The 140,016-nt window shown below is 40.8% G+C and overlaps 9 protein-coding genes, 2 long non-coding RNA genes and 1 pseudogene across 16 annotated transcripts; 5 read left to right on the top strand and 7 right to left on the bottom strand.

The window, feature by feature from the left end:
- Nucleotides 1-3,343: 3,343 nt before the first annotated feature.
- Nucleotides 3,344-35,627, bottom strand: LOC119741406 (annotated as a pseudogene).
- Nucleotides 35,628-37,134: 1,507 nt separating this feature from the next.
- Nucleotides 37,135-40,719, top strand: LOC119742093. The gene is made up of 5 exons (XM_038218118.1): nt 37,135-37,286; nt 38,449-38,537; nt 39,082-39,132; nt 39,346-39,459; nt 39,652-40,719. Exons 1-5 carry the CDS (start codon nt 37,276-37,278, stop codon nt 40,350-40,352), a joined length of 966 nt encoding a protein of 321 aa, XP_038074046.1. The 5' UTR covers nt 37,135-37,275; the 3' UTR covers nt 40,353-40,719.
- A 2,817-nt stretch (nt 40,720-43,536) lies between these two features.
- Nucleotides 43,537-47,152, bottom strand: LOC119741964 (putative nuclease HARBI1). The gene is made up of 4 exons (XM_038217935.1): nt 47,055-47,152; nt 46,050-46,173; nt 45,058-45,209; nt 43,537-44,436 (listed from the first exon to the last, which is right to left on the bottom strand). The coding sequence occupies exons 1-4, from the start codon at nt 47,065-47,067 to the stop codon at nt 43,817-43,819; spliced, it is 909 nt and encodes a 302-aa protein (XP_038073863.1). The 5' UTR covers nt 47,068-47,152; the 3' UTR covers nt 43,537-43,816.
- A 16,485-nt stretch (nt 47,153-63,637) lies between these two features.
- LOC119741886 (histone deacetylase HDT3-like) lies at nt 63,638-66,277 on the bottom strand. Its single transcript, XM_038217820.1, has 2 exons — nt 66,006-66,277; nt 63,638-64,469 (listed from the first exon to the last, which is right to left on the bottom strand). The coding sequence occupies exons 1-2, from the start codon at nt 66,226-66,228 to the stop codon at nt 64,360-64,362; spliced, it is 333 nt and encodes a 110-aa protein (XP_038073748.1). The 5' UTR covers nt 66,229-66,277; the 3' UTR covers nt 63,638-64,359.
- LOC119741885 (uncharacterized protein C14orf119-like) lies at nt 65,955-68,803 on the top strand. 3 transcript variants are annotated; one of them, XM_038217817.1, is made up of 2 exons: nt 65,955-66,073; nt 68,239-68,802. In XM_038217817.1, the coding sequence occupies exon 2, from the start codon at nt 68,270-68,272 to the stop codon at nt 68,642-68,644; it is 375 nt and encodes a 124-aa protein (XP_038073745.1). In that variant the 5' UTR covers nt 65,955-66,073; nt 68,239-68,269; the 3' UTR covers nt 68,645-68,802. The 3 variants fall into 3 exon arrangements, with proteins under 3 accessions (XP_038073745.1, XP_038073744.1, XP_038073746.1); XM_038217816.1 differs by lacking the exon at nt 65,955-66,073 and adding an exon at nt 66,320-66,386; XM_038217818.1 differs by lacking the exon at nt 65,955-66,073 and adding an exon at nt 66,332-66,402 and having other exon boundaries at nt 68,239-68,803.
- A 3,949-nt stretch (nt 68,804-72,752) lies between these two features.
- On the bottom strand, nt 72,753-76,588 carry LOC119740552. Its single transcript, XR_005272693.1, has 3 exons — nt 75,995-76,588; nt 74,897-75,038; nt 72,753-73,826 (listed from the first exon to the last, which is right to left on the bottom strand). It is a non-coding gene; the product is annotated as an uncharacterized LOC119740552 (long non-coding RNA).
- Nucleotides 76,589-80,915: 4,327 nt separating this feature from the next.
- On the top strand, nt 80,916-83,463 carry LOC119740551 (putative glutathione-specific gamma-glutamylcyclotransferase 2). 2 transcript variants are annotated; one of them, XM_038215896.1, is made up of 3 exons: nt 80,936-81,187; nt 81,747-81,782; nt 82,129-83,463. In XM_038215896.1, exons 1-3 carry the CDS (start codon nt 81,053-81,055, stop codon nt 82,552-82,554), a joined length of 597 nt encoding a protein of 198 aa, XP_038071824.1. In that variant the 5' UTR covers nt 80,936-81,052; the 3' UTR covers nt 82,555-83,463. The 2 variants fall into 2 exon arrangements, with proteins under 2 accessions (XP_038071826.1, XP_038071824.1); XM_038215898.1 differs by lacking the exon at nt 81,747-81,782 and having other exon boundaries at nt 80,916-81,187.
- A 2,172-nt stretch (nt 83,464-85,635) lies between these two features.
- Nucleotides 85,636-99,179, bottom strand: LOC119740549 (damage-control phosphatase ARMT1-like). The gene is made up of 5 exons (XM_038215893.1): nt 99,073-99,179; nt 94,371-94,476; nt 91,472-91,713; nt 88,089-88,239; nt 85,636-86,483 (listed from the first exon to the last, which is right to left on the bottom strand). Exons 1-5 carry the CDS (start codon nt 99,126-99,128, stop codon nt 85,716-85,718), a joined length of 1,323 nt encoding a protein of 440 aa, XP_038071821.1. The 5' UTR covers nt 99,129-99,179; the 3' UTR covers nt 85,636-85,715.
- Nucleotides 99,026-104,059, top strand: LOC119740550 (N-alpha-acetyltransferase 80-like). Of its 2 annotated transcripts, none has more exons than XM_038215894.1 (5): nt 99,026-99,147; nt 101,123-101,236; nt 101,394-101,527; nt 101,971-102,149; nt 103,096-104,059. In XM_038215894.1, exons 2-5 carry the CDS (start codon nt 101,127-101,129, stop codon nt 103,408-103,410), a joined length of 738 nt encoding a protein of 245 aa, XP_038071822.1. In that variant the 5' UTR covers nt 99,026-99,147; nt 101,123-101,126; the 3' UTR covers nt 103,411-104,059. The 2 variants fall into 2 exon arrangements, with proteins under 2 accessions (XP_038071822.1, XP_038071823.1); XM_038215895.1 differs by lacking the exon at nt 99,026-99,147 and adding an exon at nt 99,312-99,428.
- A 3,011-nt stretch (nt 104,060-107,070) lies between these two features.
- On the top strand, nt 107,071-133,460 carry LOC119741146 (inositol-tetrakisphosphate 1-kinase-like). The gene is made up of 10 exons (XM_038216844.1): nt 107,071-107,308; nt 109,590-109,614; nt 109,990-110,115; nt 115,124-115,241; nt 117,671-117,772; nt 122,855-122,898; nt 123,107-123,272; nt 129,286-129,353; nt 129,901-130,069; nt 131,762-133,460. Exons 1-10 carry the CDS (start codon nt 107,229-107,231, stop codon nt 132,013-132,015), a joined length of 1,152 nt encoding a protein of 383 aa, XP_038072772.1. The 5' UTR covers nt 107,071-107,228; the 3' UTR covers nt 132,016-133,460.
- On the bottom strand, nt 126,073-127,852 carry LOC119741147. 2 transcript variants are annotated; one of them, XR_005272722.1, is made up of 3 exons: nt 127,765-127,852; nt 127,560-127,733; nt 126,073-126,151 (listed from the first exon to the last, which is right to left on the bottom strand). It is a non-coding gene; the product is annotated as an uncharacterized LOC119741147 (long non-coding RNA). The 2 variants fall into 2 exon arrangements; XR_005272723.1 differs by having other exon boundaries at nt 127,560-127,702; nt 127,734-127,828.
- A 3,562-nt stretch (nt 133,461-137,022) lies between the features above and the next one.
- LOC119740979 lies at nt 137,023-139,409 on the bottom strand. Its single transcript, XM_038216518.1, has 2 exons — nt 139,273-139,409; nt 137,023-138,100 (listed from the first exon to the last, which is right to left on the bottom strand). The coding sequence occupies exon 2, from the start codon at nt 138,080-138,082 to the stop codon at nt 137,216-137,218; it is 867 nt and encodes a 288-aa protein (XP_038072446.1). The 5' UTR covers nt 138,083-138,100; nt 139,273-139,409; the 3' UTR covers nt 137,023-137,215.
- Nucleotides 139,410-140,016: the final 607 nt, after the last annotated feature.

Here is a 140,016-nt window from a genome sequence, read left to right as displayed (position 1 = left end):
GTGCAATGGTGACATTAATATCAAATAAATATTAAAATTACATTTTTGAGCTGGTATTTTTTTTAATGAGGCCGTCTGAGTTTCGGAAGGAAGACTAATGAATGCCTATAGAGCACTGGTAGTAGCATAAGCAAGCAAAACTGCACAGAGCAATAGGCGAAGTCAAAGTAATATTCATTTTCAATCCACCATTCTGGCAACACAGGTTCCACAGTGTTTTTTTTTTATGGGCCAACACAAAATGCCTGTGTTTGCATTACAGAATTTAAAGGTAGAGTTCATCATCTGTCATTTGTGCAGTTTTTTTGGGGGACAACAAAAGTGCTCAAAATCTAAAGAAGGGTGCTTAACAACTAGCCTGATGAAATTTTAGCCCGGTTAAAGCTGTGTATTCCGAGAAAACAATTTTCTAGGATCTCGATTTCAATACCAAAGTTGCGGAGTCATGTTTTGAATTGCGCCCGAAATCAGCGTCCGGGACATGCTCTCATTCAGCCGATTTACAAATTATTGCAACCGCGCATGTGCATCGTATCAACGCTTGCGCGCAGTTTTGAAAAGACTCTCTGAAATGCATTTCTGTTGCACTTTTCATAGAATTGCAATTTTGAAAGAAAGGTTGACGGGTTTCCTGTTTCATTGTCATTTCAGATAAAGCATGCTACATAAAAATATGAGCTATAAAAAAATTAAATTGCTTGATTAAATGAAATTTGAAAAAGTTGCTAAATAAAGCAAGTTTATAATAAATCACTTCAAAGTTTTAATATAAAAATTAAACTATTTGTACCAATTTATGCTGAAAAGATGCAATGCCCATTAACTCTTTTAAGTTATTAAACTAGTCCAAAACTACTGTAAAAAAAATACAAATACCAATAAGAAGTCACTACTTGTAATTCTTCATCTCAGTCTTGAGTAGTACTGATTGTTGAAAATATAAAAAGTTCAAAGTTGTAATAAACTTGTTTTGATCTACAAAAATAGAATAGACTCTGCCTGTATTTAATACTTGTCTTGTTTGTACACGTATAATAAAAATCACTTCATAAATACCTGATACAGTTTACCCATTCTAATTGGTCAAGAACCCGTAATGTGGGTGGTTTTTATACCACTGATACAACACTGGCAATTCCTGCATTCTGCGCCACATCACGCAGTACGCCCAGCACGCAGCACGACGTGCATCAATTTCCATATAAGATTTTAAGCACAACGCGCGCGAGGCACATACCATAGACATGGCCAGAGGGGTGCATCTCACAAAACATGAATTAAAATTATTTTAAGATGGAATTTGTGTCGGGATGATATAAGTCAAATTAGGTTTTGCCCTTCACCGACGTTTAAACACTGTATACTCAGTGTGTTACCTCCCGAGTGAAAGTTGGAAAAATCACTCGGGTGGGACTCGAACCCACGACCTGCTTTCTAGTGCAGATTTCTTACCGCTCGACCACCGAGCTAACAGTATCGGTTGGCTGGTTCGAATCTGATGTACGCAAAATTCCATCTTAAAATAGTTTATGCGGTACCCGCTGCTATGTACATCAGATTCGAACCAGCCAACCGATCCCGTTAAGCTCGGTGGTCGAACGGTAAAACATCTGCACTAGAAAGCAGGAGGTCGTTGGTTTGAGTCCCACCTGAGTGATTTTTCCAACTTTACAGTTGTTTAAACAGTGTATACAGTGTTTAAACGTCGGTGAAGGGCAAAACCTAATTTGATGAATTAAAATTGTTGAACAAAATCATTGGAAATTTGTGAAATTTTGACTTGTTTTGACTTTAACCAAGGGGTATTTATGAATGGGAATAAATATGTGCTTGTCCGGTATTAAACAAGTACATGTATGATTCAAACCGGCTATATAGCAGGCATGCAACTGGGAATTTTGAAAAAACGAGGAAATTCCAAACCACACAAGACTTGGTACAGTGTTTTTCAATTTGTAATGGCATTCATGAGAAGTAAAAACAGAGGATATCACCGGAGTCGAGGAAAAGTTGCACGCCTGGCTAGGCAAAGGCCATTATCCTTGTCCAGGCACCTAGCTGGTTTTAAAGTACTTGTTTAACACCAGCCAAGCACATATTTAGTCCCTTACTAAAAACTCTATTTGAAGAGTCGGAGTACATTACACAGGAGAAATTCTGCTTAGTAATTCAGTGTGAGTGAACCAAAATTCTATATGTGCCAACTGACTCTTAGCACAATAGTCCACATGTTTACAATCCGTCATTTTGGCACAGTTTAACTTTTGAATTGACATTTCTGTACCAGTCTCCGTTCAGGTGTACATAGCACTGTGCGGACAACACAAGAAACCAAGTGAAAAACTTACGTGTATTGTGCGCAATAGTACGTGTGTGCAAGCAAATCTGTGAGGCATTTGCATAGCACGAAAATGACTTTCATGTCATTAAACATAGCTGCCAACATTTCAAAATCCCAATTAGTAATCAACCCGCGCGGTCATTTTCAACTTCTCGTTTTATCGAAAGCTTTACCAACATCGAGTACAGGTACATGGTTTACATGTACACATACATGTGCATACCCTTCTTGTTGTGAATAATAATGTACTGTAGGCCAAAAGATAATTTAAAAAAAAATAAAAAAAAATTAAAACAAAAAAAAAAATTCTTTTTTTTAAAATTAATTTTGTTTTAATGTCTGTATTTGTTTGTTGAAGTCAAATAAATAATAAAATCAATAACATGTGCGCATATTTTTTTGGAGATGCATGCTATCGATGTTGAGTTTCGAGTTCGTATCATGTTTTTACACACAATGATCTATGGCCACCGTATGCAATAGAAATATCCCGCCAACATACCTTGCAAACGCATGCTGATTTATCTTTTCTGTCCGTTGTGACAAACTCAAACTCTATTACCAATTATTCCAACCATACTCTTATTAAATTCCATGATTAAAATCTCGCACTGATGGGTCTCATCCCGGCAATAAGCGACTAAATCATAATGTGCTCACGATCGTCACTGAAAAGTACTCACATGCAGCACACACAACCACACATCCACGAGATGCACACAAATGACACACCATTGAAAAATATTTTTAGTCTGGTCCTCAAGTACTCCACTGCGCACACTGCATTGATGTCTATCAGGTGCTTGACTGCATTCTTATTAGACTTGTCACCAGTCCATCCATTATCGTGACATTTCGCCAGAAGTTTTCAGTCAAAAACGATACTTTACATTTTTTTTTTCGTTAGGTAGAAAATGGAAAATTCGTAATGTTTTAGTGGCAAATCGTATTTTCGTAATTTAACAAACAATTCGTAATAATTACGAAAAAATCGTACTAGTTGGCAGCTATGATTAAATAATAAGTGCATGAATACATCTTTGCAGATTTTGTTTTTACAGCTGAATGTACTTTAGCGTGAAGTCCAGTAGTATAATTATTCGCTGCTGTTTGTTGTCATCATACGGTTCTGTTAAAGTGTGCAAAAAGAGTAAGTTTGCGGTTTCACCAAGTGACAAAAACCACTTTTGTGAGTTTGTAAGGTTCTGAAAAGAACTGTCACAAACTCACAATTGAGATTTCTTGCTCAACACTTCACCATGCAAAAGTTTGACTGTTATCTGTCAAAGTGTCGTCGTTGCTTAAAAAATGCGGCCACTGTGGCAAACATCTCCCACTTTGGTGGATACTTTCAGGGAAGTGGTGGTATCGGAGCATTCAGAACGTACACGGCCATGTCGGCTCTGGGCGTAAACTCAAGATCGTAGCCAAAGGCGCGTGGGCCGACCACAGACAGCGCCCTCTGGCTGCGCAGCAATGGCGGTGAGGCCAGCACCAAGACTGCAACGCGCAGACCGTAACGGAGCTCCTCCGTGCTGATCGGATGACCCAGGTCGGCGTCAACGATACTGATGAGGTCAGGGGTCGTCGCTACGACCTGGAACAAAATTGAAAGGAGTCAAAGACCTGGACAAATCGTTTGGAAAATGTTGAAAAAATAAACATAAATTGCCTTGGTGCTCGATTTTTCAAAACTTAAAAATTTAACCCTTTTTAGTCAATGTAGCCCCCGTAGCGTGCGAAACCGCCCAAGCACTCTATGGTTTCATTGATTCTTCAGTGACTAAACACAATGTAATACAATGTAGTACAAGTGCATACCTGCAAACCTATCTGAATTTGATGGAATCATAACGAAAATACAAGCTGTATTCCGAATTACGAATTTATCGCCCTTTATTACGAATTTCATCAAAATCGTTTACATTGTCAATTAAATACCGTGATTTTATGAACCGTAACGCTGAAAAATCAGTTAGATATATAAGCCGTGTCCGAATTATCGACTACGGCTTGAAATTGCACACGAGTCTATGGGACGTGGCTGCAGCCACTACCATAGACACGTGTGTAATACCAAGCCGTAGCCAAGGAATTCTGACATTGATGTTACCACTAGGCACCAGCCTATTAGTATAAATACATGTGTGAAACGACTTGGAACCAGCGGGTGGGTCATACACTCGCTTTTTAAGATGGCGCCCAAAACTGCTTAACCAATTTGCTTAACAAACTGCTTAACCAATTTTAACAAATCTGGAAAAATGACACAACTCTGTTTTCTTTTTCCTCTCCGTTATTTCTTCTGCTTAGATCCAGAGGTATAACCAATGCAAGTCCTCACATGTTGACAGCAAGCCAACCACAGATCATTCACACCTCGTCCACTGTCTCATGCTAGGTGCTGAGTTGCAAGGACATGACAAAGACATTCCGTTTCTGCCCAACTTGTACCTAGAGACCTGATCTTAGTTGTCTTGTGATGGACTTGTGAATGGCTTAGTATTTTCCTTGTGATCGACTTGTGGTTGATTCTAGTGCTACTTTTAGTTCAGTGCTATGTTGTACCACCCAAAAGTGGCAGTTGTACTCGTACTCGATCTTGAGTACATTTTGTTGGTACTCGTACTCATGAGAATGTACTTGTACTCATACTCGTACTCACAAGAGAAAAAATGACCCATGCTCAGACTCATGACTAAGTACTCGTACTCTTACACATGTTCTCCCCCAACAATTTCAAAAAATGTTAGAGGTAAACGCAAGAAAAGCAGCAGTTTTCTACTGTTGGGAGGCTTCTGCATTTGTTTACCTAGTTTGACAGCAAAAAGCCCTTGGGATCATGTGACACATTGACATATGCTCCTACTCGTGGAAATTAGTACACGTACTTGTACTCAGACTCGTGCTTGTACTCTTACATTTGTAGGTATTATATTTTTTATTATTATTGTTGGTTTATTGAAATTGAACTTGTAGCCAATGGCTAAATTGCATCAATTTTTACAATAAAAAACAACATATAAACATTAAAAGACAGGGTACTCTTCTTCTTGTACTCGTAACAAAGTACTCATACTAATAGGTCTCGTTCAACTGACGTCATTTCCTACCGACCAGCCACGTACATCGGCATTTTGAGAGTGAACTTGCATAACGCACATCGGTTGCGTCGTATTTCGAACAAATTTCGAGCAACAAGCGCGCGTTTGGAACATTTCCAACACTGCGCAATGCGTGCTTGATTGCGTAAAATACACAGTTGCAGTTCTCCTGCAGAGATAGTCGTCATTTAGCGAGCCCTATACTCGTACTCATGGCAAAGTACTCACACTCATGGTAGTGTACTCTAATACAACACTGCCACCAACCTCGCTGTGGTCCTTGCTGATGCGTCTTGCCACCAGGTTCTCGTTCTGAAACTCAATCTCCAGCTCTTGGCCGTTGTACTCTGGCCCTGTTCCTTCCACTGTCAGCTTCCCACGGGCGAAACCACCTGTGATGACTCTCGACAAATCACAGATCTTTCGCGGACAAGAACACAAAAAAAGTGTGAAAATGACAGGAGAGGGATTTATGTTGAGGGCTCTATGGGTGCATTTGAGTAGCTCACCGGGATTGACTCGAGTTAGCCCCGTGTCGTTTGATTAGCTATGACGTCATTCTCGGGGCTCACCCGGGTCAGCCACCACAGACCCTGATCGTGGAGCAGAGTCAGTGGTGGAAATACGTCACATGCCGGACAGCGGAAACGTCAATTTGACCAAAAATCAACTTTATTGAAGGTCATTAATTATTAAGTTCATTGCGACTTTAGAGGCTCTAACTCCAGCCCAACTTTTTTTAGTTATATCATTGACTGAAAAGCAGTAAACCTCAAACTAAAACCCAGCACGAAACAGGCATTTTGTCAGTGGCTACGGCCGCGGCTACAGACATCACGTGAGGACTGTGATGGCCGTTGGATTGAGCATTTTGATTAGCCCGGCTGTCATGACTAACCCGTCTGCTTTTACCCGAGTCGATCCAGGAAAACCACACCAATGCTACTCTCGACTGAGCTATCTGGCCCTATGTTGGTGATTCCCCAGTTTGTCACTGCCTATGATCAAGGGTGCTTGATCAGTACACAAAACTCCATATATGCTATTTAGACAGGGATCTCAGCCAAAGTCAAGCATCATGCGAGCAACATAAGCAATTTTGCAAATGTAGGCAATAGCAAACAGGGATCAGTCTATTTCGTTGTTCAACTACAGATTTATTATATATGCACCTAGTCAGTTTCCATGTGTAATTTATTTCACAATATTTGCTTTTTTTCTTTATAAGCACTGACCTTGCCAGTGATCAGCAACTTGCCATTCTCATGCTTCAGGATGACCTCAATGGGCGATGACTTGTCTCTCTTGGCCTGCAAGACAGCACGGCCGAGCTGACAGGCTCGGCTGACTGAGTAGTGAATAGTGTGCTTCTTGACAACCTCTGGGCTGAGTGGGGCGATGGCCAGGGCGCCTTGGCAGCTGAGAGAAATGGAGATAGTCAAGAAATCGTCAGGAGCATGGCCTCCGTGCACGGACAGCACATGGACTCAGTGACTACTCCATGGGAGGGATGTATTGTGTGTGCACACTAGTTTGCGTGCGTATAGTGCGAAGTGCGCACAATTAATTTGATTCTGAGTGTGCATGAACCCATCTTCATGTAAAGGCCGGATGTATGGTAATATATGCGCTCAAGAGTCCTGCCTACATGTAACTCTGTTTGTATTCATTGATGGGGTGTTAAGATAATGTAACGAAAATTGACTGATAGTTGTAGTACATTCTACTACACTATCGGTCAATTTTTGCTACATTATCAGTTAGTGATACAGTATCGGTCAATTGTTGTTACATTATCGGTTGGTGATACGTTATCCGTTAGTTAAATTACTACATTATCAGTTGTAACAGAGGGTCCTCATTCACGGAGTGACCACTATAAGTGAAGCCATTTCTGACACTCCTCAGAATCTTTCCTCAAAGCTTTTGAGAAAGTTTTGCTACAGTTAGTTTCAAAAGATAGAATTGACATGGGGGAGATGTAAATTTTATCTTGGGTTTTGCCCTTCACCAACGTATTTTATAAACACTGTAAACTCAGTTTGGTTGCGGTACCCACTGCTACATCAGACTCGAACCGGCCAGCTAACCCCAGCATGAGCTCGGTGGTCGAGTGGTAAGACGTCTGCACTAGTAGGAGGTCGTGGGTTCGAGTCCCACCCGAGTAGGCTTGTAAGCCCTTGAACAACACGGAGAATACAATGTTTATGAAAATACATTGGCGAATGGCAAAACCCAATATGTGTTTCTGCTACGTACAGGATTAAAACCTTAGGCCCTCTAACTTTTGGGAGTCAGGTTGGCACAGTGGTAACTCTCCTAACTTTCCACCGCTATAGCCCAGGTTCGATTCCTGCCCGGACCACATGTGGATTGGGTTTTCCAGTCCCTACGTGATTCCGTGGGTTTTACCAAGAATATTCATCTGGGGTTTTCCCCCCACTTCTAAAACTGTATTTTCTTCTCACTGTCTTCTCTCTACAGGTTTCTTCAGGCTTGCGAACTACAGTGCTTAAGATGCTTTTGAACCCCTGGCTTTCATTACCAGAAAGAAATAAAACAACTAAAATCGAATAAAGTAGAAACAGAAACAAAGATAGGCAGACCAACAGACAATCATGAATGCAATCTGAACAATAGCAGAATGGAGGAGTGCATGAGGAAAACAGAGCATGTTGGGGTCATACCCCATATCAGCTGCAACGGCCCTGAAGTGGTTTTCCAAGTGCTTGTTGCTCTCGGCTGAAAACGTCACCGCTCTACGACCCTTGTCATCCACCAAGACACTCGGGCACAATGGATGACCATAGATGGAATGGATAACCATCTACGGGAGAGAGACACAACAAATGGCATATAAGTACTCAAACCAAGCCAAGCCAAGCCCCCCCCCCCCCAGTAATGGTGTGGGCCCGCTATTGCGAAAAATAATTACAGTTATGGAGCATGTAGATTTATTACAAAATTCAGCTTTGTTTTCTCCCAGTACATAAAATTGGCTGAAGCATGAACGCTTTAGTCACATCTATTACGATTACCTGAAGTTCTGGGAAGGCCCGTCCCATTCCATCACAGTCAACGACGGGTAAATCCAACATGGCCGCTGTTGCTAAGGGCTCCATGGCATTAGTGCCCCCTATCTCAACACTCATTAAGGCAACCACCTTACAGCCTATGAGATATATCAGAAAGAGCTGTAAATCGTATGCCCGATCAAGTGTTGTTGGGAAGATCCAAGGGGGTTTTGTTATCTTAAAGGTAGGGTAGATCATTTGTCATTTGTGCTCAAAATTTGAAGATGTGTGCTTAACAACTAACCTGATGACATATTAGCTCTGTGCAAGGGCGGATCCAGAACACAATTTTGGGGGGGCCAAAAAAATTTTTGGTCCCCCCAAAAAGTGGGTCTAAAAAATGACGGCGTGGGGTTCGGGGCCCGTTAGGGCCCCGAAAATTTTTTGGATTCTAGATGCTCTGTGGTGCGATCTGAGGCAATTTCTGACCACTTTAACCAATTTTTTTGAGGAAAAGATGGTGGTGTACTCATTGCCTGCCTTTATTGCGATGTCACATTAAAAAAAAAAAAATTGGTTTCGTTTTTGGGGGGGGGGGGGCCATGGCCCCCTTTGGCCCCCCCCTGGATCCGCCCTTGGCTCTGTGAATGTTGTTCCATGAAAACAATATTCCATGAAAACAATATTCTAGGATTTTAAGTTTCAATTCAAAAGTTGCCGAGACATGTTTTGAAAGTTACGCATGAAATCAGCGTCCGGGAAACGTACTCATTCAGCCGATTGCAGCTACGCGATGTCACGCACTGAACCGACCAATATTAGCAACTGCGCACACGTGTGCGTCAAGTCAACGCTTGCCTGCACCTAAGCACGGATTCGCCTCATTACAAACCAACTACTAACGGAAATTTCCAACATTGCGTCACTTGAAGCATCTTTGGAAATGGCCTTATTTTATTGTTTTCTTCAAAATGACTGCATGCCAGAAAGAATAATTTTACAGAGACTTTAGGGCCATCACTATCTTTAACATAATAATGATAAAAGTACAAATGAATTTGATGGAAATACCTTTTATTGTCCACCTGAACAGGTATTTTATCCTTTTTAGTCCCATTTTAAACCTTTTCAGCATCATAAATATGTCAACATATTAAAGAAATGGCACAATGAAAGACAATTGCACAGCGGGCTTACAGTAACATGTTTCACTGTTTGAAGCACCATTGGAAAGGATGAAAATTCATTTCTTATATAACTGGCATTTTCTCAGCAACCTGATGTGCTGTTTTCATGATTTTTTTTCTCAGTATTTGAAAGAAAAAGCTCTCAGCTTTTAATCTGATATCCAAAACATATAAATTCACAGATCACGTTTTTGCAATACGGTAATGTTTCAGGGTTGCATTTTTTGGGGTCACCCTGTATAACCAGCAATCTTTACTCTTCGGCATAACAGCCAGGGACAAACATACCTGCCGGGGGTGAGGGGGGAGTCGAACCACTCCCCACCTTTGGAAAGTCATCAACATAAACCACACCATTGTCTCTCTTCACTTGAACACCATCTGGGGATCATGTAAACGAAACAATCATCCAGATTACACGAATAATACTCATTCACAACAGGTTTATGTACCCAATATACATCTACAGGGTGAGTAAAAAAATGAAACCCAAATGTTTTAGTGAAGTTCTGCTTGTAGCACTTTCAAAATCTAGGATATGAAAGCCCAATTCATAAGCTTTCTTTTAGTACAAAAATCATTCAAATCACTCCTGTACTTTTCAAGTTACGGAATTTTAAACACAACCGCCGTTTTAAAGTTCTGTCCGCAGATTACAAAAAAAGTTGTGCATTCTTTCAGCAAACAAAAACAATTCACACACATCCCTATGTGATTTGTTTTCGTTTTGCTGAAAGAACACTGAACTCTTTTGTGATCCGTGGACAGAACCTTAAAACGGCGGTCAGTGTTGTAGTCGAGGCCACAACCTCCGAGGCCGAGTCCAAGGCAGAGGCCACAACCTCCGAGGCCAAGGCCGAGGCCGAGGCCACAACCGCGAGGCCAAGGCCAAGGCCGAGGCCAGCTATCAAAACACGTAATAAAATATAAATCACTAAAACAAGGCTAAGATTATGTTGGAGTTTTAACATCTTTTTAGTTGAATTCACTGAGTTTTGGAGTGCCTGGCTTGCAAATTTACAGCTTGCAATGGGTTTCCTCTTGTAGGGAGTCCGGCGAATTTTATTTTTTAAAGAAAGAAATCTCAAGTTTTGTATCACTGAAAGCAAATTACACAACAAAATCAATGGCGTTTGAATCAGGCTCATATAGGTGTTTGCCCTTTGGAGATACAACAATTTAAATGACCAAATTTTGAGTTTCTATTCTGTAAGATTTACATCATTTACTTTTAGCATGTTTTATAAATCTTATTTTCAAAACCTATCAAAATGCTGAATATCATAGGAATCCCCATTAAATAAACAACAACTTGATTTTTAAATCAGGTTTTTACCACTCATAACCAAAAAGTTACGACCCCCCCCCCCCCCCCGACCTTCGCACTGTCAAGGTGCGCGCCGAGCAAACACCGCGATGCGACCAGACAATGCCAGACGGCCCGCCATTACGCACGGGCAAAGCATAGTTCCAATCCCACTCCACACAACGGGATAAGTGTCCACGCATTATCACTGTTAATACCGCGGTACCAGACAAAGTCTGGCAATGGCCAATCCCGCTCCAAACAACACGGCAACACGGAACATGCGTGCATGATATCGCTCAGTTCATCAAAATGACCATGAATTCTCGGATCATCCAATTTGAATCCAATGGCTTCAAAGAATTTTAAGATCACGGCAAGAGGTAGGGAGTCCAGAGGTTTTGGCCGTATATCTGTAACCACGCAAATTTAGTCAATTTCAAACCGTGCTTATACATGTAGTAAGTATCAACATGGCTCTAAAAATACAGAAAAGTATCCTGGTTCCACGAGGAATACTGACTCCTATTATTAAAACATTCATTCAGAACTTTGCATTCATTTGGATGGAAAAACGAATTCTGAAATCGCGCTTTCCATATCGACCATTTGCGCCAAACATTACCGTGTGAGCCGGAACTTTCATTTAAATCACCGTGTAAAAATAAAATCTACTTGATAAATCGTAATTGTTTTTATCATATCTTTATGTGAAAAAAAATGGTACGGACTAGTACACTCGATCGTACCCAGAAAGTTCAGACTTTTACTGAAACAGTGGCCTATAAAAAGAAATGATTAAGCTTGCCGCACGTTGCCGCAAATCATTTTTAAAGGTCGGGGTACAGAGGCGAAACGAGAAAATTTTGTACAACACTGCAACCAGACTAGTCTACTACCACATGACTTGTACGCCAATGGGATTGGTGCCAGACTTATGTAGTCTGGCACGCGGTAACAGATATAACGCTTGCACGCACGTGGAAAGCTGAAGCGCAGGATAGGCGAAGATGCTACGTACGTGAGTACATTCAATCCAACCATTTCCAGTTCATTTGTGCGTACATTGTATATGCGTTCGTTTCACGGAACCCACTGCGGCAGAATATCGAGGGTTTGATACAGTAAAAAAAAAAAAATCAATTAGAATAGAAAACACATCAAAATGGGCGGCCTCGAGCAGGCTTTGACCGATTCGCCGAGGCCGAGGCCATGAAAATCGGCCTCGAGGCCGGCCTCGAGACCTCCAACACTGACGGCGGTTGTGTTTAAAATTCCGTAACTTGAAAAGTACATGAAGCTTATGAATTGGGTTTTCATATCCTAGATTTTGAAAGTGCTACATGCAGAACGTAACTAAAACAATAGTCCCGACATTTGGGTTTCGTTTTTATTGACTCACCCTGTAGTGTGGGAAAAATCAGACTTTATCAGTTATCAGTGAGCAAATGCAATAATGGAATGTATGACAGTAATTCACTCCATCTATTTTATGAGATCTGTCTGGGCTCCATGTTTGGCAGTTTCATATTTGGTACACTTTTTTTCCTGCTTGAGACTGAACAAATATAGCGTTTATTCATACTTAGCAGAAGCACTTATGTAGTGTAATTTAGCATTTTGTTCCATCATCCGTTTACACAGGGCGAGTCAGAATGATCTGGCCCCAAATTAGAGAAAATATGAAAAATATGTAGCAGTTATCAAAACAAGTGCAAATGAGATATGTTATAGGCTGGTATTTTTGACATATTTGGTGAAAGTTTCATGTATATCCATTGTACCATTTTGAAGAAAAGCGCTAGCAACGAACACACGCTGAAAAACACTCTGACCACGGTTCCATGGTTCAACAAACTTATTGAAATCGCAATTCGGTCACATCAGTACGCGATATCAGTGTGCGTGGCGCGGACGTTGACTGCGACATTTACCATCATGGCTGTGATCAACCCTATTACCACGGCGAAAGGCTCCGGACCATTTGCAGCAAACTGGCAGAGGATGAAGGTCCCAGTATGAGCTCCGTGCGCTACCAAAAGAGGGTGCCCTTTTACCTAGCAACGACGTCCCATGGGTGGTACATTTTGCTGGTTGACGCGCACCGTTCTTTGTGTGTGACGCGCGTACACCAGGGGATTTGTTCTATGTACACGCAGTGGCCGCGCACCCCCGACTGTACTTCCTTTGCCGGTGAGGGGGTACTTGTGAACGGAGCGGATAGTGCGCGGTGTGCGCAGAGCAGATAAACCACTTCAAGTTGAACACGCTATACTTAAAATGGTGTCTGAATGCTCGGTCGGTTTTAATTTTATGACCGGCCTCCTGCAGTGAGCGACCGTTTTCACTTTTACCGTTTAGCTAAACGCTGTCTGAACATAGAATGAATACTCAGTGCAGCTACATGAAAAGTACATGATGATAATTAATACCAAATTTATGCACTGTTTTGAATATTTATCGGGCCCAATTAAATGGCACTATTTCACAGAGATCGTAATCAGTAAGCCAATCAACCGTTAGCACGTCCAAGCAAACGTTTCTGCTTTAATACTTAGCAAAATGTTTCTGCTAACTGTTAACCAGAACCACGAAATCGGTCCCAGCAGACACACACTTGCATTTGGTACAGTGGTATAATGGCAAATCTATGGTCTGACCTATGTTGTCTGGTATCCTGTCTCCAAATGCAGCCTGTGCCACCTGCTGTATGCATTCTATTGCCCGGGTGAACTCAAACCCAGCCTCTAGTTTCTCAATGAGTACCCCCGGAGCTCCCATGATGCCAATTGGAACCACTAGTCCGGTCAGTTCGGGGGCAAGTCCTAGTCTGCAAACAGGAGGGAAATTGTAAAATCATAAGGCGCAAATACAGGGTGAGTTTAAAAAAAGGAAAACCAAAATGGCAACCCCTATTTTTTTACAGAAGTTCTGCATGTAGCGCGTTCAATATCTAGGATATGAAAGCCCAATTCATAAGCTTTCTTTTAGTACAAGAATCATTCAATATCACTCACGTACGTTTGCATTTATGGAATTTTAAACACAAACACAGTTGTTTAACCTTGTCCGCGGATCACAATAAGGTAGTGATATTTCAGCAAAACGAAAATATAAAAAAAACCACATCAGAACACTCTCATAACCATGATAGCTAGCACTTATCATAACATTTATTTAAAAACCTGCTGCTTCCAATGTTAAAATAACATGCTTTATCATATCAAGAGTTTATAGTCTTGCCCTGCCTTCTACTTGGCTACCCCAGAGACTTATGGGATTATTGTGATATCATTTTCAAGATACGACATGGTTTCAATTTTACTGAAATATCACGTACCTTAATGTGATCCGTGGACAAGGTCAACAAAACGGTGTTTTTGTTCAAAATTCTATAACTGGTAAAGTACATGAGCGATTGCAGCTACGCGATGTCATGCACTGAACAGACGAATCATAGCAACCGCGCATGTGTGTGCATCGCCTCAACGCTTGCGCACACCCATTCATGGCTTCTACAAATTAAAAACTAACTACTAATGAAAATTTCCAAAAAATGCGTCTTCAGATGTATCTTTGGAAATAGCCTTTTTTTTTTATTGTTTTCAACAAAATGACAGCATGCCAGAAAGAATTATTTCACAGGGAGTTTAGTCCCATTACTATCTTTCAACCAAGAATGCTTTTCAACAATAATTTCGACAGTTTTTTAGATAGCTGCAAATGATATACTCTATAGCTTTAAACTAGGGAAGAGTGTCAATACTGCAGATCTGCTTTCCTCTTAACCGTCATAAAATGACTTTGGTTGTTTTTTTTCAAGTTTGTCTACCTCTCTGGAGCAATGACTCTTATCTTTTTTCCCTCCTGCAGTACTTTACGGGCGATGAGCAGACCTAGATGGGGGCTTCCCCCTCCCCCGCAGCCTAAGATACCAGCCCCGATGGCGATACACTCCACGTCAAACTCCGATAAGATCCATTCACCGGTGGCCGGGTCCACCTGGTGGTCTGGCAAGGCAAGGGTGGGTTCTGATGGTGGTGGGGCTGGTAGCTTCGAGGTTTCTGAAAGTGCAAATTTGTTGAGAAAACGGTTTCTCAATGATGTATGACTCCCAATGTATCTCATGGAATGGCTTTCTGACTAGGAGGATATTGGAGGAGTGACATATTTGGCTGGAAGACTAGACTCAGACTTCATGGTAGATCACAATTAAGTCAATCACAAGTCATCACAAGTCAATCACAAGTCAATCACAAGTCATCACAAGTCAATCCCAAGTCAATCACAAGTCAATCACAAGTCATCCCAAGTCAATCGCAAGTGGATCACAAGTGAATCACAAGTGAATCATAAGTGAATCACAAGTGAATCACAAGTCAATCACAAGTCATCACAAGTCAATCGCAAGTCAATCACAAGTCAATCAAAAGTCAATCACAAGTCATCACAAGTCAATCGCAAGTCAATCACAAGTCAATCACAAGTCATCACAAGTCATCACAAGTCATCGCAAGTCAATCGCAATCCAATCGCAAGTCAATCACAAGTCATCGCAAGTCATCACAAGTCAATCGCAAGTCAATTTCAAGGCCATCCCAAGTCAATCCCAAGTCAATCACAAGTCAATCACAAGTCATCGCAAGTCAATCGCAAGCCAATTGCAAGTCAATTGCAAGTCAATCATAAGTCATCACAAGTCATCACAAGTCAATTGCAAGTCAATTTCAAGTCAATCACAAGTCAATCACAAGTGAATTGCAAGTCAATTAAAAGGTAATCCAAAGTCAATCATAAGTCATCACAAGTCATATCGCAAGTCAATTTCAAGTCAATCACGAGTGAATTGCAAGTCAATCAAAAGGTAATCCCAAGTCAATCATAAGTCAATCGCAAGTCAATCACAAGTCATCACAAGTCAATCACAAGTCAATCGCAAGTCAGTCGATTGCAAATTAATCACAAATATAACTGAGGCTCAAGTCAAGTGAGAAGCTTTTCTAACGAACAAGGCATTCCTGTCATTCTTCGCTCCTTGTTACACTCAACTGCTGAACTTACCACAATTGTTTTAATGCAATCCTTTAAAATACACCTTTGTGTCCCACTTAACTTTATTTTCAATTTCCATTCTGCCATTTTCAAAGGTGTTCTGGTGCATTTTTGGTTTTTACGCTACTACAAATTTTCGTATTCATGAGCAAAATTGTGGTTATTTATTAAGACTATTTCAGGCTAATTAAGACTACTATGATTTCAGCTCCAAAAGTTGCCAGAATTTTTGAGATTTTGCTGTCGTACATTTCCTGTTTTTGGTGATTCTTTGTTGTCTCAGTACATGACCGTAAGTTAAGGAGCAAACTTTTCTCACATACGTTCTAATTTCTGGGCTCACAATTGCAACACACCCCCGCTAACTGAAGAGGGTGTTCCTAAAATGATATCATATCAACAGCGCCCTCAGTTGTGAGAAAAAGCATGGAATATTTTACATGTTTAAAGAAGTGCACTTTTCAAACAAAGTAACCAAAAAGGGATGTCAAATAGTTTTCACACATTTAGGAGAAATAGAAAGTTGCAAAAAATATGTTGCCAAGGAAAATTCATATCATGATACCTTTAAAAAAAAAAAAATCAATTTTTTTCGGGGAGAAACTAAAAAATGGCACAATTAGAGCACTGTAATGTGAAAAGCTCTTGTAGACCTGATTCACGAGGCAGCCATTTTGATCTTGTTCCCTGAATGTATTTCATATATTGTTACCTGTTGAATGGGATGGTGCCAGACTATTTATGCGTTCCAAGCCTCACTTTCAATTTTTTTTTTAAATGTGGCCTAAAACATTACGGTACGTTTAGTCACAAATTTTAAATTATTCAAAAAAGCAAGTTCAAAAAACGAAGATTTTACTTCGCTTTCAAATTAGTATGGCCGACTCGTGAACAAAGTCTATTAGGCCCCTTTCCTCTACCCCCTTTACCTTGGCTAGTCCTAGCTTCAGGCTTGTCACTAGGGGAATCCCCGAAAGGCTCTTGATCTTCTATCATCTCATGAGATGCTATTCCTGCTGATGCTTGCGCCCTCATGGTCAGATCCTTCACGGTCAGTTCCCCTACAGCTAAACCCAGGTTTAGCTATGGAAAAAAAAATCCTTCAAAACGAGACTGATCACTTTTGCACTTGTAGGCTGTGCAGAATAGATAAAGACAAAATTGAGAAAACTCAAATGCAGACTTGAGTAAGAGACTGGCACTTAACTCACTTGTACACTGTCTGGCTGGGCACCACGCTCAACGGCAATCTGCTTGGCCTGTTGCTTAGCCTCCTGTACAGCCTGCTCCCTGGTCATTCGGTCCAGGCTGACCACAGTGTCCCACACACCGCTGACTTGGCTCAAGGCTGCCCCAATGGCATTCGCTACCTAATGGTTTCAGAATGAACAAGCGAAGATGGCGTGAAGTACCAACGCAAATGCCCAGCGGCCAAAGGCTCTGCCTGTATACAAGAGTGGGTGCTTTTAGACCACATTAACCCTAAAAGGGCCGGGTTATTTTGACCATCTCTCAGCCGGGGGGGGGGGGGGGGGGGGGGGGGGGGGGGGGGGGGGGGGGGGGATTGGCCGTTGGCCGGCAGCCCTTAATTCGAAAAAGCCCATCATACAAATAACTGAGACATCCCAAAAAATTAGCATACATTTTTGAAAGAAGTATAATAATTTGAAACAGAATTTCCCACAGTCAAACCTTTGCTTCAAAAGCGTATTTCATGTTATGCAGCCTGGCAGTTTGCAATTTCACTGCCTCAAACACTACAATCACATATCCCCTTTTTTATTTTAGTTTCAATATAAGCATTAAAAAATTTCCAAAATGCATAAAAAACATTCAAACTATTTGCCAATGTACTATATTTCACAGAAACATAATGCTGTTTTCAATATGTACTAAATGATCAAACACTAACCTGATAATGTGGTGGTTTGATGACTTGGGACGTTCCTTTCAGTCCTCGTTTCTCATCCACTAAGATGCTCCCCCCACCAACGATGACCACAGGCACGTCAGCAGCACTCAACTGTACAGACAAAAAAAGTTAGAATACAGCCTCATGGATGATTGTGAATGTGTTATTATATAGAGTTGGCAAATAAATAATAATAATAATGATTCAAATGCCAGGAGAACACAGAGATGTAGTCGAGTCCATCACAAGTCCAGTCACAAGTCCAGTCACAAGTCCAGTCACAATTCCTTTCACTAGTCCAGTCACAAGTCCAGTCACAAGTCCAGTCACAAGTCCAGTCACAAGTCAAGTCACAAGTCCAGTCGCAAGTCCAGTCGCAAGTCCAGTCACAATTCCTTTCACAAGTCCAGTCACAAGTCCAGTCACAAGTCCAGTCACAAGTCCAGTCACAAGTCCAGTCACAAGTCCAGTCACAAGTCCAGTCACAAGTCCAGTCACAAGTCCAGTCACAAGTCCAGTCACAAGTCCAGTCACAAGTCCAGTCACAATTCCTTTCACAAGTCCAGTCACAAGTCCAGTCACAAGTCCAGTCACAAGGCCAGTCACAAATCCAGTCACAAGTCCAGTCACAAGTCCAGTCACAAGTCCAGTCACAAGTCCAGTCACAAGTCCAGTCACAAGTCCAGTCACAAGGCCAGTCACAAGTCCAGTCACAAGTCCAGTCACAAGGCCAGTCACAAGGCCAGTCACAAGTCCAGTCACAAGTCCAGTCACAAGTCCAGTCACAAGTCCAGTCACAATTCCTTTCACAAGTCCAGTCACAAGTCCAGTCACAATTCCTTTCACAAGTCCAGTCACACGTCCTTTTCATAAGTCCAGTTACAAGTCCAGTCACAAGTCCAGTAACAAGTAACAGTAGATGAAGAAGAACAACAAAAGAAATGCCTTTATCAAAGCTTATTTGAATAGCTTGTGAGTTAATTTGGGACTGGAGGACTTGTGATGGACTTGCAGGGACTTGTGATGAACTTGTCTACATCCAAAGTAGAAAAGTGAATGCAGTAAAAAAATAAGTTAAGTAAGCCTACACGGATGAAGAGTAACAATCAAAACAAACTGGCTGATCTTCAGATCAGAACCCTTTTACAAAAGTTGGAAAGAATGTAGTATCCAGATGCCACTTCAGCTGTTGTGTGCAAAGTCTATATGCAGAGTCAAGAAGTATTTCCTAACGAAATTGGAAAAGTTTCTCAGTCCCAGATTCATGTCTTTTCAACATTTTTGCAATGACTGACCTTTATTGAGATGATATATAAAGAAAAAAGTGGCGTCAGGTTGCAACATTCTTTTCCAAAAGGTTAGTACCCACAAATTAAAAGTTGTTACTTTGGTATCATATGTGGGGGGAGTGTGGCCTAGTGGTTAGGGTTTGTGACTCATGATCAGAAAGTCAGGGGTTTGAATCCAGCTGCTGGCTATATATTGTGCTCTTAGGCAAGCCACTTCACCCCCACTTGCCTCTCTCCACCCAGGAGTATAAATAGGTACTGGCATTAGCTGGGGAGTAACCTGCGATATAAAATCCAGGGGAAATAAAAATACTCTCAGTAATTCATGCGAAGGAAACCGGAGATAAACGCCAGCCGGATGATGAATAGACACAAGTTGTACGAGCACATCCTGTGTTCCTGTGACTAAGTCTTTTGTCAAAAAGCATGATTAACAAAGAGCGCACATATGCAACATGAACATGAGTGCCTCAGAAACAGCCCGAGATCGCAGTAAATGGAAGAATCTTGTAGCCGCCTGCTCCGCAGCCGAAGAATGATGATGATGTATGTAGTTAGACTTACCTTGACCTGATCAATCAGATCTTCCAGCATATCGTGAATCTCATCCACTGCTTTCTGAACAAGGTCACTGGGCAAGCCGCTGACCTTAGCAGGGTCGCCAAACGAGGCCATTCCGGCCGCCACTGCGATATCGCTGGCGGTCAATGTCTGACCACCAAAGATCTTGGCTTCCTTGTTGAGCAGATAGCCGACGCTGTCCGGCCCGACAGTCAGCGAGGTCTGGAGGAGAAAAGCAGAGGTATGGTCAACATACCGTAGGAATCGTTGAAGCAGGCCAAAGCTTATCATTTAAAGCGGTGAGGTGTGAGAAGGATGCAAACCGGTTTCGAGCTTCACCAGTTTGCATCCTTCTCACACCAGTTTGCATCCTTCTCACGCCTCACCGCACCCATCCTTATAACATCGCATCATCGTTGGAATCCCTCATTCTCCTGACGACGGGCAGAGCATACTGTTCGAAACGTTGAGTCCCTCCGGTTCTTTTCAAAAACACACATACTCACAAAAGAGATTTATTCACATGGTGCTACCGCAAACTTATCTTGTCTTAGTATCTTTCCACCATGCAAACCTTCAAATCTCATTTTCAATCATATCGCTAAAATTTCTTCGAACAACTCACAATTTGTCCATCTGCCTCAGAGAATCTTACGAGGGACCCCCTCCGAGCCCCTTGCAGACAACGTCCGGCATCTGGAAGTTGGTTGTTGACTCCTCCCACTTTGACTTTGGTCGACGCCTCCTTGGGGAAACCGCCCTGTAGGAAGCCAACGTCGGAGGAAGTGCCACCGATGTCCACAACGATGCCGTCCCCAACACTGGGAAGAAGTTAAAGGCATATAGGATCATTTGCATTTATTTCAAAAGTAACCTACTGGATTATTATCAAAAAGCTTACTTGGGTTAAAGATCATACTGGTACCAAACACCCCATGAAATTATTCCGTCTGGCTTGCTGTCATTTAGAAAACATTGAAAAATGTAGGTGATTTCCAATATCAAGTGACTGATTTTCGGAAATATAGAGATGCTATGGACAAAAATAACGTTTCGTGATCAAAAGGTTGTGCATGGTTTTTCAGTGTTTTCTCGAAAAGTGTAATATCCACTGAGCTGAAACTTCAACAGGTTAGGTTTGGAACATTCTTCTTTGGATTTAGCACCGTGTTGTTGTTGGAAATGAACAAACATGCATAAAAAGCAATAAATCCTATATGCTTTTAAAGAATCAGGGGTCAATTTTAGAGGATGATGGCAAATATGCTAGTGCACTTGGTAGTGTCACTCATGCTACATTAATCATTTGCTTGTTGTCCTTTTTTATTGGTTTGAAGTAACAAAATATCCAATTCTTAAATAGTGTGCATAACAACTTCCTGTTGAAGTTCAGCTCAGTGGGTACTTATACATTTTGAGAAAACAGAGAAAACATGTGCATAATTCTTTGCGACTGGATTCCGTTACTAATGCACTCAAAAAGTGTGCCTGCGTGCACTTAAAAACACCTTCAATGATTGTTTCTTTCCAACGATACAATTTCAGGGGGAATGATTTCACATGGTATTTGATCCCAGTCCTTAACTTTAAGCAAGTTTTTTTCTCTCTGTAACCAGGTCGGGTTTCAGTACTTACTTTTACCCGACAGGTTCCTTACTCCATGTACTCCAGCATTCATTTCATAACTTTTGTAACTTCGTGTTTATGTCATTTTACATGTGAGCAGCCATTGCGATCATGCTTTTTGCTAGCGCCCTCTCGCGGCCAACAAACTTTTTTTACAGCGCGCGCCGCCTAGAATTTTGCTCAACTATGCGATGGGCGTAGCGAGCATGCGAGTTTTACATTCCAACGCGCTTTGTTTAAGAGGAATAGCTGACATTCCGGGCGTTTCGGTATATTTTTCTTGTAGGGCTAGGTCCAAAACAACTTTGATTCCGATCCAACACCTCGTTGCGTTCAGACCATCATCTTGCACACTCCACTTTTTCTGCAAGTTTTGGGTGCGGCTCCCCAATAGCAGCAATATAATTTTATATCTGGCGTTGCCAGCATTGCATTTTACAATATTTTACAATCGATTTTAACATCGGACACGGAGTAGGCATGAGCGTAGACCATCCCAAGTGGTGAGTAAATCCCTTGTCTGATATTTAACTCTTTTATGACTGAAGCTGTTTATGCCTGAATCTTTTTATGCAACAGTCATTTTTATGCAACATTCTGTTCACTGACTGATGTACTTATAAAAAAGTTTTCTTTGATTTACAAATAAGGAAACCAGTTTTTCCCAAATTTCTTTGAATTAAATATCGTTAATACTGTACCTGATCATTTGTATATAAAATTATTGTCTCAAATTTGTATTATAAATAAAACATTTCATATTATTGAGACAACAGAAAACATTCGCTCTACCCAAATCATTTTTTTAGTGGAACCCTCGGTAAAAGGAGAGTGCCACATTTTTAACTAATAAATTTCACTCTCCCGGTTACATCTCTATAAATCGGTATGTGCCTTTCACCAATGTTCCTACTTGTCTTTAAAGGCATTTGTTTATAGGATCATTCGCTTTTCATTCATTTTGTTCATTTCCAATATTAACACCACTCATCAGACTCCAAAGAAGAATGTTCCAAAACTCAGCTGTTGAAGTTTCAGCCCAGTGGATACTACACTTTTCAGAAAAACACTGAAAAACCATAGACAACCATTTGATCATAAAAAAACATTTAGTCCATATCACTCTTTATTCCAAAAAGCTTTCAGTCGACTGATCGTTGGAAATCACCTACATTTTTTTTTATTTCTTCAAAATGAAAGCAAGCCAGACAGAATAATTTCAAGGGGTGTTTTGTACCAGTATCGACCTTTAATCCAAGTAAGTTTTATATAAGTTGGTAGGCTGCTTTTGAGATAAATGCAAATGATCCTTTAGGGCTCGCTCAATGACGGCCATCTCTGTAGGACAACTGCAACAGCGTATTTTACGCAATCAAGCACGCATTACACAGAGTTGAAAATGTTCCAAACACGCGCGCTTCTTGCTCAAATGTGTTTGAAATATGACGCAGCCGATGCGCGTTGCGCAAGTTGACGCTCAAAATGCCGATGCACGTGGATGGTCTGTAGGAAATGACGACATTTTAACAAGACTTATATATGCCTTTTTAATAATGCGGACAAAATCATTAAAATTCACAATCTTTCACAATTACCAAAATTCACCTGAGAGTTTGGCAGCTCCCCGCATACTGTTAGTTGGTCCTGAAGAGAATGTGTGTACAGGGAACTTCAATGCTTGATCAGAACTGAAACATAATGGCAAACATCCATGTTATCGTCAGAATTACAGTTTCTGTGTACGTCACAATTTTATATGATGTGACTGTATGACGTGTAGTAATTGGTGGGGTGTGGGTGGGGGGGGGGTTGGACTGGGGGAGGTTTTTGGAGTAAAAGAATGCATTATTTGTTGGTCAAACGCCCAATTTCAACCATTTTCGACTTTCATCACCTTTTGGAAAGGAGGCTCGGTGGAAAGAAATAAAGAGTTCCTGAACTTTCAGGAACATCCCCTACAATCATATTTGCTTGAGTACTGGACTGTATAGTAATTATGGACAGGGGTGAGATTGGGAGAAAACGAAAAATCCACGAAACAATCGGCAGAGGGCTTCAGGGTCACCGAGGGCCACAAAGCGACAAAACGTCTATGGTATATGTTGGTATAAATTAACCTAAAGGTACCCCTAAAATACCAATGTCTTTTATTCTATACATTTATAAATCTTTATAAGTAAAAACCCCTTTAGGGTAAAACCTCAGGAATTTCGGATTTCAAACGGGATTCTTTTAAAATACAGGAACGATCCACAAAAAAAATCCTGAAATCAGGAAATAGCCTGACAAAGGGGAAAACCTGGGAAAAACGTGGTAAAACTGGCAGTACTGCCTGCTGTTCAGCACATGACGCACGCAGTCTTTCTAATAAACTATTTCATTACTATGTGGTTAATACGGCACGAGGTGACTACAATTACTGGTTTCATTTAACAGATCATTAAACACTAATGATAATTTCTTTCCAGCTGGCATTTATGACATCTTTGGTTGCACTCATAATTGTCATCATTCAGATGTCGTTCAGTGAAAAAGCCAAGTTGAAACCCTTTTGTCCCAATCCACGTTATAGCGATACAAAACAAATGATGTTGTGCACAATGCGTACAAGCAGTTGCTCACGCACAGCCTGAATGCAGACACTCCATTGTACATTGCCAGAAAACCTCATTCACTTTAGAAAGGAAAAAAAACACAATGAACTTTTGTGATTTCTACAGTTTCAAACAAAAATCCTTGTATCAGTTCTGAACAATACAAGGTAAAAAGTAAACTTCAAGAGTATATGTGCATGGGTGTATGAAAATTTGACCAAGTCTCCGAGGAGCATAATTGGGACAATCATGCCCTCACCAGTCACTAATATAAACATATAGACTGGCAATGAGGTCACTAGCGCACGTCTATGCGCCCCGAGGGACTGTGAGTGATCAGAAGAGGGTCCTATTTCCCCGAGGCCGAAAAATATAAACAAATGAAAACAAACTTTTCAGAGTTTTATAATTCAACTATAAGCAATTCAACAATTAACGGAATGGTTTTAGTTTCCATAGATTCAGTTGTTGAGCTTGATTTTTTTAGAGGGCACTGTCAGTAACCAGTCACAAATTTTGAGTATTCCGGAAATTACGCGCGCGCGCGATGTCTTGACCCGCGTCTAGTTCACGCCGACGTGAATTTCATACACTAGCCTCATGTATATTAGTGAACCACACGTGACCGCTTTTCAGCCAACCAGGATGAAGAACCAGCAAGAGGTGTGTTATAACTCTATTTATAACACCTCACCCATGGATTTTGCATCTTAATAATAATAATAAAACTAATTTGGGAGGCTAATCATCCTTGCTTGTAGCTGAGAAGCTGAATTGTGAAGGACGCAGCTACAACGTGGTCGAGCCACAGGCACGTAAAGGCGCCTTTGGCAGCCGCCATACAACCCATATATGACCACGGAGCACAGCCTGAGATCAAAAGTGTTTGATTTTTGCAGAGGGAGAAAAACCGGAGGGCCGGAGAAAAACCCTCGTGGCACAGGAAAGAACCAATGCACAACTCCACTAACGTATGGCATGTATGGTCCACGGACGGGATTCGAACCACACAACAGTTATACAACTGCTGCAAACCAACGTAGCAACCGGAGGTCTGTGTGCACATAGATATGGGTGTACTACATGGAATGTTCCACTTCATGGATCACCTTGGGAGGCTAAATTTAACCCCATCACTCGAAGCAGTCAATATTTGTAAACTGCGAGACTGAGGGCAACGTTACCTGATTACTGTGCCGTCATTCTGGGTCAGGAAGAACGGGCAATTCAGGCCCAGGTCTGCCAGGGTGTGGGCAAACGTGGCCACAGTCCGGGCACACAAGGGCTTGAGACACTCGTTGAGTACAGAAGCATTCTCCCGCTCCAGGAGGCTAAGTTGGCCCACCTGGTGGGACAGGGTGACACTGGCTGAGGGGTGGTGGGCGCTAAACAGCTCGGCAACCTTTGTGGCAGGAAAGATGTAGACAATCGTGTTAAGTTTCGAACAAATTAGAGTCAAGGGTGTTTTTTATTACTAAAAAAATGACCTTTTCAACCTTAAGCAGTCTTCTCTCAATATAACGACCCTCTTTTTGTAATTTTTTGAACAGTTTCTTTGGGTAGAAATTACAATTTTTGACAAATTTACGCCGGTTGGTGCCATGTAATTCAGCATGTTCAGCGTGCCTTGCGCATTCACGGTACCGGTATGTCATGTGGTGATCGCCATCTTTATTTTTCTGTTGCATCATTTTACCTGCAATTTTCAGAAAAATGTTACAAAATATTTTTCTCCATATATCATCTCAATGAAGGTCAGTCATTGGAAAATGATAAGACATGAATCTTTGACTGAGAAACATTTCCAATTTGATTAGGAAATACTTCTGAAATATTCTTGACTCTCCATAGACTTTGTACCTAACCGATGAAGTGGAGTCAGGTTGCAATATTTTTTCCCAAATTTCCCTCAAAATTCAAAACCCTGCCTTTATGTATGACATACCTGCATCAGTTTGGTAGGTCAAATAATTTTAAAGTTGGTTTTGTTCCCTTACAGGAACTGGGCCCGTAGATAAATGATCACCAAGATATAACGGGTCTATACTAAGTATGTTTGTAATCGAAAGAAATCAACAAATGAAATTCAAATGCTTTCTGGCACAGCAGAAGAAATGGAAAACTATCCCAGTAACGGCAACCTTGGATATGTGTGGCAACGACAAACCTTCAATTCTTGAGCAGGATTCACTGGAGAAAAGATGCCACAGACAACCACATTGTTGATGCCATTGGCTCGGATGGTTTGAATGCAGCCAATGATCTCGTCTTCGTCCAATGGGGTGATCTCTTCCCCGTTGTACTGGTACCCACCACCCACCATGTGAATCGAGGCACATACAATCTAAATAGAATGGACATGTCAATAGGGTTACAGGGATTCCTTGTCAGACTACCTGTAGCCTTCCTATGCATACTTCAATCAGTATATCAAGATTATGCAGGCCACATATAGTTTGGGCTAGAGTTTCAAATCGCCAAAGCATACACAAAGTCTAATGAATCTCATATTTTGGCAAAAACGTATTTCCTGTTCATTCATCAAGAATTCTACAAAACTTTCCCAATACTGATTTCTGAAAAGCACAACTTCATAAAAAGCTGCCTTCCCAAAACCTTCCTGACCCACCCATATCCAATAAACGACACTGTTGTACTGTGGACTTCAACAGACCAAAGCATCGGCCACACCCACTGTGCACATGGGCGGAGCTCAATGAATCGGTCCATTATAAGAAAAATAGTAGCCAACCTGAAAATGTTCTTGTTACTGTACGTGGCAAAAGATAATGTGCAAATTCATTTAAAAAAATCTTTCTCAATGCTCCTTTCGTTAAAATGTGCATGAATGCCTGCAAGCATCATTCCTAACCCTGCTAGACACAACACAGTGCATCAGGTGGAAGAAAACTGGTGCACTTTGATGCATTCAGCTACCAACACCAGTGCATGAATGGCCAGCTCTGAAACAATGAGAGCTAGTCCTATTGAACAATGCCACAGTTGTATTCTGCTGGGTGTGGTGACCACAAACTCTGAGGCAGTGTGGCCTTGAGACTTTTCCCCTGATCGATCTTGCTACATGTGGCATATGGAACGCCAAAGCCGCCTTCTATAGTTCGATTTCATTCCATAATCAATTTCATCATTCCATTCGGCGATTTTAATCATTCCATTCGGCAATTCGATCATTCCATTCGGCGATTTCATCATTCCATTCGGCGATTCCATCATTCCATTCGGCGATTCCATCATTCCATTCGGCGATTCCATCATTCCATTCGGCGATTTCATTATTCCATTTGGCGATTCCATCATTCCATTCGGCTTACAAAACATCATTCAATTCGGCGATTCCATCATTCCATTCGGCGATTCCATAATTCCATTCGGCGTTCATCCTTTCATTCGTCTATTGCGCATTTGATTTAGCCATTCCACATTTCATTCAGCAATTTCGCCCCTTTTGCACTTCATGCTTGTCTGCATTTTGCTTTTCATGCAGCTATTCCGCATTTCATTCGGTCTGGCAGCGTCCGTCCATACGGAAGCGTTAAAGGGACATTAGACAAAGTAAAAAAAAAGAAGTCATTAGGCTATTAGGACTTATTATTAAGTCATTGTTATGACTTATATCTTATAATAATGACTTAGTGTTAAGTCATAATTATGATATATATCTCATAATTACGACTTAGTAATTGTTAAATAATTATGACTTATATCTCATAATTATGACTTATTATTCAGTCATATTTATGACTTATATCTTATAATAATGACTTATTATTAAGTCATGACATATCTTATAATTACGACTAAGTATTAAGTCATTATTATAACATATAAGTCATAAATAAGACTTAATAATAAGTCATAATTATGAGATATAAGTCGTAATTCTGATATATATCATAATTATCATAATTATGACTTAATAGTCATTATTATAAGATATAAGTCATAACAATGATAATTAAGACTTTATTTTTTTTACTTTGTCTAATGTCCCTTATATACTCTAATATCTCATAATTATGACTTATTATTCAGTCATATTTATGACTTATATCTTATAATAATGACTTATTATTAAGTCATGACATATCTTATAATTACGACTAAGTATTAAGTCATTATTATAACATATAAGTCATAAATAAGACTTAATAATAAGTCATAATTATGAGATATAAGTCGTAATTCTGATATATATCATAATTATCATAATTATGACTTAATAGTCATTATTATAAGATATAAGTCATAACAATGATAATTAAGACTTTATTTTTTTTACTTTGTCTAATGTCCCTTTAACGCTTCCGTACGGATGGACGCTACCAGACTGAATGAAATACGGAATAGCTGCATGAAATGCGAAATGGCTGCATGAAAAGCGAAATGCAGAATAGCATGAAGTGCAAAAGGGGCGAAATTGCTGAATGAAATGTGGAATGGCTAAATCAAATGCGCAATAGACGAATGAAAGGATGAACACCGAATGGAATTATGGAATCGCCGAATGGAATGATGAAATCGCCGAATGGAATGATGAAATTGATTATGGAATGAAATCAAACTATAGAAGGCGGCTTTGGCGTTCCATAGTGGCAGGCTTGTCACTTAGTCAAGTGTTGCATGTTATTACGTTTGGCAGAATTCTAGCAAACATACCCTGGACTGGAGGGTTAGGGTTAAAGGCAATATACGACATTTGCAAACATCAACAAACAAAACTACCAAATTATTATGAAATACCTTATTTAACTGTAAGTGAATAATAGTCTCAAGCACCCTGTGCAACCATGGCACCTGGTGTGCTGTCCTTTTAAAGTGAAATTTTTGTATCAATTTCCAACGATGGTTGGCCTACCGTCGGCGTGAAAAAAAACTGACTTTTTTCAAATACTGCCCCCAATTTACCAAATTAAGTTAGGTCCTCATTTTGTTTGCAATCGGTTACACATCTGTGAACGGATGCAAGCCAAAAAGTCTGGTTCTGTTTCGTCTGAAGTAAGTAAGGTCAGGGAACCAACCTACAAGAAAAGCATTTGTTTTTCTTGGTTTTTCCAGCGTCTATGAACACAAAACTTTAAACAGTGTAACAATATTTGCTATAAAATACTAACCCCCAAATCCATCCATATCTGAAAATTACAGTAAAAGCAAATGAAACTCTTCTATTTAAGTTTGATCTTTAGTTTTTAGTGTACTTGCTCTCCAACCTGCTTGAGATCCAAAGGAAAGTCAATAAACGGTTCCATCAGGCGGGAGGATGTGCCACAAAGCCTCATGACCGAAACCGGTGTCAGGCCCTTCCTCTGGATGACGGCATTAACAAAATGCGTGGTGCCAATGTTGATGCGGCGAACAGGAACATCTCTACCTGCAAGTTGGAAACAGTAACAAACCAAAACAAAAAAGGAACAACGAAAACAGTAAACGTGGCACCTATTTTCACAGTCGATCCCTACCGGTACTATTTTGTGTTCTTCAAAAAAGTCTCTTTTTTTGGCATTTTTAACGACCTCACATATCCCCTAGATGACCTTTGACCTCCAATTTTGGTAGACTTGTGATGAACCCCCAGGCAAGGATCACTCCATCCAAGTGACATTAAAATCCATCAAATTCTGTCGACAAAGAAACATTTGAAGCATATTTGCACAATGACCTCTAATGACCCCTACATGACCTTTGACCTCAGTAATCCGATGAAGAATTGTGTCTTCCCACCCAAGGGTCACTGCATCCAAGTTTCATCCAAATTCATGAAAGCATGTAGAAGTTATACACTTTTTTCAAAAAGTTAATCTCAACTTTTACGGTCATACAGAATTTGGGACTGGCAAAGTGTCCCCCAAAACTTTGTTTAGGCGACACAAAAAGTAAAAATTAATAAATAAAATCAAAGTGCAACTATAATATAATAGACAATCTAGCAAAGCCTGTAAATCACACACACACATATAAAAACCACATACCAAAAAGACAAGTCACTAAACAAACAATGTACAATCTATAAACCAAAGAAAAAATATAGAAATCTTAAAAGTGGACCTTAGCAGACATTTTACCAAGCTCTCAGACAGTAAGCCAGTGATAAATCAATTTAGTTATTATAAAATCATGTCAGTGATAGGTAAAAGTCAATATCAGGCATTCAAGCAGACCCATGTGTACAAGTAGGACAACAGTAGGATCAAACTTTTCCACACACACAAAAAGAACAAAAGTAGGACTTTGGAGGACAAAATCAGGAAATATGTTGACTTTTGCAGGCTTTCAGGAGTACTTTTTGTTGATATCCACCCATGTCCACAGCATCATAAGCCTCATTTGGCATGTTCTGTACTCACAACACTTGTGCTCCATCCTCAACTAAGCTCTTGGAAGTACAGTTGCAGTACTCCTGCGCCCAAGCCCTTCATTGTGTGATTTACATACGACAGTATAACACTGTTATGAAAAATATTCAATGAGATTTCGTTTTTGGAGTTGTGGAACAAAAATGTAGGAAAAAGTAGGACTTTCAAGAAAAAAAGTAGGAAAAGTAGGAGCAAAGTAAACAAAAAACACGGAAAAAGTAAGACAAGTAGGAATAATTGAAAGCCTGCAATATACATCTTTCTGATTCAACATTCCTCATTACAAAGTTCTCCTCAAAAACCTTCAAGATTTTACAGGAATACAGCACATCGGGAAAACCATGTATAGGATCTACTACGTGTGTAATGTCCTATTTTTTTGCATTTATGTTGTGCCCTGACTGGGCTTATCCAATCATGGGCAATAAAATGGGTATTTCTAAAGAAAAGAAAGCATTGTAACTTACAACATATCGAAAATATTGTGAATTGATGAGCATTATCAAATTAAACTTGTTGACCTCAACTTTCGTTCAATCGATCACGCTGAGGACATGTGGGTAAATTCAAACACTGGAGTCTGTGACCAGACTAGTCAGTGCTTGGTGCCAAGACATTCACATCAAACGTGAACGTGATCTGGTGAGACTGACTGATAGTGCAGCCTTCTAGTGGCTGGAACATAACTGCAAACCATGGCCAGGCATCTTGAAGCTACCCACCGCGCTCTCCTACGTTACTGCCTAGGTGTGCACTTCCCGGTACAGCTATCCAACGTCGACTTGTACGCTCGTACATGCGTAGCACCTTCCACAACCACCCTCCTGAGAAGTCGCCTTCGCTTAAGAGGTCACGCACTGCGGAGACCTGAGGTGCCTCTTGCTGTCTTCCTGAACCCCAAAAACCAACCAGAGCCCTTCCGACTAGGTCGTACCTACCTCTCAGATCATAGACGACCTTAACGCCATCGGCCTCAAACATGATCAGGCTGTTTGTTCTGCCCAGGATCGGGCTGGATGGCCGAGACGAATCACAAGCATTAGATAAAACATTAGTCACAACGTCTTGAGTCGAGTACGACTCCAGTACGTCAACTAGTAGTAACTGCAACAAGGACATTTTAGGCCCCCCCAAAAAAGTCTCCGGTTTCTGGTATGGAGCTTGCCCAAAAAGTGGTGCGGCGACGCGGCTTTTTTTTTTTTAACCTGTTTTTTTTGCTTCAAATGTAGGCTGATGACTGCAAATGGTGCCCGACTAAACTTAGTGCCAATATTATGGGAGACCAGAGTGGCCACATAAAGCTTATTCTCGATCATAACCCCATCTAAAAACGCGTTGAAATTGTGCAGCAGCAGGATTCCAGTCAAACAAGTGAGTTTGGCGGTTTTGAGACATCATCTTTTATTGAAAAAAAACTTTTTCATTTTGCCGACGCGCATGGTTACGGCGATGCGCGCGCATACCAGAAACCGGAGACTTTTTTTTTTTGGCCTTAGTGCCCATTTTCATTTGATTTCTATGCGAGATAATCCTTTTATAAATGAAAATTACGAGCCAAAATATGCTGAACACAAAGGCAACAAAGGGGCTCAGTGTAAGTAATCAAAACACGAACCTCTAATGTCTACCTTTTATCATATTCTTAATGTGCAAAGAATCTTTTTTTGACCCAGATAAAGCCACCAACAATGATGGGTTTTCATCTGATGATTTCAAATCAAGAATGAGAATCCTGCTGGTCGCAACTCACCCAAGCTCTGCCTTGACTTGGTAATAACATTGGACAGCGCCTGCTTCAATCCATCGGTGACGTTCTCGGTAGTTGGCACCTTACTGGAGGCAACGACATGACTTCCTTGCAAACAAACAGCATCGGTGTTGGTCCCGCCCACATCCACGCCAATCACGAACAATTCACCTTTATCACAAACAAAGTATGAAATGTTTCCCACGGTCAAAGTGAGATTTATTAATAAAGAAACAAAGCTCCTATAAATATATATCATGAATTATAAAACATTAATGTGGGCTACAGTAAAATTGATATCTGTTAACTAGAATTAATAAATACCTTGGAGAGTTGATGGTTTCTGATTGGTCGAGACTCGATCACGTGGCCGGGCATTAACGGTGATAATGGACCGGCTTCAAAGATCAAGCGAATAAATGGCCCCTGAACCAGCATTGATCCAGCCCCGTTCAGCCCCATGCAAGCCAATGATTGGTCAAATATAGTAACAGTCCTGCGGTAGCTTGTAACAATAGAGCACTGCACATGCACTCAACCCCCATCGCGTGAGACTGACGCGCGCGTATGCAAAACAGTTGCTAGGGATGCGTGCGTGCGCGTGCGTAAGGAAGTTTTGAAACGACATCGTACAGCAGTGCAGTATATACTGAGAATGTTTACGACGAAAGCGTAGATCTACGATTTATTTTCTTTGAACACTTCACCCACCGACATATTTACCTTTCCTAAACCAAGCATCTTTGTAATTCTGGACACAAGGAATGTGTAAACAAGATTTCAGCTTCCTCCATCAGGTAAAGATATGAAAATATTGTTGTAATTTGTTTCGCTCTGGCAGCAGTTTCTGTTGAGTTTACGTCGTTATAGCTGTTAAGCTAAAATATGGCCCATGAACATGAACACAAAAAAGTCTGGAAATATCGCCGACAGAAAGTCACAAAACTGGAGCATTTTAACTGTTTATTTCGTTAAAAAGGTGTTTATTAATGGGAATAACAGTGTGAGGATCCGGTTTTCACTGCGTGAAAATGACCGGGTGTGGGGGTGACCGCTGTTAATGGACCTTGACTTCGTCTCAGTCCATTAACAGCGGTCACCCCCACGCCCGGTCATTATCACGCAGTGAAGACCGGCTCCTCACACTGTTATTCCCTTAGTAATAGACGCCATGTGCAAAAATTGAAAAATATGACGTTTGCTGCCACCAATCATCTCAAGAGTCTCCCATTCCTCTTGTCTCGAAAATGACAGCATACTATATAGGCACAATGATTTTACACCATGCTTGATACTAAATAAGGGAATAAATGTGTGCTTGGCCAGTTTTAAACACTCTGTTTAAGACCGGTTGGAGTCTGGATGCTGATAATTATCCGAGCTGAAACCATTCATACATACCTTTTCGGTCGAAAAATTCACAACTTTTCGGTCCAAAAGTCAAAACAAGTTTACTTCATGTTTTTCGAAACACCCCTGTAGCTATAATGTGGTAGTCTCCATGTTGTAAACAACGCCTTAAACAGAGATTGGCACGCGCGTTGTGCGTACTGCACGATGTTGCACAGAACGCAGCTGTGCCGGTGAAGTGTGAATTTAGGACTATGAAGCTACGTGTGCATGTGAACGTTCAACCAATAAAATGGTAACTGAAAGGCACTGGATTTCAAAGGAGTCAAAATTCCATGTGACACTCCAAAAGCGTCTAAGACCAGTCTGCTGGTCTATATCAGCCATTCATAAATACCTCAGACAGTTAAGCCATTCCTATTGGTCGAGAGCCCGTCACGTGGCCGGTATTAAACGGATGATAAAGACATGGCTAGCTGGTCTTAAACACTTTTCCAGTGTCACAATAAAATGTGGACTCCTAAAAATCCAGTGCCTCTTATCGTTTCATTGGTTGAACGTTCACAATCCTCACTTAGGCATGCGCAACACTACCAGGGAGTTAGAATTTTATAGTTCTAAATTCAAAACGCAACGCGCCAGGTGCGTTCTGCGCGACATCGCGTAGAACATGATACGCGCGCGTCAATCTCCATAAAAGGGTTGTTTTCATCTTACTCGCCAGCTGAACACTCCATTATTTTGCAGGAGGGATGTTTCAAAAAGCATAAAGTGAATTTGTTGAACAAAATCGGGATGTTTTGAACGAATTATATGATTTTTTTTTACCGAAAAGGTATTTATGAATGGGAATAAATATGTACTCCGTCGGTATTTATCACTCTGTTTAATACCACTTAGAGTCTGGGTGCTGATAATTACCCTCGCCTCCGGCTCGGGTAATTATCAGCACCCAGACTCTAAGTGGTATTAAACAGAGTGATAAAAACCTCCGGAGCACACATTTATTCCCTTATTCAAAACCGGCCACGTGACGGGCTCTTGACCAATAGAAACGGGTAAACTGTCTTAGGTATTTATGAATATTACTTAATTACAATCAAGTAGGATATTTAATACTTGATAATTGGAGAGTTTCATTTTGATTGTTTGCAAACGGAGTCCATTACCTGGATTTAGGATGCAATAATGTACGTACTTTGCAATTTAAAATTTGCGAGGCAATGGAAGGTAACATGCCACAGGAGTTGGCTCTTTATTTTGAACTTTTGCCCCGAGTATGATAGATTGAAGTACTTGTTGCAGATCTGAATTGGTCAGTCTAGGGACACCATCCTTTTAGAAGTTAATTGCCATCTAGTTCTAGAAGTCTTGGACACCCGATGATGCGACAAACACGATGTGATGCACTTACAAGTTGGAAAGATCGTAAACTACTTCAATTTCCATAGAGAATGTTACACCCCAACTACAGCATCGTCCCAAAAAGTCAGGACAGTTAGGATCTTGACGTCCCAACTATAGTTGGGATTGTTCCATTTGTAATCAGAGTGGTCCCAACTATAGTTGGGGCCATTGCTATGTAGTTGGGACACAGACTGGGACCTTGAGTGCTGAAAAACATGCAAAATGAAATCAGGCCAACTTCTTTGGCAAAATTCTCCAAAATTTTCATTGGGCAAAGAAAAAGGCCTCAGTATTTCACCAACCAAGTTTGAAGACTCAATTCAATGTTTAAAGCAGACTTTTCTTCAATATTTTGCACCTGAGAGGGAAGTCAAGTGATTTCAAAATGAGGCTAAAGACTAGACTGGTATATGTCCAACCATGGTCCAACTGTTTGAAAAGACTGACCTCTTCATTCATTGTCATTATGGCTGACTATGGAGAAATGTGTAGAAATAGAGACTAGTACCAGACATGCCAGATGTTTCTTTAGGCACAGTTGATGCAGTACTGAAGGGTTGTGGGACTGGTTGTTTTAGGTGCCAGTCTATTTTCTTGTATTACATGTTTTCAATACCTTAAGTTTTGGGACTCTCATACACAGTATGATAGTCCCAAATTTTCGGACTAGTTGGGACATAAATTGCCCACTCACCTTGTGTAGTTGACATTGTGGCCTTACAATTGCCTCATGGAAACCAATGATCTGCAAAACACATCAAGCTCTGACGAGAGAAAAAATGTAGAAACAAATGCTAGATTCATAAATTAATAATAAATCTCACAGCATGTGTGATTGAATAGCTAATTGTTAAGACATCAGCATGTGACTGCATAGTACTGAGCAAAAGAAATGAACCAAAAAACTTTCAAGACTCGCCATAAACTTTGTACACATCCGCAAAGTGCTGGCTTTAACCGACAACATTCTTTCCGATGAACGGCTCAAATTAAAAAAAAAAAAAAAATGTGGGGGGGGGGGATCCTATTGGGGGAGGTGGGGGGGGGGGGAAGGGGTTGACCGATGACTTTGGGCCTTGGGGTAATTTTTCCCTCTACAGATTATCACCTCTGAAAGCACTAGTCCTAAAGTCCATCATCCTTTGGAAAAATAAATCCCCAACCACACTGCAAAATACTACAGCGATTTGCAGGTCCAATCTAAATTTTAACCGAAATATTAAGACAGGTGTTGACCGAAGTACTGGGACCCTTCATTTTGAATCTAACAACTCTTAAGTGCAGAGCCACAAACTCTCTATGCGTATGAAGAGAAAAACAACAAGCAATTTGGGGCCTAGTTACTGGTCTGCACCCAGAACGGATCCAACCAGACTAGCTAGCCCACTCGTGGCCCGAATATTTGCTGCGCTATGCAAAATACAGCGTAGCCCCCCATATGCATTTGAAATACTGGACTTCCACTCACTGGCTCAATCCGTATTCTGGCAAAAACTCTTTTTTTAACAATTTAAGGAAAATTGTAAATTCTCTGTATTTTTTAATCTGTGATTCTGTATATCTTGTAACATTTTGATATCAGCCAGTCAGTGGAGAAGTGTAATAAAATAAAATAAATAAAATTTTGCCAGCCACACACCAATGTGTGCTAAGTATCCTGAAAAGTTGTTTCTTTCCCGAAATTTGAAAATTAGTTTTTTAACCTCATATTCACTATGGAAACTACTTACCTGGCTAATTTCCCAGGTGAAATTAAAAGATCAAAGACGTTGCTAATGTCCTCTGTTTTTAGTAGGGCCTATGTGCAACTTTTATGATGTTTCTCGGCTGCTATGGTCCAATGGTAATAAACCATTTCAAATATAGGATATAGATATAGATATTGTAACGAACCGTTGCGGTCAAGGACTTAAACTCACGCGAGTGGGCTAGCTTGGCTGAACAATCTTGGGAGAATTACAGAACTAAACTAAAGGCCGGGGAATTGGACTCAAAGAAAGGAATAAACAAGGAGACGGGTTGATGATTCACTGATCAAAGTTTCTGGTCATGTTCCATCCACAACTAAACTGTTTTAGAACTAGGTAATAACTTACACACTATAACGAGAATAAGGAAAAGGCGATGAAGTTGACTGTAACGTATAAAAAATGTTGATGCTGCTTCCCCGACGGCCAAACTCAAACTGCCAAATTTTAGGCGGGAGCCTAATATTTGGCCAAATTGCAGTATGTGCGCGCAAGGTCCCTGGGGCCGGGATCCTGGGGCGTGTTTTGGCGGCCGTAACCAATAGCTGTTTCGGTTGTCGGTCACCGGTTGAGCGTTTTAGCGACCTCGGTTGTGCTGTGATCACGTGACTGTTCCGACCAAAGTTGAACCAAGAGCCGGGCCTGGTTGCCACTCGAGAAATAAAGATGGCGGAAAGGTAAATATTGCAAACTTTTCCGATTGTTGTTTATTTTTTAGGTTTTTGTTGTTGTAGAATTGTATTTGAAATGTATGAAACTGAAAAATACAACCATGCAGATCAATTAGTGGAAAAATGTCAACGTATCACTTCTTGGAACTTGTTGAAATAGAAAAGAGAATTCTGTCGTCTGCAATTCAGCGTATCGACTGTCGTCTGCTGCTGTGTTTAGCGTTGCGCACTTCGACTTTCACTTGACTTTCCTCTCTCGGCATTGCTAAACCTCTTTGTTGGAAAACTTAAAACGCATTAGATTAAAAACTGGTACTATTAACTTAATGATACATGGTGTTGAACCTTTGTGAACAATTTCAGTGTCATGAAATTGTCCGAAATCCAAAAATGTCGGCGTCCGGAAATTGGGCTGAGCTTTCCCTAACTTGGCGCACTTGAAAAAATCTCAGAAAATTCCACAAAAACTTTAAGAAAATTCTTTAATATGATAAATTCTTGTAAAACATCTTAATTTCCACTCAGATACCCATCCACAAGTTAGTCAGATTTTTTTCCCGTATTTTTGGGCACATTTAAACAAAAGAGTTAATTTTGCACAGTGTCAGAAAAAAACCGCAAAAATGGTCACAGAATGGGTTAAAAACGTAACAAGACTAACGTTAAAACGTTCGCAGTGGCTATTGTTACGGCAGCCGTAACGCATTTCCCATTTTCTATCGTTACGGTAGACTGCAACTTTTATAAAAATATGACAAGAAAATATAAAATTAGAGGGAAAAAAGTGAATTTGAACGTGATGAAATTCGGACTTTATTTCCCTTTAAAAAAAAATCCTCCAAAGCCTCAGGTTAGAAAAGGAAAAAAATTCGAGTGCCAAACCGAGATTCGAACCCGCAACTTCGCGGTGCAAAATCCTACCCTCTATCGACTGAGCTGTCGCACTGCTCGTTAAAATGCGGGGAAACAAATAATTATATACCTGCGTGCGTATCAAAAAAGTATCGTAGAGGGCGCTAAAGAACGACTGCCGTAACGATAGCCACTTCGTAAAACGTTTTTAAACGCGTTAAACTAGGTGTGTTTACATTGTCATTTGATGCATGTATAAATGTAGGGTAGGCCTATTGGTTTTAAAACTATAGTATTAGGCTAATTCATATTTCAGCTATTGGAGAACAGTTACGCTGTGCCATGCTGGCCAGGAGTATAGTGTCACTCTGGATGGGCCAAGCGCAGCCAGACTGCTTTCTGGAGGTGAGTTATAATTACCGTCTTGGACATTGAAGCTGCGTATATACTGAGGCACAATGCAGCAGCCACGACTTAGCATTGTAGAAACACAGTGGCCGTCGTTAGTACTAGTAGTTTTTTGTTGGGGGGGGGGGGGAGGGGGTGATCTAGCTGTGCCTTTTTTATTGAAAACTGCCGTAATTATAGCCACGGCATTTTAGGAGATACCCAGCAATTCACAAGCAAGTGAATTTCAAATTTTTGAAGTATTATCCATATCACTGCAAATACAAAAATTGTGATTGGCTTCCACTTCATATGTTACATTCAAGGGTGACAGTTAACTGAAGCAAATTTATATATTCACATGTTAAAGAGAAGCTATTTTCAAACAAGAAACCTTCCCCACTGACAGTTATGTAGTTTTATGGTCCTGCAGAACAACGACAACAGGGACATGATTGTACTTGTATAATTGAATTCTTAATTATTTCTTTAAAAAACCATTATATTTACTCATGCACCCTTTTTGTCAATTTACATGGTTATTGTTTGCGTTTACTTTCAGATGTAGAATTTGCAGAGCGGGTTCTGGAAAATGTTAAGAAAACACAGGGAGGTAAGTGTGGTACATGTACTTGATGATCATTGTGACTCTGAAGTCAAAGAAAGTAGAAGAAAACTGTAATTCTGCCCAATTTTAGCCTCATTGTCCAACCAAATTCATCTTCAATTCATTTTAGTCTCTTACACAGCAATGACTAGGTAACAATTCAAAGCTGCAGCAAATATGGATGAATTGTACATGTAAAATAATTTGTGTTTGATTTAGAAACTGATGTATCGGCAACTTTGCCCACGGAAACTGTATCGGCAACTTTGCCCACGGAAACAGATGTATCGGCAACTTTGCCCACGGAAACAGAGTCATCAAGCACCAATGAAGGTAAATATATTAATATTTTGAATACAGTATATAAATATTTTGAATACAGTATATAAATAGAATATGTATGTACGATTCTAATTTGACCTAACAATATTCGACAAACAGACTGAAAGACAAACAAATATGGACAAGCAGACAAACAACAGAAATTCATTAGGATATCACTGCATTAATTTTTACACATTTCAGTGGCTTCCAAATACGTTTGGACTGGCAACAAGTCAGAAGCTGGACGAAAGCAGGACAGAGCAGCCACTTTCCAGCTTCTGGACATTGTTGGTTCCGATAAATATAGACAAATGTTCAGAGATGATAAGACTAGGAAGGCGTCAATATGGAAGCAAGTGGTAGTGGAAATGAAAAATGCTGGCATCAAACTTGATGACGACAACAAAACAGCAGCACACAAATGTGATCAGAAGTATCGCAATTTAGAGCGCCAATACAAAGATTTTGTCCAATACATGAACACGACCGGTAAGGGCAAAAAAAGTAAACCCGAATACTATGAGGAAATGGCTGCCCTTTGGGGAGACAAACACACTGTGAGGCCAGTGGCTCTTGTGGATACAATACTTCCTCAGGTTGTGACGGCACCAGAAGAGGCTAACATGCCTGAATCTGTACGGCCGAAACCTAGTGTTGCAAAAAAAAGGAAATCCAAATCTTCAGAAATTGTAGAGATACTTGGCAAAATGCAAAAAGAAGACCATGAGAGACAGACTAAAGTCATAGAGACTGTTGAGAAAATGTCAGAGGCCATAAATCAAAGGCATCAGCAACAGCTACAGGAAGACAGGGCCCAGTTTCAGGAATATGTCAAAATGCACAATGAAAAAATGGAAATGCAGCGTAGATTGATTGAGGCACTCACAAGCAAACATTCATAGGAAACCTCAATCACTTAATAAATGTGGACAAGGATAATCCTTAAGTAATGTTATTTATATAAGAAAACAAGTGAAAATGGTTCAATTATTAGAGTTCTTTCTCAGTAGTAAGAGTGTGTCTTTTAAATATACCACAGGGAGTAACTAAATTTGGAAGGAGTCTTCGTCAATAAAATAACACACTAAAACTTCCGTTTTGCATTAAGCAAAGTTTAAAACATATTTATTCCAAGCAGTGTAAATAAATAAATAAAAGATACAAGTAAATAAGTAACAGTTCTCCTGCGAAATTTGATTGAAAATGAAGTAAATAAAAAAAACCTGAAAAACAAAATTGTAACAGATAGACCTTTCAAGGTAGAGTACATCAATTGCAGGTATCCAAAAAGTAACTGACGAAAAATGCACAAATGACAAATGATATACTATACCTTTAACCGCTTAACCATTAAACTGTACAAACTTTAGTATAACTTATTCTATACAAATAATTTATTCTGCACCAACTTTAACATAAATTTTATATACAAATAAATTATTCTGTACAAGCTTTAATATATTTTATGAATGTTGCACATAATTTCATTCTACGACCGACCCCCCCCCCCCCCCCCCCCCCCCCCCGGTCCTCCTTAATTCATCCCTTATTTACCCCCACTCTTCGCTACCTTTGATCCCCACCCTTGGTACATGTGCATCCCCTGCTACACTATTTCTAATCCCTCTCTAGTGTTTCTCCCCTTGCCCTCAGCCCTGCTTGCTTGTGTTTGCCCCACGTTTAATTCTGTCATTTTGTCTTTTAGCCTCTGGAGAAGAACTTGCAAAATTTGAAAGGTCAGGACCCATTAATTTTTCAATTTAAACTTTATGTAATTTATTGTGTAGGAATAATTTATTCTGTACAAACTTAAAAGATACTTTTGTTTCTATACAAATATTCCATTCTGCAAAAAGTTTAATTACACTTCAGAAATGTATCAGTTAACAGCAAAGAGAAATTAAAAGTTGTCTTGAATTCATTATGAACCTTGTCCTACTGTCTCAGCTGTAATTGGAATCTTTCTTTTACATTCTAGTAAACGAATCAATAAATTAATATACAGAGTAAAGAGAATAGATTGTTCGATGAAAATTTTCTTGTTCTTGCACTCCTGTAGCTGATTTACGAAAAAGTGCACTGCTTGTGCCACTTTTAAAAGTGGCATAAGGCTAACGCAACAAAAACACTCTGCCTACAACAAGGAAAACTTTTGGTCCCAACTCCCTGCTATTCATTGTTATAATTCACGACAATATAAGGTCCCCGCCACAACAAGGCAAACTGCAAAGTCCCAAGGATCCCCCCCCCCCCTCCAACGAGGTTCAACTGTATAAGGACTGGCACTGTGTAAAAAATACATAAAAAATAATAAAAAATGGCAAGCAATAACAAAGCACTTCAGACTGAATTAGCTGCAATGGCACGGTAAATTTGATTCCGGAAACTTCCAAGCCTCACGACACCGAACACATCACATCTCCCATGGAGTCTGTTGTAGGTGGAAGAAATTCTACAAAGAAGGCCACGCTTTGTGACCTCAACACGACTCCATGGGACGTGTAAGATGTGTTCGTTTGGTCTGACCAGAGACAAACATTTTTTTTGGCCTTATACAAATCACAAAGATCTAGATATTCAGGGTACCGTTTTTGTTACCATTTAGAGTCGTATACATAAAAGACAGATATCGGCACTGAACCCGTTCCATCCTGGTTTCCTGGTAAGTAGAGATGGAATAACATACAACAGTACAATATTCCAAATGGGGTCTGATGAATGTACAGTACAAAGTGCGGAGAGTAAGCTTGTTCTTGATCTAAAATTGCAACCAGAGTACCAGACCAAATTAAACCAGACATACGATTAGCCTTCTTAATAATGTGATCTACCTTAGGGATCAAATTAAGCCGAGAATCAATCCAAATGCCAAGGTCTTTCTGCACAGTTACTCTCTTTAGAAGATTGTCATTTATGTGATAATTACATGCTACTGGCTTCCATTTAAGAGTCAAAGAAAGAACACTACACTTGTTGATATTTAAAAAAAGTTGCCAGTCTGAGGACCAAGAGGAAAGCCTATTCAGATTATCCTGTACAAGCGACATATCGGCAGAGGAGGTAATATGACAGAATAAGTTCAAGTCATCTGCAAACATTAAACAGCTGTTGGTTAAAAGTTTAGGAATGTCATTGACAAACAAAGTGAACAATAGAGGGCCAAGAACAGGACCTTGAGGGACACACCAGAGAAAACAGTATGCTATGATGAACACTGCCTTTCTACAACATATCTGTGTTTTCTATCACCGAGATATATCTACGTAATAAAAGAATAAGATTTTGGTGAAGATTATAAGAAGTCAATTTGTACAAGAGTAGATCGTGAGAAACTTGGTCAAACAGTAGCATGGAATAAAAACAAAGAAAAGAGGCCTAAAAGTCAATGTCAGAATTAACATTTACACAAATGTACATGTAAGATGTTACTTTCATATTATGATATGAGGTCAGCTAGTCAGAAACCCAGACTTGATCAATCTACTGGCTGTGTGTGTCAGAGTTGTAATGACTCAAGTCAATGACTCAACTCGAGTCCGACTCGAGTCACAATTTTTGGTGACTCGACTCGACTCGAGTCCCTGAGGGCAAATGACTCGACTCGACTCGAGTCACTGCGAGCAAATGACTCGACTCGACTCGAGTCCCTCATCAGAATGACTCGACTCGACTCGAGGAAGGCTAATGAGACTCGAGTCCCCAAAATAAAAGCAAAACTTTCCGAAAAATATTTGCAATGACTTACGCCGGTGCCGGTTTTTGTTCACGTCACGTTGGAATGTTCGCGAATAATGTATACATATACACACGTGGTTTGATCAGTGACCCCATTAGTTGAATGACGATCAGCTGGCACCCCTTTTTATTTTCATTAAGAGGCAAATGTACTGTCGCCACATGTAGAAGCCCGAATGTAAAATTTAAAAATGACTTTCTCTCTTGTGTTTATTTATTGTATAGTGCTCAAATATTTGACTCGAATTGACTCGAGCTAAATACTTGACTCGACTTGACTCGACTACACACTGTGACTCGACTCGACTCGACCGTCTTGACCTAATGACTCGACTCGACTCGAGTCACCTCTATATTAAAAATGACTCGACTCGACTCGAGTCACAAAAATCAGTGACTCGTTACAACTCTGGTGTGTGTGTACTCAGTCATTATTAACTATATATTACATATACATGTACTTAGAATTAGTACTGGTGCTGAAAGTGTTTCAAAAATAGCACAACTTTACGTCAGAATGCCACACTTCCATACCTACTGACAAAAATCAAAAAGTTATGCTTTAAAATTTGTTTGTTGTGTTTGGTCAAGCTATTATAGCACATAAAACATGGTCAGACTTGAGTCAAATTTACATACTGGCGACTAGGTAATTTCTCTTTATCTTCCCCTGACTGCTCTCAAAACCACACACTCTACCACTCCCATTCATTCCCACATCCATATCTTGAATCTCTAACAACTCATCACTGTCATTCATCAGACACATATTGTGTAATACACAGCATGTAATGATGATGTCAGGGATACTTTCCACTTTACAAACAACCATTTTCAATCTGCGAAACCTGCCCTTCAGCAACCCAAAGGCACACTCGATTACAACTCTTGTCTGGCATAGCTTGGTGTTGTACCTGGTCTGTTGTGGTGTTAACGAGCCAGTATCCTTGAAGGGGGTTATGAGCCAGGAGTGAAGAGGATAGGCTGTGTCAGCTACTAGGTGGTATGCATCACTCGGAAATAGCTTATGCTTGTCTGCTTCCGCTTGTATGAACAACTGTGAGCTATGTAAGACTCGCGAATCATGTGCTGAGCCTGGATACCCAGCAAAGCAATTGGTGAACTTCTTGGAGTTGTCACATACTGCCTGCAGAATAACAGAATGGGTCATCTTCCGATTGTTGTACTCAAGTTGGTGAGCAGATGGAGCCTCAATTGGAATATGTGAACCATCTAATGCTCCAAGCACTCCTGTAAAATAAAATAAAAATAATTCTTTATGTGAAAATGCTGAATTTTGCATCAAGGAAATACAAAAGTAATATGGATTAGAAGTCTTGCAAGTTTTACTTAAAATTCTAAAAAACATGTCATTGACTTTTCAGACCTTCCTTTGCTATGTTGTCAAAATTACATTACCGTACTAAAAATGAAGAAATTTCAAGTAAAGCAAAAACAGTTCACGATGAGTATACATTTCACTCGGGAGGGATTGAGATGGAAGTAGATATAAAAACAAACCAATAAATGTAGATCACTGGAGATTAGAGGATGAGTTTACAAAAACCTATTTTCCCACCAATTTGCAAAGGGCTGCCCATTTTCTGATAATATAGTATAAATCGATTACTGGAAATGGTGTTTCAGCCAATATTAGGATATTCAAAATGATATTAACCGCCTTCCACAAAACTGTTACCATCAACAAAAACGGTGGCACCTGACAATAAAATGCCGCATGTTTATGCTAAAATAAAATCACAGTGGTGTGTGTATGTGCATAGTTTTTGTTATGGAATATGCAAACCGGCAAATAGCAATTCAATTCTTGGGTATATTCAGGACAGACCTAGTTTGCAAAAATTACAGTACCTGGGAAATTAGCACGGCTCTTAAAGTCAGAGGTAACACTTGGCATCAGATGTGGAGTTGGCCAGTTGATGTATTTTTGAGCCAGCTTGTGTGCCACATGATGGGTCAGCTTATGAACGACGATGTGCACACTGCTTTTAGCAACATCAAACCTAGAATTGTGAAATATATTATTCCTGTTTTATTTACACTGATAAACTTGGCTACCTTTCAACCTGCCTCACATTTCCCACATTGTACAAGTAGAGTTTACACTCAGTAACATGTTATACTAGAGCAATGCCAAGCTGCAACAAATAATCAAATAGGATAAAACACACTTGCAATTAGCATTTGTGTGATTCCATAAATTTGGGGTCCAATTTTGGTGTCCCTGTTACATCTGACATGTGTAAGATTTTTTAATTCAGGGCACGTGTCTCTGACTCCAAGAGTGATTATGTAAAGCAAAGTACCTGCTAAACAAATAAAACATAGTGTGAAGTCAGTTTTAATGACACTTGAATGGCAAATTAACAGGTCAGGTGTAACAGGGACACCAAAAATGTCACACTTTTGGACCCCAAGTTTATGGAATGACCCATTTGCTTTTATGAACTAATCCCTGATTTTCTTCGTTTGTACCAGCACTGCACTAATTACACGTATTGTAGTGAATGTTTCAAATTGCGACCCCCTTACTGGTTTCATTTTACCCCATGGACATAAAACCACCACAGCCAAATATTTCCATCAAATGTTTTCATCATAAATGGTGAAATCTATTGATACAACCAGGCCCGTAACCAGGGGGGGGGGCCCAAAATCCAAAAAAAAAAAATCCGCCCCCCTCCAAAAAAAATCAAAAAAAAAAAAGTTTAATTCTGAGCATCATCCGTTGAACTTTTGCTCAAATTCATGTGCCACATCATAGATCACACCTCCTACCTCCATGGTCGCACCGACTGTGTTATGATGTTATAAGCAAACAAATTGTAAACACATAAACTTACCTGTCAGCAATTCCCCTCATAGATTCCTGATTTGCCAGATACCATAGAGTCAGCAGTGTCATCTTCTCCATGGATATGGGTTGATGGCCACCACAGTATCCAGGTTCCTTTAGCCCACTCTCTCCTTAGTTGAGGACATAAAAAAAATGTAATGTAGTAAGAATGAAGTGTTCATGTGATGGCACATATCTTCTTACATCATTTTGTTTTTTCGGCTCATATTGATATTTCAGTATTCGGTTTAATTATAAATAATTGATAGGCCCAGACTGGGACCCAGAGTGCTGAAAAACATGCAAAACTAAATCAGGCCACCTTGACTCATTCTTTAGCCAGCAAAACTGTACAAAATGGTCATTGGCCAAAGGAAAATATCATAGTATTTCACCAACCAAGTTTGAAGACTCAATTCAAGGAAAGAATTCCATACACGGCTACCCCTCAGACCCGCTGCACAAATTTAAAGTCTCTGGGCCATGACAGAAAAAGTCAAAGTATTTTTAAAGAAAAACTCCTCCTAAATTAGTGTTCCTTCATCAGATTTACAACTTATGGTACTTTTCAAGTCATATTAAGGAAAATGAGTTGCGGCCGAGTATGGAATTCTAAGCCAATTCAATTTATAAGAAACTTTTCTTCAATATTTTGCACGAGAGAGAAGTGGTTTCAAAATGAGGCTATAATAAAGACTAGACTCAGATGGTACCAGATACATGTCCATGATGTCCAACTGTTTGGAAAACACTGACCTCTTTCTTCATAGTCTGGTGGCCGACTATGGCCGTTTTCAAATACGAACATTAATTGTTTTGCAAAATAATCACATTTTAAACTACATTTCAGGAACAAAACAACACCGCTTTATATGTGTCTATTTCTATGCATAGGAGAGGATGGTCTTTACTATCTTGCTTTGCAGAGCCCAAACAAAATATGTTAATATAACAAAATTTGTTTATTAAGTCAAACACTAATTGCGCCTAATTTGAAAAAAAGCCTTCTTACCTAGGTCTGCCATTAGAATGTCGACAGTTATTCTGTCGAGACGAAAATGTGCCGAGAAATCCGACAGGCAATACCGAGGCACCACGATCTCCTGATATCCCTGCTAGGCGACCGCGCAACCGCGCGAGGGCGCTGTTCATTTTCCAGCGCAAAATGCCTATGGAAACGCGTAATGAAAAAATGGCCCTGAACACCATACATAAAACAGCCGTTTATCACTATCACATTTCAGTAATGGTTGTTTAGTGTCACTCGTCTGAAAATAGAATCTCCGCACATCAAAATGGTAGGTGTTTAGTTGGCAGACGATCGAGTTGTCTTTGGTAAATCTTCTGTCCAAGATTTTAGCGTAGAATTTCTAATTGATGTCAACTTTATTCATCTTTATATGCATGGATTTCTTGTGTATTTTATGTTTCTTTACTAGAAACTGTATTTATTTGAAAGGAAACTGTAGCGCGACTGGAGATATTTGCAGTGAAATATAGTTTACGCGGGAGGTGATTTCTGACCGTGTCGGGACAAAGTTTCGCGGGGGCTTCGTAGCGCGCGCCCGGCGGGCCCGGCGTCATTGGCGTGTGCTGGCTGCGCAGTGCGGTGTTCTTGCATAGCATAGTGTTACTCGCAACTGTGAATGCTAGTTTGTCACATCGATCGTGCCTTGTGCCTCTATATCTTCTCCTTCTTGCCCCAACATTCCCAAACCTCAACAAGTTAGTGACAATCTTCAATTGGTGAGTTTTTAATGATCTTTTTCTTAATTAAATTTTAATGCAAGGGAAAAAAAGGTTTGTTAATTTTTTTTTTTTTATCGATGATGATGTCTTGATTAGGTCCTGGACTGGCTTTTCAGAACTTTCATAGTTTCAAGGGTTATCAAGCATTATTATTATTTTTTTACTTTGCTGAACAAATAAAAGTTTAAGTTTAACATAGGCCTATAGTTGAAAGTGAAATTGTGACAGTAAAAAATGAACTGTTGGAGTAAATTCATGAATTGTTTTATTCATGTATTTTTCTTCTACATTTATTTTTTACTGGCACATTAAACATGGGTTAACCACCCGCAGGGGAACCCCTGCTCAATTTTTCCCCACTTTTTTAGTATTTAAATATTTTGCCTAGCCCTACAATTCAAAGTGGGTTAACCACCCATGGGGGACCCCTGCTCAATTTTTCCCCATCTGTTAATTGTTTGGAAGTTTAGACCTATTACTAGTCAAAAATGGGTTTACCACCCGCAGGGGAACCCCTGCTCATTTTGTTTTCTGTGGTTGCCTTTAGTACTCTTTACCAAACTAGTTTTAATATGAGAAGGCTTTCCTGATAATATTGTTAAAAAGAATTATTTAATATTTATATCAATTGGATTGTCAAGATTTATGTATGGCATCTCCAAAATTATGACGTTTCATCTTTATTTCTTTTGTAGGAAAATGGATGACATTGGCACATTCTGCTGTCAAGCAGGAATATCCCTCAAAAACATGCAAAGTAAAGAACCCTGTCTTCTGAAAGAGCCCCTCTCCAATGGTGCTGCCCTTGAAATTCTGAGCCTTATGGACAGAGGACACTCACAAGATGATGTGTACTGTATCATCAGAAAGATCTACCAAGATAATGGAGCATGGACTGAGCCATCAAAAGCCTGTTTGCTATCAGCTCTGCACCGTGTGAAGACAAAAGTAAAACTGTTGAGGAAAAATAAGTCTCACGTGACATCAACAGAATATCTTAATTCGGATTTTTCTTTACCGAAAACACCTCGAGATCTCGTCCACTCACATCCCAAACAAAGAAAACATAGGTGTGAGCAATGCAGTTGCCTTGAAACAACCACAGAGCAATTGGCAAAAGAACTTCAAGAAAAATCCAAGGAAGCTGAAACAGCAACTTTGAAAGCAGCAGCAAGTGAAGCAACAGCAAACAGATTGGTGATGTGCATAAAGAAGCTGAAGCAGACAATAAGACGGAGAAACCTACTCACACAGAAGTTGAAGCAAGAAGTCAAGCAGACATCCAATGCAACTTCTAAAATAAAATCACTTCGATCTGAAGTAAAAAACCTCAAAACACGAGTCAGAGAGCTTCAACAGCAAAAACGGAACTTCAGAAACTACTACAGCAAGAAGTACAAGGACATACGTGAAAAGAGTCCTCAAAGTCCACCATCAGGTGATGATCTCCTTCAAAAGCTTAATGAGACTAAAAACAAGGTCACAGAGCTAGAAATTGAGAAAGATATGTTGAAAGAGCAATTGGAGGAGCTCAAAGCTGAAGAAATATCAACACTGCGAGATGGTAAAACATTCAACTCATCTGTGAGGGAATGCGTCTTCTTTTGTACAAGTCGTCAGGTCTCTGCCACGAACATTTCACCAGTGATCCGTTACTGTGTTGAAAAATTCAGTGGAAAACAACTCGGAAAACTACCAGATGCAAGCACTTGTGAGCGAATGGTTCCCGAGATGAGAGAGATCTCAAAAATCCAGCTAGGGGAAGAGCTTATGTCATCAGTAGACACTACATTAAAATATGATGGCACCAGCAAAAAACGACGTCACTTCAGTGAAGTACAGATTGCTACTGCAACAGATACATTCACTGTGGGCATAAAAGAAATAGCGCGTGGTGACGCAGAGTCCTACGTGGAATCAATCAATGCGTCAATTGATAGTGTCGCAACTTCCTGTAAACAACCAGGGTTGAAAAAGACCATCCTCAGTAACATTGCGAACACTATGACTGACAGACATATTGTGAACAAGTGTGCTAACCAAAAGCTGGGGAATGAAGCTGACAACACAACCATCAACAATTTCTACTGTGGCATGCACCCATTAGATACGTTTGCCAAAACGGCAGACAAAACAGTTAAAGCATGGGAAGATGAAGTAAGCCCATCCTCAGGAACAACTTTGAGCTTCAGAAAACGAGGATGTAGTGCAGCTTTCGCCCTCATCCAATCAACGTGTCGTCTGTGTTTCAAAGATGGAGCAGGCCTCCCATCCGAAATTAAAGCCCACCTTCACATGAATGGTGTAAAGAAAAATCCACTACAGCCAATAATGGGAAGCCGTTTTCATGTTTATTTTCTTAATGCTGGTGCATGTTTTTTTCTTAAGGGCTTTCTTTTGGATTTCATCACCAAGGTCTGGGCTCCTACCAACGACTGTCTGAGAGCAGTGAAGCATGACCTAGACACTGAAAACTGCATAACCGCTTGCAGGGCACTTGGGCTAATCGGGAAATATCTGACAGGTCCGTGGATGAGGTTGATCGAGAGTGATGTTGGAATTTTGGAGTTAAACCAATACTACTGTGAAGCTGTGGAAACACTGAAAGGGTGGTCTGATGATGCCAGCGCTGTTGTCAAAGGATGTGCCCCTCCTGTATTTGGAGATATCTCTATGATCAAAGATGATGTTTTCACAGCACTAACCAAACCATCAAGCTCGGATAAGGCTACCTCTCAACTGCTTCAGAGACTCTTCAAGAACATATGTGAGGACTGTAACCGGCAGCTCGCAGACCAACTTCCAGGCGGCAAGTACAATCAACCCAATAACGACCTTCTGCAACAGGCACGCTCCTGCATCGGACATAACATTAGCGGAGAACGTGTCTTCGGTCAGCTAGACTTTGAAATCAAACGAGCACCAAATGCCAACATAACATACAGTGAATCAAAAATTATGTATCGGAACAACGACACCGAAAGATGGTTTTCATCTTCAGACAAAAAGGAAGTCCTACTTGAACAAGCAAGGAAACAAGCAAAACTTAGCCAGGAAGAAGACAGACAACACCAAAAGCAAGTTGACCAACTACGTAAGCAACAGCTGGAAGACAAACGAAATGATTTGGTACAGAAAGATGACGATCTAAGAGCATCAAGGGAGACTTTGCTAGAAGACATAACCAAACATGGGGGACTATGGAAATCTGAAAAGGACATGAATCAACATTTGAAAGACAAGTCCAGAACACAGCAGGTGATTGCTGTTAAGTTACAGCTAAATGTACGCAAAAAAATTCTTCAGCAGAAAGCTGGACCAGAACTGTTTGCATTTTCCGCTAACAAACGGACACATTCGCTGGAAACACTCCAAGCAAATTTGTTAAAACTGATCCAGGCTTCCAGTTCATCTGACTCCACACACATAGAACAAGTCCTGGGAAACCCATCATCACTGATTGGAAGAACTATCACTCACCTGTGGAAAGAAGAAAAAGAAGAGGTTTGGTGGGAAGGAGTTATTGCTTCAAGGGTGCAAGGCACTGATGAGTTTTTGATAGAGTACCAGGAAACACATGGAGAAGACAGTTTGGCGAATGTTTATTTAGAATTATCAGAAATCATTGCTGATATAAGAAGTGGAGATCTGAAATTTACTTGAAGACTTAAGGTAGGTAGAATTTTATTTACAAAAATAATACTAGAGAAATAACCAAGCCCATTTGTATCCAAACTTAATACTTGCTTTGTATTGTAAAACAATAAAATCAAAAATGACGCCGGGCCCGCCGGGCGCGCGCTACGAAGCCCCCGCGAAACTTTGTCCCGACACGGTCAGAAATCACCTGCTGAAAATGTAAGTTGTAAGTCGTTCAAGGTATGTTTGTAATTTAAAGTGTGTCGGAAGTTGCTTTAACTTTTTTAAGAAAACTAAAATGTTAACCTTTTTGCCTCTTAATCATCTTTTCAGCTCTCACCTTTATCATGACTCAAGACTCTGTACTGATGATGTGACACTTTGTTTACATGTGTGCAGCCGGCCTGGTGGGGACCACCGTTTTGTAGCCTCATGGAAAAGTACACAATGTGTGACATCGTCAGTACAGAGGCTTATTGTTATGTGTTATACTCAATTGTAAGTGTATGAATATTTTACCCCTGACCTTTGACCTCTGCAGATTGACCCCAAACCTCGACCTTGACCTGACCTTTGGACTATCTGACTTTTGTATTGTCATCACTGGACGTTACTATTAAATACAAGTTATACAACCATCATTTTTAACTTCACCGTGACCTTTGACCCGTGACCTTTGACCTTTGACCCCTGACCTTTGACCCGTGACCTTTGACCCGTGAACAATTTGTTGACCTTCGACTTAAAAAGCAGACCACATATGAAAACTGTTATTAAACATGGAGAAGTAGCCATGTACATAATGATGCCTTGTAAAAACTATGCATATGTACTACAGTATACATAGTTATGCATTGGTTAATTAGCATTGCAGTGTTACACATTTGTCATATGCAAACGCGTGTAATTAAGTGTTTATATAAGGTGACGACATGTTCATGTTAAAATCGTTGTATCGCAGCAACCTGACACCCCACAGAATGCATATTTACATTAAAATGTAGCTATTGACTTGCTCTTTCAAACCAGATAAATCACTAATCTAATAAATGTATCTGAAAAATTTATACATATGCCTATCCCTGCGGTCGGTGGTGGACTTGTTGACAAGCTAGCCCCGAACTAACTGACGCAATCGTTTCATGCAAAAGAGAACGGGAATTACTCGCCGCGGTTGTTAGAGCCACAACTGCCGCTGTCTCCATGTTCTCATCGTCACTAAGTTTCCTCTTTTTTCTATGTAGCTGAAAATCCTCATTGTCGTCATAAACTTGTTGCACAACCATACCCCGGAAGTTGGCCATGTTTGTTTACAAAATACAAGGACGGTGATAATTTGTGACGTACGTACGTCCGTACGAACACTTTTCGGTCGTGCAGGCGTTTTCACGCGCTGAAAGTAAACTTGTTTCCAGTCGAAGTTCTGACGTCAGAAACAGCGCTGGGTCAAGGGCCGCCAAAACACGCCCCAGGCACTGATCTCTATATAAAGACTGGATAGCGGATATGCATACAACATTCACACAGTAGACTTTGCATATTGACCAATTCGCCCCCGGTCTCACGAAGATGGCCGCGTATAATACGAACGTTCTACGCGTCAATACGCGCGCGTTGTATCAACAGTTGACGCGCATTTTGGTCACGTACACATATTATGATGTTCTAAAAGGAACACATTTCCGTAGTGATTATTATTTCAAAAACGCCGAAAAAGTGATTTGCGGCATTATAAAAGTAACCACTACGTTAGAAAAATTGTAGTAATTACCTATAGTCAGTTGGTCAGTGGTGGTGGCCAAAATATAAGTCAAGTGAGCCGCGACGTTACAAAAGAAATCAAGCTGTCTATAAAGACGGCAACTTGTCCTTTGTAGATCACCAGCCGGTCTCACCAATATGGCGTCAAATTCGTACATTGTGCGGCTCTTTATTAGCTATCCAGTCTTTATATAGAGATCAGTGGATCCAGGGCACTGCACGCACGACGCACTACGCACTACGCGATGCTGCTCGACCAACTCACGCGCTGGACAGCGCCCTCAGTGGCCAAACCGTCACAATATGTTAGCCATCGACAGACACGGAAATTAATTTTTCCTCGTTATTAACCAGGTAAGCAGCTTCCTTAGCGAATATCAAAGGGGGGGGGGGGGAGGATATCGTCTAGATTTCAAATTCAGGAAACGCAACTTTTCAGGATTTTAGCATGCATTGGTGAGTGGTTTGCATATGGAGGAAGTCCAGTATTTTGAGCCATTTATAGCCCTAATCTGATGTGGCTCGAACTATTGCCTGTAAGACACACTGTGGTGATACTGATAGGCTTAGCCCCATAAATGTGGCCAATTTACTGGACTACCCGCGTAAAAAAAGGCCACAATTGGAGGAAGCACCCGAAAATGTAGAACTTTGTCAAATTTTGATTTTCACATTTGGACTGAATTTGTCGTTTATTTACGCTTTAGAAGCATACTGACCCACTTTATAGCCATAGAAAAGTAGTCCTGCATTTTTTTGACTTCTATTTTTCGTGTAATTTCCAGGTTCGTTTGCACACGTTTGCGTTTCCAAATTCCAACACGAAATTACACGAAATTAGACGTCTGAAAAATGCAGGACTACTTTTCTATCGCTGTAAAGAGTGTAAGTACATAGTCTTCTAAAGCGCCAAATAAACTACAAATATAGTCCAAATGTGAAAATCAACATTTGACAAAGTTCTACATTTTCTGGTGCATGTTCCAAGTATGGCCTTTCTTTACGGAGGTAGTCCAGTAAATTGGCCACATTTATGGGGCTATGATAGGCTATACGTGTGGGGAAAAGTTGTTTTTAGGACTTTTTTCCCATAATCACTATAGAAAATATCATGTATAGGCCTACTAGTCCCACTAACTGGGTCGCTAGAACTCCTTTTTTGACATTTGGGATGTTGGTCTGTCGTACTAGCGACCCACTAAGGAACTATTGTCAATGTAACAATTTCTAAAAATCACGCAAAATACTTAACAAAACTACCTTTGAAAGTAGTCCGAGTAACTTGGACCCAACTTATCGGCTTTTTATGGTGGCTCTGAAGGGACATTGCATATCGCAAACGTGTGCGCATACGTATGCGATGTCGCGAAATTTATCGCGAATGTGTGCGCACACGTATGCGATGTCGCGAAATTTATCGCGAATATGTGCGCACACGTATGCGATGTCGCGAAATTTATCGCGAATATATGCGCACACGTATGCGATGTCGTGAAATTAATCGCGAATATGTGCGCACACGTATGCGATGTCGTGAAACAATTCGCGAATATGTGCGCACACGTATGCGAATTTGTTTGCAATGTCGTGAATTTTATTGCATACCTACGAAAGCCCATTAGCACCACTGCAAGTATATATGTTACAGATTGTGTAATTCGTTATTACGGACTATTAATTCGTTATTACGGATTATTAATTCGTTATTACGGATTATTAATTCGTTATTACGGATTATTAATTCGTTATAACGGATTATTAATTCGTTATTACGGATTATTTAATTCGTTATTACGGATTACTAATTCGTTATAACGGATTATTTAATTCGTTATTACGGATTATTAATTCGTTATTACGGATTATTAATTCGTTATTACGGATTATTTAATTCGTTATTACGGATTATTAATTCGTTATTACGAATTAGGTCTGATGTTCTCACACGTGGAGAGCACGTGACCAGGGGCCTGTGTATATAGCGCCGCTAGGCGGCGCTATCTTTGCATACAACGTTTGCACTCCTGTGCCATACTTGCCGACTAATGACTCAGAACGTATGAGTAATTCGTAATAACGAATTAATAATCCGTAATAACGAATTAAATAATCCGTAATAACGAACTAATAATCCGTAATAACGAATTCGTAATCCGTAATAACGAATTAGTAATCCGTAATAACGAATTAATAATCCGTAATAACGAATTAAATAATCCGTTATAACTAATTAGTAATCCGTAATAACGAATTAAATAATCCGTAATAACGAATTAATAATCCGTAATAACGAATTAGTAATCCGTAATAACGAATTAGTAATCCGTAATAACGAATTAATAATCCGTAATAACGAATTAAATAATCCGTTATAACGAATTAGTAATCCGTAATAACGAATTAAATAATCCGTAATAACGAATTAATAATCCGTAATAACGAATTAGTAGTCCGTAATAACGAATTAAATAATCCGCAACATATATACCTGCAGTGGCGCTAATGGGCTTTCGTACATACCTTGTCGCATACCGTTCAGTAAAATCAGTAATGAACTGGGGAGTTGTAGCAGCTAGTCTGGAATCCAGACGTACTGTTAGATATAAATAGGAACATTTCATGGGGGGCGTCAAGCAGGGGCGTCAATCGCTTCTCAAAAGTGGGGGGGGGGGACATACCTTGATCATAACTGATGCAAGCGCGAAGCCCTTACGGCGTGGGGTTTTCGATGCTCTGTGGTGTGATCTGAGGCAATTTCTTACGACTTTCCTCCATGCTTTAACTAATATTTTCTTGGCAAAAGATAATTATTTGAACATCGTTTTCGAGGTTGGAGACATTGAAATTCGATATCGGTATTCTGAGCTATTGGCGTGGGGTTCGGGGCCCGCTTAAGGGCCCCGAAAAAAAAATGGATTTTCGATGCTCTGTAGTGTGATCTGAGGCAATTTCTTACCACTTTAACCAATAATTATCTTAGCACAAAAGATAATAATTTAAACATAATTTTCGAGGTTTTCTCAGCTAAAGGCATAAGAAAATTTTGTGAACATTGTTTTCGAGGTTGGAGTCATTGAATCAGCTACCAGAATTCTGAGCTATAGGTGCTATCTGAGGCAATTTCTGACCACTTTAACCAATATTTTCTAAGCAAAAGATACATTGTAGTACATAATAGGGCCCATGGCGTCATGTAGATCAATGATAATTTTTGTAGAGACTCAAAATCCCAGGGGGGGGGCGACTGGGGGGCGACAAGGTTTCATGGGGGGGGGCGGTCGCCCCCCCCCCCCCCCCCCCCCCCCCGTGGCTACGCCACTGTGTACATGTACATGGTCTAAGCTAGATAATGAGAATAAAATATTTTCTAAACCTAGAGATGATTAAATGGTATTAATTAAAGACAAAAATAATAAGAAAAGGTAAATAATACACAACGTCCGCTACAATCACAATACATCGTTACGCAACGACTTCTCACAATTGTATGACGGCCTGCATGCCAAATCCACATTGAAAAAGAAGTGGTACAACGAATTGTTTCGATCCTTTGAATTGGATGCGCATACTTTGCTAAGGCATTTAGACGCGCCACAATAGTGCTATTCATTGTATTTGATTACTTTGAAATTCCTGTTCCAACATTTGAATCAGATATTCAGCAGGGTTGTTTGTTTGTTTCTATAAAACCCAAGGCAACAAACTATGGCGACAGAGGAGGAGAAACCTCATTCGTCACATGCACAGCTCGGCAATCAACAATACGCGGTTAGTTTAAAATTGCCGCCCTACTGGCCAAATGATCCGCGAGTTTGGTTTGCCCAGGTTGAAGCGCAATTTGCGACGCGTGGTATCACACAACAGCAGACAAAATATGCATATGTTGTGTCTTCCTTGCAGCCAGAAATAGCCCTTGAAGTACGAGATTTACTTTTACAAGCTCCTGGTGAAGTTAAAGGAAGAACTATTCAAACGTACGTTGGCATCTGAGCAAAAAACGCTTACATCAACTTCTAATATCAGAAGAGCTAGGCGACCGAAAACCCACACAACTCCTGCGTCGCATGCGTCAATTACTAGGTGATCATTCATTAGAAGAGAGCATTCTGAAACAGTTGTTTTTGCAGAGGCTCCCTACAAATGCGCAACTTATTCTCGCGCCCACAGGTGATACAGTATCAATCGATCAACTGGCCATTATCGCAGATAAGATAATGGAAGTCACACCAGCTATAGGGCAAATTGCAACAGCGGCAGTTGTTAAACATACCGATATTTCTGAGTCCTCTGAAACAACAGATTTACGGGAAAAGGTAGAACAGCTGACAAAACAGGTTGAAGCTCTAGAAAGCCGAATTCGTAGCAAATCTAGAAACCGCTCAAACAGCCGTGACAACCGTGGCCGCGATAGTAAAAGCCGTGAACGTCGCCCACGGTCGCCCCTTCCAATTTCTCATGAAGGTGAGCATTGCTGGTACCACTGGCGTTACGGCGACAAAGCCCATAAGTGCAATCAGCCGTGTACTTACAAAAAGCAGGAAAACGACAACGCCAACAATTAACAACGGCGGAATTGTCTGGCAAGTATCGAGCAAGTCGCCGTATTAGTGTCACAGATAGGTCTACTGGCATTCATTTCTTAGTTGATACCGGTGCTGATGTAAGCGTTTTTCCAGTTCCGATTTCTAAGAAAAATTGACCTTTTAAATGTACCTTACAAGCGGCAAATAAGACACCAATTATGACTTACGGTGAAAAATCACTGATTCTCAATTTGGGACTTAGACGTACTTTTAGATGGATTTTCATCATAGCGGATGTTAGCCAGCCCATATTAGGTGCAGATTTTCTAGATCATTTTGCATCATTGGTTGACATAAAACGCTGTAGACTTGTTGACTCTACTACATCACTTTCAATTCCAGGTTTTTCGTCAACAACTACGCCAAGTCCATCATTCAGTATCGATACTAGCAAATCAGAATTCCACGCCTTGCTAAGTCAGTACCCTAATCTTACCAAACCACGATACTGTACTACTGACGTCAAGCATGACGTAACCCATCACATACGTACAAAAAGGGCCCATCCGTTCATGCCCGTCCACGTCGTTTAGCACCACCTCGTTGGAAAATTGCAAAGCAGGAATTTGACCATATGCTCCAATTAGGCATAATTCGACCATCGAAAAGCAGTTGGGCTACTCCCTTGCACATGGTTCCGAAAAAAAACTGGAGATTGGCGTCCTTGCGGCGATTATCGCGCACTTAATAGTTCTACTATTCCTGATCGCTACCCAATTCCTCATATTCATGACTTCACCGCATCCTTAAATGGTAAAGTCATATTTTCCAAGACTGATTTAGCGAGAGCGTATCATCAAATACCAGTTGAACCTAGCGATATTCAAAAAACGGCCATAACAACACCATTTGGTCTGTTCGAATTTACTAGAATGCCCTTTGGTCTTCGAAATGCGGCGCAAACATTCCAACGCTTCATTGATCAAGTATTACGTGGATTACCGTTTGTATGCATACATTGACGACTTGCTTGTAGCCAGTAGTACAGTAGAAGAACATCGTTCTCATCTCAATGAACTGTTCCAAAGATTAGACGAGTTTGGCGTAGTTATCAATTCAGACAAGTGCGTATTTGGGGTAGAAAGTGTAGAGTTCCTAGGACATTTTGTTAGTGCCGAAGGTGTCACTCCCATACCAGAGAAAGTTAAGGACATCAGAGACTTTCCAGTTCCCAGTTCCTTTCGACAATTGCGAAGGTACTTGGGCTTAGTGAATTTCTATCGACGATTCATTCCGTCGTGTGCTCACATTATACAGCCACTTACGGTTATTCTTAAAGGCAAGAAGCACAACAAGGCTATACAATTATCAAACGCTGAAATTGCTGCATTCGACAACAGTAAGGCCGCACTTGCGCAAGCTACACTGTTGTCACATCCTAGCCACAATGCTCCTTTGAGTCTCACTACTGATGCATCCAATGCAGCTGTAGGCGGCGTACTGCAACAATTAGATGACTCCACTTGGCAACCGCTCGGTTTTTTCTCGAAACGGTTGCAACCTGCAGAAACAAGATATAGCACTTTTGGCAGAGAATTGTTGGCTGTATATTTGAGTGTGCGACATTTTCGACACATGTTGGAAGGTCGCGAGTTTTGTGTTTTCACTGACCACAAACCACTAACCCACGCGTTCAATACAAACCTTGACAAGTATTCTCCACGTGAAATCAGACATCTAGATTACATATCCCAGTTCACAACTGATTTTTGTCACATAAAGGGAAAAGAAAACGTAGTCGCATATGCACTTTCGCGTTGTGTTATAATTATAGACACATTGAACGTGGAACCTTCCAACATCATTGATTTGGACCAAATTGCGGATGAACAAGAAGGGGATGAAGAGTTCGAAAAACTTCGAAAATCATTTTCCCTTCAATTTGTAGATGTGCCTTCTCATACTTCAGAGTAAATGATCACTCGTGATATCTCAACTGGTGTAGCTCGACCCTATGTACCGCGCAAATTCAGAAAGACGGTATTTGATTCACTGCACTCACTATCACATCCAGGTATTCGTGCCTCACAACATTTAATCACAAAAAGATTTGTTTGGCCTTGTGTAAATCGAGATGTGAGAGATTGGACTAGATCATTTTTAGCGTGTCAGAAAGCTAAAATTCATCGACACATTGCAGCTCCGATAGCTACTTTTGCTAAACCCGATTCACGCTTTAGTCATATCCATATTGATATTGTAGGACCTTTACCACCATGTGATGGTTGCGCTTACATTTTGACTATCATTGATAGATACACACGTTGGTCAGAATTGCTATTCCAATCCCTAACATCACAGCCGAGACAGTCGCTAAGTTGTTCATCAGTAGATGGGTTGCTATATTCGGCGTTCCAGCATTTATAACCACAGACAGAGGTTCACAATTCGAGTCACACCTGTTCAATCAACTTGCACAACTGCTAGGCGCAAAGCGAATAAGAACCACCGCATACCATCATGTAGCCAATGGCTTAGTAGAACGATTCCACCGTCAATTAAAGGCAGCAATCAAAGCTACTGATGATCCAAATCATTGGGTGGACAGCTTACCATTGATCTTGTTAGGCATTCGCACTGCACACAAGGCGGATCTTAATTGTAGATACATGTACATGTACATGCATTAAAAACATGTACAAAAACCATCTCAAACGCTACAGGTCGATTGTGTCTATACATGCAATAAAACATGTACAAAAACCATCTCACACTTGAACGCCACAGGTGGATGAGCCTGAACATGCATATAAACCATGTACAAAGACCATCTCAAACGGCGCCACAGGTCGATTTATAAACCATGTACAAAAACCATCTCAAACGCCACAGGTCGATGCACTCATGCAGATTTATTCCGCGGCCAGTGCCAAACACAGGTCGACTTATTCGTTATAACTCCACAGAAATACATGAAAAAGATTCAGGAACAATAAACCACTGAAGAAGTACCGGGTCCGAACGCCTGAGAATTATTTTGGTAAGCACCACCTCCATATAAATTGCATGAAATATTGATAATATGCACTTAATTCAGACGTAACTAATAATACAAATTAAAGCACGATAAATTTGGCAAAAAGGACACGTAAAACAATCCAAAATTGTAATCAGCCTGTACATAATAAAGAAAAACACACAAATAATTTTTTTTTTATAACGAAACACTTCCAGGCTAAATTATCAACGCTAAGCCACTGAATGACTTGATCAAGTCTAAACCAGCCTTGCACGGCGCCCTCGTGTGGTACGAAACCCATTTTCCTTCGGATCTTTCTGGTAGCAGACCAGTAAATAAACTTCCATAGGCCCCAATGGTAAATGCTCCCACTTCAAAAAATCGGGAAAAATACTCACAACTCTCCAAGGTATTCAAGACACACATCAAATTAAAGCTTATTTCATCATCTTTCATTTTCTGTTCAATTTACGGGGGGTCAACTGATGACTTTTAGGAGAAATTTCAATCTGAAGACGATCACCCCTGAAAATAGTCCTGAAGCCCATCGCCATTTTGAAAAACGATGCCTACACTCCATTGCAAAATAGAGCGCTTTTAGGGTCCAAATTACATCCAATTTACACAGAACTGCAAGCTCCCAGTCCTGTGCATGGCTTCCACCCATATTTTTTACAAACCCTCAAGTTCATGGCCCACAGCATGCTCAAATACCGAAGATTTTTGAAGTGGGAGCATTTACCATTGGTTGTGCGAGTCACGCCCATTTTCCACAGGTGGAAAATGAGTGCGCCCTCTTGTGAATCGACCGTGCGGTGACCACGCTCCACGAAACTTGCAGCTAATCAGGGATAAGGGAAGGGTAGAACAATCCAATCACAATTAAGGGGGCGGGGTTTAGGACAAATAATTGTAAGCATCTTTGATTGTAATATAAAGTATGTGTTGACTTAAATAAACGAGGAGAACTGGTTTAGATCTGAAACCATACAGACGTGTCTGTGTCTCTCTCTTGCTGTTATAGGCTATCCAAATACATGCAGTGTAAGTGATGATTTCTTGTCTGCAATACTAAGCAGGGAGATTGGAATCGGCACTGTCGCCACGCTGCCCAATGACAGATCGATGCCGATTCCAACCCGATAAGACTACAAATACCCGCGGATGACAGCAAAGGTCTGTTAGGCCAAAAAAAATAATATTCGGTCTCTGTTCAGACCAAAGCTCCGGAATTGACGCGGGGACGCGGCTTTTTTTTTTTTCCAAGCTTGGATTGTACAGACAAGGTGGGGTATTTTTTTTTGCTTTTTTGGTGTCCTCATGTACATTGGTGTCCTCCATAATTTGCCTTGGTGCTCTCGATCATTTGCCTTAGTGCAATTTACCATTCCTTGGTGCTCTTTGGTAAAAAAAAGTGAGGAGGTGCGGCAATAGAGGGCGCTGTTGGAGCTACCGCGGGACATTTTGGGAAAAAAAAAATTGACGCGCATGATTAAAATCGACGCGCGCGCTGACCAGAGACCGACTTATTTTTTTTTTTTGGCCTTTTATAACAATATCATCTGATCTTTTATACCATAGAGATATTGGTATGGACATAGGGCAAGAGGAAGTCTGGTTACACAAAAAAGTGTGAAAATTGTCAAAATTTAGTAAAAGATAACCATTTATTACTGCCACAGCAGTTTCTTATTTTGTCATTTTAAGTAATTCGGTTTTTTTTCCATTAGAAATTCAGGTAAATATTGTGTGTGCTTCGAAAACGCACGGGCATTGCATACTTTGTCAATACATACAGGGTGAGTAAAAAAAAAAGCGAAACCCCAATGTCGGGACCATTGTTTTAGTGAAGTTCTGCATGTAGCACTTTCAAAATCTAGAATATGAAAGCCCAATTCATAAGCTTTCTTTTAGTACATGAATCATTCAAATCACTCATGTACTTTTCAAGTTACTGAATTTTTAACACAACCACCGTTTTAAAGTTTTGCTGAAAGAACACTTACCTTCTTGTGATTCGTGGACAGAACTTAAAACGGTGGTTGTGTTTAAAATTGAAAAGTACATGAGTGATTTGAATGATTCTTGTACTGAAAGAAAGCTTATGAATTGGGCTTTCATATCCTAGATTTTGAAAGTGCTACATATGCAGAACTTCACTAAAACAATGGTCACGACATTTGGGTTTCGTTTTTTTTTTTTTAAGCTATAGTCCATCATTTGTAATTAGTGCATTTTGTTCGTTTGAAGCAACAAAAGTGTTCAAAATCCAATGAAGGATACTGAGCAACTAACCTGATGAAGTTTCAGCTAAGCTTCAGCTGTACATTCCGAGAACAACAGCATTCTAAGATCTCAATTTCAAATCAAAAGTTACTGAATCATGTTTTGAATTGTTTTGAATTGCAGCTATACGCGACGTCGCGCACTGATCCGACGAATTACAACAACCGCGCGCGCGTGTGCGTCGTTCCAATACTTGTGCGCGCTGCGCTGAATAACAAAACAAACTACTAATTTAAATTTTCCTACGGTGCTTCTTAAGAATCACCGTTGGAAATGCCTTCTTTCGTTGATTACTTCAAAATGACAGCTTCCCAGAAAGAATAACTTCATAGGGAGTTTAGTTCCCTTACTATCTTTCAACCAAGTTTGTTTTTCAGCAATAATTACGCCAGTTACTTTTCGGATGGCTGCAAATGATGGACTATAGCTTTAACTCACCCCGACTATGAGGTTTGAATTAAAACAACAACACTTGTCATGCCTAACACTGGCTGTCCTAGGGCATTCACTGTATATCCAGAACTCCCTTTCTAGAATTGTCCTGTGGATACACTTGGATCCATCCATGACAGAATACTTCCCAGGAAAGAAGGGCAGGCAAAGGCGAATACAACATCATTTGGACAAAAGAATCAAGTGTCTCATCAAACCGAACTGGAGCAAAATACACATTTGATTTGTGTGATCATAGAGCAAGGAACATACTATATGGCGTGATTCACTTGTTTAGAGAACCAGAGTTCCCACAAACATCTGAAAACCAAATTCCACGACTTTCCAAGACTAAAATATGACAATTTCCATGACATTTAAGGCCATTATGCAGGGAAAGGTTGTTTGGTATTATGATACTGATGAACCGCTAATGTTAAGCTAACCATTTGTTATCTTTTAAGAACAACTTTTAATTCATAACGGCCTCCTCCTCCCCTTACTGCCATCCTTAAAGCGGCCCATCAAAATTAACACTTTCATGATCTTGATTTCCATGAATTTTCCCCCCAAATTTTCAACGACTTTTCCAACTTTTTGTCCAGGACTTTCCATGATGTTTTCCATGACCGTGGGAATCCTGAAACACAAGCACTAAGTTGAGCCATTATGTGCGTGAACATCTGTTAATTCAATCTGAGGTCCTTCGTAATCATTCCTTTGCTTAAACTCCACGGCACTACATGTAGTTCTTGAAAACATGAGAGTCTCCAGAGTGGCCACACTGTTTATTATCCAACGGGTCAAGCCAACGGGTCAAGCCAACTCTTTAGCCATGCACATTCCACAATGCCATGAAATCCAATGGTCCAAGATGCAAGTGTCAAAAACAAAAGTTTAAGGCTGATTCATTTCTTGGGTTTCTTTGGGGGTGGCTCTCGATCTCCCTGGCCTTCTCCATTTGTTCCACCTTCATCTTCTTCATCTTCATCTTCGTTTTCTTCCTCTTCTTCTCCTTCTGTGAGCAAATATAGTAACTTGTGAAAGTTATGAATCCCTTCCTTTGGTTCTTTGAGTTTGAGATCAGATGGATTTACCCACATCGCCCCATCCCCACATCGCCCCATCCCCACTTCGCCCCGCCGCCATAAGCGCGCCAATTCGCCCCATTTCCACTTCGCCCCGGCCGTGCTGGATGTGTTTTAAACTAATATGGAAAAGGAGTTACCCCAACGGCCAGGGTGACCGTTTTAGCAGTTTACATGTACCTCATCGTGGATTGTACGTTTGCACTTCCAGGTTTGTCAGGTTGGATTGATAGGACTACATTTTTTTTTGTTTCTGCAAATCAAAACTTAATAATGGGGCATGCAATTGCCAATCTCCTAATGCTTTTCAATTACTCCCACAGACGAGATATATCACTCCCCAGATGCAGACTGGATCCTCTGAAGGCCTCAACCAACATGCAAAAGTCACCTGAAAACTTATATTTGGAGCCGGATCAGGAATTTCCCCGTGTTTTTTCTCAAAAGGATTTTTGTGGGGTTTTCGCCCATCCCGCAATCATGCCTTATAGTTGAATGTTTAAAATGTGTACAAAGTACAGTGTACAAAATGTACATAGCTTTTTTTCTTTAATATCTCTTAGATACATGTACTTGTATTTGAAAATATTTATGTTCGTTGTATGTTACACATGTAGTTTTCCTTATAATTTAACTTTACTTAACATTATAATTTGTAAATGTGCTAGTGGCGCGGGTGACTGACGTCATTGCAACACTGATGACTGGCCTTTGTTGGTAACCGCAGCGCTGGGTAGACGAACCGTGGACGTTGCAGCAATTGCCTAGGTTAACACTAAATGAAAAGATAATAAAGGGTTTACATTGGGGTGAAGTGGAAATGGGGCCAAGTGGGGATGGGGCCAAGTGGGAATGGGGCGAAGTGGTTAGGGGCGAAGTGACATGAGGTGAAGTGGAAATGGGGCGAAGTGACCGACAACCCATGTACATGTAGTTTGCTTACAAATAGTAAAAAACATAGTGGCTATTAATGAGGGCAGCACGTCTGACAAATTTTCAGACCAGTCTCATACTCATAGTCATACTCATACATAGGCTTTGTGCACAGGGTGTCAAGTGATGTCCAGGTATGGAACTCTTTCTGCGATGTTCAACGCAACTGCATTACGACATTGCAAAAACACCATTGCGTGGCCTTTTTTAACATTTGGACATGGTCTGGCGACAGCCAACAGACGGGCCGGGCTCTGGCATGTCCGGAGTGCTCTGAAACGTGCAAAACTAAATCAGGCCAACTTAACTTCACAGCCAGCAAATTTCTCCAAAAATTCCACTGGGCAAAGAAAAGGTCCTCAGTATTTCACCAACCAAGTTTGCAGACTCAATTCAATTTTTAAAGGAGGCTTTTCTTCAATATTTTGCACATGAGAGGGAAGTCAAACAAGTGATTTCAAACAATTAATAGGCGGGAAACATTATAGGCGCATTACTCGGACAAGTAAAGCGCCCTCTGCGTTGTTACGAACCTTCATCAGCATTATCGTCGTTGCTTAAATCATTCGATTTGGAACCCTTCTCAAGATCAACTTGAACGGTAAGGTACTCATTCACCTCCTTCTGTATAACCTGTATAGATTCTCGTAACTTATCATGCGTGATTGCGTCACTATTACTCTGAATTTGGTGGCTAAATTCCTGCTTTTCTCCAGATCGCAGAGTTACCGTGGAAGTCACCATGGGGGCCGCCATCTTGCATCCGTACAGCTCTCCTTCTCAGAGCTAACATTTATGGGCTAACGTTAGGTGTATGTATCGTTTGATAATTGGGAACGACATTGCATTGGAGGTTGAAGAGATAGGCACTGTACACTTTAGTATGTGTATGAATTCTTTCTTCCATTTCCAAGGTTTGTGGCAAAAATTGTGAGATTATGTACGATATTTATAACTAATTTATATTGTAGATCGTGCATTCAATATAACTGAATTTTATCACAAGACTTCTCTTCAGTGGTGGCTGGTGAAAAGGTCCAACAAAATCGTCGAGGACTAGTCAGCTAGTTGCTAGTATACTACTTAGTAGCCCCACTAGTGTGGCCGTCGGTATGCTGCGCTAGCCCCACTAGTGTGGCCGTCGGTATGCTGCGCGCAGCATACCGACGGCCACACTAGTGGGGCTAGCGCAGCATACCGACGGCCACACTAGTGGGGCTAACTACTTAGTAGTAGGCTAGGCCCTATAAATAATTCATTCATGTGTTTTTTTCAGACTGGGACCTCAACTAGTGCAGAAAAAAAAAACATGCAAAATAAAATCAGGCCATTTTGCTCATTCTTTGGCTGATATTCAAGAGGCAAAAAAAAGGTCCTCAGTATTTCACCAGCCAAGATCATGAAGATTGAAGTAATCAAGTCAATTTTTAAAGCAGAGCGTGACTTGTAAACTCCACGTTCACGGGTCTAACTTTTCTCCAATACTTTGCACCATGGAGGTATAGGAAACATGTTTGCACCTGAGTACTGAGAGGGAAGTCAAGTGATATCAGCTTGAGGCCAAAGACTAGACTGGTACTGTTTGAAGAGAGTGACCTCTTCTTTAGCCAGGTGTTTCTTTGGCACAGTTGATTGACGCAGTACTGAAGGGCAGGCGTGGTTCTAGAGCCAATATTTTGGGGGGGGGGGGGGGGCTAGCAGGGTGGATCTGTTGTGCGCTTTCTTGAAAATCACGCAATCTTAAGAACGCGCGCATTCTTAAGAATGAGCGCCCATTCTTAAGAATGAGCGCTCATTCTTAAGATTGCGTTGGAATATCACGTGCGCAATTTATGAATTTTGCGCAATCTTAACAAACATTGCACGACATAATTATGTTAAATGAAATGTATAGCGGTTAAAAGGGAAATAATTCATATAAAGAGGAAAGAAAATGTTCTATGCTTCTGTACTCGTATAACTACTATAAGGCAAAATAAAAAAAAAAACATGTTTAGCGTCCTGCCTCTTTGACAAAAAGGAAGGAGGAGGCCCTTTTTTTTTTTCTTTTTTTTTCAAAATGGCCGCCCGACACATTTTTCAAGACAACGCGGCCGGGCTATTTTTCAAGATGGTTACCAGCTTTTTTCAAAATGGCCGCCACTTGGACTCATTGACTATTTCCACAGCTTTATACACGGTATAAAGTCTAAAAATAAGATTTCTTTCGTCAGAGATCGTTAAAATTTATCAATTTTTGTCTTTAAAAAAAAAAAAAAAAAAAAAAAAAAGGAGGCGGCCTCTAAAAAGGAAGCGGGCGGGGACGCTAAACATGTTTGTTTTTTTACTTCGCCTAATTTGAATCAAATTAAACCTGTTATTATTGCTTTTTTCTGCCCACTATGGGAAGTTTTGTAATAACGGAGGACTGGAAACTAGTCTGGGAAGTGCTTTGTTTAATTAGGCTAGACAAGTTACAAGTCCCTGTATGTATCATATGCATGCCACAAAAAAAAAAAAAAACGATGTCCAGAAGCTGCCAAAATTGCTCTTTTGACTAGATAGAATCCAGCTCTGCGGCGTAATGGTGGGGGTGTGAACAATTAATTGGTGGCAATTTAAATGGGAAATAGCATAGCAGAAATTGATGGAGTTGGGTGTTTTTTGGGGTCATTTTTCCCATAAAAAAAATTGGTTAGGGGCTGTCAGAATAGGGTAGGGAGGGAAACTGGAAGCAGAAGTAGGTTTTTTTGCCTTAAATAATATTGCATAATTTTTTTTTTGTAGAGTCGAGATTTCAATGGTGAGTGATTAAACCATGGCAGCTGCTGCGTCAGCACCCAGCAGGGAAGAGATGGCAGCGCACGTCTTCCAGCAGGAACTACGGACAGTGATTCACTGGTTCACAACATGGAACCACTATGAGCGACAGGACTTTATGACAGACCTAGTCAACAAGGCCATCCCAGCGGATGTCAGGAGTCTCTTTGAAGCCTTGGAGACCCTCAAAGTGAACGACAAGCCCCCGAGTATATTCCAGTGTCAACTGAAACTCTTCTCAGAATGGTTTGCCGAGTGGTCCGACGAGGAAAGAGATGTCCTCGTGCACAGACTCGAAGAGCTGGCTCCAGAATTTATGAATGAGGTTAATGTAAAAGTCCATGCAAGATTGTTGGAACAAGTGCGGAGCTGATGCTTGCTTCCCAATTCAACTTGAAGCAAGGAGGATTCTGTATCTCCATGCTGCACTCCAGAAGCGTTTCCAGCTTTGGATGTCAGGGGCCTAACCTCACATCCACGCCAAAATGTAGACATGTTTTTTCTCGGGACACTCTGTAAAATCCAAAAGGGGGGGGGGGGGGGGACCCACCTTTCAAATGGGGGCGCTCTTCAAAACTGACCATTATTATGCATACTGCAAATTATATAACCAAATTCAAGGCGCATTGTAATGGTTTTTCATTAGGTTTTCTTTTTGGGGATTGATGTCAGAACTCTCTAACCATTTATTGAAATAATTGCTGAACAAAACAAATTGTGAAAAGGGGGGGGGGGACAAAGTGCCCCCTCTGCGCCCCCCTCCCCCTCCCCTCCCCCCCCCCCCCCTGTCTGGATACGCCACTGCCGCACTCCATCGCATGTGGTTCTACTTGTTATAAGTGTGCATCTGTAATTTTTCAGAGCAGAAAACTCTCCGGAACACGCCCCTCACTATTTACATCTAACTTGATTTTGGTCGTATCGTTCAGAAACAACACTATGAAGCAATGTAACAGCAGGCAGTTAGATCGTCGTGTCCATGCTACAAGGTCGTACATGTATCTCGTAAAATGGCGTGTGACGTCATGTACGTGAAACCCAAGTTTTCAATGTCAAGAGGTTGTATCTCGCTTCAAATAACCTGGATGTACAATGAACATGTACACACAAAGTCAGTGGACGCCCTGATACGCGAGATACGACCTTGTTGCACGGAGAGTATTTGCACGAGATACGCCCTTGTTGCATGCATGGAGAGTATTCGCGCGAGATACGACTTTGTTGCCGAATCGAGTTACGACCTTGTTGCACTGACGCGACGAAATGTTCATTTTAAAGTCAGACTTTTGCGTTTAAAAACTTGATACCCCATGACTTCAGTTTAAATGCTGACAATGTGGTTAGCCTTAATAATGGCAACAGTGCAGAAATGAAGGAATTTGAGATTGTTCGATGGAGACCCTGATATTATTCCATATTGGCGTGCATGAATCTAGGACAATTTTTGTCAATTTACCAATTCCAAGCTAATGTAATGGGCACAATATGTTTTGTTGTACATTTGATATGCTAAAAGCAAACAGTACTATCCCTGGTGTCGACTACATGTATATGTATCTACAAAATTCTAACATGGGATAGATAGAAAATGCATGTAACTTTTTCCACATTGCATTTAGTGTCCACTTCAAGAATACTCATGCATATGGTAAGAGTAGTGCCTCTTTATTTTATTATGTACATGTTTGTGTAAGAGACTGACTTTTTAGGGGGGGGGGGTTATTGCTCTACTCAAAACATGCTACATGTATAACCCAACACAACCTATTACCCTAACCTTCCCAAATCTTCCAAAACCCTCTTTGCAAAATGGAGGATTTTGCAGGATTGAGGCTATATGGCAAAAATGTGTGGCTGATTTTAGAGGATGCACTGTGTGGTCCACTGTGTCAAGGTCTTGGGACGGACCTTGTGTTGTTTATGCTCACCCGTGCATAAATTTAGGCCTAGATTATACTTGAATTCCTCTGCGCTGGTCCAGGATGTCACTGCACTGGCTCAGCCTCAAAATATTGACGGTGATTTTGCAGGATTGAGGCTTGTGCAATTTTTACATGAAGGCAGTTGGAGGATTTCTCAGTATTGAGGTTGCGTCCTAGCAAAAATGCCTTGGGAGTTAGGCCAAATAAAAAACAAAACATGTTTAGCATCCCCGCCCGCTTGCTTTTTGGAGCCCACCTCTTTTTTTCTTTTCTTTTTTAAACCGAAAAAATAAACAGTGACATCATTTTGACCTCTCTATCTGTTTCATGTAGCCCATATAAAGCTGGTATGTCATTTCCTGAGTCCAACGGCGGCCGTTTAAAAAAACAGCCGGTGGCCATCTTGAAAAATAGCCCGGTTGGGCGGCCATTTTGGAGGGGGAAAAAAAAGGGCCTCCCGCTTTCTTTTTTCAAAAAGGCAGGACGCTAAACATGTTTTTATTTATTTGGCCTTAGGGTTAAAGAAATAAACTGGAAGGACGTCACATTCAAGAGTTGAGTTTCAAGATTGGGCTACACAAAAATAAAGTAGGATGCAGTACTGTGTTATTTGGGAGTTGGCAAAGTCGGAAGAGCACCTTCGTTGTTAAATAAAATAAAACAAATATGGAAATTGATGTGAAAGTAAACAAATCGTGTTGAATTTGCGTTTTTTTGGCCACTGAAAATGCCAACGTATCAGTATCTTAAAGGGAATATACATCATTTGCTTTTGCTGTAATTTTCAGAAATGGATGGAATTTGGGGGTTGGAAATATAAAGCAAATATAGTTACACTGACTTTTTGGAGGTTTTAGGTTCGAAAATGCTATAAAAACCAAGAAAAACGATCATTTTCCTGTAGTCTGGTTCCCTGACTCCATATAAGAAGAAACAGAGCAGTTTACATATATTGGGGAATTGTAAGGTCAGGGAACCAGTCTAGCTGGTTCGTACCCGTTCATAGGTTTGTAATCGATTGCAAACAAGTGCAATGGTCAATTGGGGCCAGTATTTGAAAACAAAGCCAGTTGTTTCCAACGCTGATCGGCCGATCAGCGTTGGAAATTGATACAAAAATACCACTTTTCTTGAAAATGACAGTATACCAGGTGCCATAATTTTACAGGATGCTTTAGACTGTCATTTACCAACATCCTATTAAGGTATTTCGCAAAAACTTGGTAGTTTTATTTTTCGATGTTTGCAAATGTTGTATATTCCCTTTAATGTATGTAGCCCTTCCTATTCCTTTTCAAAGATTTCACATCTTGTCAAGGATAAAAATGAAACTGTTAATATTTCTCAATTAGCAGTTTGCTAAGCAGGAATTACTTGGTGGTCCAACTCGACCAAGGCATCCTGGGTTAAGCTTGTCCTGGCCTTGGGTCTAGAAATCACAAGGTAAAAAACAAAGCACAATCTGTAGATAATTTTTTTATTCGCTTTTTTCTTCTTATTCCCAATTAAGGTTAAACATCTATTAACAACAATTCATTTTTTTTTTATCATGATGACATCTAATGAAATGACGCCGCCATTGATTAGACATTGATTCTTCACATATTGAGATAAATTTGCATGTTTGCGATCTCATTATTTTGAATTCAATGAACATACTGTAATGAAAGTCAACTGCAATTTTTTCTTTGATCAGCACAAAATGAATTGAATTTCATTGTTTCAATAAGCTAAAACTTAATAAAAAGAAAAAAGACCTACATACATGTATGTGTACTGTATGCCAAACACAAGTGCAGACAAACTTGTTCACACCGTCGATCGTGGATGTCCTATCGTCCCTCTTTTGGTTGTACTCTAACTTTTAAGGAAGACATTCATATGTTTTGTACATGACCCCAATCGCAGACGTATGCTGGGAATCGTGGACAATATTGTTCTCTTTTGTTCTCTGGAATTTTTCGTCCACGGTTTGAATGGATGAACATGCCCACACATACATGCACGAAGTTCATCCTGCACAGTGCATACTTCAACTTCTGTGCCTACTGTTCATGCACAGAATGAATATACCAGACGTAAGTGCCTTAAAGATATAGTCCATCATTTGTAATTTGTGCATTTTGTTCATTTGAAGCAACAAAAGTGCTCAAAATCTAAAGAAGGGTGCTGAACAACTAACCTGCTGAAGTTTCAGCTCAGCTTCAGCTGTATATTCCGAGAAAAACAGCATTCTAGGATCTCAATTTCAAATCAAAAGTTGCTGAATCATGTTTTGAATTGGGCCTGAATTCAGCGTCCGAGACACGTTCTCACAGCCGATTGCAGCTACGCGATGTCGCGCACTGATCCGACGAATTATAACAAGTGCGTGTGCGTCGTGGCAATGCTTGCGCCCGCTTCGCCGAATAACAAAACGAACCACTAATTTAAATTTACTACGGTGCGTCTTAAGAAGCACTGTTGGAAAGGCCTTCTTTCGTTGATTACTTCAAAATGACAGCTTGCCAGAGAGAATAATTTCACAGGGAGTTTAGTCCCCTTACTATCTTTCAACCAAGTATGTTTTTCAACAATAATTATGCCAACTACTTTTCGGATAGTTGCAAATGATGGACTATAGCTTTAAAGTCAGATCAAGTTCTTTCAAACCTATTATTAGTGAAAGTTTAAAACCTACAAGGGAGTCAATGCAGTCCTTGGAAATATGATGTTCAGGATGTATGAATGACAAGCAACGCCAATAAATTTCTGGCTCTGTAATAAGCAAATATTCTCTTGTAGGACACAAATTGGCATGGGCTTCAAAGTGAATTCAAGAGTTGAATTCTACTGAAATCAAAGGATGCCACGCATAAACAATTTTTTTGCATGTTGCTAAAACACTTTCCTGAATCCTCCAAAATCTAACCCACTGCAGGAAACAAATGGCAGCTTGCTCATTCAACTTTCAACTTGGTAGGTCGAACCCATCACGTTCCAAGGCTCTACCTTCCTCAATCCTGCAGGATCCTTTAATCCCGGTGGATTCTGAAGGATCTGGGAGGATCAGGGTTCAAATACACATAATTGACATTTGTACACGCCCTTTTTACGTTTCTCCTCCATGCTTCCGTCTTGCATAATTCAGGGATGTGATGTTTTTGCCTGAAAATTGAGATATAAAGATGAGTATGCACACATGTACATGTATGGTGCCACTGCACTATGTTATTTACAATTTGAAAAAAAAAAGCCAGAAATCAGGCAGTTGCAGGAGGACGTACATCCCTGATAATCCTAACATTAAATATAGTCTCCTCAGACTGGATGTAAGAGTCTTGAGCATGTCACGGAATAGCAAAGTGTAGGGTCTCTGCCCTAAATGGGTCCCTGTCACCCGATATGCCGTCAAAGAGGACCCAGTGTTCGCCTTTTGCTAGAGAAACCCTGGCAGATCCCCGAAAAGATTCTGCCGCTCTCATCACAGTTCTGGTTCCCTGACTTCTCTCAGTCCTTCTTGGTCAGTGTGTGGGGTGACGATGTCATGTGGATGGGGTTGGGGTTCTCTGCTGCGGCCTTAATGGCATCCAGAAATGCCTGGCTCCTGCGTCTGGATTCAGTCATAACCTTCGGATCCGACTCTGGCAGTACCTGTTGGTTTAAGTGACAGTAGCAGTAAAATAAGTTCAGGTGGGAAACCAAACACCGATTTGTCAAGTCTTCAAACAAAAAGCACAATGTTATTGGACACTAGGTCCTGGAACAGCCCAATTGGGCTACAAAACGCACTTTGAATGAGATTATGTTGATCGGAAAGAACATTTAAAACTACATGTAGGATAGAAACATCCACACAACTACCCTTTAAAAACTGGGCGTTTTTGTGTTATTCCTGTATTATGTGTGCGAGAACGAATTTCGGGGTCCACTTTTGCGACCCCATAAATTCGAGCCGTTTGGATGCTAGTTGTGATTTCATTCATACGCGTAAAGTGTTCGCCTTTTGCGGACATTGAAGAAACCAATTTTTTTGCATTGGTGATTGGTCACCACTGATCCTGCGACACACAACGTGTATATCATACACTAGAGAACGACACGAAAAACGTATTCGTACTCCGTCGTGTCCGATGTAAACAACCAGGGTTTTTTCGTCTTTTCTCGGGAACGGTAAGACATTAGGTTGGTTTTCAAACCATGCGTCTCGCCTGCTGTCACAATTATCTTTAAAGAGTGGCTAATCAGTATGAAGGTTGCCATGTTGCATCTTTGACCCAAGTTTGGTTCCAATTGGACTTCAACTTCTCAAATGAGACCAATTTTACATGTTCAGCCTATAGTAAAAATTGACCTTAGATGACCTTTGACTTCATTATTATATGAAAGTTGCTATGTTGTGTCTATGACCCAAGTTTGAAATGACTCAATGAGACCAATTTCACATGTTCAGCCTATTTTACAACTTGACCCCAGATGATCTTTGACCTTTATATGTGACCTTTGACATCATTATTATATGAAGGCGCCAATGTTGCATCTAGGATTCAAGTTTGGTTCCAATTGGACTTCAACTTTTAAAATGAGACCAATTTTACGAAACTTTAACCACATACGTACAGACATTGCGATTGCATAGTTTCTTTCTGAAAAGTTCAGGCGAGACAAAATGTGAGAGTTCAATTGTTTTTTTCTCGAATGATTCAAAACTTTCTTGTTAGTACCTTTAGCATGTCTTCTCGAGTTGGTGAAATAAGTTTCATGAGTGCCCAACCAACTCCACCGGCTGCTCCTATAGCCCCTAAACTCAGCAAATATGATGTGAGTCTTCGTGACATCTTGAAGTGTTCATTAACTGTGCAGACACTGCAGAAATATGAAAAGAACAAAATCAAAATTATAATTTTCAAGATCATTTGAGATTTTTTTTTTTATCTGGCTGCATCCTCAGTCATGCATCACACCACTCATTGACATCTTACACTGAAAATTAATGTACATGTACACTCAATTACAAGAAGTGGCATTTTGAATACCATTTCAAAAGTCAGAATCACGGACAACGTCAACTGTGGATAAACTGGCAAATTTTTTAAATGTTCCCATCTACCAAAAAGTCGTTCAATTTAAAGGCACAGCTAGTTGCAGAGTACCCTGCATAGCCACTTCGGAGAAAACACATCGGACTTTGACTTTTCTCAATAGTCCCCATTCAATTTATGCTGTTACTTATTTATTCCATCCTTTCAGGGAAAATAGCGACCCTTTTCCCTTTCCAATCCCCCCCCCCCCCCCCCCCATCTGCCACCCTGGGTTGAAACACTTTCGACTGTCTGCTGACGATTTTTCTGTTACAGGGTAGTCCCAGTAACTTAGACCCTTCTTCAGGCCCGTTGCCAAGGAGGGGGGGGGGGGCCTGGTGGGGCCGAGCCCCCCTTGACGAGCAATTGCTCCCCCCCCCCCCCCAAACGGCAAATGCCATACATGTGTATTTTTTATGGTAGTGGGCCCCCTAGTTGGTAATATGGGCCCCCTGATGCTCAGGGCTGGCAACAGGCCTGCCCTACTTATTGCCTTTTGTAGCCCTAACAGTCCTGAATCCTCCAATTGTAATACCATTTTTCACACCCCCTAGGGAGTTAGGGTTAACATTTGGACATGATTTGGCGATGCGGATAGGATCGCCATGGACACACGCGCACACAAGCACGAAATGCATAGCAACTGTGTTGCATGCGTGCGCGTAAGTCTTGTTTACACAAAGTTTGTACCGAGGATTTTTACAATGAAAGCGTGGGTCTGCATCGTATTTTCTCGCTCACGTTTACATCGATAACTCGGCAGGATCCATCAGTCTGGATGTAATGCCAAGGGGGTGATTGGTGCTCATATGCAGTGCAGACTTATAGGTGCTTGAAGACAAAAATAACTTGAAGAAACAATGGTGTCGAAACGAAGACGAAGAAAAATAACATTTGTGCAGGATCCAACAAAGTGCAAGTAAAATTCAGCAGCTCTGCTTAGCAGCTGGTTGGTGGTTGGTACATCTGGGAGGGTGTTTCATAGGCGAACTGATCTGGGGAAGAAGGAGTTCCCGTGGAGTTGGGTGCGGCTGGTGATGAGCTGTAGTTTGCTGGGATGGAATGATCTGGTGATACTTGGCATCATGGGTGACAGATAGAGAGCTGGGTTGATGGCGACAATGCTGTGTTGTGTCTTGTTAAGCATGACCAGGCCTGCTGCTTGTCTCTTCATTCAAGGGAATTCCACTGGAGTTCTTGGAGCATAGCTGTCACACTCTCCCTTTTGTGGTACTTCTGGAGCACAAACCTGGCTGCACGGAGTTGTAATGCTTTTGACTCTAGTGACATCTTTGGAAAGAATTCCATACTGGGCCACCACTCAGACCTCCTGCATTAAGTCTATGGGCCATGACAGACAAAGTTAAAAGTATTTTTAAGAATTTTTGCTCTCCTTAAATAGTTTTTCTTCATCAGATTTACAACTTTTGGTACTTTTCAGGTCTTTTTATTAGGGAATATGAGTGGTGGCCCAGTATGGAACTCTTTCCGTTTGTTCTCATATCTTCTGGGAGCAGGTTCTCAGGTTGCGGCACAAAGTTAAAGACCAAGCATTCGGAAAGATTTCCATATACGAAGTTCACTCGACACTCTGTGTACAAACCCTATGAGAGTGGACTGAAAAATTCTAAGTGTTTTCTAAGAAAATGCTTGTATTTTCTCACTGCTCAAATTGACTTTGATGACATGAAATTGCTATCTGGGGGCTTGTTAGTCAATACAGAGGAAAATTAGTGAACTTCGCATATGGTAATCTTGCCCAAGCATTCTGTTGGCTTTGTTGGTGACTTTAACTCGATGTTTATGATACTTACATTTACCACCGAAGGCATGGTCATACCATCGTTGGTAAATGTAAGTGTACATGTACAAAGTGTACATGTATGTAGGCCTATATCTGTATTTGCCTTAGGGTACCCCTTAAAATACCCATTTTTCTTTGTTCCAGTTAAACTATTGGAAAAAATGTTGCAACCTGATGCCACTTTTTCCTTCATATAATCATCTCAATGAAGGTCATTCATTGCAAAGATGATGATAAGACATGAATCTGGGACTGAAAAACATTTCAATTGGTTAGAAAATACTAAGTTAGAAAATGTTCTTGACTCTCCGTAGACTTTGTACACAATCGCGCAAGCGGCGTCAGGTTGCAACATTTTTTTCCAAACTTTTTAAAACCACTTTATGAAAAATACTCAAGAATTCCAGAAAGGGATTCTTAAATCATGCAAATTAAACAGTGTTAACATGGTTAAAAAATACTAAAATCAGGAACAAGGTCAATCTTGACAAAAAATCCTGAAATCGGGAATAATGCTGACAAATCTCACAAGGAATACTTATGGTAAACAAAATTTCAGCTTTGAAGTAATTGCAGAATACCCCGCTATTCGGAAATACACCCCTAAACTCTTTGGCTACGCGGTTGGGATCGCTGGAATAGAAACAATTCAAGTCCATTGCCAGCTACGCGGATACTGAGTGGGGGTCCATTTGAGAACGAAGGAACACAAAAGGAATGGGATTGGGAGTTGCTGAAAAAAGTGTAAGTCCAAACCAACTAGCTTGAGTAACTCCAGCTGACATGCTCATATTCATTCACATGTGAATGAATATGAGCATGTCAGCTGGAGTTCAACCAGCCATGGATAACCCGCAAAATCAAGCAGCTCAGTAGGCAGAAACAACGTGCTTACAACAAGGCTTGCTCCCATCGCCGTCATCGCAATCACCGTCACTGGGCCAGGTACAACGTCGTGAAGAAACGTATGCAGAATGCATGCAGAGAAGCATACAACAACTACATCAACAACATTGTGTGCCCAGATCTCAAGTCAAATCCCAAGCGTTTCTGGAGCCATATCTCAAGCAAGCGCTGCGACAACAATGGTGTTGCCCCTCTTCGTGGCCCCAGAGGAGCTACATACACTGGAAGTAAGGATAAGGCAAATATTCTCAACGACCAGTTTTGTTCAGTCTTCAACAAAGATGAGGATCCATCCACCATGCCAGTCCTTGGCCCTAGTCCATTTCCTACTATGGATCACATACAGATAAATGTCAACGGCGTAATCAAATTGCTGAAGAAAATAAATCCTCATCAAGCCACCGGCCCAGAAAATATTCCAGCTCGTCTACTGAAAGAACTTGCTAACAGCCTTGGACCTGTACTCTCCATCTTGTATCAAGCCTCTTTGGACAGTGGGGATCTCCCTGAAATATGGAAATCAGCCACCGTTGCACCTGTATTCAAGAAAGGAGATAGGAATAAACCAGCCAACTACAGGCCCATCTCACTCACAGCCATCTGCTGCAAACTTCTAGAGCATATCATACACAGCTCCATCATGCAGCACTTCCAGGCTTACAACATCCTGTCTGACAATCAACACGGTTTCCGTAAGGCCCGCTCATGTGAATCCCAGCTCATCATCACCATGGATGACATTGCCCACAACCTGGATGAAGGTCTTCAAACTGACCTCATACTATTGGACTTTTCGAAGGCATTTGATAAAGTTCCCCATCTTCGTTTCCTCCATAAGCTGAAGTACTACGGCATCGATGGCAGTGCACTTACCTGGATCAGCAACTTCCTTCAGGGTAGAGTCCAGAAAGTTGTCCTGAAGGGGGAGTCGTCAGCTCAATCCCCTGTGTCATCCGGCGTACCCCAGGGTACTGTCCTTGGCCCCCTTCTATTCTTGGCCTATATCAATGACCTCCCAGGCTGTATTTCTGAAGACTCCAGTGTTAGACTGTTTGCTGACGACAGTGCTATCTACCGTGTCATAAACAACATCGACGATGCCAACCAGCTCCAGCAGGACCTCAACACCATGCAGGAGTGGGAGAGGAAATGGCTCATGGAGTTCCATCCAGAGAAATGTCAAGTACTTCGCATCACCAAACGTCGCAAACCGGTAAAGTTCACTTATTCCATCCACAACCACCCTCTGAAGGCAGTACCATCAGCTAAATACCTAGGGGTAGAACTCACTGACAACTTATCCTGGAACAGACATGTAGACACCACCTCCAAGAAGTGCTTGAGATCCCTTGGCTTCTTACGATGCAACTTGAGCAACTGCCCTCGTGAAGTAAAGACCCGCTGCTATACCACCCTTGTGCGGCCTATTGCTGAGTATGCCAGTTGCGTATGGGACCCTTCCACAAAAAGGAACATCACCAAAATTGAATCTGTACAGCGTAGTGCTGCCCGGTACATTATGAACAACTACTCCAGAGACAGCAGTGTCAACACCATGCTGAGTAAACTGGGTTGGGAGTCTCTACAACACCGAAGAGCCATCTCCAAAGTCGCAATGATGTACCGGATCACCAACAAACTCATCGACATCCCTGACAACCACCTTATCCCGGTCAACTCATCTACCAGAGGCAACAGCCAGAAATTCCTCATCCCACCCATCCGTACAACCTTACTGAAGGGCTCCTTCTTCCCAGACACCATCCGCCTGTGGAACTCACTGCCCCAGCAAGTTGTTGAGTCACCAACCCTGGATATCTTCAAGACCAGAGTGAACGGTGTCACCTTCAGATAACCAACCTGTCCCAAAATAGCTGTTTTTTACTTGCACATATGTGTCTTTTTATGCCTCGAGTTATGTCTGCACCTGCTTGTTTGCACTTCAACCAATGTGCGAGTATACTCCAGCGGAGGTTTCTGCACTGTAGTACAGGAAGATGATGATGATGATGATGAGTTACTATAGCCCCACCAGCATACCGCGGCCACACTAGTAGTAGTGGGGCTAGTGATTAGGCCTACCCGATTATATTCGGATTTTTAGGGCAACAGGGGTGCTATTTTTAAACGCAGTGGCTATTGTTACGGCAGCCGTAACGCATTTCCCATTTTCTATCGTTACGGTAGACTGCAACTTTTATAAAAACATGACAAGAAAATATAAAATTAGAAGGAAAAAAGTGAATTTGAACGTTATGAAATTCGGACTTTATTTCCCTTTTAAAAAAAATCCTCCAAAGCCTCAGGTTAGAAAAGGGAAAAAAATTCGAGTGCAAAACTGAGATTCGAACCCGCAACCTCGCGGTGCAAAATCCTACCCTCTATCGATTGAGCTGTCGCACTGCTTGCTAAAACGTGTGGAAACAAATAACTATATACCTGCGTGCGTATCAAAAAAATATCGTAGAGGGCGCTAAACAACGACTGCCGTAACGATAGCCACTTCGATTTTTAAAATGGCGGGGTAATGTGGAATTACTCCAATTTAGAGTCTAAACAATTCATTAAAAAATAAGAGAGCTTAAATTACGAGGAGGGATAAAATTGTTGAGGAACTTACCGATCGCAGAATTCTCCGTCGACTGCATGCAGCAGTGCAGGCCCGACGCGTCGAGACGATTCTTCTTGTGTAATCGAAAAAATCGAAGCTAACTAAAATACCCAGATAGAGGGCGCATTATTCTTTTCATCGTTGGAGTTTGCACTATGCATGGATGGGGACGAGGGGTAACGACGTCAGGTACATCTTGCAACGGGAAATCCTTTCATTTTTTCAAAGTGTTCAATATTTTTCTAATAAGATTCACAAACACAATATAATAAACTTCTACAATTATTCGTTTGTAACATTAGTTTTAATTTGCTATATAATCATGGTAGATTTAACCCTTACAAATAGGTCTTACCTATTAAGATATTTGGAACAATCCTGCAGTGACGCAACAGTCGGGTCTCATTTTATTTATTACATAATATATGCGTGAACGTGTAAACAACAACAAACAATTTGTGTCGATGATCATCGAAACATGTGGGTGTTTGGCTACGGATCTTTGATTTGGAAAGTGAACTTTCCATATCAGCAAAAGGTAGCTGGATATATCGATGGTTACGCGAGAAGATTTTGGCAAGGCAGCACTGATCACCGGGGCCATCCTGGCAAGGTATCGTTTCATCATCATACAGTCTGCCAGTGGTGGTGCTATGTGAATTTGCAAATCAATGACTTAACCACATCATCATGACTTGCAAAACGCGACGTAGCGCAGCCGGCCGGCGCCTGTAGGCCCCAGGCTACACAATACACATAGTGACATACCGTTTCAGGCTGTATTACAAAAGTGTATAGAAATGTTATGCCACTGCCAGCCTGCAATACATTGGGACTGATTGATTATTTTAGAAAATTCAATGAAACTTGAGCTTTTTGTGGTGCACATTGTGCTAAATGATTTTGGTGTAGCTTGAGTCAAGCTCCAATGTTCATCAGGAATTCGACATTTAACTTTCCGACAGCACTGGACCTGGAGTTACTCAAGCTAATTCGGGTGTATAATACAGTATTATCAGCAACTAGTGCCCTGCAACTTGTTCAACTTTAAGATCCAAAGTAAAAATATGAAAGGTAACACACAAGTATAGACTCCTACCAAACCACCCCTAGTTCCAAAAACACCATGAGTACATTTTTTCCTCACTGACTGTAATTTTTTTTTTCCTCAGCCAGGGCGTGTCGTGACCCTTGTTCCTGATCCACAGGTACCTTATTGCAATGTATTGATTTTTTTTTAACAATTACTTTAGTACAGATGGAAATAAAGTCAACTGTGCTTCTTAAAATGCCTGATACACAGCTATGCATTCTAAATTCTAGGTTTTACCACCTCTACTGGCTCTCATATCTCAACTTACACTTGTATTTAAAAAAAAAAAAATTGCCATTAAGAGGAAATAAATATGTGATTTGATTTGATTTGAAAATACCTTTTCTTTCTTTTCTTACATGTCTTTGTTTTCATCAATTTTACAAAAATACCGGTATAATGTTAATTGTTATGATTATATGTTTTCAAAGCTTTCTGCATTTTCTTCATGTATCCTTTAGGAGCAAGTATGGGGCATTGCATATCAAGTGGCAGAACAAGACGTACCCCGTGTCCGGGAGTACCTGGACTTTCGGGAAAAGGGCGGCTACACTATCACCTCTGTAACCTTTCATCCAAGAGACACCAGGGTTCATCAGCCCTTTGATGTCTCCATCTACATAGCAACACCAGATAACAAGAACTTCCTTGGTCCTGCATCCATGGAGGATATAGCCAGGCAGATTTTCCTTTCGGTCGGACCAAGTGGAAAAAACATTGAGTATCTTCTCAATCTAGCCGAGGCGGTCCGGGCATTGCTTCCAGAGGCCATGGACCAACACTTGTTCGAGTTGGAGAAGCTGGTGAGGCTACTCAATGAGGGGAAGACTCCAGATGAGAACAAGAACATTGAGGAGTACTTGTCTTTTAACTCAAGTAGTTCTTAACAGAGATTAGCATTGTGGGTTCTTTTGCTCATTTGATTTGACATATAAATACTATTAACAAAAAACTGAGTCTATACTGAGCAGGCAGTCAAGGCATACATGAAAAAAAGTATCAGCCATTTTATAATGCAAACAGGAGTCAGCGTGCTGTGTGGACTTCACACTTTGGACTGTCAAACATCCATTATCGCAGAAACAATTACACTGCATTGGTGCGGTCTTTCTGTATGCAAAATTGATAGATTTATTGTAGAGGGCTACATGTACATCCTGTGCATCTGAACTCGTTGTACATGTATGAGTACATGTACATGTATGAAGACTTCAATATATTTTAAAACATATTTTAATAACATAATCTCAATGGGATTGTCAAAAGTCACCTGCCAACAATGTGTCAGGGAATATCCTCTAAAAGTTGTTAAGTTTTTTCTCAAGTTGCCGAACTTTTATAAATAATACCAGGTGTCACATGTATGCATGTACATGTAACTTATAAATCCTAAATGGGCTCAAATTCTAAAATTTACATTTTTTTTTTGGAGTTTGAGATACAAACACAACCTAAAGACAAGTTTTTAATAAGCTATTCTTGTTTTCCAACTTGTATTTGTCACGTGCAATATGCTGCATTTATTACTGTTGGATGAGAAAATTTCACTTTTTTTTTGTTGGGCATGTCAATAGAAAAAGTGCAAACTATGTTTTACGTGGAAAATATCTTGAGTATATTGTATTTTCTTCATGCTTTTATTTTGCAGTTTATTTTTTGTGTGTGACAAAATTGAGTGTCGATGCGTGGCTCGTGGTTTAATTTAAATGACCTGTTAATCTTGACTTGCTTTAATACACGTATTTATCTGATACATTTATTACAATAAATTCTTTTTGAACTGAATAAGACTGAAACCAAATGGAATCAATTTCTCCACACTTCATTTTGTCTGAAATATAAATTTACAAAGACGAGACATGCTCAGCTCTTCACAAGAAAATTCACAGTAGATTATCAATTTAAGACAAGATTAAATGATTACAGTATGTTAAATAATAAGGCTTTCAACTTTTTTTGCTGAAAAGTAATTGCACTTAATGTTATCAGAGTAAAAAAATCTTGTTCATGTGATACGTCCTGCAATATACTGGTTCATGTAGATTGCTTACACTGCAGCAATCATTGAGGCTTGTACTTTTGTTCAACATGGCATGATTAGATCTCTTGTGTATTCACTATTAATGAATTAACATACATGTAACAGATAACACCTCAAACATGACTGACCAGTGCAGCCATCTTTGTTACTATCAAAGACCAAACAAATTGACATTGGTAGCACAAATTGCTGTATGAAGTGTACCTACATGTAACAGTTTCCAAAAAAGAGCAATGTCATGATGAATAAGATCAAATAACTACACACTGCACAATTATGTGGAATGCAAAGTCAATACTGATTGACAAATGACATGGATTAAATTATACACCTAACCCTTGGGTATACTAGAAAGTATCCTGGATCTGCCAAAATACAATGTACATCAATTTTGCCATGCAAAAATATGGTGGATAGTGAGTCCATTAGAATCCACCAGTTAGGTGGGAGTAAATCTGTTGAGATCCTGAATCCACCAAAGCCCCCCAGCTGCTCAACATGGAGGTATCCTGAATTCATCAAAATCCTGCAGTATATACATGTAGCTATGCTTCATGTCCTGAATCCATCAAACTCCCCCAACTGTTTCAATCTCAAGGTATCCTGATTCTGCCGAAATCCTCAAAAACAAGGGTGTGGATTTTGATGGATTTAGGTTCGTTAGCGTTTAAGAACATTTTAAATATCAATTCATAAATACCTCAGACAGTTTAGCTATTCCTATTGGTCGAGAGCCCGTCACGTGGCCGGTCTTAAACGGATGATAAAGACATGGCTAGCTGGTCTTAAACACTTTTCCAGTGTCACAATAAAATGTGGACTCCTAAAAATCCAGTGCCTCTTACCGTTTCATTGGTTGAACGTTCACAATCCTCACGTAGGCATGCGCAACACTACAAGCGAGTCAGAATTTTATAGTTCTAAATTCAAAACGCAACGCCCCAGGTGCATTCTGCGTGACATCGCGCAGAACATGTTACGCGCGCGTCAATCTCCATAAAAGGGTTGTTTACATCTTACTCGCCAGCTGAACACTCCATTATTTTGCTAGAGGGATGTTTCAAAAAGCATGAAGTGAACTTGTTGAACAAAATCGGGATTTTTTGAACGAATTATTTGATATTTTTTTACGGATAAGGTATTTATGAATGGGAATAAATATGTGCTCGGTCGGTATTTATCACTCTGTTTAATACCGCTTAGAGTCTGGGTGCTGATAATTACCCTCGCCTCCGGCTCGGGTAATTATCAGCACCCAGACTCTAAGCGGTATTAAACGAGTGATAAAAACCTCCGGAGCACACATTTATTCCCTTAATGTATCATCAAAATGAGGCATACTATTCAAACTTCTTTCATATTAACCAGCAGTATAAGCCATCATATATCTCATTTAGGGTCAAGGAAATACAGAATGTCACCTCATCTACCGGTACCCTCTAAATGTCCGAACAAAACTTGCCTGAAAATGCCAAAATTAACAGTGACATTGTAGTACTCGTACTCGAGTACATTTTATCTCATTTATATACTTGTTCCAAAATTGTTTAAAGTTACGGAATTTTAAACACAACCACCATTTTAAGGTTCTGTCCACGGATCACAAAAAAAATTGAGTGTTCTTTCAGCAAAAGTGCGAAACGAAAACAAATCTCATAGGGATGTATGTGAATTGTTTTCATTTTGCTGAAAGAACGCACACTTTTTGTGATCCGTGGACAGAACCTTAAAACGGTGGTTGTGTTTAAAATTCTGTAACTTGAAAAGTACATGAGTATTTGAATGATTCTTGTACTAAAAGAAAGCTTATGAATTGGGCTTTCATATCGTAGATTTTGAAAGTGCTACATGCTGAACTTTAATGAAACAATGGGCCCGACCTTCGGGTTTCGCTTTTTTTTACTCGCCCTGTATAAGGGGCAACAACTTGGCATAAAGTAGTTATGACTTATGGCTCACCTTCACATTAACATGACTTGTCTGTATCTGTATTAATAATTGAAGTCCTTAGGTTCGGACAATTCCACAGAACTGGATCACAGCATATTTTCCATCCAGCATCCAGTCCTTGTCGCCAGCCTCAATTTGTTCAGAAACGCCCTCCTCCAGTCCCACAATGACGTCAGCCTTGCTGGTCCGCAAGGCACAGTGGGGTGCAGGGTGGAATCCGCATAGTGCCTCGGCATAGGGGACGGTGTGCTCCCACTGCCGGTCGCCAACTAACTTCCTGTAGTTCAGATCTCCCTTCAGGAGGATCAGATCCGAGTTGGACAGTTCGGCATGCAACTCGGGGCTCACTGACCGCATCTCGCTGAAATCATGCGGTGTTGTCCAGAATGGATGACCCTGCAGGATCCAGGATCCATCTTGCAGTCTCTGTGTCCATTTCTGGCCAAGACTTTGCAAAAATTCATTCTCGTGGCGTTCCAGGAAGTCGAGGGTGTGCTTGAAGTCACTGTGCCCCACGTCAGACACGAACCAGGGCATGTCTTTGTCATGCATGACAACGACATCCACAGTCCGCAGCGCAAACTCGGCCAAGCACAAGTCCGTGAACAGCTCAAAGCCTGCGTTGTCTAACACGATGTCCAATCGGACCCGCCCATTCTCAGCTTTGTGCTCCCGGGCTTTCTGCAAGACCTGCCACAGTTTTTCAGTGTCGTCCACAAGAATTTTATCCTTCAACACCTTGAGCTGAGATAGCGGACTTATCTTCTGTGAGTTTTCAACGCCAGCTGAGATGGACAAATCACACTTGTTTCCCCACAGAGCGATCTGCAAAACAAATCACAAAAACAAGCTTTTTGGATAATAATGAAGTTTGACTTGAAGCTACCTGCTAAAAAAAACTAGCTGCTTTTAATTCTTGTAAATATTGATTGATTCAGCAGGGTTGATATCTAACAAATTCCGGATGAATTATGCATCCATTTGGTCAAAACTACATGATTTCTGACACTGTACATGCAGATACGCTCCAAAAGCAGAATAAAATTGATTTTTTTTTTGTACATTTTTTTTGACTAGCAGCAACTTATGAACTTACGGGAGTTTTCGGCATTTGCCTGCCTTTTTCAGCACTAATTCATGATACGAACTGGGTATCCCTTGTAGTCCCACTGTTTATCAGGGATGTGAAATCTCAGCTTTAAAGCTGATTTCAGCTTTTTTTTGTTTTGGATTTCAGCTTTTTCCCTCACTTGCTGTGTACAAAAGTATAGGAGATTTCCAAAGTTCAGCTTTTTTACACCTTTTTCAGCTGTTTTCAGCTATTTTTATCAGTGGTTACTCACACCCCTGGTTTATCTGATCAGGGGTGTGAGTGACCACTGAAAAAAATAGCTGAAAACGGCTGAAAAAGGTGTAAAAAAGCTGAACCCTTGAAATCTCCTATACTTTTGTACACAGCAAGTGAGGGAAAAAGCTGAAAAAAAGCTGAAATCCAACACAAAAAAAAGCTGAAATCAGCTTTAAAGCTGAGATTTCACACCCCTGTCTGATCCTGAAAACGCATCCAGGATATCCTAGACAATGGGGATCTGGGCAACAATTAAATTTGTTATACCTCTGTCTTGAATACTGTATTTTCATTGGCCTAGATCGATCACATGTTTAGTTTATAAAAAGTCATGGCACACTCCCTGTGGGATATCACGTGCGTGATATCCCACAGAGAGTATGCTATGACTTTGTACGTATGCGGCACGTACGGTGTAAAACGCTTGTATCGTTATGAGTGGGAGCAGCGAACCAGCAGACGATCAGCTGTTTCGAGCACGCGACATGCATGTGAGTTGCCGTTAGATTGTCATGATTGTTGTGTTTACTGCCGTTTGTTTTCGTGATTTCTACATCAAAATCCAAAGAATCCAAGACAGAGGTATAACAAAACAATTGTTGACTGCTGTGATGTGGGATATGATGTTTTGAGCGCCCTCGGGCACATATGCGCCCCTCGGGTGTTGAAAACCTCATATCCCACATCACAGCAGTCAACAATTGTTAAGTAGCCATGATTACAAAACTGATATCTTCTAGTGCATCAATATATTAGTGGGAAATTTTACACCATAAGTTTGTTTTACCATATCATGAAGTGGGGCAATTTCATGGTGCTGCTTAATAATTAGCAGAAAAGTTGTGCAAACCATAGCAGAAAATCTTGCTGACTACTTTCTTGGTTGTGCGCGCATGGACATACATCACAGATTTTAAGCAACTGAGCTTAGCGTGCCTTTTGCTGTGCTTACTGCTGACTGTCTCCATGAAATAGACGGAGGCTCGGTCAGCAAAAAATTGTGTGCTTCACAGCGCCACAAATTTGGGCTCTGGTTTTTAAGAATGTGTAGTGAACATGTGTAGTAATTCCACCAGCCTCACCTGAATAAATTCAGCAAACAGGTTGTACACATTTCCATTTTCATCTGAGGTGCTGTCTAGATACTTTGCAAGGATAACAAGGGCATCCTGGGACTTCTCTAAGGCTGTGTCCTTCATTTCTCGGAATGGGTCAAAACTCTTCAGATGCTTGCTGGATGTGGAAGGAAAAATGGGAACAAAAGCAATAGCAATGTTCAGTGTTTCCCCTGGCTAATGAACTGAGCGCTCACAAAAATGCACGTTGATTCCAAAAACACATCGAAATTGTGAGTTCACATGGAGGTCAAGGAAAACGCTCATAAATTACACAAAATGAAAATTTTTCAATTAATATTTCCTTTTTTGTAAATCTTCTTCTTCTTCTTCCTTACAAGTGCAGACTTCATGGGTGAAGATAATCGCACTGCCAGAAACACCGGGGCGAACCCCTTCTCTTAGCAATAAGTGTACTGGGTTCTTTAACGTGCATTTTACATTATACAACACACGGGACCTACGGCTTTACGTCCCATCCGATCGCGAAGGACAAAGCAATTATGGTTAAGTGCCTTGCTTAAGGGCAAAAGTGTCCGGGCCCGGGCTCGAACCCACGCCACTGTTGCCTCTGAAACACCAGAACATGAATCCGGTGTTCTTAACCGCTAGTGCCATGGCAAAGATACATGTAGGTGGTGATATTGACAAAAAGTGAGTGAGGTGGTCACTGAAAGTAGCGAGGTGGTCACTGAAAGTAGCGAGGTGGTTACTGAAAGTAGCGAGGTGGGCCACCTCACGTTTGAATGGGCAGGGGATACACTGGCAATGATGATTGATGATAAATGAAGGCGGGACAAGATGAGAGACATGATGTGATTATTTGTTGTCATTCTTTGTTGGCTATTTTTTGTAAGTGGTGTTCTTTTTAATGGATATCGCCCAAGGCCAAGGATGTCACAGGTGTGTTCAACCTACCATCATCATTTATTTCACCCTAACCTTCCCAAATCCTCCAAAATGGGCTTCGTGCGCCAACGAAAGAGGGCGCCCTTTTACCTAGCAACGATGTCCCGTCTGCGGGACATTTAGCTGGTTGACGCGCACCGTTCCTTGTGTGTGACGCACGTTCACCAGGGGATTTGTACTATGTACACGCAGTGCAGTGGCAGGCCGCACATCGCGGCAAAATTGTAGTCGGGCAAGATGGCATCAGTCGGTTACCCCCAACTGTGCTTTCTTTGCCGGTGAGGGGGTACTTGTGAACGGAGCGGATAGTCTTTGCAAAATGGAGGATTTTGCAGCATTGAGGCTATATGGCAAAAATGTGTGGTTGACTTTGGAGGATGCACTGTGTTAAGGTCTTGCGCCGGACCTTGTGTTGTTTATGCCGAGCCATGCATAAATTTAGGCTTCTAGATTATACTTGAAATCCTCCGCACTGCTCCAGGATGTCACTGGCTCTGCCTCAACATATTGCCAGTGGCTGCTGGAGGATTTTGCAGGAATGAGGCAGTGGTCACCCCTCCAAGGACCGCATTCAGGAAATAACAGAGGATTTTGCAATATTTGCATTTTGAGGCTGTATGCAATTTTCACATGGAGGCAGTTGGAGGATTTTGCAGGATTGAGGTTACATCCTAGCAAAAATGCCTAGGGAGCTGGGGTTAAAGCAGGAAAAATAGGAGACGAAATAATGCATGGAGGATGGAGAAAAGTGACTTTGCTGCCTTATAATTGATGTCTGCTTATTAGGGCCTACTTAACCTGGCAAGTGAAATGTGCAAGTGTCACAATGCCAAATAAGGAAGCATGTGCAGTTTCAGAGGAGGAACTACATGTAAGTTCATGGAACTGTAGCTCCAACACAAAAGTTTACGCAAAAACCACTTCTCTGACAAGTGTACATTTCACACGTCCCCTCTTTATTAACTCTAACCACGCAGGCCCTTTTGGCTAGGAGCCATCCCCAATCCCGCAAAATCCTCCGATTGCGGCCACCGAGTACAAATTGGATACAGCCTCAATCCTCCCAAATTATCCATTATTTCTTGCATTTGTGCAGTTGAGGAGCGACCACTGCCTTCATCGTTCAAAATACTCCAACAATAACTGTGAAGTCTGTGATACATTGAGGCAGTGGGGATGATTTCCAGAAGCAGTGCGGGTGATATCAAGTATAATGCAGGCCCCAATTATTCATGGCTGAACATAACCAATGCAGGGCACAGCCTACGACCTCGAAGCAATGCGTCCCCCAAAATCAACTGACACTTTTTTGCCACTCGGCATGCTCGGCCTCAATCCTTCAAACTCAGGACTCCAAACCGCCTGGTTGATTTTGGAGGATTGAGGAGGATTAGGGTTGAGCATTATATATCCCTACCTTTGCATCCCCAAAATCAACTAACTTTTTGGCCACTCGGCCTCAATCCTTCAAACTCTTCCAAAACCGCCTGGTTGATTTTGGAGGATTGAGGAGGATTAGGGTTAAGCATTATATATCCCTACCTTCGCATCCCCAAAATCAACTGACTTTTTGGCCACCTAGCCTCAATCCTTCAAACTCTTCCAAAACCGACTGGTTGATTTTGGAGGATTGAGGAGGATTAGGGTTAAGCATTATATATGCCTACCTTTGCATCCCCAAAATCAACTGACTTTTTGGCCACTCGGCCTCAATTAATCCTTCAAACTCTTCCAAAACCGACTGGTTGATTTTGGAGGCCTGAGGAGGATTAGGGTTAAGCATTATATATCCCTACTTTTGCATCCCCAAAATTAACTGACTTTTTGGCCACCTAGCCTCAATTAATCCTTCAAACTCTTCCAAAACCCCCTGGTTGATTTTGGAGGATTGAGGAGGATTAGGGTTAAAGGGAAAATACAACATTTGCAAACATCAAAAAATAAAACTACCAAAACATTTTGAAATACCTTGCTGGACTGTTAGTGAATGACAGTGTAAAGCATCCTGTAAAATCATGGCACTTGGTATACTGTCATTTTCAAGAAAAGTGGTATTTTTGTATCAATTTCCAACGCTGGTCGGCCGACCAGTGTTGGAAAAACTGGCTTTTTTTCAAATACTGGCCCCAATTGACCATCGCACTTGTTTGCAATCAATTACACACCTATGAACGGGTACAAGCCAGCTAGACTGGTTCCCTGACCTTACAATTCCCCAATGCATGTAAACTGCTCTGTTTCTTCTTATATGGAGTCAGGGAACCAGACTACAGGAAAATGATTGTTTTTCTTGGTTTTTATAGCATTTTCGAACCCAACACCTCAAAAAAGTCAGTGTAACTATATTTGCTATATATTTCCAACCCCCAATTCCATCCATTTCTGAAAATTACAGCAAAAGCAAATGCTGTTTATTCCCTTTAAGCATTGCACATCCCTACCTTTGTCTGATGTAGTCCACCATCCTCCGATACATGTAGCATTCAAAGTAGAGCCAAGGGGACTGGAACCAGCTCGGGGGCTGCCCGCTGTTCCTCTGAGTCTCCTCCTCCAGGTAACGCTGCCATATCTCACTGTCCTCGTCCTTGTCGCTCACCAGAGGAAGGATGGGCTTATCCGTTTGCATCTCGTTCCTGAGTTTGGCAAGGCTGGCGACGATGGATTTGCAGTCCCTTGCTCCTTCCTGCAGTAAACAGATGGAAGGAAAGGACTAAATTGAAGAACACTAACTCCCTAGGCCTTTTTGCTAAGATGTATAGCCTCAATCCTGCAAAATCCTGCATTTGACCTCATGGGAAAATTGCATACCCTCAATCCTGATAAATTCCTCCACTGTTTCTTGAATGGTCTGTAGAGGGGTGACCACTGCCTGAATCCTGCAAAATTCTGCGACAGTGACTGTCAATATGTTGAGGCTTGGCCAGCGACATCTTGGAGCAGTACGGAGGATCTCAAGCATAATCCAGGTCTATATTTATGCATGGCTGAGCAAAAATAACACACGGTCCGGCCCAAGACCTAGTTGACAAAGTGCATCCTACTTTTGCCATGTACATTTGTAACCTCACTCCTCCAAATTCTTCCACTTTGGCAAAGAGGATTTTGAAGGATTCAGGGTGGTTAGGGTTTAAAATTCTATTCTTTTTCAAGACTGTCAAGTAAACTGTATACTTCCATTCGGTTAATATCTCATCAATTGTGTGGATGAAAATAAATGTATTTGGGTATTTCCATGCCAAATCAACCAAATTTAACCCTCCTGCTGACAAAAGTCACAGACAGTAACAAAAATCAATACTCCTACCATGCAATTTACACAGGCTAGGGCCAAAAAAATAATAGTTCTGCTTCCGGTTTCCCTACCTACCCTATTCTGACAGCCCCTACCCTATTTTTTTTATGGGCAAAATGAGAAAAAAAACACCCAAAACCATCAATTTCTAAGTTTTACCCTTGACTACACACAGACGCCTCCATATGATTGTACACCAAAAAAATTGGCCCAAAAAAAAAAAATCCCTACCTACCTACCTTATTTTCGAATGCCATGTAATCGGAAGCAGAACTATTATTTTTTTTTGGCCTAGTCACCAACAGTCAGATCAGTTTTCGTGCAAGCCCTGTGACTAGTCAAATTCAGTCAACAGACAAAAGCGGGCAAGTGATGGGCACAGCTGGCTTATCAATCACCTGCAGTCAAAGCATAGCTGTATCAAGTTACATGTACATAAACAGTCACAGCCAGTCAATCCTGCTTTGTGTAGGCCGGGAGCTCTTAACTGCTAAAAACAGTCACTTGATTGATTTTGACTGAAAGGACAGCTTTGCAAAGAATGTATGTTTGCATAGGAGGGTTAACAGAAAAAGTAACTCGACTGATTCATATTGGATTCACCTTCATTTAGAAACACGCTGCAAATTTGATCTTAATAGTCAGTGCTATGAGTCCAGAAAAAAAGTCATGTTCCTTTTACCTACAGAGCGTGCAAGCTGACCTAAAAAACCTGCGGGATTTTAGGAGAATATAGCGCATCCGGGAACCATATATAGGATCTCCGACATGTGTCACAACCTTTCTTATGGCATATATATTAAGTGTCCTGACTGGGCCCATCCATTCAAGGGCAATAAATGGGTACTTCAAAGGAAAAGAAAGCATTACAATTTGCGACAAATTGAAACCATTGCGAATTGATGATGACTCTCATAAAATTAAAATTGTTGACCTCAACTACCGTTTGAACAACTGATCACGCAGATAACACTTGGGTAAATTCAAACAGGGGAGTCTGTGACTAGACTAATCAGTGTTTGGTACCAAGATGTTCACATAAAAAGTGAACTTGGACTGGTGAGACTTGCACGCTCTATTCCAAATGGTGTAATTTTTTTTTTCTCATTTCAATGTGGGCAAGTAACTTTACAATGCAATTTTTCAGCTGATAAATAACAGAACTGCACTGCACTGTCAAACATCAGAAAATTCACGGACATTACGAAAGTAAATAAGCTAACGTGACATAACACTGGCACGGAAGATACAAATGCATTGAAAGGGATTCCACCGGTTTCCAGACTTCTCATTGGTTAAAAACAGTCACATGATGTACAATGACATCATTTTCCAATTCTCTATAATCAATACTGCAGATTCTCGTTTACTGCATTGAAATTGGTCATTTCTCTACCACGTCACCACCATTTTTCTCATCGCATACTCGTAAGGTTTTCTATGGTTTTTTGGCCAAAGTGCCGTAATTTGATGTTATGGTGGTCTTTCTTCGATTGTTGTACTTTTCAGGAATGTATTCAGGAAATGAATCATTTTGTGGGTGATGTGGAATATGTCTGTTTCTGCTCTGTTCACAAGCACCCCCTCACCGGCAAAGGAAGTACAGTTGGGGGTGACCGACCGACGCCATCTTGCCCGACTGCAATTCATTTGCCGCAAAGCGCGGCCACTGCGTGTACATAGTACAAATCCCCTGGTGTACGTGCTTCACACACAAGGAACGGTGCGCGTCAACTAGCGAAATGTCCCGCCCATGGGACGTCGTAGTTAGGTGAAAGGGCGCCCTCTTTTGGTAGCGCACGGAGCTCATACACATAGGCACGACTGATATGCAAGAATGTTGCGAGTGTAAAGTGCAAGTGAATGAGTGCACATTCACATGCATGTGTGCGCATACAATGCTCATTAAATAATTCACGACTTTGACCCGAGAAGTTGACCTTGCCATTGCGCGTAGTAACAACGCGATCGACTTATCCTACACCGTCAGTTGGCGACGTTTGTAAGTGTACCGAGTACTACTGACCGATACGTTTCCAACACCTCACCTCTCCATATTGTTGCGTTGCCTTGATGCGATATGTGTACACAGTGTCCACCACTCTCGTAAGGATTACTGGCAAGCGATCTCTGATTGTGTAGTACGCAAAAGACCTGAACAGAATGTAAAAGTGGTCACTCATGTCAGTAAAATATTTTTCAAAATGGACTGAACAGTCACCTGCAATGTGACTTTTGAACAGAACTCGTAAAATAATAGAGGTGTCCTGAAGATAAAGGTTACCAAAAAAGCTTCAATTTGAGGTACCGCTTCAACAATAGAATATTCATAATTCCAAAATACAGGCCATAGCTTGATCTCCAGCTGACATGCTCATCAGGAATCCTGATGAGCATGTCAACTGGAGTTACTAAAGCCTCTCAGACTAGTGATACATGCATCGGTACGGGTTGACGAGGCTAAACCGACCCAAGACATTCATTTTATAAACCTAATCCCAACCGAATCCAAACTGAACTACCTAAAACCGACCCAACCCGACAACAATTCAAAGAAAACCGACCCGAACCGACCCCAAAAAAAGAATATTTGGCTTCGGCAAATGTGTCCGCTTTTTGCACCTAAACTTGCCCGCTTCGAATAAAAAAATTGTCCACTTTCAGTAACTGAATCAAGCCGTGCGGCACTCACAATATATCACCTACTGGTGGGCCTACATGTTACAGACCGTTCGTCGAGAGAGGCAGACCGCAACCCATTTTTTTATCGCTCCGTGCACAGTGACTCTGCACTAAATAGTGCACCATGTGAATTTCCATGCTGTTTTGGTTCATTTCTGTTTATTTTGGGTTATCCAAAATGGCTCAACCGATCTGACCCGACCCGAAAATCACAAACGCAAAACGGATAATGACCCGACTGAAATGATGGATAAAAACCAACCAGACCAAACCCGACCCGAAGTCAGTTTCGAGTTAAGTCAGTTTTCCATTTGGGTCGGGTTTTCACAAAACCATGATTTAGACCATTGCACATGTTGTCGTTGCAGTCCTGGACTGGAGGCTAAACACTTGCACATTTTACAAAAAAATTTATCGTCAGACCCCCTGAAACGACAGGGTCTTATTTTGACAGACCCGCATTCAATTTACATTGGACAATGTGCGCATTGCAAGCGTTACCAATGCCAATGAATTATGGTGACTCGATCGAGGATAAAGAAATTTTTTTCAGAGGAAAATTATTTGGTTTTTGTTTAAAGGGGCTGGATAATTTTGATCATCCCTCAGCCAGGGGGGGGGGGGGGTTCTTAAAATCTCGGCCATCGAACATGTCGAATGACAAAAAATTTGAAACTCGGTAGGGCCATTTGGGGCAACATATGGGACCCAAAAAATTGGACTGGTATGTGTGTAGCTACATACACTCTACACAAAAAAACTTGAATAAAGCGCCCTCATCGGACAAAAAATGCTGCACAAAATTCCCATGTATACGTAGTACCCTTTGCATAGGGTGATGGTAGCCTTTAATTACAGAAAAAAGACTTTCTACAGAATTATGTCGTGCGCTAAACAGTTAAAAAAGTCTACAGGCATCTACCCTGTACAGGAAAAGTCTACACGCATCTACTCTGTACAAAAAAGGGTCTACACGCATCTACCCTGCACAAAAAAGTCTACAGCATCTACCCTGCACAAAAAAGTCTACAGCATCTACCCTGCACAAAAAAAGTCTACAGACATCTACCCTGCACAAAAAAAGTCTACACGCATCTACCCTGCACAAAAAAAGTCTACAGCATCTACCCTGCACAAAAAAAGTCTACACGCATCTACCCTCCACAAAAAAGTCTACACGCATCTACCCTGCACAAAAAAAGTCTACACGCATCTACCCTGCACCAAAAAAGTCTACACGCATCTACACTGTACAAAAAAGGGTCTACACGCATCTATACTGTACAAAAAAAAAGTCTACACGCATCTACCCTGCACAAAAAAAAGTCTACACGCATCTACACTGCAGGAAAAAAAGTCTACGCGCATATTCACCGTAGGAAAAAAGTCTACGCACATCTACCCTGCACAAAAATAGTACCCATGCGTGTTGTTTCTACAGGGTATGTAGACCTTTTTTGTACAGGGTAAATGCGTGTAGACTTTTTTGGTGCGCAGTTCGGATGCATCTAGATTTTGTTTCTACAGGGTAGATATGTGTAGACCTTTTTTGATCAGTGTAGATTAATGATGTGGAAACTCGACCCGAAACCGACCTCGGGGCAGTTTAGCCATCTTTTGAAAAAAAAAAAACCCCGAAATAGCCGAGCGCACTATCAAGGTCCCACGGTATTAATTTCTCCAGTCGGATGGGACTGACAGTGAAATAGATACATTGTAACAGTTTTCATGATACCGCGTGATGATACCATGCGTTTGTTCAATAAGCGGAGTTACTCTCGATCAACCCACTGAGTATGACAGAGAGAGAGACAATGGTTTTGCAAAAGAATTCATGCAACGTGGGTAAGGGCAGGCACCAAAAAAGTGATCACTTTGTCCAAGCAAGGTATTTTTTCGGGTTTTTTCGGGTCGGGTCGGTTCGGGTCTATTTTACCTTCCTTTTTGTCGGGTCGGGTCAGGTCGGTTTGAGGGAGTTAAGATCGGTTTCGGTTCGGATTCGGTTTATATCTCTAATGTTTCGGGTCGGTTTGGCCTGGTAAACCCGACCCGATGCACATCATTAGTGTAGATGCGTGTAGACTTTTTCAGTACAGTGTAGATGTCTGTAGACCTTTTCTGTACAGTGTAGATGTCTGTAGACTTTTTCTGTACAGTGTAGATGTCTGTAGACCTTTTCAGTACAGTGTAGATGCGTGTAGACTTTTTCAGTACAGTGTAGATGTCTGTAGACCTTTTCAGTACAGTGTAGATGTCTGTAGACCTTTTCTGTACAGTGTAGATGTCTGTAGACCTTTTCAGTACAGTGTAGATGTGTGTAGACTTTTTCTGTACAGTGTAGATGTCTGTAGACTTTTTCTGTACAGGGTAGATGTCTGTAGACCTTTTCAGTACAGTGTAGATGCGTGTAGACTTTTTCTGTACAGTGTAGATGTCTGTAGACTTTTTCTGTACAGTGTAGATGTCTGTAGACTTTTTCTGTACAGAGTAGATGTCTGTAGACTTTTTCTGTACAGTGTAGATGTCTGTAGACTTTTTCTGTACAGTGTAGATGCGTGTAGACTTTTTCTGTACATGTAGATGTCTGTAGACTTTTTCTGTACAGTGTAGATGTCTGTAGACTTTTTCTGTACAGTGTAGATGTCTGTAGACTTTTTCTGTACAGTGTAGATGTTTGTAGACCTTTTCAGTACAGTGTAGATGCGTGTAGATTTTTTCTGTACAGTGTAGATGTCTGTAGACTTTTTCTGTACAGTGTAGATGTGTGTAGACTTTTTCTGTACAGTGTAGATGCGTGTAGACTTTTTCTGTACAGTGTAGATGTCTGTAGACTTTTTCTGTACAGTGTAGATGTGTGTAGACTTTTTCTGTACAGTGTAGATGTCTGTAGACTTTTTCTGTACAGTGTAGATGTCTGTAGACTTTTTCTGTACAGTGTAGATGTCTGTAGACTTTTTATGTACAGTGTAGATGTGTGTAGACTTTTTATGTACAGTGTAGATGCCTGTAGACTTTTTCTGTACAGGGTAGATGTCTGTAGACTTTTTCTGTACAGTGTAGATGTCTGTAGACTTTTTCTGTACAGGGTAGATGCCTGTAGACTTTTTGAATGACGCACGACATAATTATGTAGATGTACCGGTACATGTAATTTTTTTTTCTGGAATTATAGGCAATGGGTACTATGTAGACATGGGTATTTTGTGCAGCATAGTTTTTTTTGTTTGATGAGAGCGCTTTATTCTAGTTTTTATGTAGAGTGTATGTAGCTACACACGTACCAGTCCAATTTTCTTGGTCCCATATGTTGCATGGTATAGGTAGGGCCTACATGCATCTATAGAGCAACTTATCATAAACCAGATAAACATACCCAAGAAATTTCATGACTATAGGTCAAAGGGTTTTGGAATTATGGCTAATTAATTATTCATATGCACGAATGGTTATACTGCTCTGTGACACTACATACATAAAATTAAGTCACACCGGAAAATTTTTCGTTGCGCAGCAACCCGTGGTCCGATTTTTATGTTTCGTGCATATCAAAAGATGAGCAAGGCTCGAGGCTAAAAAGTCATAACAGCTCCGGTCGCGATTTTTTTTTAAGGCCACTACGAAAAAAATTGAGGCCCCCCCCCCCACCCGGCCCTTTAGGGTTAAGGACATTTTATATCATCTGCATACGTGTGAGAATAATTGTACTTGTAGCATGTAGCAGTGCTACAAACACAGACCTTGAATTCATTTGTCTCAAAACTGGCTGGGTATAAATTAATCTAGCAGATTTTTTAAGTGCAGCTAGCAGAATTTTGTCAAAATACGGTCGCCTGAACAGCGCCCTCACCTCATGCCTAGCTAGCTAGCTAGCTAGCGCAGCCTGCGGAAAAACGTAAAGTCATGAGTGCAGCCCGCGAGCACGGGCAGGGGTACTCGCTGTCGAGTAGCCTACATTTACAATAAGATTGTTATAGTATGTAATCAGATTAATCCAAACTTCACTAAATTTATCTTAACTATGTCTTGTACTTAACGCTAATCGATGAATGTTAAAAACATATGCATTACCCTTTGAATTTAGCTGAAAGTCTTTGCGGAAGTGTGCTGTTCATGCTGGACGACATTTTCGGCTAGTACCCCCGGGTAAGGTCGATTCTTAGTATCCGACAATTTCGATATTTTCTTGTGGAATCGTCTATTTTCTCATTATGTTTGTACAACAAGCGGTGCGCGCCCTAAACTTAGCTTTTCGAAAAAAATGATAATCGATTTCACGTGGCGCTGGCTTGCACTTGCATCTGCGCGCGGTGTCGCCCCAGCCCTTTGCTATGTCCCAATGTTAAAAAAGGTGGTAGGTCCAAGTTACCCGGACGAATGACTGACCATCATCTGCATATAACCCTGTGCTGATAAAAACAAAAATGGTGGCATCAGGATTAATATTTGCATATCTATTTCTAGTTCTACCCAGGCAAATGTTATAATAAGAAAAATTCAATTGCCCCCTCCCCCTCCCACTTGCCTCCCCTTCCGATCCCCTGCACTTGCCTCCCTGCGACACCTGTTCGGGAAAACATGCTGGGATAAAAAATCTCATACCTGTTAACTTTTATAATTTGTTTCCTTATTTTATCTGAGGGATAGCAACTCAACAAATAGTCATGTCTCTCCATTAGCATCCATTATAGTTAGTAACAAGCGTTGACATTGTCTATTGCTCCTAGTCCTACTCCTAGTCCTACATATTTTGACCGATTTCAACCAAACTTTGTCAAAAGCAGGTATCGGTAGCCCAGCCCCAACATGTCACATGACCAAACTGGGGTCAAAGGTCATCATGGAGTCACTGGGGTATATAACCTGATTTTTTTAATCAAGACTATTTCTGGAAATAACATCATGCATGAACACGAATTTGTTGGCCCGCAGCTTCTGAGATCCAATGGAGCTTGTTAAAGGGAAAATATAACATTTGCAAACATCAAAAAATAAAACTACCAAATCATTTTGAAATACCTTGCTGGACTGTTAGTGAATGACAGTGTAAAGCATCCTGTAAAATCATGGCACCTGGTATACTGTCATTTTCAAGAAAAGTGGTATTTTTGTATCAATTTCCAACGCTGATCGGCAGATCAGCGTTGGAAAAAACTGGCTTTTTTTCAAATACTGGCCCCAATTGACCATCGCACTTGTTTGCAATCGATTACAAACCTATGAACGGGTACGAGCCAGCTAGACTGGTTCCCTGACCTTACAACTCCCCAATGTATGTAAACTGCTCTGTTTCTTCTTATATGGAGTCAGGGAACCAGACTACAGGTAAATGATTGTTTTTCTTGGTTTTTATAGCATTTTCGAACCCAAAACCTCAAAAAAGTCAGTGTAACTATATTTGCTATATATTTCCAACCCCCCAATTCCATCCATTTCTGAAAATTACAGCAAAAGCAAATGATGTAGGCCCTATATTCCCTTTAAGTTGTTTTCAATTGTGTATTGGCTAAAAAACCTTGTGAACAGGTACATCTACCCATGACCCTGTCCCATACATTCCAATTTAAAGGGGCACTAGGCCCTGAAATCCCCGAAAATGTTATGTTTTGGATTGTTTACTTAGCGTATTTCAAACATCTGGTTGAAAGGAAACCAACCTAATGTCTTACCGTTCCCGAGAAAAGATGAAACAAAACTGCTTGTTTACACTGGACATGACGAAGTACGAATATGTTTTTCGTGTCGTTCTCAGTGTACGATATCCGTTGTGTGTCTCGGAAACAGCAGTGACCAATCACCAATGCAAAAAAAGTGGTTTCTTCAATGTCCGCAAAAGGCGAACACTTTACGAATGAAATCACAACTAGCATCCAAACAGCTCGAATTTATGGGGTCGCAAAACTTCAAAAGTGGACCCTGAAATTCGTTCTCGCACGCATAATAAAGGAATAACACAAAAACGCCCAGTTTTGAAAGGATAGTTGTGTGGATGTTTCTATCCTAGTTTTAAATGTTTTTTCTGGTTAACATAATCTCGTTCAAAGCGCATTTTGTAGCCCAATTGGGCTGTTCCAGGACCTAGTTCCCTTTAAAGTAATTGAAAACCTTTTCTGTGTTCCAGCAAGATGAATGCAGATACTGGTATTCATATGGAGCCATTGCACAGGCGGCCAGATCTGATGGATGCCAGTGTGGAATTGTTGAATGCCCAATGGCCTCGCAGTAAAGCAGCTAGGTAAGCAGTGTTCTTCTGTACTGTGTAAATTCAGCGGCATATCTAATGGGGGAGGGGGGGGTGTGGCATTGTGGCTCCAAAAATCTCACCATTTCGAGGGTAATCAGTCATCAGAACTACCTTTCATGACGTATTTTTCACCCATGTGATTATACAGGCTCCACTCTTTGGACAAGTCTTGCGAAGGCCTACCCTATTCTCTTGTGATGGTCAACGCTAACAATGCGGTGATTGGCTACTGCAGATTGGCTAAAGTCATCAGTGTACCCAGCAGCGTACTGATTGAGTCTGGTGAGGCCATTGACAGAAACGTGGATTTGTAAAGAAATCTGGGATTTTCGGTTATTGCAGATAATTCGGGCGATTCACAATGCAGTGCGCCACCAAGAGTTTGCCATGGAGAGTCCAGTTTTCAAGTTTACGGTCGACAAAACATGGCCCATTTGAATGAGTGTCAGTAGACAACGAGCTAATTTTTGTTATAGATTGGGGCATAGCGTTCAGCCGCCTTACAAAAAAACTCCGTATTGATAAAAGGCAAAGAAAAGGGCAAACAGATACTCGAATCATGCTTACGAAAGTAATGACTAGAAAAAAACTAACAATTTCAAATATCCCGCGCTGCAAGTTTGTCGATTATTTCCCACAATGCACCGGGAAAAATGAACTCTCCGTGGCAAACTCTTGGTGGCGCACTGCATTGTGAAACGCCCGAATTGTTTGGTCATCCATAGTGGTGGTTCCTGAAAACCTCCGAGGACGAGGCTTGGGAAGACGGGTCATGGATCTGGCTGAATCGCATGCCAAGAGGCAAGGCTTCACAACGATGTACCTCAGCACCAAAGATAAGCAGGACTTCTATGCGCACCTGGGATATGAATTCTGTAAAGCAGTCAACACATTGGATGCACAGGTAGGAAGAGAAGACGAAGACTGATCAATTTTGGTAAAGCTGGGTTTTCAGAGAGAAATGATCCCATATGTGTCACTGAATTACAGTGGCTTTGATCATTAGCGTAGGGAGAAGTTTTTCAAGGAGGGGGTTTGCCAAAAAAAAATGTCTCCCAAATTTCAATACGCCGGACGGCTGTGTTGATGGTTTAAACCAGTGTCCGCCCGATAGTCTGAAGGTTTGATAGTCCGAAGGTTCTTTAGTGCGAAGGTTCGATAGTCAAAATGCACAAAATTCCCATAAGAGGGGGTTCGTTAATTCCGAAAATGAAATGAAGTTTGTTAGTCCGAACATTTGAAGCAATATCTGCAGGTTCGTTTGTCCGAAGGTCCATTTGTCTGCAGAAGGTTTATTATTAGTCTGAAGGTTGGTAGTCCGAAACGAAAATAAGGTTCACTAGTTCGAAGGCTCTTTATTCCGAATCGACAATAAGGTCCGATAGTCCGAATCGACAATGACTAATAAACCTTCGGACTAAAGAAAATTTGGACTATCGAACCTTCTGACTATTGGGCTGTTACCATTTAAACATGGACCACAGTGTGCCATGCACAAGTGGGCTGTGTGCAGAGAACACATCGAGCAAGTTAATCCTAATGCACAGCTAACCCCTACCTCCTCCGCCTTGTTTTTTTTTTTGGGGGGGGGGAAGGGGGTGTTAATATTTTGCAGTTTGTATAAAAGTCGTTTTGCTTTGGGAGAGTGGTGAGGGGATGGCTCCCTTGATGCCCATACAAGTTACACCGTAGATATTCCATTGGGTAGATATCACCAAAGTTTATCAAAAGTGAAGAAAATGTTGATGCATGTACATCATTAATAATGTCATCTGTAACATCATTGTTACATTTGAGGCTTTTGGGGATGACATCCCACCTTGTTTTTCTTTTCTTTTCTTACCTTGAAGATGATTGAGACCTGTGACGCCTTCCCAGCTGGTTGCAACTCGACATCCTTGAAGTCTGCTCCCTGTTCCATGAACTCCAAATGCTCGGCAAGAGACAATCAACCTACCTCAGGCTGTCAGCAAGTCTCAGGATGCGACTGTCCCAAACCAGCTGATAGCATCTCAGATGGTACAGGCCCAAATCCCGACCCCAAATCTGAGACAGATGGAAGTGCTCCATCTGAAAATGTTCCCCCTGCTCCGCCTCCCCCTCCCGTGAAAGTGTCCAAGACCCCTGCAACGGTCGTCTACTGGATGAAAAAAGAGGTCACATGAGGGATACACGGAGTCAACAACCAGAGACTTTTATTACTGTACAGTACTAATTTCAATAACTCTGATTCTGGAATTTATAATTGGTTCTTGTGTTTATCAGTTTAATTAGGTCTTAAGGTGAGGTTTTAAGAAGGTGCCTGTATGTTATGTGTCAACCCCCCCAAAACACCTTTTCTTGCCACCCTTTTCAGCATTTTATGGAAATTGTGGCCTGTCGTTATTCATTGCCCGTGTCTTGGACTTGATTGCCCTTATATGACCTACCACAATTAAATTCACTGCCGCTGGTCAAGTAGATGAATCTGGTATTTCGACTTAAAAATCCTGTGAAGAGTCATGATTACTGCCATTGAGAAATTCCTTCATGACCCTACACTGTTTTCTCTCAAATAGTTTGTGTGGATTGTGAGGAGGGCCAGTTTCAGTCTTCCAGCATTTCTTTAGTACTGGAGCTGGAGCTCCATCAGTTTTCTTGCCACAGTATTATACGGTTCTCCCTGAGTAACATGTGGTCCATTTGAAAAGAATAAGTATCATTAGGAATTATCCAGTCAACGTCTTGGAGGCAAACTATCTGTGTAATAGTGCACGATAAAATGCCCCAACAGGACCAATGCAGAATAATTTACTTCTTGTGATGTCACTTCAGTGAAAAAATTACAGATAGCGGCATACCTTTTCTTATGTCTACATTTGAATACTTCTACATTTGAAATTACATTTAGTTGTAACTCTGGAATGGGTGCTTCCTTCTGCATTTGTCCCTTCAACACATTTTCTTCTTTGCATAGCGCAGACTTGTATTATCCTAGCAGGATTTCTTCTGCGTTACAAAATTCAGTCTATCTTGAGGTGTCATCCTTTTAAAGCTATAGTCCATCATTTACAGCCATCCGAAAAAGTAACTGGCGTATTATTGTTGAAAAACATACTTGGTTGAAAGATAGTATGTGGACTAAACTCCCTGTGAAATTATTCTTTCTGGCAAGCTATCATTATGAAGTAATCAACGAAAGAAGGCCTTTCCAACGGTGCGTCTTAAGACACACCGTTGGAAAATTTAAATTAGTAGTTCGTTTTGTTATTCGGCGCAGCGCGACGCACAGGTGCGCTAGGTTGCTATAATTCGTCGGATCAGTGCGCGATATCGCGTATAGCTGCAATTCAAAACATGATTCAGCAACTTTTGATTTGAAATTGAGATCCTAGAATGCTGTTTTTCTCGGTATATACAGCTAAAGCTGAGCTGAACCTTCATCGGGTTAGTTGTTCAGTATCCTTCATTAGATTTTGAACACTTTTGTTGCTTCAAACGAACAAAATGCACAAATTACAAATGATGGACTATATCTTTAAACTGCTGATATCAGAATATTTTTTGCCGTACCTGGTCTTTTACCTTCATATGCTATCTTCCATTTACTGGATATTACAATTTGGCTTTTTTCCCCTGCACTACGGTGCAAGAGTTCCATTTATGTGCTCTACAGGAAAAGTTGGGATGCTTTTTTTCATTTCCTATACAGTTTGAAGGGTTTTACAAGACTCAAAATTTATACGCCAATTCTCTGACAGCTGTGCTGTCATCATGTGGGGAGAACAGTAATGTAGTATGCTCATTCCATCACAAGTCTATCAAAAGCCCACAGGTACTGAGCAACTTAAAGGAATGCTTTGCACAGATCAGTTGAATAGCTTGTAACTAGACTGTAGGACTTGTAAGAGTGCTTGTGATGGACCGGACTACAACACTGGTGGGAAGACTATCTGGCCGTGGTGACCCTTGGAACCAGACATCTGTAATAACCTTCCTTGCTTTTTCAAAAATTGTCTCTTCTGTAAGGAAGGTATGTCCCTTTAAGTGGCCTCAATCACAGAGCATGATTTGTACCGTTGCACCATCCACATTGATTCTCCAAACATTCAGGGTGCTCTTTCACAGAACATCAGATTTGCCTTAATTGGTAACTAAGTGGTATCTATCAGTATCAAATATTGCTGCTTCTGTTTCGTCTGATGCATAATTTTGTTTGACAGGTTCATTTATAGCAGTACGTTTCTCATTGTTACACTTGCTGCTTATAAATAGGATAGGGTATCGTTTCATTTTGTCTGATCAGTTCGAAGTGGGGGACAGCCTTCGCTTTGGGACCTTGATTCCACTTGACTTCTGGTCTTCAAGTAGACTTTTCTTGTGTTTCGGCACAGATGAGCTTTGCCTTCAGCTGAAGTCTGCAGGATGTCCAAGCTTTGTAGCTCAAGCCCTTGTTCCGCAAGAGTCTCAACTTTGTAGCAAGTGCAACATAAAATTCTGGCATCTGCAAATCCATATTTATCGCGGTATCATTCCTTCAGCAAGGCCACTGCTGGCACTGTGGTGTCAGTCTGCATTATGTAACTTTGAATCCACTTGACTTTTGGTCTTCAAATTGCACATAGAAATTCGACCTGTTCTGCTTCAGCAATGCTGACTTTTGCGTTCTATTGAAGATCAACCTTCCTCTGCTGGTGTCATAGCTCAGGTAGCTCTTGCTGTAGTTGTCTCATTAGAGATTGAATATTATTACAACAAAAAGGGTCTGGCAAAGTGTCAATCGGTTTAATGCCAGCATTTCCGTTACTATTCCCATGTCCAGGGCAAAACTAATATTGATTATTGATTTACATCACTCCTACGCAAATTCCATCTTTATGAATATTCCCATGCCATTTTGCCTTTTAGAAGGATTCTTCTAGGATCCAAACGTCAGGCTACCTAGTATACTATTAAATGTATCAAGTCACTCCCTTCAGTTTGGAGTTTAAAAAAAATTCTTTCTCATACAGTTGTGCAATTTGTTATTATTGAAATGCGTATTTGGGATAAAGAGGCAATAAACATATCTGCTTCATGGCCTTTTGTGCTGAAATATAATATGAAATACGGATTCATTTATAAAGTTTACCATGTAGTCTTCCTCATCAGTACGTTGTCTATTATTTTCTTTGTAATAAAAACTAAGTTGAATTGATGTCCAACGTATAGACTGCCTCAGAATGACTCGACCGACTTGGATCACTGCCTTGAATGACTCAGCTGTGACGTTCGGTGACTCGCTTTAAGACCATACCCCTAGCCTCCCAAACCATTCCCTATTAAAAATAGTTCCCGCCGTGGTCCAGAATTCCTTCGGCCCAATTACCGTTGAATAACCTATTTTGAAATTAAACCAGTCGGGAATCGAAGATAACCTCTCAACAGTAAGTAGAACTAATTACTATTAGTATGAGAACGCATATTATTCTATGCTTTACTCGATCAACTTTGAGATCCGTCAGGAAAAATATAATCATAAAATTGAACAAACGCAATTATAGATTCTATAGGCATTGGGGTAATTGAACCAGCTTTTCTGACTGAGATATACCATGGAGTTCTTATTCCTCCATGGATATACACGGTGTACGTACAGAACAAAATATAAGCTACAGTTAATTCGGGGACAAAAAAGTGGGCCGGGGACAAACGATATGATGCCCCCCCCCCCCCCAAAAAGGGGGGGGGGGGGGGGGCTGTCCCCATCGATCCCGGTCCCCATCGATTGACGCCCACCGGCCGAGAACACGTGTTTTCCCCGCTACAGTTGGCACTCTTCTAAATTAATTCGACAGGCAAACAAACGCTAGGTGGCGCTATTTAAAGCATGATGGGGAAGGCGACGCCCGTGGTTATGTTGTGTGTAAATAATCCAGAAATTTCTGGTTTAGCGCAGTAGTTGTGCATGGTTTTACAACTTTCTGTTATAGGTATAGGGTTTAGTTAACAAATTGTCTCGAAAATGAAGAAAGTGGGGTACTGGATGACGGAAAAGAAGCTGAAGAAACTCGATTTTCATTCGATATTCAGCGCTATGTGCAGGTACGTACGAAGAAATGGCAAACAAACAGTAGTGCACTGCCTGCATGCAGTTTCCATCATGTCCATGGCCATGGCCATGTTTGTGGCATGTATCATCAGGCCAATCATGATGCAAGCATCATTGTACTTGTTAAGCATAGTCTAGTAGGGTATATTTCCGGTCTGGCAAACTTCACTGTGCATTTTGTCGTTGTAAATTCTGAAGAAAGGAGTAGCAAACATTTTTTTTTTTTAAAGGGGGTGGGCCGGGGGGGACTGAATAACATAATTTGTTTAGAACGTTAACACCTTGCCCCATAAACATGTATCAAATTTCAAGTACAGAACGTCCCCCTTGGCCTTATTTAGAACCTAGTCCGAAAATTGGGGACTTTCATTTAATTTTTCAATTGATACTGTGTATGAGAGTCCCAAAACTTAATCCTTTAAGTTCAAAGGTATTGAAAGCTTCACAAGTCACATCACAAGAAAAAAGACTGGCAAATGAAACAACCAGTTAAAAACCCCAGTATCCTCGTTCCTCCATGATCTGTGCAGATAACGCTTTGCAAAGCATGTGTGTTGTCAATTGTAAATCAAAGGCAAGTGCATAGAAATAGGATCGCGCAGTTTTAAAGGGTCTGACGATACTGTATCCATCAACTGTAAATGATAGCTTTGGTTTCGTTTAAAAATCCATCTATTGTGTTATGCACAAAAAATTTGGTGTTGCTGACTGCTCAGTATGGAGGTATCCTGAATCCATCAAAATCCACACCCCTGTTTTGGAGTATTTCGGCAGATTCAGGATACCTCTATATCAAAAACAGGGGGATTTTGATGGATTGGGGATTGTAAGCCAAGCGGTACTGCAGGATTTTGATGGATTCAGGATACCTCCATACTGAGCAGTCACCAACACCAACATTTTTGTGCAGGACACAATAGGTAGATTTTGGCGGATTCAGGATACTATCTAGTAAAAGTACTCAAGGCGCTAGGGTTAAATAAATCCTTTAATCCACCTTTGTGTCAAATTCAACCCCATTTTCAATTTTCGTTTTGCCGTTTTCAAGGGTATTTTAGTGCCTTTTTGGTTTATATGCTAATGCAAATTTCCATATTCATAAGCAAAAGTGTGATGTCATTTCAGGCAGAAACCTCAATTTTGGAGCAATTTCAGCACCAAAAGCTGACAGAATTTTCTCTTCTTTGGTGATTGGTTGGTGTGTCAATACATGGCAGTAAGCTAGTGAGCAAACTTTCCTCACCATTTTGTTTCAATCAGCAAATTTTTGGGTTCGCAAGTGGAGCAGAAAGCCCTAACTTAACAATTCCTAAGAAAAGTTCACTTAAAGCGAAGTAATAAAAAAAATGTTTCTCGTCCCCGCCCGCTTCCTTTTTGGAGGCCGCCTGGATTTTTTTATTACTTTATATTTTTGAAAAGTGCTGTAAAAAACACCGAAAAAGTCCACAAATGCATCGGAAAATAAATACCAATACCCATACAACTCTAAATGACTCTGTAAATATGTTCAGTTCTCTTGTGCAACTTGCCTTTCATTTTAAAAGTGTCTTTGAACAGTGGAAACACACATGTTTTTTTTTTTATTCGGCCTAACCGACCCTTAAAAAGGGTTTCAGTTTAATAGTTAAATAAACGGTGGTGAGGTATTTGACGCCTTTAATTAACTTCCCCATTTGAATTTCTGCGCTGGCTTGTGTCTTAATCAGGAAGCACAAAGAGATTATGCATGTGAATACGACTTTCCACAATACATAGATCCTAAATATTTTCCTGATCAGGGACCCCCCCCCAAAAAAAAACCCCATAGAAAATAAAAAAATACACATGAACCGGTAGGGGGAAATAATGGTTTTCTATTTTAGAAAGTGTGTCTCTGATACCATTTTTTTCTAACCAGGAATTTAAAACCATCGGTTTCCTATTCGAGAAACAATTACTCAGAATGCTTCCTAGGCCTGATCAGGAAACCACTTTGTATACATTTCCCATTTCAGAGACAGTTCTGGTGGATCATTGAAATATGAGGAAATGTGTTACGAGATTGGGAAATTTGTTTCCTATTTTGGAAATGCAACAGATAAAGCTACATGTAGGAAAGTGAATGCAGTTATTGGCTGTTTTCATAAAGCTGTCATCAAGTTATTATATCCCATACTGTCTGCTCAACTTAAATTATGCACTACATTTACTTTCTATCAAATGAAGAGGTATTGATGAAATGCATACTCGTACATGTGTACATAACAAGTATCTTATTTTGGTTTTCTGTTTCAGGTCAAGGGGTATTGAACTTGTCAAGGTAAGATATATGACCTTCAGAAAAGACAGAACTAGATGGGAGGGTGGTTTCAGTTATTGAAAATAAAGTCTGAAAAGTCATGGTCTATGGATGGAATGGAAGACATGGATATTTGTACACATAATTTTGTCGGAAAATTTTGGACTCTTAATATTTTGTAAATTATAACCACTAGGCTTTCACAGCTCGGAAGCAGTTAAGATACTTCAAAGCCAGGAGAATTGTAGGGTAATGAAGGTTCATGAATGCCACAGTTTTATGCATTTTATTGTCAAATACAACTTACTAATCTTTTTTAGGGGCATGGAGCTTTTCATACGATGGAATTCCAATATTGGGTTTTGAAATAGTTTTTGATTTTTGATTCCCCCTCAGATTGACCTCCTTCAACCTCTGGAATCCCAGGGTCCCTTCAGTGCCATCATCCACAAGTTGACCGATGTCCTTAGCTTCGCTGCCGATGGAGACAAGAAGTCACAGGAGATGATCGACAATCTTAAGGTAATACAGACTGGTGGAAAAAGACTTCTTCCCTAGCGAACGTTCACCCTCATCCTCAAAGAGAAGTAGCACTTTTTGTGACTGGCGTAGTTTCTCTAACAAAGCATCCAAGTCAGTTATAATGCTGATTTGGGAATTCATTGCAGTGTACACCTGTATCCGACAGTGTTTCCCCTGGCTAATGAAATGAGTGAGGTGGTAAAAATTCAAATTGATGATTGAAATAAAATTGACGCAGTTTGCAAGCTCAAAACATGCTGCCCTTACAAAATGCGAGTTGATTCCTTTTACACATCCAAATTGTGAGTTCTTGATACATAGAGGTCATGGAAAACGCTCATAAATTACACAAAATGAAAATTTTTCGATTAGTATTTCCTTCATTGCAAATCTTCACAGTGAGGTGGTGATATTGGCAAAAATTGAGCGAGGTGGTCACTGAAAGTAGCGAGGTGGGCCACCTCACATTTGAATGGGCAGGGGAAACACTGGTATCCGATAACCAGTCATGTATTCTGGCCATTGCGCTGCATGTATGATAGCATTTTGAAGCATCACACTGTCTTGGTATCCAGTTTATTTTTGTCGTGTTACTCCTTCCCAAGAGCCCAACCCGAGAACTCCACCCGTATAAACGTACATGTATAAATTCTTCAATATGTACGAACACAACCTGTGGCAAGTACGTTGACATGGGTATGTACACAAAAAGCTAACAAATGTCTATAGGGCTCACTCAATGACGGCCATCTCTTTCGTATTTGACGCAATCAAGCACGCATTGCGCAGTGTTGAAAATGTTCCAAATACGCACGCCTTGTTGCTCAGAAAAGAAAGGATTACAATTTACAGTGTATTGAAACTAGTGCGAATTGATGACTAATATAGAATTAAACTTGTTGACCTCAACTTCTGTTTAGTCAATCATGCGGATAACGTGTGGGTGAATTCAAACACCGGAGTCTGTGACTAGACTATCAATTTTAAAGGGAAAATACAACATTTGCAAACATTGAAAAATAAAACTACCAAGTTTTTACGAAATACCTTACTAGGATGTTGGTAAATGACATTCTAAAGCATCCTGTAAAATTATGGCACCTGGTGTGAAGTCATTTTCAAGAAAATGGTATTTTTGTATACATTTCCAACGGTGGTCGGCCGACCACCGTTGGAAAAACCTAACTATTTTTCAACTACTGCTCCAAATTTACCATTTTTTTAGTCCAAATTTTATTTGCTATTGGTTACATGTTCATGAACGGGTGCAGGCCAGCTAGACTGGTTCCTTACCTTTCAATTTTCCGGCATCTATAAATTGATCCATTTCATTTTTAGTGGAGTCAGGGAACCAGACTACTTGAAAATTTTAGTTTTTCTTGGTTTTTCCAGCATTTTCGAACACAAAACTTCAAACATGTCAGTGTAACAATATTTGATCTATTATACTAACCCCTCAAATAGTTCTTTTCTGAACATTACAGCAAAAGCCAATGATGTACATTCCCTTTAACATGCATGCAATACAGATTCTCAATTTGAAATTCGTTAAAAATTGAGTCACCATTTGTTTCTGCTGAAAGGGAAGATACAACATTTGCAAACATCAACAAACGAAATGATCAAATTATCACAAAATACCTTACTGGATTGTAAGAGAATGACAGTCTAAAGCATCCTGTAAAATGGTGGCTCCTGGTGTGCTGACATTTAAAAAAAACAACTGTATTTTTCCAACGCTGGTCGACTGACCAGCGTTGGAAAACACTGGCTTTTTCAAAAACTGTTCCTATTTTTTCATTTTTAGTTATTCCGCATTTTCTTTGCAATTGATTACACACCTGTGAAGGGGTACAAACCTGCCAGAGTGATTCTTTGACCCTACAATTCCCCAAAGTCTTTACGTTTCTCCGTTTCATCTTAAGTGGGGTCGGGGAACCAGACTACAAGAAAATGATTGGTTTTCTTGGTCTATCCAGCATAAACAAGCCCAAAACGTGAAACAAGTCAGTTTAACAATATTTGCTATAACACACTAATCCTTCAAATCCATTTATTTCTGAAAATTGCAGCAAAAGCAAATGTTGTACATTCTCTTTAATTTCCTGTCCTCCTGGCCATACATGTACTTAACATACACATGTACATGTACATGTACATACACATACCGGTATATTTATCTGATACAAAGATGTCAATAAGAACACGCTTTGAATGTTTTGTAATCTTTTGCAAACATTATGTCACATCTCCTTTAATCACATGTGTGTTAATAATTTATTTTGTATAATAATCACCTTTGACTTACATACAACAGTTTCCGTTTTAAGTCCAAAATGTTGCTGTGTTCGGTCATGTTTGTGGGTTCGTTGTTTTAAAATGTCTTAAACTTGTTTTTGTATGTGGGTTTAAATAATTGTTATACAAGTTTTGGGATTTTGTTATTGTCGAAGGGAGTGAGATTGAGACCATGTTGGCAACCAATACAAATTCACACTGTCTTTCTTCAGTTCTTACTGGAAGCTTAGACATGATTGAGCTAGCACCAGACATTTACCATGTTTACATGTTCATGTTCTGACTAATTTTCCAATACTCCTTTTAATGCATGTTGCAGCTCCAACATGTTGAAATTGATTACGGTGCAAGGTCAAATTTATCCAATCAGTTTTTGTGTCCAATTTCACCTTCTTAGAAGGAATTGAACATGTTAGTAATACATTGTACGCCTGGAACTACGCCAGGCCTCCCTGTGCCTTTGCCTTGGTGCCCCTTTAGAATCCCATAGCTACTGGTACAGGTTCATGTACTTTTTGATACACGAGGTTTTTGTGTCCTTAAAGAGCCTTGCTACCTGATATTGCGCGACCTGGAACACGATTGCTATCTTTAACCTCATTCACCAAGTACATGCTGCTTTAACTCCGGAGCCATACAGATTTGCGTTATCTCTCCGCACCCTCCAGATAACATGTGGGTTTGTCCTTAGAAAATAGTGCAGTTCTGACGGCATCACGCCCACACTCAAGCCAACATGTGTGCACTATCTGCAATGCCGCACATTATCTCTTTATTCAGCCTATGCAAACACTTTGTGCACAAAACAGCCAAGGGGCTCCAAAGTACAGACCTATGCGTCATGATGCACATTATAGCAAGCATTTGAAGTATATCGATATAGAAACAAATCGTCTCGTAATGAACGGATTTATCTTTTACTACATGCTAACTGCCCTTTACATTTCTCCTACATGCAGACTGGCCATTTTAATGTGCAATTTGGATCCGTTGAATAAACGGTCGTTTTCCAAAGGTCGTGAAAATAAATCTCCTTGACTCCAACATTAAGTGGAAAGTTTACAGGGTTGTTTCAAGAAAAAATACTGGTACTTTCATTTTAATTTTGATTTAAAGGTAATATACATGTATACAACATTTGCAAGCATCAAAAAACAATACTTCCAAATTATTAATGAAATACCTCACTTGACTGTAACAGTTTCCCAAGTACCCTGTGAAATCATGGCACTTGGTATGCTGTCATTTTCAAGAAAAGTGGAATTTTTATATTGATCAATTTCCAACGATGGTCGGCTGAACATCGTTGGGGAAAAAAAACCCTTTTTTTGAAATACGGCCCCAAATTCAGCAAATGTAGTTAGTCCGCATTTTGTTTGCAATCGGTTACACGTCCGTGTAATGGGTGCAAGCCAGCTAGTCTGGTTCCCTGACCTGACAATTCCCCGACAGAAGTAGGGTCAGGGAACCGGACTACAAGAACAGCATTGTCTTCTTGCTTTTTCCAGCATTGATGAACACAAAACTTTAAACAGGTCAGTGTAACGACATTTGCTGTAAAATTACAGCAAAAGCAACATGTTGTTACATTACTGTTAATAAGCTTAGAACATTCAAAGAAGTGCTAAACCCACCCTTGTAATTACGGTGCAAAAGGTATGTACATGTACCAGGTATTCTTGGTGATGTTTACCTCAGAGTGTACATGTAGGTGTTTGTCTTTAGTCCAGTTTTACCCATGTCTCCGTCAGCCATGTAAATATTTACAAATGTATGTTAAACTTGTTTTCTTTACCTACACCATAATTTACGCTTGATTTCCGTGACTTGCTTCTCATGATCATTGTCATCTCTTCCTTAGTCATAATCGTTGTTGTTGTTCTACTCATAACTGACATGACTGAGTATCCGTGACCTTCTTGATGAATTGTCTCTATTTATAGCGATTTTGAGCTTTGGCGTAGCAGCTGTATATATTGACTTCTTTGTTAGAGTAGCAAGGCCAAAAAAAAAGAGTTCTGCTTCCGGTTTCCCTACCTACCCTATTCTGACAGCTCCTACCCTAATTTTTTTATTGGAAAAATGAAAAAAAAATACCCAAAACCATTAATTTCTACCTTTTACCCTTGACTACATGCAGACCTCTCAATATGATAGTTCACACAAAAAATTGGCAAAAAAAAAAAATTCCCTACCTACCCTATTTTCAGATGCCATGTAATCGGAAGCAGAACTATTTTATTTTGGCCCAACTCCATCTGTCAATGGGAGTTTCTGCCTTCCCTGTTTCTTTTCCCTTCCTCTTTACCAAACATAATCAGTTTCTCCAGATTGTCTCCCTCACGCCTGGCAATGTGGCCAAAACATTGCAAGTTTTGTTTCACAACTGCATTGAAGTTTCATCTCCAGTTTCAAGCAGGACACTCTCACTGGTCCTTTTGGCTGTCCATGGGATGCACAGAACCTTTCTCCAACACCACCTCTCAAATGCTTCAAGTTTTCTCTGATCTGCAGCATTGTTTGCCCAGGTTTTGCAAGCATACATGTATGTTGCAATCGGAAAAGTCAATGTGTTACTGTGCAAAATGTGGCCCTGCTAAGTTTGCCAAAGTTTGCCAAAGACTTTTGTTAGATGACACTAATCTGCTGAAGTAAGCAAAATAATTGGATTCACATCTGTTATTTTTGTGTTTTCTTCTTAATCCTACAGAAGTACACCAAAGACCACCCTTCAGTTCCCATTGTGGACCCCGTAGATCGGGTCTGTAAACTGATGGACCGCAACGCCAGCTACTTGTTGTTTCAAAATGCCTTCCAAAACAGCTCAGGTACATGATATATTTCATTCAATCATTGCTAATTGTACATGTACAATGCACATGTATTTGCATCCTTATAAAATATAACATGGTAGGCCCTACACATGGAAGTTAGCCTGAGAAACTCGACAGTGTGGTCTGTCACTCTGTGTACTTGGATGATGGATTAAAATCGCTCAAAATTTTCTTCCTCACCTCCTGGCATACTGTGTACAAACCAATGGGGGTTTTGACCAATATTGACCCAAGTAATAACAAGGCTGACAATGCATGTTTCCATAGGAGAGTTAATTAGAACTATTAAATATCTACATATAAATTGAAGAAAATAAAACATCAAAATTACAAATCGTTAACCCTAACCGCCCTGAATCCTTCAAAATCCTCTTTGCCAAAGTGGAGGAATTTGAAACATTGAGGTTACCGTTACATGGCAAAAGTGCATTACTGATTTCATAGGATGCACTTTGTCAAGGTCTTGGGCTGGACCTTGTGTTGTTTTTGCTCAGCCATGCATAAACGTAGACCTGGATTATGCTTGAAATCCTCCGAACTGCTCCAGTATGTCACTGGCCAAGCCTCAACATATTGACAGTCACTGCCGCAGGATTTTGCAGGATTCGGGCAGTGGTCACCCCTCCACGGACCATATTCAAGAAATAATGGAGGAATTTGCAGGATTGAAGCTATATGCTATTTTTCCATGAGGCCAATTGGAGGATTTTGCAGGATTGAGGCTACATCCTAGCAAAAAGGCCTAGGGAGTTAGGGTTAACAATACATTACATGAAACAGCGAAAACATAAAATTAAAGGACAAACATTGAAACAAAACTTTATTGCACACATCTCTATTAAACCCCCCTTTCCCTGGCTGACAAATTCAGCCACACCATCTCAACAGTCAAAATCAATGATTGATATGCCAGCTGTACTTATTTACCTGTATTGTCTACTGATGGAATTTGAATAGTCACAGTGTTTACACAAAAGTGATCTGACCGTTTTTTTTGTACTAGTCTGTATAGAAATGCAGGGCAGGGGAAGTGGAAGAGAATTGTGACTGTGATTGGTCAAACAATGGGATGGGTAATTTACATTAATTAACCCTCCTACTGTTTAAACAGTCACAGAGAGTCAAACATTCCATCCACTTCCCCTGCCATGCATTTACACAGGCTAGTCACCAACAGTCAGATCATATTTCAAGCAAGCACTCTGACTAGTCAAAATCAGTCAATAGATCAGGTAAGTGGTAGGCACAGCTGGCTTATCAATCACCTACAGTCAAAGCATAGCTGTGTCAAGTTACATAATCAGTCACAGCTAGTTAATCCTGCCTTATGCAGGCTGGGAGCTCTTAACTGTTGAAAACAGTCACTTTAATATGATTTTGACAGCGAGGACACAGAACTTGGCACAGAACTTGGCACAGAATGTACGTTTGCATAGGAGGGTTAATATCAAAATTAAACATTTGGACCAGAAATTTGAGAAGCAAGTAAACATATTGAAATAAAAAGATTCCCCTGCATTGTTTTCTCTCAATTCCAGTATATATAATTAGGTATTGCCCTTCACCGACGTGTAAACATTGTATACTCATTGTGTTACCTCCCAAGTAAAAGTTCGAAAAAATCGCTCGGGTGGGACTCGAACCCACGACCTCCTGCTTTCTAGTGCAGATGTCTTACCACTTGACCACCAAGCTAACGGGATGAGTTGACTGGTTCGAATCTAATGTACATAGCAGCGGGTATCGCATAAAAGGGAAAATACAACATTTGCAAACATCAAAAAATAAAACTACCAAATCATTTTGAAATACCTTGCTGGACTGTTAGTGAATGACAGTCATGACAGTGTAAAGCATCCTGTAAAATCATGGCACCTGGTATACTGTCATTTTCAAGAAAAGTGGTATTTTTGTATCAATTTCCAACGCTGGTCGGCTGACCAGCGTTGGAAAAAACTGGGTTTTTTTTCAAATACTGGCCCCAGTTGACCATCGCACTTGTTTGCAATCGATTACACACCTATGAACGGGTATAAGCCAGTTAGACTGGTTCCCTGACCTTACAATTCCCCAATGTATGTAAACTGCTCTGTTTCTTCTTATATGGAGTAAGGGAACCAGACTACAGGAAAATGATTGTTTTTCTTGGTTTTTATAGCATTTTCGAACCCAAAACCCTTAAAAAAAGTCAGTGTAACTACATGTATATTTGCTATATATTTCCAACCCCCCAATTCCATCCATTTCTGAAAATTTCAGCAAAAGCAAATGATGTATATTCCCTTTTACTATTAATAATTAATAATAATTCCAGTATGTATACCGACCCCCTTCCGTTCTCCCTAAATCCCCACCCTTGCCTCTGTTTTGCAACAAGGAGACTTGTTAAACTGACTGAAATTTGACATTTTGTTTTTGGACAGCTCACGGTAAAGTGTTAGTGCCCAACTTTGTGGAGATCCATACCACAGATGTAGCGGAGATCAAGAGGTTACTAGAGAGGGCAAAGGTCAAGTATCCATTCGGTGAGTTGTGGCTTTCTTCTTATCACGACAATTCGTTATTACTGATATGGCTTGGGCAAGTTGTGAATCGATATCACAAAATGATCAATACGGAAAATGGACTTGGGCCATGGAAGTTGGTCATTTGTTGAAGAGTGTGATTTTGTACGTGCACTGTGCATTAGACCCATAATGATCATTTTATCACAGTAGTTAAAGGCATACAGGATCATTTGCAAAAATTTACATGTTTATCCCAAAATAACTTTTCCAATTATCTAAAAAGCTAAGTTACTTGGATTAACCCTGACTCCCTAGGCATTTTTGCTAGGATGCAACCTCAATATTGCAAAATCTTCCAACTGCCTCCATGTAAAAATACCTTGCAAAATCATCCGATATTTTTTTGAATGTGGTCCTTGGAGGGGTGACTGGTCACTGCCTCAATCCTGCAGAATCCTCCGGCAATATGTTGAGGCAGAGCCAGTGACATCCTGGAGCAGTGCGGAAGATCACAAGTATCTTCGCCGTTTTGACGAAGTGACACATCTGTCCAAAACAGAGATTTTCTGAAATCTGAGATTTTTGGATATTCTAACATTTTATGATGTCCTCTACATAATTACCAAATTTCGAGACACAACATTCCATCGTTCGTTAATTACGCTAATTGCACAAAGTGTTGAAAGTGCTACACACTAAGTTATTCATTTTGACGAAGTGACGGATCTCTGTGTGTCACTTAGTCTCTTTGGTTTTACATAAAGCCTCCACGATTTGCGTTTTGACGAAGTGACGCATCTGCGTTCCAAAATGTATAAACTTAAATACGCGCACGCGCTGTGTTCAAACATATGCCTCATTTTTGTGAAGAAGTAGATGTCCCGTTTTGACGAAGTGACGGATATCTTTAGTAATTAATATATTCTAATCAAACACGATTTTATGAACAGAGAGAATTGTTTTTGGCTATTTAACTCCTGGGCTATTGTCTCAGTTATATTTTTCAATTCTGGGGGAGAAATGTACACAAAAATCCAAATTGAAAAATCCACCAACTTCCAACTCAATTTTCTCAAAACTCGGTTTTGCATCTGTGTGCACAGATGTGTCACTTTGTCAAAACGGTGACGGTATAATCTAGGCCTAAATGTATGCACAGCTGAGCATAAACAACACATGGTCCGGCCCAAGACCTTGACACAGTGCATCCTTCAAAATCAGCCAGACATTTTGCCTTATAGCCTCATCAATCCTGCAAAATCCTCCATTTTTCAAAGAATATTTTGGAGGATTTGGGAAAGTTAGGGTTAAAGATCGTACTAGCACTAAACATCCCATGAAATTATTCTGTCCTGCTTGCTGACATATACAGTAGGAGAAATCAAGAAATTTAGTTGATTTCCAAATATCAGTCATTTGACTGACTTTTGGAAATATAAGAGTGCTATGGACAAAATGGTGTTTGCAAAAGGTTGTGCATGTTTTTTTTCACCATTTTTTTTTTCAAATACATTTTAGTGTACTAATATCCACTGAGCTGAAAGTTCAACTGGTTAGGTTTTGAACATTCTTTGGCTTTTGAGTGGTGTTATTATTGGAAGTGAACACGATGCATAGAAAGCAAATGACCCTACATGTACATGCCTTTTATTTGGTTCCAAACTGTTGGTTACTATAGTTCACGACATTTTTACATGACGTGATTCATGGAAGTTCACTTCGTGAAAAGGAAGGTTTCCTATTAAAAGACAGAAGATAATAAAAAACTAGAGATCTATGTCTGTTTGCAACAGAACATAGGGCTTTTCCGCATTATGATTTTTTTTTTATCAATAATACGTCTCTGACTATGCATGAACATAAAGTCTGTCAAAGTTAGCCGAAAATCGGCTAAAACGGTCACTGTGGTCAGGATTTGACCTCAGCAACACGTGCCCTGCAGGCTGACTGACATAAGATGTACATGTGCGTATGTACAACGTACGTGCATGTACATGTACATTGTGGACGTCCTGTGCATGTTTTGTCAAAGTTAGCCGAAAATCGGCTAAAACGGTCACTGTGGTCAGGATTTGACCTCAGCAACACGTGCGCTAGTGCTGCGGGCTGACTGACATACGATGTATGTGCGTATGTACAACGTACGTGCATGTACATGTACACTGTGGACGTCCTGTGCATGTTTTAAAGCAGAGGTATATTGTCAACTTGATGTTTTAAGTTTGCGCATGCCATGTTCGAGTTCGCTTATTGCCTCGAAGCTTTGAAATGTTTTAGACCTACCCTTAAATCGACAATTTAAGTAAAAACAAATATAAAAACTGCCATGGTTGTTTTTCAGGAATTTTCAAAGGAAAAAGGGTCTTTTCATTATAACTTCCGGTCTGATGACGTCATACGCCTAAAACTTCTCACACGTCTTAAGGGGGTCAAGGTCATCCTATACACCAATATTTAGGCGATTCTGACAAACTTCGCCACAGACATCTATTCAAAATACATTTTTGAAAATTTTCAACCTGTCGCTAGAGGGCGCTCGAAGATTGCATGACGTCATTGGTAAATGATTTGAAAAATACTATTGGCCAAGAGACTAACACCGTTAAAAGCAAGTTCATATCTATTACCACTTTTACATGATAAGCCACTTCCGGTTTTGGCCTTTTTCGACCGGAAGCAAGGGTCACGTGATTTCACGCACACTGAATGAAATAAAGACCTCAACCTACTCTACCACTTGCCGGCAACAGAATGCTGCGGACGCGTATGGTTGATTTCTTATGCATTTTTAAATATTAAAAGTGTCACAATTTAATTGCCTATCAATCAACACAGGATGACGTCATCATGACGTCATCATTCCACATTGTTGTTTGAATTAGGGTCTTTGCTTGGACAAAGAGTGGTGTAAATGAATTACTGGCAAAGAGTCGAAAATTTTATTTGAAAATCGACAATTTTTTTTTAATTTCTGTGTACAAAGTCTATGGGACAAATTAAATATTCAAAAATCTATAATAAATTAGTCGATGACGTCACCATGACGTCAATCTTCGGGACACATCTTTGCTATAGGGACTATGCTTATGCAAACTTTGAATAATGTATGACAAAGTTTAATGCCAAAAGTGGAGGCCAGAAAAAACGTGCACAAAGTCTATGGGGTTTTGGCGACAAAAAGAAGAAAAAAAAAAAAAAAAAATGAGAACAAAAACAAAGGCTTTTCCGCACTATGCGGAAAAGCCAAAAACGATTCTTGTGCCCAAAACCTCACAAACAAATCTATTTCAAAAGGAATTTCTACCGACAAAGCTGTACTTAGTGAAAACAAATGATCAATAGAGATTTCCGGGAAAAATGAGTGGATTAATAACTGGTTATTAAAATTACCGTTCCGCCATTTATGAAGCCCTGCAGTGCCAATCGATTTTTGAAAATTATATCAGCTGTTCAATTAATTGAAACGGTACCTGAAAAGGGAAAGATAAATGGGAAAAAAAATTACATGTATAGATGTACTTGCAGGCTTATGCGAACCTACCAACAATGACCAAGTAAACATGTACATGTGCATGTACATATATATATGCTTTGTACGTGTATATGCACAAGTTAAAGAATATTTCACTAAGCATGTGTGTATTCGTGTGTTTGTACATGTTCTGAAACACTGAACATGTGTGTCCGTGTAAAGGTTGGAATGTTGCTGCACTTTGCTGTGAATTGCATCCATTAAGCGTGTATAAATAAGCTGAAACATTGGCTATGTGTACAGTTGCCATATGTGCATATTGATTGTGGACGTTCAAAGGTCGAAAAGCTCCATGTGCATTATGTGCATTTTCCACTGCTCTGCATGTTTACATGCGAGTTCAAATGCTGTTTTTGTCCAGTGACCGTCGCGCCTAATTCATGTGTTTCATTAATTTAATGTGTATTTTTACATTAAGTAGACCAAAGTAAAACTGTTCAGCTGCAAAGATAATGTTTAAACACTGTTAGACTATGAGAATTTATGTTAGAAATTATGAAGGTACCAGTATATTTTTTAAATTGGGGGGGGGGGGTATTTGAGTTCACAAAACAATTGTTTGAGGGTTGCATGACATCATTACTATTAATAATGACGTGGTACTTTTTTAGCCCTTTATACTAAAGGTCTCAAAGCGCTTCACAATTATTACCCCTGTTCATCAGGCCATGAGACCTGATTTTGGCAGCAGCTCGAGATCAGCGCATTCTGGTCTCTACCTTCAAAGGTACCCATTTATACTCCTGGGTGGAGAGAGGCAATTGTAGTAAAGTGTCTTGCCTAAGAACACAAGCACCATGTTCCCTGTCAGGGTTCGAATCCACGTACCGGTACCACGTACAAGGGCATGTGAGTCGAAAACCGTAACCATTGGACCGTAACCACAGCGCCCCACCCCTAATTCCCTAGAGGCATATTTGCTCGGATGCAACCTCAATCCTGCAAAATCCTCCAACTGCCTCCATCATTTTGTCCATGTGAAACTTGCATATAGCCTCAATCCTCCAAAATCCTCCGTTATTTCTTGAATGTGGTCCTTGGAGGGGTGACCACTGCCTCAATCCTGCCAAAATCCTCCAGCAGTCACTGTCAATATGTCAAGGCAGAGCCAGTGACATCCTGGAGCAGTGCTGAGGATTTCAAGTATAATCTAGGCCTAAACTTATGCACGGCTGAGCATAAACAACACAAGGTCCGGCCTAAGACCTTGACAAAGTGCATCCTCCAAAATCAGTCACATATTTTTGCCATATAGCCTCAATCCTGCAAAATCCTCCAGCAATCACTGTCAATATGTTGCAGCATAGCCAGTGACATCCTGGAGCAGTGCGGAGGATTTCAAGTATAATCTAGGCCTAAATTTATGCACGGAGTGCATCCTTTAAAATCAGCCACACATTTTTGCCATTATAGCCTCAATCCTGCAAAATCCTCCATTTTGCAAAGAGTATTTTGGAGGATTTGGGAAGGCTAGGGTTAAGGTGTAGGCAGTGCAGTGGTCACTTTAAGCAGGATTTTTTTACCATAAAATTTTATAAAAACTTCTTTGTTTGCTTTTCTTTTGATAGTTTGCAAGGCATCGAAGGCACACGGGTCTATCAAATCTCACGAGGTACTGTAAACTTCTATTATAAGTTTTTTTTATCCACCACTTTAACTTTTGACTTTAATTAGTACTTTTTAAATAAGAGGTTTGTTTTGTTGGATTAAAAGAAAACTTCTGGTTGGTTTTTGTGTGTCTAGTTTCACCCTCTGCCAACCGCTATGCCAAACAACCCATGGTTTTGAGTATTTTTTTTGTCTTCTGTTTTTTATTGAAGATGGCCATTGTGTTCAACGATGCAGGCTTGGAGGACATTGAACCACCCTGTGTAGCCCAGACGTTTATCAACCACAACGCCCAGATGTTTAAAACCTTCATCATCAATGATGATTTTGTCGTTGTCAAACGGCCGTCCATCAAGAACTTTGTACATATAGAACCTGGTGAGAAAGCTTTCATCAATTTCCCTCGATGCTGTCTTAGTACTTAGAGAGCAGTGTTGTAGTCGAGACCATCACAAGACCAGAGACAAGACCAACCAAAAGACCAGCCACAAGACCAGCCACAAGTAACAGGGCACAAACAATGACAAAAAAGGCCTTTGTTGCAGTTCATTTGAACAGCTTGTGACTTGAATTGAGACTAGAGGTCTTGGGTTGGTCTTGTGATGGTCTTGTGATGGTCTTGTGTTGGTCTTGTGTTGGTCTTGTGATGGTCTTGTGATGGTCTTGTGATGGTCTTGTGATGGTCTTGTGATGGTCTTGTGATGGTCTTGTGATGGTCTTGTGATGGTCTTGTGATGGTCTTGTGATGGTCTTGTGATGGTCTTGTGATGGTCTTGTGATGGTCTTGTGTTGGTCTTGTGATGGTCTTGTGATGGTCTTGTGATGGTCTTGTGATGGTCTTGTGTTGGTCTTGTGATGGTCTTGTGATGGTCTTGTGTTGGTCTTGTGATGGTCTTGTGATGGTCTTGTGTTGGTCTTGTGATGGTCTTGTGATGGTCTTGTGATGGTCTTGTGATGGTCTTGTGATGGGCTGTGATGGTCTTGTGATGGTCTTGCAGGGTCTCGACTACAACACTGTTGGAGAGTATCTTGTAACTTGAAATGTTTCTCTAGAAACTCCACCTGTACGAGCCACTTTACGATGACTGTTTCCATCGAAAACCAACAGGGAATGCCATGGTCTACTGGCACGTCTAATAAAATCTCTTGAGTTGGAGACAAGGTGCAATCCAATCAGGAATGTGCAGTGGTTTTTCTGTAAAGGATATTGTTGCCAGAAGAACGGACAAATTCCAACTTTTAAATAATATCTCTCTCTCGCTCTTGTTGCAAAGATTGCAAGGATTTTGAAAATAGGGGTCTTAATAAGCTGTACAATGTATCTCTGTTCCGTCACTGCCAACTCGTACACACTTAAGTTCTTGTTCAGGTAAATGAGAAACTAGATATATCTCTAACTAGCGGGATGCCGCGCTTCGCGCGGCACCCGCTAGATGGGTGGAGTTGACTGTTTCGTAATAATTACTGTATACAGTGAAATCTCGATAATAACCCCAATAACTCCAAACAACTGTTAAGTCAAATAAAGAATCAGACGCTCTGCTGCACGCGAGCCTATTTGGGCTCGCCATCAGTCTCACCTAAGTTGTATTTGCGTTTAGCAACGTGCGCGCACATAACATTTCCTGTGGAGATTGTGCGAGGGTCCAGGACATATTGTCAATATAGGGGAGGGGCTAGTTAGGGTGAAAGGTGCTAGTCGGAACGCCCAATTTCCGTACAACCCGTCAACCATGTCACAAATATTTGCGGGGATGGGGAGAAATATTTCCAGGGACGGGGAGAAATGGTTTTTGTTATAGAGGGGAGATGGTGATATTGAAATCGCTGATATTGTGGAGGTTTATGTTTGTGCTGGGATTCATACTGTTTAAATGTTGTTTTAAATTGCGCACCGATTAGGAAGGTCTTGCTGTCAACAGTTGAATGAAATTAAGTATTTATTGCCGACCGATTGTCTCATGCAATGTCTCATTACATGTATATAAAGCTCATAACTAATGTTGTGCTGGAATATTGTCCAGTCAAATTGAACATTGATTTTTCAAGGTGCCAAACCATAAAGGACGTATACACCAACTGTACAATTAGGTAGTTTAGATGAAACGCGGTTTGATCTTGACCTTTACAATGTCGTATTCATAGTTCTCACTACAGAGGAGAGGAGGGGGAAGCCAGTGGGGATGGGGGTTGGATATTTTGTGGCCTATTTACATGGGCGTCGCCAGGATTTGTTTTCTAGAGGGGGCAAAACATATTTTTGCCAAAAAAATGCCTGTTTTTCTCAACACATTCTCCATTTATCAGTTTTAGAGAAGGGCAGGGACATTTAGCCCCCCAACTCATTAAATTTAAAATTGAACTCATTTTTTCCCCTTCTTTTTTCTTTTTTTTTTGCTTTCGGGGGGGGGGGGGGGGGGGGGGGGGGGGGGGGGGGGAGGGGGGCAAGTGCCCCCCTTGCCCCCCCCCCCCTTGCGACGCCCATGCCTACTTATGTTACACCTGTGAATGGTCACTTATATTTCCGGGGAAGTGGGCAACAATTTATATTTGTTATGGTGAAGGGGGTGTTTTTTATGTATTAAGTAGTAGTTAATGTCATTATAACAGTTCGTGTTTTTATTATGGTGATGGGGTTGTAGAGCAAAGTATTGTAACACGTTTATTTGCAGAAGAGAGTAAAACTATAAGAAAGGACATATTAGAGCACTTCATAATTATGTCAAGCACCACATGTTAAATGTATTTATTACAAAACTGTGAAAATGAAATCAGGTACAATGCACACACAAATTTTTTAGTAATAATGTATTTGCATTCAATACAGGGTAGTACTTTGACAGGGGATATCAGGGGATATAATTGTAGCAAATTTTCGGAGCGATTTTCGTAAGGGACGTCGGTCCAGGCTTGTTTAGCATAGGCAAAAACATTCCATGAAAGACTTTCAAGCGAGACGGGTAATCATTCCATAATTATTCTTGGATACAACTAAGCCAAGGATATAACTTTAAAAAAGGATGGACATAAAACAGCAGAAAAGAGTGATTATTTTTGCACTATTTCATTTTCATGACTTCTAAATAATAAAATTATGGCTAGAAGAAAAATGTGTTTTGAATGGGTAAAGAGAAAAAGCACGTCACGTCTTCGTCTTGAGTCGAGATTCTTGCTTTGGGAACTGGTTGAAGCATGCACTGGAGCATGCTTGGAGCATGGTTGGAGCTGGTCATGTGATGTGGGTGTCATCGGGAGTCCTGTGTAAAGGAGTAACAAAGAAAACTTGTAAAAAAATACATCGGCTAACAATAGCTACAAATAAATTGTTCCTGCGCGGTTTGTGCCTTACGATTCTGCGCGCCGTGCGTGCTCACGGGTGTCGGACGCTTCGCCCCATTTCCACGTCGCCCCATGTCACTTCGCCCCTAACCACTTCGCCCCATCCCCACTTCGCCCCATCCCCACATCGCCCCATCTCCGCTTCGCCCCATCCCCACTTCGCCCCATCCCCGCTTCGCCCCATCCCCACTTCGCCCCATCCCCACTTCGCCCCATGTAGTATAAAAAAGGGAAGGCTAGGGGTGCAGACCAAATAAACTGCCAAAGACCCCAGATAATGAATGCTCCCAATTCTAGAAACTCAGGAAAAATACAAACTCTCTGATGAGGTGCTCGAGACACAGATGAGAGAAATGATGGCTTAAATAAAATCATCAGCCGCTGGATTCAAAAGAATCCCGTAGGTATGGGTCAGTGAGTTCAAAGGAACTCACTGCCTTGAGGAAAATGTTCCGTCAAAATTTGTCTGATATGTGAGACTTACAACTTCATTGATGAGATTGGTTCCTCCAAGAGTGAAATTAGGATGTCAAAGGTATTGTCGTTCTCAGATAAGTGGGAGACGGGTTGGTATAGCTGGGTTGGGAACAAAGTTGGATCTTTTACTTCAAGCTTTTTTCTCGGTAGGGGAGAGCCTAGCTTGAGAGGTTGGTTATGAATTGTTCATTTGGTGATGGGCTAATTCTTTCTGTTGGTTAGCAATTAGTGAATCTATTGAAATAGTTTTTTTTTAAGCCAAAAAAATAGATGAGATTTTTTTTTTTACATGTAACGGCTGGGGCGAAGTGGGGATGGGGCGAAGTGGGGATTGGGCGAAGTGGGGATGGGGCGATGTGGGGATGGGGCGAAGTGGGGATGGGGCGAAGTGGTTAGGGGCGAAGTGACATGGTGCGACGTGGAAATGGGGCGAAGTGTCCGACATTCATGCTCACAGCACATCGCGCAGAAATCGCCATCTTTATTTTCGGGTTGCGTGTTTTCGCTGTGCTGTCATCGTAATTTCCCCCCCCCCCCCAAATTTCTCTTAAAAAAAAATCAAAACCCGGCCCTCTATCTATGACATACCTGTTTATTGAGAATGTCTCCAACTATTTTGGTCGGGCTTTTTTAAAGTGGATTTTGTTCCCTATAGGAACCGGGCCCTTCTACTAAATACTACACGATCGCCATGTCCGAGGCCCACGCGATTGGGTCACACTTTTCACAAACAACAATTGCCCCCAGCAGTGGTGTTCGAAAGAATACTTATAATCCTTTGCCAGAGGTGTTCGAAAGAATTACTACTAACTATAATCTATAATGTGTCATAGCACAAACCGGACTTACCATTGAAAGAGAAAATTGTAGCATAATCAATGCATCAAACGACCATCAAACGAAGCTAGTAGTGCTGAGAAAATGTGGGGCAAGCATGCCTTCAGCTTTGCATGTTGCATGGAATACCGTTGCATGCGCTGCAGCGCATGCTCCTCTATACGAACGTATACGTATACGTGGCACCTCTATACGAACGTATACGTATACGTGGCACGACAGGTGTAGCGTGAATATCCGACTCCATGAAATGTGGACTCATTGGTAGTCCTGCGCACGCGTGAGTACGATACTGTGCTATTTTTAGGATCATTTTGGGAGAATGACCTGTCACGTACGTGCGAGGGATCAACCAATAATAGGGAAATAGGGGTCCGATTTTCATAGGAGTCGAATTTTCACGTGACACCGGCCCGTACGCAAGATGGCGGCCGGCTCAATGGGGAAAGGAATTCTGGGAAATATGGGGTGAAAATAGCCGGGCCCCGTTCCGCATCCCCCGCAGCCAACAGGCGCGATGGGGACGGGAGACCGGTCGGAGACCGGTCGGGAAAATGGCAGCGCCCCCGAATCATTTTCGTGATTGTAGTATAGATATAGATACGCCTCAAGTTCAGAGATAATGATGAAAGAAAGAGGAAGGTTCGACCCCAGAAAGCTCAGTGTTAAGTGGAAGGAAATCTGCTCTATAGATAAGCAGCTTATTGATTCAATCCCATTATGGTGTGAGGTTATTCTCTAATCATAAAGCTGCATTTGCATTGGACTTAAGTTTGTACAATTTTACTGGGACTGACTGTTAATATTCCGTTAATCTACCTTGCGTCCGCACTTGGATTAATTTTGGCCCACAGAAAGTCAGTTGTTGCGTAAACTTTACCGCTCCGTTCTCCCTCAGAATCTTATGAGGGCGCCCTACTATTGACCTTTTAAACCTAACACCAGATGCGGTTGAGGTAAAACGCACCAAATAATTGTAGAACGCAACAGAAATATGGTTGCTTCTTACATACCCTACAATGTATGTAGGCCTACGCGTGTGAATTACAGTGGTCAATATACATGTAGGTGACCCATTTGGAAGTCATGTGATCATAACGTTAGTTTTACATAGCAGTGCCCGTCCACACGGGACTTTGCATTGATGTAAAACTAACAATGTAATTCTTCCGCGACCCAGTTGCCTCTGTAAAACTAACTGCTACAGACCGGAAAACTAGTAATCCACAGTTGACACTTGACAATTTGGGTAGTTAACCAGCTGTCCGCACTGGACTTAATTTGGTTAAGTTGAAAACAGTCTCGGTAAAATTTACAACTATCTCCGTCGGTTTAACCAAAACCAGAAAACAATTGCAATGCAAAGACAGCTTTACTTGTAATAGTGCTTGTGAAAGTTTGTCATTAACCCTAACAGAACTCAACCCATCAAACCCCAACGGCATGTTTTGTTGGAATCTGTCAGGATGGGTACAGTACCCCTAAACTGACAGTATTTACATTGGGTTGGCACACCTCCAGAATCAAAGTCAGAAATATGTGTGTGCAGTTTCCCATATGATGTTGGAATTTACCAGGATGGGTATGATTCCTAGTAAATCATGCTAGGGAGTTGGGGTTAAAGGACAAACCCAAAATAGAACCAACAATTTTCCCTGATGCTTATAAAATGAATTTCATTTGATCAAATCTTCTCATCTAAAAAAACCATTTTATACTCTGCTTTTCATCTTTACAGATCAAGAGACGATATTCTTCCACAGTCATGATGTTTCCAAACCGCATTCATCTTCTTTCCTGAATGAGGTAAACTTATTCCATTCGTGTATTTTTTAATAGTGAACTGCGGGTGTTTTGCTTGTTTTGTTTGTTTGAGAGGTTTGAGGACCTGATTGACAGATGGATGAGTCGGTCAGGAGAGTGACTAAACTAGAAAGTAAACACTTAAGTAGCAAAAGCGAACTCGGTGAAGTGTGAAGTTGCATCCTCTGTGGATGCCAAGTAGCTGGGATCCTAGAGCAAGCTTACTGCCCACTGAAGTGGAACAGTAGAGTTGCAGTCTCAGTAGAGGGAGGACCTAGGGTATAGGAGGTGTAGGGTTTCTTAGAGTTTAGGCACTCTCCTGAAGACAGTCATACTGACCGGAACGTCGAGTTTATACCTCTGGTTCTTTTCAGAACCATTCTCTTAGTTGCGACATAATCCGCACATGGTGTTTCCGCAAACCTGTCATTATTTAGTATCTCCACCATGCAAAGCCTCAAATCTTACTTAGAAAATTACTTGTTTTGCGATCAAGAAAAATTCATAAATATGGCAATTTCCTCATTTGTTTCCTCCCCCAAACTATCAGCTCGACAAAAGTGACCAGACTCGAGAGCCAGTACTACCCTCCAATGAAATCCTCATTGACCTTGTTGCCGCGGTGACCCGGTCGATGGAGCTGTCCTTGTTCGGTTTCGATGTCATCGTTGAGAACGACACCGGCATGCATTACGTGATTGATATCAATGCATTCCCAGGTAAGAGAACAAAGATAGTTAGCCCTTACCTTCCCAAATCCTCCAAAATCCTCTTTCAGGATTTTGCAGGATTGAAGCTACATGTCACGTACGTGATATCCAACATGTGTGCTATGACTTTGTATGTACGGTACGTACCAGGGGAGTCAATCGCTTCTCAAAAGTGGGGGGGGGGACATACCTTGATCAGAACTGATGCGAGCGCGAAGCCCTTACGGCGTGGGGTTCGGGGCCCGCTTAAGGGCCCCGAAAAAATTTGGATTCTAGATGCTCTGTGGTGTGATCTGAGGCAATTTCTTACCACTTTCTTCCATGCTTTAACTAATATTTTCTTAGCAAAAGATAATAATTTGAACATCGGTTTCGAGGTTGGAGTCATTGAAAATGAGGTTTTCTTAGCTAAAGGCATAGGGTCTGGGGCCCGCTTAAGGGCCCCGAAAAATGTTGGATTCTAAGTGATCCGTGGTTCAATCTAAGGCAAATTCTGACCGCTTTAACCAATAATTTTCTTAGCAAAAGATAATAGTTTAAGCATAATTTTCGAGGTTTTCTCAGCTAATGAGGCATAGGGTTCAGGGCCCGCATTTAAGGGCCCCGAAAAATTTTGGATTCTTAATGCTCTGTGGTTCGATCTGAGGCAATTTCTGACCAATTTGACCAATACATTGTATTTTCTAAGCAAAAGATACATTGCAGTACATAATAGGGCCCTGTAAATGAGACATAAGTTCAAAAATCTGGGGGGGGGGGGACATTTGATATTGTGTCCCCCACCCTTCAAAAAGTGGGGGGGGGGGGGGGACATGTCCCCCTGTCCCCCCTAGGATTGACGCCCATGGTACGTATGGTGTGAAAGGCTTGTATCGTTGGTACCCACGCTATTTTCAACATGCTTTCACACATGAGTGGGAGCAGTGAACTAGCAGACGATCAGCTGTTTCGAGCACGCGACATGCATGTGAGTTGGCGTTTGATTGTCATGATTGTTGTGTTTACCGCTGTTTGTTTTTTATGATTTTTACATCAAAATCTAAAGGCAGAGGTATTTAACAAAACAATTGTTGACTGCTGTGATATGGGATATGACGTTTTGAGGCGAAAAACGTCATATCCCACATTACAGTGGTCAACAATTGTTAATTGGCATCCCCTCCAGAGACGGCAGGCCAAAGGTCTTAGGCCATTGCTTTATTTCTGTTACATTAATACAAATAATTCCAAACTCCCAGAAGTAGTATGTAGTAAAGAGTCTGGTCCACCACCACAACAACAACAACAACAAATGTCCGCTAGGCCATCAAGTGACCGTGGCGACTAACTGCTGAAAGCTGTCCTAGTTTTCTGTAAAAATTCTAGTATTTCTTCTAATTCTTTGAGGGGCCGGACTCTGGAGACTTGGGACTTCCAGGTCAAGCGAGGCCTTTCCTCTGGGTCTCCTTCCGCCCAGGGGTGCATCTCTGAGTGAGGCGTTGCACACGGCTTGTTTTGCTGGCACACTGTCATCCATCACACGTCCAGTCCAAAAAAAATCACAAGTTCTTTCAAAAGTCCAGTCACAAGCAACTGTGGATGAACAATAACAAAGGCATGCTTTCGTCACAGTTCAGTTGAATACCTTGTGACTTAACTTGGAACTGGCGGACTTGTGATGGATTTGTAGTGGACTTGACTGTATTTTGTGTGGCTACACAGGTTACGACGGCGTGCCGCAGTTCTACGAGAAACTACTGGAGTACGTCCAGAGGATTATCTCCACGCCGGACACCAACGGCACAGGTACCAACCACGTCGTGGAAAACAACAGGACGCACCAGGGCGAGGGCGCTAACCACACCTTGAAGGACGGCTGGAGGAAAGGGAAGAGTCTAAAGCGGTCTTTTCCCGCGGACCTCGACGGCGTAGTCACAAACGGGAACAGTCAACCCAACAAGTGTCTCGCAAAATGAAAATGAATGCATCTGGCCAATAGATTATTAATAGACCCTGTTACAAAATTGTATAGCTTGTAAGATAATTTGATTTATAGCATACGGCAATAATTATGATGCACGTTGAATTGTGTTACATTTATCATCCAATCCGCTGCGGTACTATTTTTGTTGATAATTATTTTTTAACTAATTTTTGTTATCCAATGATTTTTGCTGTAGCTGCAACGATCAACCGAATTATGTTCTCATTCGAAATTTTAATGTCTTGTCAGATATTGACATAGTTTTTCTTTTAGAACATCATCATGACGTAGCATCGGTGCTTGTTTTAAATGCCAGGGAAAGAATTATTTAACACCTCAACTCTTGATATTCCTCGCCCGAACCTTTGTATGATTGGACAAATGCCCTTGATGTTGATTGGTCGAAAGCAAACACTGCAGACACTTACGGATATTCTGATTGGTCAGTTGGCAATCGGGTGGGAGGAGCTCAAACTGCCATTTTTAATTGGCACGCCTAAGTACAGCAAACTCAACCTAAGAACCAAAAATTGCTCCATGCGAAGTGAAGAAAATAATCACTGCATGTTGGAGGGTGCATGTCTTACACTATTCTTGGTGCGAGACGCTCTAAGCGGGGTAGTTCGCCATAGACGGTACAGCCTTTGTACCGCGCAGTAGCATTCATGTTCCCATGTCGCCAAACCGCAATCAAAGAACGTCTTGGGAATTTCGCATTGCGGCAGGGCGTGACTTAATATGCTAAAGAGCAGCACGTGCGCATTGGTGGAAACAAAGGAGCTGGTCCGAAGACTGGTAGGCAGGCGAGGTACCATACACGTGCAATCGACAGCACTAGTCGCAAACCGGTTGACTGGTTCGTTCAAATCATGGCCAAGTCCAAAGTGATGAAGAGCACTGATTTTAAGCCTTCCAAGGCCCAGTTTCTTTGCTGCCAAATTGACTGCTTCGTCCACACGCGGTCGACATTTTATTTTTCCAACGACGCTTACAGTCTCACTTGCAAACTGCAGTACGTACAGAAACCAGACATGCTTACGTCATGCACACGTGCCAAACAATTCTGCTCAGAATTTCCTGAGCAGAAATACGAAATTCCTTTGAGGTCTGTTGGCGTGTGTGTTAAGGGCGCCCGCTGGGGTGAACCATTGCACAGTCCAATAACCCAGGCCCACTGAAACATCGTACCACTATGACATCTTGGAACTAAGACTAGTCTTACACTAGCATTTTGAATGTTACTGTCATCAAACACATGGAAGTCCATAGTTTTTTTTGGGGGGGGGGGGAACCCTGTTAAGTTATTACACTCATCAAGTTGTATATGAACATGAAGAGCCATTCCATATTTCCCAACAGTTAAAGCAAGTCTTCACATTTGTATTTCCTCAGTAGATTTTTATTCTCAAATGCCTAGTCAGTGATGAATTTTATTCTTATCTAAAATATTTTTTTTCTTTTTTACTTTGTTTCGCAAATGGAATTTGCATTTGCTTTTAGCATACCTTGAATGCAACGACAGTCAAGCATTTTTCTCCTCCAAAACTTTTGTAGGTTGTAGGTGTAAAGATGATTTGTCTAGAAAAGCCAACATTTCATTTAATTCTTTGGAAAGCGTTCTCCCTATATTTTACATTTTTTTTCGTTTGTTCTTAATTTTTTTTCTTTACCATTTAATATCAAATTTACAATTTGATTTGTATCCCTTTTTTCCTTCGCGATGGGGCATTTGGCTGTATTTATTTTTACGAATGAGGTGCTTTAACGATGCGATTTTGGGAGGAACAGACATAAAAACAAGGTTATTGACGTAAGGCTAATGTACATGTTGCCATGATTCTCAAATTAAAGTTCAACAATTTTTTAAGTTTTAGATTAAAGTCATCAATTCACTTCAATAATTATGATATAATTTTGTAAAAGCTTCCTTATTTGCTAAAAAAATGTGGAAGCTTGTCTTGATTATTTTTACGGCGGTTTTAGGATCTCATCAATTAACAAATTTGCCGAGTTTGGCAGATGGAAATCTGGAATGGAGCATCAATGATTTCAATATAAAATTAAAATTTCCTCTTGCCAGTTGGTCTGATTCAGTGCTGGCATGATTTGTCCAATCCATGCACTGTCACTGTTGTCGGTGTTAGTGCTGCTTGGACAACTCATCTCACTTTGAAATCTTTGTTTTGAAATCTTTGGTGCCCAGTCGTCCATGGTTGCAGGGGTGCACGTGAGGCATAGATGGAAATCTGATAAACCACACCGAACATTTTCATAATTTGGAAAAAAATTTGCAACCTGACGCCACTTCCGCGATTGTGTACAAAGTCTATGGAGAGTCAAGAAAATTTTCTAAGCATTTCCTAACAAAATTGGAAATGTTTCTCAGTCCCAGATTCATGTGTTAGCATCCTTTTTGCAATGAATGACCTTCATGGAGATGATATATAAAGACAAAAGTGGCGTCAGGTTGCAACATTTTTTCCCCATAATTTTAATATTAGCAATATTTTGATTTGATTTATTTATATTTTTGATCAGCTTGTTCAGCTCACAACAATGGAAATACTGCACACTTCCCGTATTTTTTTTAAATCTTTTCATTTTTAGATGAGTGTATTGTCAAGCCTGAAATTAAGGATGAAATCAATTGTCTTTCATTTTAAATTTCTCAGAATTTGAAAAAATGAACATTTTGAAGGGGGGGGGGGAGAGGGAGGGTACATTTTATATAATGCCACTGTTATCCACAGAAGTCTGATATTTTTGGTCTGAATTGTCTGTTTGCAAAAAGGAATTACTGACCATTCCATCAGGGTCATCATGCATGCTCATGACCCGACATGTTTAATATGAATGTTGCTTCGGTCTTGAACACCAACCACGGAGTCAATGAGAATGTGGATCAACACGACAAAATGCAAAGGCCAAGTCAACCTTTCTGTATCTTCCGGAGGCGATTTACTATTTAGTATTCTGTCCTTTTTGGAAAAACAAATTATACGATAAATTATAGCTTGTGTCAAAAGCAAAATCTTTATTTGTAAATTTGTTATCTTGCATCAGAACCCTCAAAAGATAAAAGTAGGTCAACTTTCTGTCCTATCTGATGATTGCCTTAAATTCTTTTATTTTTGGGCATTATCGTCACCACTAAAAATACAACTCTTTTGTGTAATTTGTTGTGCCCTTTTTGAACAGCTAATATTTAAAAATAATTTATAATACATTAACCTAACAGAATCTTTTTGACGAATCAGGATGAACTATTTTTTTATAATGCCAATGCATATAGTTGATCCAAAGCAGGCAGAGTTCTTCATACCAGTTCACACTGGTTGGGGTCAAGTGATGACGAAGGGAAGCTGACGTCACATCAATCACTCATGGTAAAACTCGACAGAGTTGCAATGTGCTCAATTTAATAGAAATTTGCAGCACGAGAACAAGATGTGTGTTGTCACAAGGTCCTGTTTGAATGCACACCGAACCTGAACCAGCCCGCTGTAAATGGGGAAACAGCAAATGGGCCTAACACACGGTAATCCCTCAAATTTGAAACCGAAACTTTGAAAAGTCAAAGTTCAGTGATCAAGCATGTAAGTTACTTAGGCCATCAGCCTGGGGGTTTGGTCGGTATCAAGCGAGGGGAATAATGCTCATTGTGATTTTGGGTATGCACCCCTGTAGTTGGAAAATATGTGATAGCCTTGCAGCGGTGGCAGCTTATGGGGTGATATTACTATAAAATAAAAAAATGGCGGCCAAAACATGATTGTTACCACATATAATTAACCCGGTAATAAGCATATTGGCGGCCGTTTTGAAAAAAAAAATTAAAGTGATAACAACCACTGCTCACACTGCAAAGCTACATGTATCACACATTTTCCAACTCTAGATGTGCATACCTTGCCAAAAATCGCTATGAGCATTGCTCCTTTCGATCATTTGATACCGGTGGCCCAATTTTTGGACCGAAGCTGATAGCCTGAGGCTCTGACACTTTACAGGAAATTTGAGGTGTTTAAGAAAATTTGTTTTCCCAAGTCTTCAAAACTTGTTTTGTATTTATTACATCAAATTAGCTGCCTCCCCTCAAAAATGGTAAAGAATTATGCCTGTGCTGAATGAAATAAAACAAAAATTGACTGTTTTGTGCATGATTCAGTCTGATCATCTTTTCCTTGTCAATTAAAAAAACAAACTAAACACTACTTATGATCAGCAGTTTGTATGATCAGTTCTTTAATTTATACTGATGAAGTACTATATAAATAAACAAAACCAAAGTGTACTTGTTATGTGTTTGTATTTTGTCATGTCGTCGGAAGTGTTATCTGGACAAAAAGCAAAATTATTGAAATGTTATGCTTAACATGATGAGGTTTTTATATATAACACCACATAATAGCCACAGTAAGATCCACATCGGCTTTTGAGGCATATTTGGATCATTTGTATTTATCCCCAAAGTAACCCACCAAATTATGAGAAAAAAAAATTGCTTGGATTAGTGAAAATTTTTCCGTCCGGCTTGCTGTCATTTTAGCAGAAATCACGAAATGGTAATTTCCAACTATCAATTGATTTTTGAATAAAAGAGTGCTATTGAATCAATCGTGTTTTGTGATTAGGCCAACACAAATTTTTTTCTGGGTTTCTGGTATAGAGCTTGCCCCAAAAGTGGTGCGGTGACCCAACTTTTTTTTTTTTTTTTAGTTGTTTTCCTTCAAATGTCGGCTGATGACTGCAAATGGTGCCTGACTAAATTTAGTGCAAAATGTATGGGAGCCCAGAGAGGCCACATAAAGCTTATACTCGATTATAACCCCATCTAAAAACAAAAAACAAAAAATTGTGCAGCAGCAGGATTCCAGTCAAACCAGTGAGTTTGGCGGTTTTGAGACATCATCTTACATTGAATTTTTTTTTTAAAATTTTGCCGACGCGCATGGCTACGGCGACGCGCGCAAACCAGAAACCGAAGCCTTTTATTTGGGCCTTAGAAGAGCATGTTTTTTTCCCCACTTTTTTTCTCGAAAAGTGTACTATCCACTGAAATGACACTTGACTAGGTTAGGTTTTGAACATTCTTCTTTGAATCGAGTGGTACATGTGTTATTATTGGAAAAGAATCCAAATGCATGGAAAGCCCGGTTCCTATATGCCTTTCACAAATGACCACAGGTCTGTCACCTACGTGACACGTGTTGGTATCTGCTACGAATGTCCCCTTCGTAGTGATTCCTCATATAGTAGTGTTCATTGTCCACAGTACTGAAGATACCATCACCATCAGTTTTTAGCATGGAGCTGTCGGTATAGAAATGTGTGTAGGCAACAAGATAGTACAGCAACAAGCCAACGAGGAGGATGCAGGTCAGTACTGCGTAGGCCACCTTACTGTGAGGGGATTTCTCAGCTGAGGGGGCTTCCCAGTACCGATCACAGGTCAGCGGCGAGCACATGACCTTCTGGAGTTTATCCCGCAGTTGGTGCCTGTCCATCCCCGTCAGGGATTCCGGGAGGCAGGATTTGACCACTGCCTGGCACCGCTGCGTGAGCTTGTCCAGGTCTGACTGACGACACAGCGTCTTGTCCCAGTAGGACGGTGCCTTGGCGCCGGAGACGACGTCACAGCGCAAGTAGTCGCAGTGGTCGGCCAAGCAGACCGCCCGATGGCCGTCCAGAATGGTGTCGGCGTGCCGGTTGCTGAAATGCAGATCCAGATACTTCTCGTTAGTGAAGGCCTTGCCGCAGTAGTTGCAGTGCCACCTGTTGGCGTTGTCCATGATCTTTCTCTGCTCCTGGGCGAGGTACATGTCTCGGGCTGGTAGAAGTGGGCAGGCAGGGGGCAGAGCCCAGCCCCCGGCATTCAGGACAGGGTAGACGTCTCGCTGCAGGATGTCGCGCGCAACACGCGAGCTCTGACGAGAGCACTCTGAGGTTTCGGAGCCACTGCAGAGCGGCAGCGTGACAGTACTCATCAATAAGATCAGTATGCGTGATGGAATTAGAGATGCATACAGGCTTGGTATCCAATTTGCTCCCTGCTTCATCTTTTTGTGATTCTTGACCTGCAACAAATTGAATCAGAGGAATGCTGTTCACATAACGGGGATGTAAGTAACATTTCTGCCTGATATTTGAGGTATGAAGGAAAGTATACACACATGCATGGTGCCAATATGTTATTTACAATTTGAAGTAAGCCTGAAATCAGGCAATAACAGGAAGACTTACATCCCTGTGGTAATAACGTTTATAGCACAAATTACACGACATTTCTGTTTTCATTTGGGCAGCAATTTTAAATTGGGAACCACAGTCACCAGAGAAAAACCCCCAACCAGTATCAATAACTCCTCCAACAAATTAGAATTTGAAGTTCCGTCTTTTGCACATTTACTGAACATTTTTTTCTCAAGCTAAATACATGCATGTACTGTGTCCATGTACTACAGTAGCCATCATAGGAAGGGACCTTAGTTAAAGGTAGAGTATATCATTTGTTATTTGTCCGTTTTTTTTTTCATTTGAAGCAATAAAAGTGCTCGAAATCTACAGAAGGGTGCTTAACAACTAACCTGATGAAGTTTCAGCTCAGTGAATGCTGTATATTTCAAGAAAACAATATTCTAGGATCTCGATTTCACTGCATGCAAAAGTTGCCGAGTCATGTTTTGAATTGTGCCCAAAATCACCGTCCGGGACACATTCTCATTCAGCCCACTGCAGCTACGCGATGTTGCGCACTGAACCGACGAATTATAGCAACCGCGCGGGCGTGTGTCGTTTCAACGCTTCGCGCGCACCCATTCACGGCTTTGCCAAATAAAAAAAAATGAACAACTAACAGAAATTTCCAAATATGCGTCTTCAGACATATCTTTGGAAATGACATTCTTTCATTGTTTTCTGAAAGAATAATTTCACAGGGAGTTTAGTTACTATCTTTAAACCAAGTATGCTTTTCAACAATAATTTCGTCAGTGACATTTTGGATAGCTGCAAATGATATACTCTACCTTTAACACAGTCCCTACAACTGAAATAGAAGTACGATTTTTCTCAAATTTGAATAATTATGCAATGGAAACATGTGGCAATAACTCCTCATTTTTCTTCCCAAATAAAGTTGATACTAACAAAAAAGTCATACTTCCAGTAAAAGCACTACACAAACGCTACTAGATGTCAAATTTTTCATCAAACTCGAAGAGCCATTATTGTGTAACAACTGATTCACCTTCTCAACTGGTTCACGGAAGTCTAGGCCCGCAGCAAATGGCAGAAATCCTCGAAATATTTGATGGCTTTAGTCGCTGAGCCAGGTGGAGCATAGGTGCAGACTAGGACACCGTAAGGAACATTGCCAACCAACATACCCTGTCTTGAGTGGGCCGCAGTCGCATAAATGCTGCAAAAACAGATCAAATTCGTAAGTGTAGACAGAATTCATTAATTTGCTTTCTAGATTTCAAGTCTCAAAAGAGGATCGTTATTTGAGATATTAGAGTTATCATAAACCAATAGCTGACTATTGTCTCATTTGTCATGTTTGTTAACAATCATTTACCTTTTTCACTACACGTGTATACGGCATGGATATATTGCAAGTTATGCGCCAGTGTGAAACACATAGTAAATTGCCGATTTTCAGCCTCTTTTCTGATAGGTTTTTTAATCATACATGTATATAAAAAATTTGTTCAAATGAACCACACAGGGAAACTGACTAGGTGAATTTGATTTAAAGGGGATGAATTGCTGAATTTAGTCAAAAAAAGCGAAACCCAAATGTCGGGACCATTGTTATATTGAAGTTCTGCATGTAGCCCTATCAATATCTAGGATACAAAAGCCCAATTTATGGGCTTTCTTTTAGTACAAGAATCATTCAAATCACTCATGTACTTTTCAAGTTATGGAAATTTAAACTCAACCACCGTTTTAAAGTTCTGTCCACGGTTCACAAGAAGGTAAGTGTTCT

Source organism: Patiria miniata, unplaced genomic scaffold (genome assembly GCF_015706575.1).
Source record: "Patiria miniata isolate m_02_andy unplaced genomic scaffold, ASM1570657v1 HiC_scaffold_5, whole genome shotgun sequence".
Taxonomy (NCBI): domain Eukaryota; kingdom Metazoa; phylum Echinodermata; class Asteroidea; order Valvatida; family Asterinidae; genus Patiria; species Patiria miniata.
Note: the sequence above shows the minus strand (reverse complement) of the source record. Positions and strands in the feature narration are given on the sequence as shown.

Bases quoted from the DNA above. Each gene is read 5' to 3' on its own strand.
- LOC119742093 (XM_038218118.1), top strand. The intron at 39,133-39,345 runs GTAAGTGTGGTA...TGTTTGATTTAG, and splicing joins TGTTAAGAAAACACAGGGAG to AAACTGATGTATCGGCAACT. The intron at 39,460-39,651 runs GTAAATATATTA...TACACATTTCAG, and splicing joins GTCATCAAGCACCAATGAAG to TGGCTTCCAAATACGTTTGG.
- LOC119741964 (XM_038217935.1), bottom strand. The intron at 45,210-46,049 runs GTAAGTTTATGT...TCACAATTCTAG, and splicing joins ATGAGGGGAATTGCTGACAG to GTTTGATGTTGCTAAAAGCA. The intron at 44,437-45,057 runs GTACTGTAATTT...TTTATTTTACAG, and splicing joins GAGCCGTGCTAATTTCCCAG to GAGTGCTTGGAGCATTAGAT.
- LOC119741886 (XM_038217820.1), bottom strand. From the start codon at position 66,228: ATGGCGGCCCCCATGGTGACTTCCACGGTAACTCTGCGATCTGGAGAA. The intron at 64,470-66,005 runs GTTCGTAACAAC...ATTTGCTCACAG, and splicing joins CGACGATAATGCTGATGAAG to AAGGAGAAGAAGAGGAAGAA.
- LOC119741885 (XM_038217818.1), top strand. From the start codon at position 68,270: ATGGCAGCTGCTGCGTCAGCACCCAGCAGGGAAGAGATGGCAGCGCAC.
- LOC119740551 (XM_038215896.1), top strand. From the start codon at position 81,053: ATGTGGGTGTTTGGCTACGGATCTTTGATTTGGAAAGTGAACTTTCCA. The intron at 81,188-81,746 runs GTATCGTTTCAT...TTTTTTCCTCAG, and splicing joins ACCGGGGCCATCCTGGCAAG to CCAGGGCGTGTCGTGACCCT. The intron at 81,783-82,128 runs GTACCTTATTGC...TGTATCCTTTAG, and splicing joins CCCTTGTTCCTGATCCACAG to GAGCAAGTATGGGGCATTGC.
- LOC119740549 (XM_038215893.1), bottom strand. From the start codon at position 99,128: ATGTCGTCCAGCATGAACAGCACACTTCCGCAAAGACTTTCAGCTAAA. The intron at 91,714-94,370 runs GTGAGGTGTTGG...TGTTTACTGCAG, and splicing joins CAACGCAACAATATGGAGAG to GAAGGAGCAAGGGACTGCAA. The intron at 88,240-91,471 runs GTAGGGATGTGC...TTCCACATCCAG, and splicing joins GTGGACTACATCAGACAAAG to CAAGCATCTGAAGAGTTTTG.
- LOC119740550 (XM_038215894.1), top strand. From the start codon at position 101,127: ATGAATGCAGATACTGGTATTCATATGGAGCCATTGCACAGGCGGCCA. The intron at 101,237-101,393 runs GTAAGCAGTGTT...GTGATTATACAG, and splicing joins CCTCGCAGTAAAGCAGCTAG to GCTCCACTCTTTGGACAAGT. The intron at 101,528-101,970 runs GTGAGGCCATTG...GGTCATCCATAG, and splicing joins CAGCGTACTGATTGAGTCTG to TGGTGGTTCCTGAAAACCTC.
- LOC119741146 (XM_038216844.1), top strand. From the start codon at position 107,229: ATGAAGAAAGTGGGGTACTGGATGACGGAAAAGAAGCTGAAGAAACTC. The intron at 110,116-115,123 runs GTAATACAGACT...TTAATCCTACAG, and splicing joins AGATGATCGACAATCTTAAG to AAGTACACCAAAGACCACCC. The intron at 123,273-129,285 runs GTGAGAAAGCTT...TCATCTTTACAG, and splicing joins CTTTGTACATATAGAACCTG to ATCAAGAGACGATATTCTTC.
- LOC119740979 (XM_038216518.1), bottom strand. From the start codon at position 138,082: ATGAAGCAGGGAGCAAATTGGATACCAAGCCTGTATGCATCTCTAATT.